This window comes from Delphinapterus leucas, chromosome 6 (genome assembly GCF_059928025.1).
Source record: "Delphinapterus leucas isolate spDelLeu-1000000601 "Yukka" chromosome 6, BTC_Dleu_Yukka2, whole genome shotgun sequence".
In the NCBI taxonomy this organism is placed as follows: domain Eukaryota; kingdom Metazoa; phylum Chordata; class Mammalia; order Artiodactyla; family Monodontidae; genus Delphinapterus; species Delphinapterus leucas.
The window spans coordinates 26,112,966-26,251,799 of NC_143134.1; the positions used below are offsets into that span (position 1 = coordinate 26,112,966).

A 138,834-nucleotide genomic window follows, 5' to 3' on the forward strand; every position below is an offset into this window, starting at 1 on the left:
ACTCACCATCTCTCTCGGGAAGACGTTCACACTCTTATGAACATGATGCTTCCTGGAGATGAGAGAAGGACGGTCATTGACAGGACTAGAGAGGAAGCACACCAGCTTCATCTAGCAGATCCAGATGGAACTCCAGAAGTAAATCTGACGGTTCCTACTGCTGAGCCTGACTGGGCTCCTAATAATGGAGATATGCCACACCTAGAGCATTATACGACGTGTGTCTCATCTTTGAAAGGGGATACCCTAGGCAAAAGAGCTTAAACAAAATTCAGGAGATACACCAAAATCCCCATGAGGATTCATCAGAGTCTCTAGAAAGACTTTATCAAGCTTAGAGGCTCCACGCGGATACAGACCCCGAGGCCCCCGAAAATACGGTAAATATGACCTTCATTGGGCAAAGCGCCCCAGATACAAGAAGAAAATTACCAAAGTTAGATGGTGCATTTGGAATGAACCCTTCTCAGTTAGTAGATGTTGCTTTTAAAGTGTTCAACAACGGGGAACAACGACAGAAGTAAGAGGATGCAAGATGGAACACAGCTTTTCTGGCAGCAGCATTGGATTCCTGGAAGGCGATTAACCTGAAGAGAGGTAAGCCGCCATTGGGGAAGGAACAATGTGTTTACTATAAAGAGGAAGGGCGTTGGAAAAAACATTGCCCTAAGCTAAAAACTAAGAAAGAAAACAACAAAAGAAAGATGGGAGCCTCTCATATGGTCGACAGATGAATGAAGAGGCCCGGGGGCTTCCTTGGACTTGAGGCTCCCAATTCCGATTTCCCCACAGGAGCCCTCGTAAGTTTGACAGTCGGGGACAAGTTGATTGACTTTCTGATAGGTTAGGGTGCAACATACTCTGTGGTAAACATCAAGGTGGCACAGAAAACATGTCTACCCATCTCAGTTATGGGAGTTTCTGGAGAAGTACAAAATCATCCTTTCTTACAACCTCTAGGATGCCATTTAGGGGACCTCAGCCCGAAACACAGTTTCTTATATATGCCAGCATGTCCAGTCCCTGTTTCGGGCCGAGATCTCCTTTGTAAGTTAAATGCTCAAGCAACTTTTTTGCCAGAACAGCTTGACATCAGGGTCCCAATGGAGCATGCTGTAAGCCTACAGATGGCACTCATGGGTGCCCCAGAAAAGGGGACAGAGCTCTCTCCCCCCGAGGTCTACGGAAAGGTAAGGCCAGAAGTGTGGGCCTGATGGCACCCCAGGGAAGGACAAAAATGCATGGCTAACACAAATCCTGTTAAAAAGGGGTGCTGGGACACCTAATCTAAAACAATGCCCTCTGAGTCAAGAGGCCCGAAAGGGAATGCAGCCAATTGTCAAAAAGTTTTTGAAAACAGGACTGATGATGCCTTGCAGGTCCCCATATAGTACTGCTGTCCTCCTGGTCAAAGAGCCAGACTCAACAGAGTATCACTTTGTCTAAGACTTGAGAGCTATTAATGAAATAGTCCAAGATCTGCAACCTGTTGTGCCTAGTCCATACACTCTGCTTACAACTGTTCTGGGAGAATACAGTCGGTTCTCAGTTTTGGACTCGAAAGATGCTTTTTTCTGCATTCCTATTGCAGAGGAATCAGAGCACAGCTGTTTGTTTTGAATGGCAGGACCCAAAAACACAGGTAGTCCGGTAGTATTGTTGGACAGTCCTGCCTAAAGGGTTTAAGAATTCCCCTACCTTGTTTGGGGAAATGTCGGCAGGGACCTTAGAAACTTAATATTGGATGAAGGGCTCTCACGCCAATACGTGGACGATGCGCTCATAGCAGGCCGTACTTACGATAAGTGTCTCCAAAATACCATGAGGACCCTGAACTATTTGGCCAGTCCTGGATATAAGGTCTCCCAGAGAAAGGCCCAAGTGTGTAAGCAACAAGTCATGTATCTGGGTTTTCTCATTTCCCCAGGACAGTGGCACCTTTTCCTGATAGAAAAGAGGCAGTTGCAAGTGTGGGAACACCCAAGACTCGCAGACAAGTGAGGGAGTTTCTGGGAATGACAGCGTTCTGTCAGATTTGGATCCTGAACTGTGCGCTCATAGTAAAGCCCCTCTGTGAGGCTTTAAAGGGTCACGATTTTGAGCCCCTTACTTGGACTACAGAGTGCCAAACAGTCTTTGAAACAATAAAAACAAAGTTAATCTCAGCCCCGGCTTTGGGACTACCAGGCTTAAAGAATCCTTTCATATTGCATGTCCATGGGAGACAAGGCGTAAGTCTCAGGTGTTAATTCAAACTCTGGGAAATATCCCTTGACCCGTTGCCTACTTCTCAGAACAACTAGAACAGACTGTTAAGGGATGGCCCCCTTGCCTTCAGGCTGTAGAAGCTACTTGTGACATACTTCAGGAAGCTGAGAAGTTCACCGTGGGGCAACCCACCACTGTGTATGTCCCTCACCATGTTCTTTCTTTACTGGAACAAGAAGGGGGTCATTGGCTTACTTCTGGGAGAATGGGAAAGTAGCAAGCCATTCTATGAGACAATCCCAACGTAAGACTTCAGGTCACTTCAGCCCTAAATCTAGCCACATTGCTCCCAGGTGATGCTGCACAATCCCCAGAGCATGACTGCCTACATGTCATCAAGTTAGTGTACTCTGGCAGACCAGACTTAACGGACCAACCCTTGGCAGAGCCATATGTAGAGCTGCTCACTGATGGAAGCAGCTTCATGGACCAAGGTGTAGGTGGCACACTGGGTATGCGTTGGTAACTCTTGAAAAGATTGTTGTAGCAAAAGCCTTTAGTCTTTCCATTTAGGTCTGTTACTCATTTCGAGTTAATTTTTATAGATGGTGTGAGGCAGAGGTACAACTTCATTCTTTTGCATGGGAATATTCAGGTGTTCTAAAGCCATTTATTGAAAAGAGTATTAGTTTTCTGATGGAATTGTGGCACCCTTGTTGAAATTCAGTTGTCTCTAAACGTGAGGGTTTGTTTCTGGCCTCTCAGTTGTATTCCATTGTACTTTCAAGGTTTTTTTATTCTTATGATGTCTGTTCTTACACCTTAGTAGCATAGTACGATATTGTGATTTATAAGAAAGAAATACTCGGTCTTCATCCCTGTTCCTGGCACAGAGTTCCTAAAAGCCTTGCAAATTCCCAAGTAATAAGAGAGATTAAGTTGTCTTTTGTTACTCATAACAAGCCACTTCAACCATGCTTGAATTCATGTTAATGAGGTGACTTTTGGAACCCCCCCTGAGGAAGTAGGCTTGTTGCCAGGGATACCACTCAAGTCACTAGAGGGCTGTGACGTTAAGGCACACCCCTGGACCTCTAGGGAGGTGTGGGGGAGCCGGAGGTTCACTTAATTACTAATAGCAACTATTCCTACGTAATGAAGCCTCCATAAAAATCTCTGAATAGCACTGCCCCCAAACTCCCCTCCTTATTCTGACATGTGAACTTGTCTGTGACACTTTCTGGAGCCTGAGGGGAATTTCAGCCTCTGCAAACCCCTCCCCTACAGTCCCACAAGTTCAAGGTAGAGAGAGAGCAGGAGAGGACTGAGCCGGTTCCTGAGAAGGGGGAGGTCTTTAGGTTTAGTTCACCTTGACACGTCCTGAACGCTGTTGCTTGTTTCTGTAATGCTGCTATTATGGAAACTTAAGTGCAGTGAGGGAATTGAGGTGAGGATGAGTATTGCACGCTGGGATCAACCTCCCTCCATGGCCCCATCCCATCTGGAAGCCAGAGCAGGCACCTGGGAAGAGTGGACCCTGATCCCTTCCCTTCCCCCCAGCAGGGCACAGACCGAGACCACCACCTCTCAAGAGAAAAAACATGTATTTTGGGAAAGAATGAAAATTGTGGTAGGAAGAGAAGCCATTAGCACATAGATGATCGGTTAACGTGAGAAGAAGCAGGTTTTCTTTCCATGAACTGAACTTTTTTTGGCACTACTTTCCTCCCAGGAAAGGCATGAGAAGCGCACTCTGGCTGACCAGAGGGAACACATTTTTGAGGACATGTTGGGTGATGGCGCAGGTGGCCTGAGCCACCGGCCACCCTTGGTCCATGCTGGCAGCGTCTGACTGGGGACTCCAGTTCCCTGGGTGGGAAGGCTAACTTGTCGCCCCTGCCTGTGGTATGCCTGCTCTTGTTAAGGTAGCTGTGGTCCTTGGGGCTGGCTTGGTGCCTGTAGGCTGTATCTTTCAACACCCGTCTCTGTTCTGAAGAGGAGAGAACCCTGTGGTAGTGGGAATGCCCCTCTGCTGGGGCCTGGAGCTGTTCTGGGTGCTGATTTAACTTTGAGGCACAGAGTCCTTGGTGAAGCCCCAGTTTCTCTCTTAGGACCTGTCCAACAGCTCTTGCAATCGCACAAGGGTCGATAGCCCTGCTCTCTACAACAGGTTTGCCTTCGATTGGTTTCTGCTGGTGAGCAGTGGCTGATGCAGGCTTGCCCTTTTGAAGGGATTCTTCTATTCCTTTGCCTCTTTTATCGTGGCTGACGTACTGCCTCATCCTTTTTTGGCTTTCTGGTGAAAGCTGTCTCTTCCCTGGTGAGAGCTGGGGGTGTTTGCTCCCAAGGGACTCTCCTCTTTCCCTGACCTGAGAAGCGTGGCTCATCCCACTTGCTTGCGAAGCCTTTAGTCCTGAAGACCTTTCTTTATACTCTCCTGGTTTGGGCTTCCAATTGTCCTCCCTCCCCTCAGTCGAGGCAAACTGGCCCTTACACGGGTCCCTAACTTTTGGCTTCCTGGGTTCCTGTTGTTGCTGGTTGCTTCTCGTTTCTTCATGGTCTCCTGGTTGGAGGCTCCTAACGCACCTCCACTCCTCAGCTGGGGCAGGCATGTTGCTCTGGCTTTTTGTTTCTTCATGCTGTCCTGGTTGGGGCTTCGTGAAACCCCTCCACTCCTCAGCTGGTGCGAGCATCTCCCTCTGGCTCTTCATTTCTTCATGCTCTTTTGGTTGGGGCCTCTTAAGGTCCCTCCACTCCTCAGTTGGGGCAGACATCTCACTCTGGCTTTTAAATGGGTCCTGAAGTTGTGGTGTTTTGAATTTCTGCTGGCCCCGGCTGCTCTGTTCACTCACGTTGAGGTCATATGGCACCACCTGGAAAGCTGGTGCGTCCTCACTAGCATGTTCCCTCTGGGAACTAGAAAGAGACCTGTGAGAAGCCAAGATGTCTGAAGAAAGGAGCACATCAGTGTGATGGTCTCGAAGGAGCACATTGGTGGCAAAGTCCTGGAGGCGCACGCCAATGGGATAGTCTTGAAGGAGGATGTCACTGTGAGAGTCTGGAAGGAGCTCACCAGTGGCACGGCCTTGAGCCACCTGTGTTTTAAGGCATGGCTCCTTTGGATGTTGGGCAACTGACTTTGTTGGTGGCGACAGGGTTTTCCTAGTGGCTGGAAACCCCAAGACAGTCCCATTCTCCCAGCTTCTGCCCATGAGGTTGACTGTGGGCATCTGATAAGGCAGTCTGCCCTCCTGTCCAGTCAGAGGGGCCTCTGAGGGCCCATACCTGTCACCAGGTGAAGTCTTTCCCAGGGCCCTCTGGATTTCTGTATGCTCAGGTGAGGGAACAGGGAGGGGACTCACCAGGGTGGGAACTGTTGCTTTTGTTATCGCTGTCATTCCCTGATGGGGCTGAGGTTTTCCAGAGAGCTTATTAGCAAAGTTGGCTTTTGAGTGTGCTCTAGATTGACAGGTGGCAGAGGGGGAAAAGGTGGACCTTGGAGAGGACAAGGGTTGAGCCCCACCTGGCTTGAGATTTATGGGCTCAAAGGCCTGGTTGGGTAAGCCCCACCTGTGCCTTACCCGCCAGCTTATAACATGTGCTTCCAGCATCTGCCGAATGCTTGGACTGAGGAAGGAAAGCTCACGGGAGGAGTTTGCACAGGGTTTCCAATACTTCGAGGATGCTAGATTTCTGATTTCCTCGTGAGGGTGGGGCTTATAAGAAGCATAGTTGGCAGCAAGCCAGGATTGACGCACAATCACAGGCGTCATACCTTGATTAATCTGCCTCGACTTTGTGCTCAGATGGGCTTTCAAGAATTTTTCTAGATGTTTCTGCTCTGGGCTACTGGGTAAACAGTTTCCAGAGTTACTCTTCAAGGGCCTCATCAAGTATCTTTCTGACTCCTTTTCAGAGTTTCTTTGCAGAAACTTGACTGGGAGGCTGGTCCTGGAGGAAGCTTTTGAGATCCTCCTGAGACATGGCCTTAGACCCTTGCCGAAATCCTGCCCTGGTTGGAATTGCATTTGACCCTTCCTGTGGGATCTCCTAGGGCACCTGGACCTTGTCCTCTGTCGGTCCAGTCTCCTTTTGCCTGTAAAAGCAGAGGGCTGCCAGGGTCCCTGCTTGCCCTGTGCCTGATGAGTCCCTAAAAATTGGCACTGAGAGGAGCTCAATTCCAGAGACGGAGACAGGTGGATACTGCGGGCCAGGCCCCTCTTGGTTTGCTCTTTGATGAGCCTCTTTTGAAGATGTTGCTTCTGGAGATCAGGGCCAATTAAGTCCTCATGATGAATGGAAACTGCTGACCTTCGGGCCTGAGAGCGTCCCCTGTCTGGAGGAAGGGTGAGAATGAGTTGGTTAAAGCCTTTCTGAGATCTTTTGACCACAGAGGGTGAAGGCTCCCCACTTTTCAGTTGCTTCTGCAACAAGGGGCATTTCAGACATTGAGTTTCAGTGGGGATAAAATATAGTGTCTTGTTCTGAAAGGTAGGACAGTCTAGTCCACAGGTACTCATCTGGGGTGGAGAATAAGGTGGTCTGGATAGGAGAGAAGATGGGAGGTAGAGCTGGGCCTGGATCTGAGCCAGAGGTGGGGGCTGGCAGGGAGGCAAGTTTTGAGTGAAAGGCTGGGGTGGGACCCCCGGGCAGGGCAAGACTGGGGCCTGGGAAGCACCTAAAGGTATTCCAGGTTGAATTGAAACTGAAAAGCCATGAGAAACTCCACTGAATAAAACAAAGGGTGCCTGCTGTTGAGCAGAGCTCCGAACAGCCAGCAGGGCCTCGCTGTGCAGAGAGGGGAGACCCCAGTAGAGCTGGCTGTATTTCTGTTCCAAGTGGTCCCTCAAGACCTCGGAGTGTAAGAGCTGCTGAGGACCAGGTAGCCGCTCTAGCTGCTCTGTTTTGTCTTTCATGTTCCAGAAAGATTGAGGGGTTGTGTTGTCCTGCTCAGCACCCAGTGATTTCCACATATTCCCTGACGTGTTCAGGTGGTAGTCTGAGCTCATTTGTTCTGAGAATGACCCATCCTTTTCTTTCTCCTTACAAGTGTTTAGTTTTACTTTCTTGGTGACTAGAAGCTCCAGCAGCTTCTGGACTTCAGGGTTGACAAATAAGGGGCTACCAGTCTCTACCTGCTTGTCTGTGGGCCCTCCCGAGAACGGGGCCCCTGGTGGCTGGTGGGACAGGTGTTCTTGCCAGGACTTACTCTGTGATGAGGTGGGGAAGAACAAGGCCTTGGTAATCTTCCACCAGAAGGACAGGAACAAAATGTGATAGCATGCGAGGCCAAGACTCAAGATGGCTGCAGTGGTAGATGGCAAAAAAGAATTACCTGGAGGTGAGCTCTTTGCAACAGTGCCAAGGGTGACTCTCTTCAAGTTGGATTGGTCTTGAGGTTCTGTTGACAGGCTGGACGCCACAGGTAAAGAGCCCTGGGTCAGAGGAACCAGGGCAGCTGATGGGCACACGGCAGGAGCATCGTCTTCTGCAGGTTCCCTGCAGGGCTGGTGGGCTGCAGCAGGCGCTGCTTTGCCCACCTCACCGAGGGGGTCTTGACAGGAGAGCTGATGGAAGCCGCCCTTGTGAGGGAGCTTGTCCAGGTGGCTGCAGGAGACATGAGGCACAAGCTGCAGCCAGGAGCCCCCAGGGCCAGGAGGGCTGGGCAGGGCAGGCAGGGGTGGGCCCCTGTGGCCCCACGGCCCTCCACGGCCCCCGTGCTGACTTCACAGTGCTTCTGCTGTCCCTCACCCCGGGGCTTTAGACGTACGCTGTCCTCAGGGCTCCCCCTCGCATTTCAGCCCCAGGCTCCCTGCAGCCCAGGTGTCACACCATAGGCTTTGGGTGGAAGAAGAACCCAGGAGAGAAGGGAAAGATTCTTTACCTTTGCAGAAGTGAAATCAGGTCCCGAGCCTTTTCCAGCTCTTTCAGGGAATTTCTGCAAGCTGGAAATCAGCAGAGTGGGTCACGGTGGTGAAGGCAAGGGCCTAGGGGGTCTCACAGGAGGCTGAGTGCAGTGTCCCTTTAAGGGGACACCATTGGGAGATTGCAGCCCAGGCACCAGCGTCCAAAGCCACATGATCCCTGACAGCGATGGCGAAGCTCATGAAAGGGTTTATCATTTACAAAGTACTTCCATATCCATTACCCCTTGCCGTCCTCACATCCTCCATGTGGGGGAGAATGGGCAGGGGTCACCTTACAGAGGAATCTGAGCAAAGTTAAACAACTTGTCCACGGTTGGACCTGGAGGTCCCACCTCCCAACCCAGGCGCTATTGGTCCGCTGTAGCCCACACACCCCTGCTGGGCCACACCCTTTTCCAGGCCCCTCACCACTTCATTGTGCACATGGAATCTGGGAGGTATCTGGGTTGTTCTGCTCTCCTTCCCAGGAGCCTCCCTGAGGGTTCTGTTTCTTGAGGGACAGGCCCTGCCACTGGCCTCCTCGGAGCCTGTGGAGCTGGGCCCTCAGGGCTGAGAGAGATGGGGGCTAACCCTCGGGGCACACAGGGATGAATGGCACAACTTACCTTTCACAGCTCTCTTTTTCTCGTTAATCTTGCGTCTCCCCTTCGGCTCCATTTGATGCTGAGAGACAGAACAAATGAGGACCTGGGACCCAATTCTCACTCGCCCCTCTCTAGACAAGCATCAGACACTCAGTGTCCATGACATAATATGACTTTCTACGTTTAACTAACAGAGCTCTGTGGTTTTTCTTTCCTTTCACTCATTTTTTTTTTTAACATCTTTATTGGGGTATAATTGCTTTACAATGGTCTGTTAGTTTCTGTTTTATAACAAAGCGAATCAGTTATACATATACATGTGTTCCCATATGTCTTCCCTCTTGCGTCTCCCTCCCTCCCACCCTACCTATCCCCCCCTCCCCCCCAGGCTGTCACAAAGCACCAAGCCAATACCCCTGTGCCATGCGGCTGCTTCCCACTAGCTATCTACCTTACGTTTGTTACTTTTCACTCATTTTTAAAGAGGATAAAAATATTTTCTGTTTTCCTTCTCTGAAGAACATAAAGAAGGATTTTCAATGTGAGATTCACCCTGGATTTCTTTCGTCACTGTTCCTCTGCTCAAAAAACACACACATTCTCTCTGAACTACGGATTCATTCTGAGCTCCAACAGGTGCTTCCCAAGGCCAGGGCCACTCCAGCGCCGGCTCTGAGGCTCTCAGGGCCTCAGCACTGCCAGCAGATCAGCCCTCATCTGAGACACCTGTTCACAGCTGGTGATCCAGTGCTCATGGGCCTGTCCTCTGGCTGAGATTGAACTCGGTATCCAGTCCTCGACCTCTGGTCACTGTGTGTGAGACTTGCCCTGGAGCCCTCTACCATACCTGGGCGACTGGTCTGAGAGCTTTGGTTAGAAATCCTAGTGTTCACTCTATCCCCTGCCCAGACTGGCTTGTCCTTACAGGGATGATGTTGTATACTTGAGAATAGATGTCCTATTCTTTCCCATTTCAGGAGTCTCTGTAGTTGACTGAGAAAAGTGGAAATAACGATAGAAAAGAAGAGAGGAACTTGTGCTTGTGGGTCTGGCCCAAGGGTTCCTTACCTTCCTGATGTTTTCTTGTTTCCTGGGAGGTGGTGAAGAGACATTATTCTCGAGGTAGCGGAGTAACAGGAAATAGAGCCCCAGTCCACACAGGAAGGCTAGGATGATGTCACTCACACAGAGAGTGCAACTGGAGTACTGCCAAGTATCAAAAGTGCTTTTCAGAGAAAAGAGAGCATTCTCCATTATCTGAATCACACGGCTGCCAGCAGGCAACTGAGCACAGGGCATGTACTTGGAGACTAAAGCCCTAGGCCTTTATCATAGAGCTGTGGTTTGGTCACAAAGGGCTCCTGAGGGTGTGGGAGGGAGTAATAGAGGAGGAGGCTGTACCACGGCCCCTCCCTAAACATCCGCCCCACAGCTCTATCCCTCCACCCTCATGGGTCTTCTAGACCTTAGTCAATTTTCTATTCGTTCCACCTGGAAATCACATTTTTCCGGGTTCCTCAGATCTCTTGGGGATCTCGGCTTGAACCCACCATTTTCATAGCCTTTGAAACTCTGAAATTCTCCCAGGATTTTGGCCGTTTCCCAGTGACTTATACTCTCAGAATCTCCTTTGTTCACAATTCCATCGTTTTTTCATCTCGCATATTTACATTTCAGTTCTCAACTTCAGATTTGTTTAATTAGAAAAACCATAGCCCTCCTTGCTGAGAGGACCCCCTACATATGACTGAACCTTTCACGTCCGTCTTTGCTACTCACCATCTCTCTCGGGAAGACGTTCACACTCTTATGAACATGATGCTTCCTGGAGATGAGAGAAGGACGGTCATTGACAGGACTAGAGAGGAAGCACACCAGCTTCATCTAGCAGATCCAGATGGAACTCCAGAAGTAAATCTGACGGTTCCTACTGCTGAGCCTGACTGGGCTCCTAATAATGGAGATATGCCACACCTAGAGCATTATACGACGTGTGTCTCATCTTTGAAAGGGGATACCCTAGAAAAAGAGCTTAAACAAAATTCAGGAGATACACCAAAATCCCCATGAGGATTCATCAGTGTCTCTAGAAAGACTTTATCAAGCTTAGAGGCTCCACGCGGATACAGACCCCGAGGCCCCCGAAAATACGGTAAATATGACCTTCATTGGGCAAAGCGCCCCAGATATAAGAAGAAAATTACCAAAGTTAGATGGTGCATTTGGAATGAACCCTTCTCAGTTAGTAGCTGTTGCTTTTAAAGTGTTCAACAACGGGGAACAACGACAGAAGTAAGAGGATGCAAGATGGAACACAGCTTTTCTGGCAGCAGCATTGGATTCCTGGAAGGCGATTAACCTGAAGAGAGGTAAGCCGCCATTGGGGAAGGAACAATGTGTTTACTATAAAGAGGAAGGGCGTTGGAAAAAACATTGCCCTAAGCTAAAAACTAAGAAAGAAAACAACAAAAGAAAGATGGGAGCCTCTCATATGGTCGACAGATGAATGAAGAGGCCCGGGGGCTTCCTTGGACTTGAGGCTCCCAATTCCGATTTCCCCACAGGAGCCCTCGTAAGTTTGACAGTCGGGGACAAGTTGATTGACTTTCTGATAGGTTAGGGTGCAACATACTCTGTGGTAAACATCAAGGTGGCACAGAAAACATGTCTACCCATCTCAGTTATGGGAGTTTCTGGAGAAGTACAAAATCATCCTTTCTTACAACCTCTAGGATGCCATTTAGGGGACCTCAGCCCGAAACACAGTTTCTTATATATGCCAGCATGTCCAGTCCCTGTTTCGGGCCGAGATCTCCTTTGTAAGTTAAATGCTCAAGCAACTTTTTTGCCAGAACAGCTTGACATCAGGGTCCCAATGGAGCATGCTGTAAGCCTACAGATGGCACTCATGGGTGCCCCAGAAAAGGGGACAGAGCTCTCTCCCCCCGAGGTCTACGGAAAGGTAAGGCCAGAAGTGTGGGCCTGATGGCACCCCAGGGAAGGACAAAAATGCATGGCTAACACAAATCCTGTTAAAAAGGGGTGCTGGGACACCTAATCTAAAACAATGCCCTCTGAGTCAAGAGGCCCGAAAGGGAATGCAGCCAATTGTCAAAAAGTTTTTGAAAACAGGACTGATGATGCCTTGCAGGTCCCCATATAGTACTGCTGTCCTCCTGGTCAAAGAGCCAGACTCAACAGAGTATCACTTTGTCTAAGACTTGAGAGCTATTAATGAAATAGTCCAAGATCTGCAACCTGTTGTGCCTAGTCCATACACTCTGCTTACAACTGTTCTGGGAGAATACAGTCGGTTCTCAGTTTTGGACTCGAAAGATGCTTTTTTCTGCATTCCTATTGCAGAGGAATCAGAGCACAGCTGTTTGTTTTGAATGGCAGGACCCAAAAACACAGGTAGTCCGGTAGTATTGTTGGACAGTCCTGCCTAAAGGGTTTAAGAATTCCCCTACCTTGTTTGGGGAAATGTCGGCAGGGACCTTAGAAACTTAATATTGGATGAAGGGCTCTCACGCCAATACGTGGACGATGCGCTCATAGCAGGCCGTACTTACGATAAGTGTCTCCAAAATACCATGAGGACCCTGAACTATTTGGCCAGTCCTGGATATAAGGTCTCCCAGAGAAAGGCCCAAGTGTGTAAGCAACAAGTCATGTATCTGGGTTTTCTCATTTCCCCAGGACAGTGGCACCTTTTCCTGATAGAAAAGAGGCAGTTGCAAGTGTGGGAACACCCAAGACTCGCAGACAAGTGAGGGAGTTTCTGGGAATGACAGCGTTCTGTCAGATTTGGATCCTGAACTGTGCGCTCATAGTAAAGCCCCTCTGTGAGGCTTTAAAGGGTCACGATTTTGAGCCCCTTACTTGGACTACAGAGTGCCAAACAGTCTTTGAAACAATAAAAACAAAGTTAATCTCAGCCCCGGCTTTGGGACTACCAGGCTTAAAGAATCCTTTCATATTGCATGTCCATGGGAGACAAGGCGTAAGTCTCAGGTGTTAATTCAAACTCTGGGAAATATCCCTTGACCCGTTGCCTACTTCTCAGAACAACTAGAACAGACTGTTAAGGGATGGCCCCCTTGCCTTCAGGCTGTAGAAGCTACTTGTGACATACTTCAGGAAGCTGAGAAGTTCACCGTGGGGCAACCCACCACTGTGTATGTCCCTCACCATGTTCTTTCTTTACTGGAACAAGAAGGGGGTCATTGGCTTACTTCTGGGAGAATGGGAAAGTAGCAAGCCATTCTATGAGACAATCCCAACGTAAGACTTCAGGTCACTTCAGCCCTAAATCTAGCCACATTGCTCCCAGGTGATGCTGCACAATCCCCAGAGCATGACTGCCTACATGTCATCAAGTTAGTGTACTCTGGCAGACCAGACTTAACGGACCAACCCTTGGCAGAGCCATATATAGAGCTGCTCACTGATGGAAGCAGCTTCATGGACCAAGGTGTAGGTGGCACACTGGGTATGCGTTGGTAACTCTTGAAAAGATTGTTGTAGCAAAAGCCTTTAGTCTTTCCATTTAGGTCTGTTACTCATTTCGAGTTAATTTTTATAGATGGTGTGAGGCAGAGGTACAACTTCATTCTTTTGCATGGGAATATTCAGGTGTTCTAAAACCATTTATTGAAAAGAGTATTAGTTTTCTGATGGAATTGTGGCACCCTTGTTGAAATTCAGTTGTCTCTAAACGTGAGGGTTTGTTTCTGGCCTCTCAGTTGTATTCCATTGTACTTTCAAGGTTTTTTTATTCTTATGATGTCTGTTCTTACACCTTAGTAGCATAGTACGATATTGTGATTTATAAGAAAGAAATACTCGGTCTTCATCCCTGTTCCTGGCACAGAGTTCCTAAAAGCCCTGCAAATTCCCAAGTAATAAGAGAGATTAAGTTGTCTTTTGTTACTCATAACAAGCCACTTCAACCATGCTTGAATTCATGTTAATGAGGTGACTTTTGGAACCCCCCCTGAGGAAGTAGGCTTGTTGCCAGGGATACCACTCAAGTCACTAGAGGGCTGTGACGTTAAGGCACACCCCTTGACCTCTAGGGAGGTGTGGGGGAGCCGGAGGTTCACTTAATTACTAATAGCAACTATTCCTACGTAATGAAGCCTCCATAAAAATCTCTGAATAGCACTGCCTCCAAACTCCCCTCCTTATTCTGACATGTGAACTTGTCTGTGACACTTTCTGGAGCCTGAGGGGAATTTCAGCCTCTGCAAACCCCTCCCCTACAGTCCCACAAGTTCAAGGTAGAGAGAGAGCAGGAGAGGACTGAGCCGGTTCCTGAGAAGGGGGAGGTCTTTAGGTTTAGTTCACCTTGACACGTCCTGAACGCTGTTGCTTGTTTCTGTAATGCTGCTATTATGGAAACTTAAGTGCAGTGAGGGAATTGAGGTGAGGATGAGTATTGCACGCTGGGGTCAACCTCCCTCCATGGCCCCATCCCATCTGGAAGCCAGAGCAGGCACCTGGGAAGAGTGGACCCTGATCCCTTCCCTTCCCCCCAGCAGGGCACAGACCGAGACCACCACCTCTCAAGAGAAAAAACATGTATTTTGGGAAAGAATGAAAATTGTGGTAGGAAGAGAAGCCGTTAGCACATAGATGATCGGTTAACGTGAGAAGAAGCAGGTTTTCTTTCCATGAACTGAACTTTTTTTGGCACTACTTTCCTCCCAGGAAAGGCATGAGAAGCGCACTCTGGCTGACCAGAGGGAACACATTTTTGAGGACATGTTGGGTGATGGCGCAGGTGGCCTGAGCCACCGGCCACCCTTGGTCCATGCTGGCAGCGTCTGACTGGGGACTCCAGTTCCCTGGGTGGGAAGGCTAACTTGTCGCCCCTGCCTGTGGTATGCCTGCTCTTGTTAAGGTAGCTGTGGTCCTTGGGGCTGGCTTGGTGCCTGTAGGCTGTATCTTTCAACACCCGTCTCTGTTCTGAAGAGGAGAGAACCCTGTGGTAGTGGGAATGCCCCTCTGCTGGGGCCTGGAGCTGTTCTGGGTGCTGATTTAACTTTGAGGCACAGAGTCCTTGGTGAAGCCCCAGTTTCTCTCTTAGGACCTGTCCAACAGCTCTTGCAATCGCACAAGGGTCGATAGCCCTGCTCTCTACAACAGGTTTGCCTTCGATTGGTTTCTGCTGGTGAGCAGTGGCTGATGCAGGCTTGCCCTTTTGAAGGGATTCTTCTATTCCTTTGCCTCTTTTATCGTGGCTAACGTACTGCCTCATTCTTTTTTGGCTTTCTGGTGAAAGCTGTCTCTTCCCTGGTGAGAGCTGGGGGTGTTTGCTCCCAAGGGACTCTCCTCTTTCCCTGACCTGAGAAGCGTGGCTCATCCCACTTGCTTGCGAAGCCTTTAGTCCTGAAGACCTTTCTTTATACTCTCCTGGTTTGGGCTTCCAATTGTCCTCCCTCCCCTCAGTCGAGGCAAACTGGCCCTTACACGGGTCCCTAACTTTTGGCTTCCTGGGTTCCTGTTGTTGCTGGTTGCTTCTCGTTTCTTCATGGTCTCCTGGTTGGAGGCTCCTAACGCACCTCCACTCCTCAGCTGGGGCAGGCATGTTGCTCTGGGTTTTTGTTTCTTCATGCTGTCCTGGTTGGGGCTTCGTGAAACCCCTCCACTCCTCAGCTGATGCGAGCATCTCCCTCTGGCTCTTCATTTCTTCATGCTCTTTTGGTTGGGGCCTCTTAAGGTCCCTCCACTCCTCAGTTGGGGCAGACATCTCACTCTGGCTTTTAAATGGGTCCTGAAGTTGTGGTGTTTTGAATTTCTGCTGGCCCCGGCTGCTCTGTTCACTCACGTTGAGGTCATATGGCACCACCTGGAAAGCTGGTGCGTCCTCACTAGCATGTTCCCTCTGGGAACTAGAAAGAGACCTGTGAGAAGCCAAGATGTCTGAAGAAAGGAGCACATCAGTGTGATGGTCTCGAAGGAGCACACTGGTGGCAAAGTCCTGGAGGCGCACGCCAATGGGATAGTCTTGAAGGAGGATGTCACTGTGAGAGTCTGGAAGGAGCTCACCAGTGGCACGGCCTTGAGCCACCTGTGTTTTAAGGCATGGCTCCTTTGGATGTTGGGCAACTGACTTTGTTGGTGGCGACAGGGTTTTCCTAGTGGCTGGAAACCCCAAGACAGTCCCATTCTCCCAGCTTCTGCCCATGAGGTTGACTGTGGGCATCTGATAAGGCAGTCTGCCCTCCTGTCCAGTCAGAGGGGCCTCTGAGGGCCCATACCTGTCACCAGGTGAAGTCTTTCCCAGGGCCCTCTGGATTTCTGTATGCTCAGGTGAGGGAACAGGGAGGGGACTCACCAGGGTGGGAACTGTTGCTTTTGTTATCGCTGTCATTCCCTGATGGGGCTGAGGTTTTCCAGAGAGCTTATTAGCAAAGTTGGCTTTTGAGTGTGCTCTAGATTGACAGGTGGCAGAGGGGGAAAAGGTGGACCTTGGAGAGGACAAGGGTTGAGCCCCACCTGGCTTGAGATTTATGGGCTCAAAGGCCTGGTTGGGTAAGCCCCACCTGTGCCTTACCCGCCAGCTTATAACATGTGCTTCCAGCATCTGCCGAATGCTTGGACTGAGGAAGGAAAGCTCACGGGAGGAGTTTGCACAGGGTTTCCAATACTTCGAGGATGCTAGATTTCTGATTTCCTCGTGAGGGTGGGGCTTATAAGAAGCATAGTTGGCAGCAAGCCAGGATTGACGCACAATCACAGGCGTCATACCTTGATTAATCTGCCTCGACTTTGTGCTCAGATGGGCTTTCAAGAATTTTTCTAGATGTTTCTGCTCTGGGCTACTGGGTAAACAGTTTCCAGAGTTACTCTTCAAGGGCCTCATCAAGTATCTTTCTGACTCCTTTTCAGAGTTTCTTTGCAGAAACTTGACTGGGAGGCTGGTCCTGGAGGAAGCTTTTGAGATCCTCCTGAGACATGGCCTTAGACCCTTGCCGAAATCCTGCCCTGGTTGGAATTGCATTTGACCCTTCCTGTGGGATCTCCTAGGGCACCTGGACCTTGTCCTCTGTCGGTCCAGTCTCCTTTTGCCTGTAAAAGCAGAGGGCTGCCAGGGTCCCTGCTTGCCCTGTGCCTGATGAGTCCCTAAAAATTGGCACTGAGAGGAGCTCAATTCCAGAGACGGAGACAGGTGGATACTGCGGGCCAGGCCCCTCTTGGTTTGCTCTTTGATGAGCCTCTTTTGAAGATGTTGCTTCTGGAGATCAGGGCCAATTAAGTCCTCATGATGAATGGAAACTGCTGACCTTCGGGCCTGAGAGCGTCCCCTGTCTGGAGGAAGGGTGAGAATGAGTTGGTTAAAGCCTTTCTGAGATCTTTTGACCACAGAGGGTGAAGGCTCCCCACTTTTCAGTTGCTTCTGCAACAAGGGGCATTTCAGACATTGAGTTTCAGTGGGGATAAAATATAGTGTCTTGTTCTGAAAGGTAGGACAGTCTAGTCCACAGGTACTCATCTGGGGTGGAGAATAAGGTGGTCTGGATAGGAGAGAAGATGGGAGGTAGAGCTGGGCCTGGATCTGAGCCAGAGGTGGGGGCTGGCAGGGAGGCAAGTTTTGAGTGAAAGGCTGGGGTGGGACCCCCGGGCAGGGCAAGACTGGGGCCTGGGAAGCACCTAAAGGTATTCCAGGTTGAATTGAAACTGAAAAGCCATGAGAAACTCCACTGAATAAAACAAAGGGTGCCTGCTGTTGAGCAGAGCTCCGAACAGCCAGCAGGGCCTCGCTGTGCAGAGAGGGGAGACCCCAGTAGAGCTGGCTGTATTTCTGTTCCAAGTGGTCCCTCAAGACCTCGGAGTGTAAGAGCTGCTGAGGACCAGGTAGCCGCTCTAGCTGCTCTGTTTTGTCTTTCATGTTCCAGAAAGATTGAGGGGTTGTGTTGTCCTGCTCAGCACCCAGTGATTTCCACATATTCCCTGACGTGTTCAGGTGGTAGTCTGAGCTCATTTGTTCTGAGAATGACCCATCCTTTTCTTTCTCCTTACAAGTGTTTAGTTTTACTTTCTTGGTGACTAGAAGCTCCAGCAGCTTCTGGACTTCAGGGTTGACAAATAAGGGGCTACCAGTCTCTACCTGCTTGTCTGTGGGCCCTCCCGAGAACGGGGCCCCTGGTGGCTGGTGGGACAGGTGTTCTTGCCAGGACTTACTCTGTGATGAGGTGGGGAAGAACAAGGCCTTGGTAATCTTCCACCAGAAGGACAGGAACAAAATGTGATAGCATGCGAGGCCAAGACTCAAGATGGCTGCAGTGGTAGATGGCAAAAAAGAATTACCTGGAGGTGAGCTCTTTGCAACAGTGCCAAGGGTGACTCTCTTCAAGTTGGATTGGTCTTGAGGTTCTGTTGACAGGCTGGACGCCACAGGTAAAGAGCCCTGGGTCAGAGGAACCAGGGCAGCTGATGGGCACACGGCAGGAGCATCGTCTTCTGCAGGTTCCCTGCAGGGCTGGTGGGCTGCAGCAGGCGCTGCTTTGCCCACCTCACCGAGGGGGTCTTGACAGGAGAGCTGATGGAAGCCGCCCTTGTGAGGGAGCTTGTCCAGGTGGCTGCAGGAGACATGAGGCACAAGCTGCAGCCAGGAGCCCCCAGGGCCAGGAGGGCTGGGCAGGGCAGGCAGGGGTGGGCCCCTGTGGCCCCACGGCCCTCCACGGCCCCCGTGCTGACTTCACAGTGCTTCTGCTGTCCCTCACCCCGGGGCTTTAGACGTACGCTGTCCTCAGGGCTCCCCCTCGCATTTCAGCCCCAGGCTCCCTGCAGCCCAGGTGTCACACCATAGGCTTTGGGTGGAAGAAGAACCCAGGAGAGAAGGGAAAGATTCTTTACCTTTGCAGAAGTGAAATCAGGTCCCGAGCCTTTTCCAGCTCTTTCAGGGAATTTCTGCAAGCTGGAAATCAGCAGAGTGGGTCACGGTGGTGAAGGCAAGGGCCTAGGGGGTCTCACAGGAGGCTGAGTGCAGTGTCCCTTTAAGGGGACACCATTGAGAGATTGCAGCCCAGGCACCAGCGTCCAAAGCCACATGATCCCTGACAGCGATGGCGAAGCTCATGAAAGGGTTTATCATTTACAAAGTACTTCCATATCCATTACCCCTTGCCGTCCTCACATCCTCCATGTGGGGGAGAATGGGCAGGGGTCACCTTACAGAGGAATCTGAGCAAAGTTAAACAACTTGTCCACGGTTGGACCTGGAGGTCCCACCTCCCAACCCAGGCGCTATTGGTCCGCTGTAGCCCACACACCCCTGCTGGGCCACACCCTTTTCCAGGCCCCTCACCACTTCATTGTGCACATGGAATCTGGGAGGTATCTGGGTTGTTCTGCTCTCCTTCCCAGGAGCCTCCCTGAGGGTTCTGTTTCTTGAGGGACAGGCCCTGCCACTGGCCTCCTCGGAGCCTGTGGAGCTGGGCCCTCAGGGCTGAGAGAGATGGGGGCTAACCCTCGGGGCACACAGGGATGAATGGCACAACTTACCTTTCACAGCTCTCTTTTTCTCGTTAATCTTGCGTCTCCCCTTCGGCTCCATTTGATGCTGAGAGACAGAACAAATGAGGACCTGGGACCCAATTCTCACTCGCCCCTCTCTAGACAAGCATCAGACACTCAGTGTCCATGACATAATATGACTTTCTACGTTTAACTAACAGAGCTCTGTGGTTTTTCTTTCCTTTCACTCATTTTTTTTTTTTAACATCTTTATTGGGGTATAATTGCTTTACAATGGTCTGTTAGTTTCTGTTTTATAACAAAGCGAATCAGTTATACATATACATGTGTTCCCATATGTCTTCCCTCTTGCGTCTCCCTCCCTCCCACCCTACCTATCCCCCCCTCCCCCCCAGGCTGTCACAAAGCACCAAGCCAATACCCCTGTGCCATGCGGCTGCTTCCCACTAGCTATCTACCTTACGTTTGTTACTTTACACTCATTTTTAAAGAGGATAAAAATATTTTCTGTTTTCCTTCTCTGAAGAACATAAAGAAGGATTTTCAATGTGAGATTCACCCTGGATTTCTTTCGTCACTGTTCCTCTGCTCAAAAAACACACACATTCTCTCTGAACTACGGATTCATTCTGAGCTCCAACAGGTGCTTCCCAAGGCCAGGGCCACTCCAGCGCCGGCTCTGAGGCTCTCAGGGCCTCAGCACTGCCAGCAGATCAGCCCTCATCCGAGACACCTGTTCACAGCTGGTGATCCAGTGCTCATGGGCCTGTCCTCTGGCTGAGATTGAACTCGGTATCCAGTCCTCGACCTCTGGTCACTGTGTGTGAGACTTGCCCTGGAGCCCTCTACCATACCTGGGCAACTGGTCTGAGAGCTTTGGTTAGAAATCCTAGTGTTCACTCTATCCCCTGCCCAGACTGGCTTGTCCTTACAGGGATGATGTTGTATACTTGAGAATAGATGTCCTATTCTTTCCCATTTCAGGAGTCTCTGTAGTTGACTGAGAAAAGTGGAAATAACGATAGTAAAGAAGAGAGGATCTTGTGCTTGTGGGTCTGGCCCAAGGGTTCCTTACCTTCCTGATGTTTTCTTGTTTCCTGGGAGGTGGTGAAGAGACATTATTCTCGAGGTAGCGGAGTAACAGGAAATAGAGCCCCAGTCCACACAGGAAGGCTAGGATGATGTCACTCACACAGAGAGTGCAACTGGAGTACTGCCAAGTATCAAAAGTGCTTTTCAGAGAAAAGAGAGCATTCTCCATTATCTGAATCACACGGCTGCCAGCAGGCAACTGAGCACAGGGCATGTACTTGGAGACTAAAGCCCTAGGCCTTTATCATAGAGCTGTGGTTTGGTCACAAAGGGCTCCTGAGGGTGTGGGAGGGAGTAATAGAGGAGGAGGCTGTACCACGGCCCCTCCCTAAACATCCGCCCCACAGCTCTATCCCTCCACCCTCATGGGTCTTCTAGACCTTAGTCAATTTTCTATTCGTTCCACCTGGAAATCACATTTTTCCGGGTTCCTCAGATCTCTTGGGGATCTCGGCTTGAACCCACCATTTTCATAGCCTTTGAAACTCTGAAATTCTCCCAGGATTTTGGCTGTTTCCCAGTGACTTATACTCTCAGAATCTCCTTTGTTCACAATTCCATCGTTTTTTCATCTCGCATATTTACATTTCAGTTCTCAACTTCAGATTTGTTTAATTAGAAAAACCATAGCCCTCCTTGCTGAGAGGACCCCCTACATATGACTGAACCTTTCACGTCCATCTTTGCTACTCACCATCTCTCTCGGGAAGACGTTCACACTCTTATGAACATGATGCTTCCTGGAGATGAGAGAAGGACGGTCATTGACAGGACTAGAGAGGAAGCACACCAGCTTCATCTAGCAGATCCAGATGGAACTCCAGAAGTAAATCTGACGGTTCCTACTGCTGAGCCTGACTGGGCTCCTAATAATGGAGATATGCCACACCTAGAGCATTATACGACGTGTGTCTCATCTTTGAAAGGGGATACCCTAGGCAAAAGAGCTTAAACAAAATTCAGGAGATACACCAAAATCCCCATGAGGATTCATCAGAGTCTCTAGAAAGACTTTATCAAGCTTAGAGGCTCCACGCGGATACAGACCCCGAGGCCCCCGAAAATACGGTAAATATGACCTTCATTGGGCAAAGCGCCCCAGATACAAGAAGAAAATTACCAAAGTTAGATGGTGCATTTGGAATGAACCCTTCTCAGTTAGTAGATGTTGCTTTTAAAGTGTTCAACAACGGGGAACAACGACAGAAGTAAGAGGATGCAAGATGGAACACAGCTTTTCTGGCAGCAGCATTGGATTCCTGGAAGGCAATTAACCTGAAGAGAGGTAAGCCGCCATTGGGGAAGGAACAATGTGTTTACTATAAAGAGGAAGGGCGTTGGAAAAAACATTGCCCTAAGCTAAAAACTAAGAAAGAAAACAACAAAAGAAAGATGGGAGCCTCTCATATGGTCGACAGATGAATGAAGAGGCCCGGGGGCTTCCTTGGACTTGAGGCTCCCAATTCCGATTTCCCCACAGGAGCCCTCGTAAGTTTGACAGTCGGGGACAAGTTGATTGACTTTCTGATAGGTTAGGGTGCAACATACTCTGTGGTAAACATCAAGGTGGCACAGAAAACATGTCTACCCATCTCAGTTATGGGAGTTTCTGGAGAAGTACAAAATCATCCTTTCTTACAACCTCTAGGATGCCACTTAGGGGACCTCAGCCCGAAACACAGTTTCTTATATATGCCAGCATGTCCAGTCCCTGTTTCGGGCCGAGATCTCCTTTGTAAGTTAAATGCTCAAGCAACTTTTTTGCCAGAACAGCTTGACATCAGGGTCCCAATGGAGCATGCTGTAAGCCTACAGATGGCACTCATGGGTGCCCCAGAAAAGGGGACAGAGCTCTCTCCCCCCGAGGTCTACGGAAAGGTAAGGCCAGAAGTGTGGGCCTGATGGCACCCCAGGGAAGGACAAAAATGCATGGCTAACACAAATCCTGTTAAAAAGGGGTGCTGGGACACCTAATCTAAAACAATGCCCTCTGAGTCAAGAGGCCCGAAAGGGAATGCAGCCAATTGTCAAAAAGTTTTTGAAAACAGGACTGATGATGCCTTGCAGGTCCCCATATAGTACTGCTGTCCTCCTGGTCAAAGAGCCAGACTCAACAGAGTATCACTTTGTCTAAGACTTGAGAGCTATTAATGAAATAGTCCAAGATCTGCAACCTGTTGTGCCTAGTCCATACACTCTGCTTACAACTGTTCTGGGAGAATACAGTCGGTTCTCAGTTTTGGACTCGAAAGATGCTTTTTTCTGCATTCCTATTGCAGAGGAATCAGAGCACAGCTGTTTGTTTTGAATGGCAGGACCCAAAAACACAGGTAGTCCGGTAGTATTGTTGGACAGTCCTGCCTAAAGGGTTTAAGAATTCCCCTACCTTGTTTGGGGAAATGTCGGCAGGGACCTTAGAAACTTAATATTGGATGAAGGGCTCTCACGCCAATACGTGGACGATGCGCTCATAGCAGGCCGTACTTACGATAAGTGTCTCCAAAATACCATGAGGACCCTGAACTATTTGGCCAGTCCTGGATATAAGGTCTCCCAGAGAAAGGCCCAAGTGTGTAAGCAACAAGTCATGTATCTGGGTTTTCTCATTTCCCCAGGACAGTGGCACCTTTTCCTGATAGAAAAGAGGCAGTTGCAAGTGTGGGAACACCCAAGACTCGCAGACAAGTGAGGGAGTTTCTGGGAATGACAGCGTTCTGTCAGATTTGGATCCTGAACTGTGCGCTCATAGTAAAGCCCCTCTGTGAGGCTTTAAAGGGTCACGATTTTGAGCCCCTTACTTGGACTACAGAGTGCCAAACAGTCTTTGAAACAATAAAAACAAAGTTAATCTCAGCCCCGGCTTTGGGACTACCAGGCTTAAAGAATCCTTTCATATTGCATGTCCATGGGAGACAAGGCGTAAGTCTCAGGTGTTAATTCAAACTCTGGGAAATATCCCTTGACCCGTTGCCTACTTCTCAGAACAACTAGAACAGACTGTTAAGGGATGGCCCCCTTGCCTTCAGGCTGTAGAAGCTACTTGTGACATACTTCAGGAAGCTGAGAAGTTCACCGTGGGGCAACCCACCACTGTGTATGTCCCTCACCATGTTCTTTCTTTACTGGAACAAGAAGGGGGTCATTGGCTTACTTCTGGGAGAATGGGAAAGTAGCAAGCCATTCTATGAGACAATCCCAACGTAAGACTTCAGGTCACTTCAGCCCTAAATCTAGCCACATTGCTCCCAGGTGATGCTGCACAATCCCCAGAGCATGACTGCCTACATGTCATCAAGTTAGTGTACTCTGGCAGACCAGACTTAACGGACCAACCCTTGGCAGAGCCATATGTAGAGCTGCTCACTGATGGAAGCAGCTTCATGGACCAAGGTGTAGGTGGCACACTGGGTATGCGTTGGTAACTCTTGAAAAGATTGTTGTAGCAAAAGCCTTTAGTCTTTCCATTTAGGTCTGTTACTCATTTCGAGTTAATTTTTATAGATGGTGTGAGGCAGAGGTACAACTTCATTCTTTTGCATGGGAATATTCAGGTGTTCTAAAGCCATTTATTGAAAAGAGTATTAGTTTTCTGATGGAATTGTGGCACCCTTGTTGAAATTCAGTTGTCTCTAAACGTGAGGGTTTGTTTCTGGCCTCTCAGTTGTATTCCATTGTACTTTCAAGGTTTTTTTATTCTTATGATGTCTGTTCTTACACCTTAGTAGCATAGTACGATATTGTGATTTATAAGAAAGAAATACTCGGTCTTCATCCCTGTTCCTGGCACAGAGTTCCTAAAAGCCTTGCAAATTCCCAAGTAATAAGAGAGATTAAGTTGTCTTTTGTTACTCATAACAAGCCACTTCAACCATGCTTGAATTCATGTTAATGAGGTGACTTTTGGAACCCCCCCTGAGGAAGTAGGCTTGTTGCCAGGGATACCACTCAAGTCACTAGAGGGCTGTGACGTTAAGGCACACCCCTGGACCTCTAGGGAGGTGTGGGGGAGCCGGAGGTTCACTTAATTACTAATAGCAACTATTCCTACGTAATGAAGCCTCCATAAAAATCTCTGAATAGCACTGCCCCCAAACTCCCCTCCTTATTCTGACATGTGAACTTGTCTGTGACACTTTCTGGAGCCTGAGGGGAATTTCATCCTCTGCAAACCCCTCCCCTACAGTCCCACAAGTTCAAGGTAGAGAGAGAGCAGGAGAGGACTGAGCCGGTTCCTGAGAAGGGGGAGGTCTTTAGGTTTAGTTCACCTTGACACGTCCTGAACGCTGTTGCTTGTTTCTGTAATGCTGCTATTATGGAAACTTAAGTGCAGTGAGGGAATTGAGGTGAGGATGAGTATTGCACGCTGGGATCAACCTCCCTCCATGGCCCCATCCCATCTGGAAGCCAGAGCAGGCACCTGGGAAGAGTGGACCCTGATCCCTTCCCTTCCCCCCAGCAGGGCACAGACCGAGACCACCACCTCTCAAGAGAAAAAACATGTATTTTGGGAAAGAATGAAAATTGTGGTAGGAAGAGAAGCCATTAGCACATAGATGATCGGTTAACGTGAGAAGAAGCAGGTTTTCTTTCCATGAACTGAACTTTTTTTGGCACTACTTTCCTCCCAGGAAAGGCATGAGAAGCGCACTCTGGCTGACCAGAGGGAACACATTTTTGAGGACATGTTGGGTGATGGCGCAGGTGGCCTGAGCCACCGGCCACCCTTGGTCCATGCTGGCAGCGTCTGACTGGGGACTCCAGTTCCCTGGGTGGGAAGGCTAACTTGTCGCCCCTGCCTGTGGTATGCCTGCTCTTGTTAAGGTAGCTGTGGTCCTTGGGGCTGGCTTGGTGCCTGTAGGCTGTATCTTTCAACACCCGTCTCTGTTCTGAAGAGGAGAGAACCCTGTGGTAGTGGGAATGCCCCTCTGCTGGGGCCTGGAGCTGTTCTGGGTGCTGATTTAACTTTGAGGCACAGAGTCCTTGGTGAAGCCCCAGTTTCTCTCTTAGGACCTGTCCAACAGCTCTTGCAATCGCACAAGGGTCGATAGCCCTGCTCTCTACAACAGGTTTGCCTTCGATTGGTTTCTGCTGGTGAGCAGTGGCTGATGCAGGCTTGCCCTTTTGAAGGGATTCTTCTATTCCTTTGCCTCTTTTATCATGGCTAACGTACTGCCTCATCCTTTTTTGGCTTTCTGGTGAAAGCTGTCTCTTCCCTGGTGAGAGCTGGGGGTGTTTGCTCCCAAGGGACTCTCCTCTTTCCCTGACCTGAGAAGCGTGGCTCATCCCACTTGCTTGCGAAGCCTTTAGTCCTGAAGACCTTTCTTTATACTCTCCTGGTTTGGGCTTCCAATTGTCCTCCCTCCCCTCAGTCGAGGCAAACTGGCCCTTACACGGGTCCCTAACTTTTGGCTTCCTGGGTTCCTGTTGTTGCTGGTTGCTTCTCGTTTCTTCATGGTCTCCTGGTTGGAGGCTCCTAACGCACCTCCACTCCTCAGCTGGGGCAGGCATGTTGCTCTGGCTTTTTGTTTCTTCATGCTGTCCTGGTTGGGGCTTCGTGAAACCCCTCCACTCCTCAGCTGGTGCGAGCATCTCCCTCTGGCTCTTCATTTCTTCATGCTCTTTTGGTTGGGGCCTCTTAAGGTCCCTCCACTCCTCAGTTGGGGCAGACATCTCACTCTGGCTTTTAAATGGGTCCTGAAGTTGTGGTGTTTTGAATTTCTGCTGGCCCCGGCTGCTCTGTTCACTCACGTTGAGGTCATATGGCACCACCTGGAAAGCTGGTGCGTCCTCACTAGCATGTTCCCTCTGGGAACTAGAAAGAGACCTGTGAGAAGCCAAGATGTCTGAAGAAAGGAGCACATCAGTGTGATGGTCTCGAAGGAGCACATTGGTGGCAAAGTCCTGGAGGCGCACGCCAATGGGATAGTCTTGAAGGAGGATGTCACTGTGAGAGTCTGGAAGGAGCTCACCAGTGGCACGGCCTTGAGCCACCTGTGTTTTAAGGCATGGCTCCTTTGGATGTTGGGCAACTGACTTTGTTGGTGGCGACAGGGTTTTCCTAGTGGCTGGAAACCCCAAGACAGTCCCATTCTCCCAGCTTCTGCCCATGAGGTTGACTGTGGGCATCTGATAAGGCAGTCTGCCCTCCTGTCCAGTCAGAGGGGCCTCTGAGGGCCCATACCTGTCACCAGGTGAAGTCTTTCCCAGGGCCCTCTGGATTTCTGTATGCTCAGGTGAGGGAACAGGGAGGGGACTCACCAGGGTGGGAACTGTTGCTTTTGTTATCGCTGTCATTCCCTGATGGGGCTGAGGTTTTCCAGAGAGCTTATTAGCAAAGTTGGCTTTTGAGTGTGCTCTAGATTGACAGGTGGCAGAGGGGGAAAAGGTGGACCTTGGAGAGGACAAGGGTTGAGCCCCACCTGGCTTGAGATTTATGGGCTCAAAGGCCTGGTTGGGTAAGCCCCACCTGTGCCTTACCCGCCAGCTTATAACATGTGCTTCCAGCATCTGCCGAATGCTTGGACTGAGGAAGGAAAGCTCACGGGAGGAGTTTGCACAGGGTTTCCAATACTTCGAGGATGCTAGATTTCTGATTTCCTCGTGAGGGTGGGGCTTATAAGAAGCATAGTTGGCAGCAAGCCAGGATTGACGCACAATCACAGGCGTCATACCTTGATTAATCTGCCTCGACTTTGTGCTCAGATGGGCTTTCAAGAATTTTTCTAGATGTTTCTGCTCTGGGCTACTGGGTAAACAGTTTCCAGAGTTACTCTTCAAGGGCCTCATCAAGTATCTTTCTGACTCCTTTTCAGAGTTTCTTTGCAGAAACTTGACTGGGAGGCTGGTCCTGGAGGAAGCTTTTGAGATCCTCTTGAGACATGGCCTTAGACCCTTGCCGAAATCCTGCCCTGGTTGGAATTGCATTTGACCCTTCCTGTGGGATCTCCTAGGGCACCTGGACCTTGTCCTCTGTCGGTCCAGTCTCCTTTTGCCTGTAAAAGCAGAGGGCTGCCAGGGTCCCTGCTTGCCCTGTGCCTGATGAGTCCCTAAAAATTGGCACTGAGAGGAGCTCAATTCCAGAGACGGAGACAGGTGGATACTGCGGGCCAGGCCCCTCTTGGTTTGCTCTTTGATGAGCCTCTTTTGAAGATGTTGCTTCTGGAGATCAGGGCCAATTAAGTCCTCATGATGAATGGAAACTGCTGACCTTCGGGCCTGAGAGCGTCCCCTGTCTGGAGGAAGGGTGAGAATGAGTTGGTTAAAGCCTTTCTGAGATCTTTTGACCACAGAGGGTGAAGGCTCCCCACTTTTCAGTTGCTTCTGCAACAAGGGGCATTTCAGACATTGAGTTTCAGTGGGGATAAAATATAGTGTCTTGTTCTGAAAGGTAGGACAGTCTAGTCCACAGGTACTCATCTGGGGTGGAGAATAAGGTGGTCTGGATAGGAGAGAAGATGGGAGGTAGAGCTGGGCCTGGATCTGAGCCAGAGGTGGGGGCTGGCAGGGAGGCAAGTTTTGAGTGAAAGGCTGGGGTGGGACCCCCGGGCAGGGCAAGACTGGGGCCTGGGAAGCACCTAAAGGTATTCCAGGTTGAATTGAAACTGAAAAGCCATGAGAAACTCCACTGAATAAAACAAAGGGTGCCTGCTGTTGAGCAGAGCTCCGAACAGCCAGCAGGGCCTCGCTGTGCAGAGAGGGGAGACCCCAGTAGAGCTGGCTGTATTTCTGTTCCAAGTGGTCCCTCAAGACCTCGGAGTGTAAGAGCTGCTGAGGACCAGGTAGCCGCTCTAGCTGCTCTGTTTTGTCTTTCATGTTCCAGAAAGATTGAGGGGTTGTGTTGTCCTGCTCAGCACCCAGTGATTTCCACATATTCCCTGACGTGTTCAGGTGGTAGTCTGAGCTCATTTGTTCTGAGAATGACCCATCCTTTTCTTTCTCCTTACAAGTGTTTAGTTTTACTTTCTTGGTGACTAGAAGCTCCAGCAGCTTCTGGACTTCAGGGTTGACAAATAAGGGGCTACCAGTCTCTACCTGCTTGTCTGTGGGCCCTCCCGAGAACGGGGCCCCTGGTGGCTGGTGGGACAGGTGTTCTTGCCAGGACTTACTCTGTGATGAGGTGGGGAAGAACAAGGCCTTGGTAATCTTCCACCAGAAGGACAGGAACAAAATGTGATAGCATGCGAGGCCAAGACTCAAGATGGCTGCAGTGGTAGATGGCAAAAAAGAATTACCTGGAGGTGAGCTCTTTGCAACAGTGCCAAGGGTGACTCTCTTCAAGTTGGATTGGTCTTGAGGTTCTGTTGACAGGCTGGACGCCACAGGTAAAGAGCCCTGGGTCAGAGGAACCAGGGCAGCTGATGGGCACACGGCAGGAGCATCGTCTTCTGCAGGTTCCCTGCAGGGCTGGTGGGCTGCAGCAGGCGCTGCTTTGCCCACCTCACCGAGGGGGTCTTGACAGGAGAGCTGATGGAAGCCGCCCTTGTGAGGGAGCTTGTCCAGGTGGCTGCAGGAGACATGAGGCACAAGCTGCAGCCAGGAGCCCCCAGGGCCAGGAGGGCTGGGCAGGGCAGGCAGGGGTGGGCCCCTGTGGCCCCACGGCCCTCCACGGCCCCCGTGCTGACTTCACAGTGCTTCTGCTGTCCCTCACCCCGGGGCTTTAGACGTACGCTGTCCTCAGGGCTCCCCCTCGCATTTCAGCCCCAGGCTCGCTGCAGCCCAGGTGTCACACCATAGGCTTTGGGTGGAAGAAGAACCCAGGAGAGAAGGGAAAGATTCTTTACCTTTGCAGAAGTGAAATCAGGTCCCGAGCCTTTTCCAGCTCTTTCAGGGAATTTCTGCAAGCTGGAAATCAGCAGAGTGGGTCACGGTGGTGAAGGCAAGGGCCTAGGGGGTCTCACAGGAGGCTGAGTGCAGTGTCCCTTTAAGGGGACACCATTGGGAGATTGCAGCCCAGGCACCAGCGTCCAAAGCCACATGATCCCTGACAGCGATGGCGAAGCTCATGAAAGGGTTTATCATTTACAAAGTACTTCCATATCCATTACCCCTTGCCGTCCTCACATCCTCCATGTGGGGGAGAATGGGCAGGGGTCACCTTACAGAGGAATCTGAGCAAAGTTAAACAACTTGTCCACGGTTGGACCTGGAGGTCCCACCTCCCAACCCAGGCGCTATTGGTCCGCTGTAGCCCACACACCCCTGCTGGGCCACACCCTTTTCCAGGCCCCTCACCACTTCATTGTGCACATGGAATCTGGGAGGTATCTGGGTTGTTCTGCTCTCCTTCCCAGGAGCCTCCCTGAGGGTTCTGTTTCTTGAGGGACAGGCCCTGCCACTGGCCTCCTCGGAGCCTGTGGAGCTGGGCCCTCAGGGCTGAGAGAGATGGGGGCTAACCCTCGGGGCACACAGGGATGAATGGCACAACTTACCTTTCACAGCTCTCTTTTTCTCGTTAATCTTGCGTCTCCCCTTCGGCTCCATTTGATGCTGAGAGACAGAACAAATGAGGACCTGGGACCCAATTCTCACTCGCCCCTCTCTAGACAAGCATCAGACACTCAGTGTCCATGACATAATATGACTTTCTACGTTTAACTAACAGAGCTCTGTGGTTTTTCTTTCCTTTCACTCATTTTTTTTTTTAACATCTTTATTGGGGTATAATTGCTTTACAATGGTCTGTTAGTTTCTGTTTTATAACAAAGCGAATCAGTTATACATATACATGTGTTCCCATATGTCTTCCCTCTTGCGTCTCCCTCCCTCCCACCCTACCTATCCCCCCCTCCCCCCCAGGCTGTCACAAAGCACCAAGCCAATACCCCTGTGCCATGCGGCTGCTTCCCACTAGCTATCTACCTTACGTTTGTTACTTTTCACTCATTTTTAAAGAGGATAAAAATATTTTCTGTTTTCCTTCTCTGAAGAACATAAAGAAGGATTTTCAATGTGAGATTCACCCTGGATTTCTTTCGTCACTGTTCCTCAAACACACACATTCTCTCTGAACTACGGATTCATTCTGAGCTCCAACAGGTGCTTCCCAAGGCCAGGGCCACTCCAGCGCCGGCTCTGAGGCTCTCAGGGCCTCAGCACTGCCAGCAGATCAGCCCTCATCCGAGACACCTGTTCACAGCTGGTGATCCAGTGCTCATGGGCCTGTCCTCTGGCTGAGATTGAACTCGGTATCCAGTCCTCGACCTCTGGTCACTGTGTGTGAGACTTGCCCTGGAGCCCTCTACCATACCTGGGCAACTGGTCTGAGAGCTTTGGTTAGAAATCCTAGTGTTCACTCTATCCCCTGCCCAGACTGGCTTGTCCTTACAGGGATGATGTTGTATACTTGAGAATAGATGTCCTATTCTTTCCCATTTCAGGAGTCTCTGTAGTTGACTGAGAAAAGTGGAAATAACGATAGAAAAGAAGAGAGGATCTTGTGCTTGTGGGTCTGGCCCAAGGGTTCCTTACCTTCCTGATGTTTTCTTGTTTCCTGGGAGGTGGTGAAGAGACATTATTCTCGAGGTAGCGAAGTAACAGGAAATAGAGCCCCAGTCCACACAGGAAGGCTAGGATGATGTCACTCACACAGAGAGTGCAACTGGAGTACTGCCAAGTATCAAAAGTGCTTTTCAGAGAAAAGAGAGCATTCTCCATTATCTGAATCACACGGCTGCCAGCAGGCAACTGAGCACAGGGCATGTACTTGGAGACTAAAGCCCTAGGCCTTTATCATAGAGCTGTGGTTTGGTCACAAAGGGCTCCTGAGGGTGTGGGAGGGAGTAATAGAGGAGGAGGCTGTACCACGGCCCCTCCCTAAACATCCGCCCCACAGCTCTATCCCTCCACCCTCATGGGTCTTCTAGACCTTAGTCAATTTTCTATTCGTTCCACCTGGAAATCACATTTTTCCGGGTTCCTCAGATCTCTTGGGGATCTCGGCTTGAACCCACCATTTTCATAGCCTTTGAAACTCTGAAATTCTCCCAGGATTTTGGCCGTTTCCCAGTGACTTATACTCTCAGAATCTCCTTTGTTCACAATTCCATCGTTTTTTCATCTCGCATATTTACATTTCAGTTCTCAACTTCAGATTTGTTTAATTAGAAAAACCATAGCCCTCCTTGCTGAGAGGACCCCCTACATATGACTGAACCTTTCACGTCCGTCTTTGCTACTCACCATCTCTCTCGGGAAGACGTTCACACTCTTATGAACATGATGCTTCCTGGAGATGAGAGAAGGACGGTCATTGACAGGACTAGAGAGGAAGCACACCAGCTTCATCTAGCAGATCCAGATGGAACTCCAGAAGTAAATCTGACGGTTCCTACTGCTGAGCCTGACTGGGCTCCTAATAATGGAGATATGCCACACCTAGAGCATTATACGACGTGTGTCTCATCTTTGAAAGGGGATACCCTAGGCAAAAGAGCTTAAACAAAATTCAGGAGATACACCAAAATCCCCATGAGGATTCATCAGAGTCTCTAGAAAGACTTTATCAAGCTTAGAGGCTCCACGCGGATACAGACCCCGAGGCCCCCGAAAATACGGTAAATATGACCTTCATTGGGCAAAGCGCCCCAGATACAAGAAGAAAATTACCAAAGTTAGATGGTGCATTTGGAATGAACCCTTCTCAGTTAGTAGATGTTGCTTTTAAAGTGTTCAACAACGGGGAACAATGACAGAAGTAAGAGGATGCAAGATGGAACACAGCTTTTCTGGCAGCAGCATTGGATTCCTGGAAGGCGATTAACCTGAAGAGAGGTAAGCCGCCATTGGGGAAGGAACAATGTGTTTACTATAAAGAGGAAGGGCGTTGGAAAAAACATTGCCCTAAGCTAAAAACTAAGAAAGAAAACAACAAAAGAAAGATGGGAGCCTCTCATATGGTCGACAGATGAATGAAGAGGCCCGGGGGCTTCCTTGGACTTGAGGCTCCCAATTCCGATTTCCCCACAGGAGCCCTCGTAAGTTTGACAGTCGGGGACAAGTTGATTGACTTTCTGATAGGTTAGGGTGCAACATACTCTGTGGTAAACATCAAGGTGGCACAGAAAACATGTCTACCCATCTCAGTTATGGGAGTTTCTGGAGAAGTACAAAATCATCCTTTCTTACAACCTCTAGGATGCCATTTAGGGGACCTCAGCCCGAAACACAGTTTCTTATATATGCCAGCATGTCCAGTCCCTGTTTCGGGCCGAGATCTCCTTTGTAAGTTAAATGCTCAAGCAACTTTTTTGCCAGAACAGCTTGACATCAGGGTCCCAATGGAGCATGCTGTAAGCCTACAGATGGCACTCATGGGTGCCCCAGAAAAGGGGACAGAGCTCTCTCCCCCCGAGGTCTACGGAAAGGTAAGGCCAGAAGTGTGGGCCTGATGGCACCCCAGGGAAGGACAAAAATGCATGGCTAACACAAATCCTGTTAAAAAGGGGTGCTGGGACACCTAATCTAAAACAATGCCCTCTGAGTCAAGAGGCCCGAAAGGGAATGCAGCCAATTGTCAAAAAGTTTTTGAAAACAGGACTGATGATGCCTTGCAGGTCCCCATATAGTACTGCTGTCCTCCTGGTCAAAGAGCCAGACTCAACAGAGTATCACTTTGTCTAAGACTTGAGAGCTATTAATGAAATAGTCCAAGATCTGCAACCTGTTGTGCCTAGTCCATACACTCTGCTTACAACTGTTCTGGGAGAATACAGTCGGTTCTCAGTTTTGGACTCGAAAGATGCTTTTTTCTGCATTCCTATTGCAGAGGAATCAGAGCACAGCTGTTTGTTTTGAATGGCAGGACCCAAAAACACAGGTAGTCCGGTAGTATTGTTGGACAGTCCTGCCTAAAGGGTTTAAGAATTCCCCTACCTTGTTTGGGGAAATGTCGGCAGGGACCTTAGAAACTTAATATTGGATGAAGGGCTCTCACGCCAATACGTGGACGATGCGCTCATAGCAGGCCGTACTTACGATAAGTGTCTCCAAAATACCATGAGGACCCTGAACTATTTGGCCAGTCCTGGATATAAGGTCTCCCAGAGAAAGGCCCAAGTGTGTAAGCAACAAGTCATGTATCTGGGTTTTCTCATTTCCCCAGGACAGTGGCACCTTTTCCTGATAGAAAAGAGGCAGTTGCAAGTGTGGGAACACCCAAGACTCGCAGACAAGTGAGGGAGTTTCTGGGAATGACAGCGTTCTGTCAGATTTGGATCCTGAACTGTGCGCTCATAGTAAAGCCCCTCTGTGAGGCTTTAAAGGGTCACGATTTTGAGCCCCTTACTTGGACTACAGAGTGCCAAACAGTCTTTGAAACAATAAAAACAAAGTTAATCTCAGCCCCGGCTTTGGGACTACCAGGCTTAAAGAATCCTTTCATATTGCATGTCCATGGGAGACAAGGCGTAAGTCTCAGGTGTTAATTCAAACTCTGGGAAATATCCCTTGACCCGTTGCCTACTTCTCAGAACAACTAGAACAGACTGTTAAGGGATGGCCCCCTTGCCTTCAGGCTGTAGAAGCTACTTGTGACATACTTCAGGAAGCTGAGAAGTTCACCGTGGGGCAACCCACCACTGTGTATGTCCCTCACCATGTTCTTTCTTTACTGGAACAAGAAGGGGGTCATTGGCTTACTTCTGGGAGAATGGGAAAGTAGCAAGCCATTCTATGAGACAATCCCAACGTAAGACTTCAGGTCACTTCAGCCCTAAATCTAGCCACATTGCTCCCAGGTGATGCTGCACAATCCCCAGAGCATGACTGCCTACATGTCATCAAGTTAGTGTACTCTGGCAGACCAGACTTAACGGACCAACCCTTGGCAGAGCCATATATAGAGCTGCTCACTGATGGAAGCAGCTTCATGGACCAAGGTGTAGGTGGCACACTGGGTATGCGTTGGTAACTCTTGAAAAGATTGTTGTAGCAAAAGCCTTTAGTCTTTCCATTTAGGTCTGTTACTCATTTCGAGTTAATTTTTATAGATGGTGTGAGGCAGAGGTACAACTTCATTCTTTTGCATGGGAATATTCAGGTGTTCTAAAACCATTTATTGAAAAGAGTATTAGTTTTCTGATGGAATTGTGGCACCCTTGTTGAAATTCAGTTGTCTCTAAACGTGAGGGTTTGTTTCTGGCCTCTCAGTTGTATTCCATTGTACTTTCAAGGTTTTTTTATTCTTATGATGTCTGTTCTTACACCTTAGTAGCATAGTACGATATTGTGATTTATAAGAAAGAAATACTCGGTCTTCATCCCTGTTCCTGGCACAGAGTTCCTAAAAGCCCTGCAAATTCCCAAGTAATAAGAGAGATTAAGTTGTCTTTTGTTACTCATAACAAGCCACTTCAACCATGCTTGAATTCATGTTAATGAGGTGACTTTTGGAACCCCCCCTGAGGAAGTAGGCTTGTTGCCAGGGATACCACTCAAGTCACTAGAGGGCTGTGACGTTAAGGCACACCCCTTGACCTCTAGGGAGGTGTGGGGGAGCCGGAGGTTCACTTAATTACTAATAGCAACTATTCCTACGTAATGAAGCCTCCATAAAAATCTCTGAATAGCACTGCCTCCAAACTCCCCTCCTTATTCTGACATGTGAACTTGTCTGTGACACTTTCTGGAGCCTGAGGGGAATTTCAGCCTCTGCAAACCCCTCCCCTACAGTCCCACAAGTTCAAGGTAGAGAGAGAGCAGGAGAGGACTGAGCCGGTTCCTGAGAAGGGGGAGGTCTTTAGGTTTAGTTCACCTTGACACGTCCTGAACGCTGTTGCTTGTTTCTGTAATGCTGCTATTATGGAAACTTAAGTGCAGTGAGGGAATTGAGGTGAGGATGAGTATTGCACGCTGGGGTCAACCTCCCTCCATGGCCCCATCCCATCTGGAAGCCAGAGCAGGCACCTGGGAAGAGTGGACCCTGATCCCTTCCCTTCCCCCCAGCAGGGCACAGACCGAGACCACCACCTCTCAAGAGAAAAAACATGTATTTTGGGAAAGAATGAAAATTGTGGTAGGAAGAGAAGCCGTTAGCACATAGATGATCGGTTAACGTGAGAAGAAGCAGGTTTTCTTTCCATGAACTGAACTTTTTTTGGCACTACTTTCCTCCCAGGAAAGGCATGAGAAGCGCACTCTGGCTGACCAGAGGGAACACATTTTTGAGGACATGTTGGGTGATGGCGCAGGTGGCCTGAGCCACCGGCCACCCTTGGTCCATGCTGGCAGCGTCTGACTGGGGACTCCAGTTCCCTGGGTGGGAAGGCTAACTTGTCGCCCCTGCCTGTGGTATGCCTGCTCTTGTTAAGGTAGCTGTGGTCCTTGGGGCTGGCTTGGTGCCTGTAGGCTGTATCTTTCAACACCCGTCTCTGTTCTGAAGAGGAGAGAACCCTGTGGTAGTGGGAATGCCCCTCTGCTGGGGCCTGGAGCTGTTCTGGGTGCTGATTTAACTTTGAGGCACAGAGTCCTTGGTGAAGCCCCAGTTTCTCTCTTAGGACCTGTCCAACAGCTCTTGCAATCGCACAAGGGTCGATAGCCCTGCTCTCTACAACAGGTTTGCCTTCGATTGGTTTCTGCTGGTGAGCAGTGGCTGATGCAGGCTTGCCCTTTTGAAGGGATTCTTCTATTCCTTTGCCTCTTTTATCGTGGCTAACGTACTGCCTCATTCTTTTTTGGCTTTCTGGTGAAAGCTGTCTCTTCCCTGGTGAGAGCTGGGGGTGTTTGCTCCCAAGGGACTCTCCTCTTTCCCTGACCTGAGAAGCGTGGCTCATCCCACTTGCTTGCGAAGCCTTTAGTCCTGAAGACCTTTCTTTATACTCTCCTGGTTTGGGCTTCCAATTGTCCTCCCTCCCCTCAGTCGAGGCAAACTGGCCCTTACACGGGTCCCTAACTTTTGGCTTCCTGGGTTCCTGTTGTTGCTGGTTGCTTCTCGTTTCTTCATGGTCTCCTGGTTGGAGGCTCCTAACGCACCTCCACTCCTCAGCTGGGGCAGGCATGTTGCTCTGGGTTTTTGTTTCTTCATGCTGTCCTGGTTGGGGCTTTGTGAAACCCCTCCACTCCTCAGCTGATGCGAGCATCTCCCTCTGGCTCTTCATTTCTTCATGCTCTTTTGGTTGGGGCCTCTTAAGGTCCCTCCACTCCTCAGTTGGGGCAGACATCTCACTCTGGCTTTTAAATGGGTCCTGAAGTTGTGGTGTTTTGAATTTCTGCTGGCCCCGGCTGCTCTGTTCACTCACGTTGAGGTCATATGGCACCACCTGGAAAGCTGGTGCGTCCTCACTAGCATGTTCCCTCTGGGAACTAGAAAGAGACCTGTGAGAAGCCAAGATGTCTGAAGAAAGGAGCACATCAGTGTGATGGTCTCGAAGGAGCACATTGGTGGCAAAGTCCTGGAGGCGCACGCCAATGGGATAGTCTTGAAGGAGGATGTCACTGTGAGAGTCTGGAAGGAGCTCACCAGTGGCACGGCCTTGAGCCACCTGTGTTTTAAGGCATGGCTCCTTTGGATGTTGGGCAACTGACTTTGTTGGTGGCGACAGGGTTTTCCTAGTGGCTGGAAACCCCAAGACAGTCCCATTCTCCCAGCTTCTGCCCATGAGGTTGACTGTGGGCATCTGATAAGGCAGTCTGCCCTCCTGTCCAGTCAGAGGGGCCTCTGAGGGCCCATACCTGTCACCAGGTGAAGTCTTTCCCAGGGCCCTCTGGATTTCTGTATGCTCAGGTGAGGGAACAGGGAGGGGACTCACCAGGGTGGGAACTGTTGCTTTTGTTATCGCTGTCATTCCCTGATGGGGCTGAGGTTTTCCAGAGAGCTTATTAGCAAAGTTGGCTTTTGAGTGTGCTCTAGATTGACAGGTGGCAGAGGGGGAAAAGGTGGACCTTGGAGAGGACAAGGGTTGAGCCCCACCTGGCTTGAGATTTATGGGCTCAAAGGCCTGGTTGGGTAAGCCCCACCTGTGCCTTACCCGCCAGCTTATAACATGTGCTTCCAGCATCTGCCGAATGCTTGGACTGAGGAAGGAAAGCTCACGGGAGGAGTTTGCACAGGGTTTCCAATACTTCGAGGATGCTAGATTTCTGATTTCCTCGTGAGGGTGGGGCTTATAAGAAGCATAGTTGGCAGCAAGCCAGGATTGACGCACAATCACAGGCGTCATACCTTGATTAATCTGCCTCGACTTTGTGCTCAGATGGGCTTTCAAGAATTTTTCTAGATGTTTCTGCTCTGGGCTACTGGGTAAACAGTTTCCAGAGTTACTCTTCAAGGGCCTCATCAAGTATCTTTCTGACTCCTTTTCAGAGTTTCTTTGCAGAAACTTGACTGGGAGGCTGGTCCTGGAGGAAGCTTTTGAGATCCTCCTGAGACATGGCCTTAGACCCTTGCCGAAATCCTGCCCTGGTTGGAATTGCATTTGACCCTTCCTGTGGGATCTCCTAGGGCACCTGGACCTTGTCCTCTGTCGGTCCAGTCTCCTTTTGCCTGTAAAAGCAGAGGGCTGCCAGGGTCCCTGCTTGCCCTGTGCCTGATGAGTCCCTAAAAATTGGCACTGAGAGGAGCTCAATTCCAGAGACGGAGACAGGTGGATACTGCGGGCCAGGCCCCTCTTGGTTTGCTCTTTGATGAGCCTCTTTTGAAGATGTTGCTTCTGGAGATCAGGGCCAATTAAGTCCTCATGATGAATGGAAACTGCTGACCTTCGGGCCTGAGAGCGTCCCCTGTCTGGAGGAAGGGTGAGAATGAGTTGGTTAAAGCCTTTCTGAGATCTTTTGACCACAGAGGGTGAAGGCTCCCCACTTTTCAGTTGCTTCTGCAACAAGGGGCATTTCAGACATTGAGTTTCAGTGGGGATAAAATATAGTGTCTTGTTCTGAAAGGTAGGACAGTCTAGTCCACAGGTACTCATCTGGGGTGGAGAATAAGGTGGTCTGGATAGGAGAGAAGATGGGAGGTAGAGCTGGGCCTGGATCTGAGCCAGAGGTGGGGGCTGGCAGGGAGGCAAGTTTTGAGTGAAAGGCTGGGGTGGGACCCCCGGGCAGGGCAAGACTGGGGCCTGGGAAGCACCTAAAGGTATTCCAGGTTGAATTGAAACTGAAAAGCCATGAGAAACTCCACTGAATAAAACAAAGGGTGCCTGCTGTTGAGCAGAGCTCCGAACAGCCAGCAGGGCCTCGCTGTGCAGAGAGGGGAGACCCCAGTAGAGCTGGCTGTATTTCTGTTCCAAGTGGTCCCTCAAGACCTCGGAGTGTAAGAGCTGCTGAGGACCAGGTAGCCGCTCTAGCTGCTCTGTTTTGTCTTTCATGTTCCAGAAAGATTGAGGGGTTGTGTTGTCCTGCTCAGCACCCAGTGATTTCCACATATTCCCTGACGTGTTCAGGTGGTAGTCTGAGCTCATTTGTTCTGAGAATGACCCATCCTTTTCTTTCTCCTTACAAGTGTTTAGTTTTACTTTCTTGGTGACTAGAAGCTCCAGCAGCTTCTGGACTTCAGGGTTGACAAATAAGGGGCTACCAGTCTCTACCTGCTTGTCTGTGGGCCCTCCCGAGAACGGGGCCCCTGGTGGCTGGTGGGACAGGTGTTCTTGCCAGGACTTACTCTGTGATGAGGTGGGGAAGAACAAGGCCTTGGTAATCTTCCACCAGAAGGACAGGAACAAAATGTGATAGCATGCGAGGCCAAGACTCAAGATGGCTGCAGTGGTAGATGGCAAAAAAGAATTACCTGGAGGTGAGCTCTTTGCAACAGTGCCAAGGGTGACTCTCTTCAAGTTGGATTGGTCTTGAGGTTCTGTTGACAGGCTGGACGCCACAGGTAAAGAGCCCTGGGTCAGAGGAACCAGGGCAGCTGATGGGCACACGGCAGGAGCATCGTCTTCTGCAGGTTCCCTGCAGGGCTGGTGGGCTGCAGCAGGCGCTGCTTTGCCCACCTCACCGAGGGGGTCTTGACAGGAGAGCTGATGGAAGCCGCCCTTGTGAGGGAGCTTGTCCAGGTGGCTGCAGGAGACATGAGGCACAAGCTGCAGCCAGGAGCCCCCAGGGCCAGGAGGGCTGGGCAGGGCAGGCAGGGGTGGGCCCCTGTGGCCCCACGGCCCTCCACGGCCCCCGTGCTGACTTCACAGTGCTTCTGCTGTCCCTCACCCCGGGGCTTTAGACGTACGCTGTCCTCAGGGCTCCCCCTCGCATTTCAGCCCCAGGCTCCCTGCAGCCCAGGTGTCACACCATAGGCTTTGGGTGGAAGAAGAACCCAGGAGAGAAGGGAAAGATTCTTTACCTTTGCAGAAGTGAAATCAGGTCCCGAGCCTTTTCCAGCTCTTTCAGGGAATTTCTGCAAGCTGGAAATCAGCAGAGTGGGTCACGGTGGTGAAGGCAAGGGCCTAGGGGGTCTCACAGGAGGCTGAGTGCAGTGTCCCTTTAAGGGGACACCATTGGGAGATTGCAGCCCAGGCACCAGCGTCCAAAGCCACATGATCCCTGACAGCGATGGCGAAGCTCATGAAAGGGTTTATCATTTACAAAGTACTTCCATATCCATTACCCCTTGCCGTCCTCACATCCTCCATGTGGGGGAGAATGGGCAGGGGTCACCTTACAGAGGAATCTGAGCAAAGTTAAACAACTTGTCCACGGTTGGACCTGGAGGTCCCACCTCCCAACCCAGGCGCTATTGGTCCGCTGTAGCCCACACACCCCTGCTGGGCCACACCCTTTTCCAGGCCCCTCACCACTTCATTGTGCACATGGAATCTGGGAGGTATCTGGGTTGTTCTGCTCTCCTTCCCAGGAGCCTCCCTGAGGGTTCTGTTTCTTGAGGGACAGGCCCTGCCACTGGCCTCCTCGGAGCCTGTGGAGCTGGGCCCTCAGGGCTGAGAGAGATGGGGGCTAACCCTCGGGGCACACAGGGATGAATGGCACAACTTACCTTTCACAGCTCTCTTTTTCTCGTTAATCTTGCGTCTCCCCTTCGGCTCCATTTGATGCTGAGAGACAGAACAAATGAGGACCTGGGACCCAATTCTCACTCGCCCCTCTCTAGACAAGCATCAGACACTCAGTGTCCATGACATAATATGACTTTCTACGTTTAACTAACAGAGCTCTGTGGTTTTTCTTTCCTTTCACTCATTTTTTTTTTAACATCTTTATTGGGGTATAATTGCTTTACAATGGTCTGTTAGTTTCTGTTTTATAACAAAGCGAATCAGTTATACATATACATGTGTTCCCATATGTCTTCCCTCTTGCGTCTCCCTCCCTCCCACCCTACCTATCCCCCCCTCCCCCCCAGGCTGTCACAAAGCACCAAGCCAATACCCCTGTGCCATGCGGCTGCTTCCCACTAGCTATCTACCTTACGTTTGTTACTTTTCACTCATTTTTAAAGAGGATAAAAATATTTTCTGTTTTCCTTCTCTGAAGAACATAAAGAAGGATTTTCAATGTGAGATTCACCCTGGATTTCTTTCGTCACTGTTCCTCTGCTCAAAAAACACACACATTCTCTCTGAACTACAGATTCATTCTGAGCTCCAACAGGTGCTTCCCAAGGCCAGGGCCACTCCAGCGCCGGCTCTGAGGCTCTCAGGGCCTCAGCACTGCCAGCAGATCAGCCCTCATCCGAGACACCTGTTCACAGCTGGTGATCCAGTGCTCATGGCCCTGTCCTCTGGCTGAGATTGAACTCGGTATCCAGTCCTCGACCTCTGGTCACTGTGTGTGAGACTTGCCCTGGAGCCCTCTACCATACCTGGGCAACTGGTCTGAGAGCTTTGGTTAGAAATCCTAGTGTTCACTCTATCCCCTGCCCAGACTGGCTTGTCCTTACAGGGATGATGTTGTATACTTGAGAATAGATGTCCTATTCTTTCCCATTTCAGGAGTCTCTGTAGTTGACTGAGAAAAGTGGAAATAACGATAGAAAAGAAGAGAGGATCTTGTGCTTGTGGGTCTGGCCCAAGGGTTCCTTACCTTCCTGATGTTTTCTTGTTTCCTGGGAGGTGGTGAAGAGACATTATTCTCGAGGTAGCGGAGTAACAGGAAATAGAGCCCCAGTCCACACAGGAAGGCTAGGATGATGTCACTCACACAGAGAGTGCAACTGGAGTACTGCCAAGTATCAAAAGTGCTTTTCAGAGAAAAGAGTGCATTCTCCATTATCTGAATCACACGGCTGCCAGCAGGCAACTGAGCACAGGGCATGTACTTGGAGACTAAAGCCCTAGGCCTTTATCATAGAGCTGTGGTTTGGTCACAAAGGGCTCCTGAGGGTGTGGGAGGGAGTAATAGAGGAGGAGGCTGTACCACGGCCCCTCCCTAAACATCCGCCCCACAGCTCTATCCCTCCACCCTCATGGGTCTTCTAGACCTTAGTCAATTTTCTATTCGTTCCACCTGGAAATCACATTTTTCCGGGTTCCTCAGATCTCTTGGGGATCTCGGCTTGAACCCACCATTTTCATAGCCTTTGAAACTCTGAAATTCTCCCAGGATTTTGGCCGTTTCCCAGTGACTTATACTCTCAGAATCTCCTTTGTTCACAATTCCATCGTTTTTTCATCTCGCATATTTACATTTCAGTTCTCAACTTCAGATTTGTTTAATTAGAAAAACCATAGCCCTCCTTGCTGAGAGGACCCCCTACATATGACTGAACCTTTCACGTCCGTCTTTGCTACTCACCATCTCTCTCGGGAAGACGTTCACACTCTTATGAACATGATGCTTCCTGGAGATGAGAGAAGGACGGTCATTGACAGGACTAGAGAGGAAGCACACCAGCTTCATCTAGCAGATCCAGATGGAACTCCAGAAGTAAATCTGACGGTTCCTACTGCTGAGCCTGACTGGGCTCCTAATAATGGAGATATGCCACACCTAGAGCATTATACGACGTGTGTCTCATCTTTGAAAGGGGATACCCTAGGCAAAAGAGCTTAAACAAAATTCAGGAGATACACCAAAATCCCCATGAGGATTCATCAGAGTCTCTAGAAAGACTTTATCAAGCTTAGAGGCTCCACGCGGATACAGACCCCGAGGCCCCCGAAAATACGGTAAATATGACCTTCATTGGGCAAAGCGCCCCAGATATAAGAAGAAAATTACCAAAGTTAGATGGTGCATTTGGAATGAACCCTTCTCAGTTAGTAGATGTTGCTTTTAAAGTGTTCAACAACGGGGAACAACGACAGAAGTAAGAGGATGCAAGATGGAACACAGCTTTTCTGGCAGCAGCATTGGATTCCTGGAAGGCGATTAACCTGAAGAGAGGTAAGCCGCCATTGGGGAAGGAACAATGTGTTTACTATAAAGAGGAAGGGCGTTGGAAAAAACATTGCCCTAAGCTAAAAACTAAGAAAGAAAACAACAAAAGAAAGATGGGAGCCTCTCATATGGTCGACAGATGAATGAAGAGGCCCGGGGGCTTCCTTGGACTTGAGGCTCCCAATTCCGATTTCCCCACAGGAGCCCTCGTAAGTTTGACAGTCGGGGACAAGTTGATTGACTTTCTGATAGGTTAGGGTGCAACATACTCTGTGGTAAACATCAAGGTGGCACAGAAAACATGTCTACCCATCTCAGTTATGGGAGTTTCTGGAGAAGTACAAAATCATCCTTTCTTACAACCTCTAGGATGCCATTTAGGGGACCTCAGCCCGAAACACAGTTTCTTATATATGCCAGCATGTCCAGTCCCTGTTTCGGGCCGAGATCTCCTTTGTAAGTTAAATGCTCAAGCAACTTTTTTGCCAGAACAGCTTGACATCAGGGTCCCAATGGAGCATGCTGTAAGCCTACAGATGGCACTCATGGGTGCCCCAGAAAAGGGGACAGAGCTCTCTCCCCCCGAGGTCTACGGAAAGGTAAGGCCAGAAGTGTGGGCCTGATGGCACCCCAGGGAAGGACAAAAATGCATGGCTAACACAAATCCTGTTAAAAAGGGGTGCTGGGACACCTAATCTAAAACAATGCCCTCTGAGTCAAGAGGCCCGAAAGGGAATGCAGCCAATTGTCAAAAAGTTTTTGAAAACAGGACTGATGATGCCTTGCAGGTCCCCATATAGTACTGCTGTCCTCCTGGTCAAAGAGCCAGACTCAACAGAGTATCACTTTGTCTAAGACTTGAGAGCTATTAATGAAATAGTCCAAGATCTGCAACCTGTTGTGCCTAGTCCATACACTCTGCTTACAACTGTTCTGGGAGAATACAGTCGGTTCTCAGTTTTGGACTCGAAAGATGCTTTTTTCTGCATTCCTATTGCAGAGGAATCAGAGCACAGCTGTTTGTTTTGAATGGCAGGACCCAAAAACACAGGTAGTCCGGTAGTATTGTTGGACAGTCCTGCCTAAAGGGTTTAAGAATTCCCCTACCTTGTTTGGGGAAATGTCGGCAGGGACCTTAGAAACTTAATATTGGATGAAGGGCTCTCACGCCAATACGTGGACGATGCGCTCATAGCAGGCCGTACTTACGATAAGTGTCTCCAAAATACCATGAGGACCCTGAACTATTTGGCCAGTCCTGGATATAAGGTCTCCCAGAGAAAGGCCCAAGTGTGTAAGCAACAAGTCATGTATCTGGGTTTTCTCATTTCCCCAGGACAGTGGCACCTTTTCCTGATAGAAAAGAGGCAGTTGCAAGTGTGGGAACACCCAAGACTCGCAGACAAGTGAGGGAGTTTCTGGGAATGACAGCGTTCTGTCAGATTTGGATCCTGAACTGTGCGCTCATAGTAAAGCCCCTCTGTGAGGCTTTAAAGGGTCACGATTTTGAGCCCCTTACTTGGACTACAGAGTGCCAAACAGTCTTTGAAACAATAAAAACAAAGTTAATCTCAGCCCCGGCTTTGGGACTACCAGGCTTAAAGAATCCTTTCATATTGCATGTCCATGGGAGACAAGGCGTAAGTCTCAGGTGTTAATTCAAACTCTGGGAAATATCCCTTGACCCGTTGCCTACTTCTCAGAACAACTAGAACAGACTGTTAAGGGATGGCCCCCTTGCCTTCAGGCTGTAGAAGCTACTTGTGACATACTTCAGGAAGCTGAGAAGTTCACCGTGGGGCAACCCACCACTGTGTATGTCCCTCACCATGTTCTTTCTTTACTGGAACAAGAAGGGGGTCATTGGCTTACTTCTGGGAGAATGGGAAAGTAGCAAGCCATTCTATGAGACAATCCCAACGTAAGACTTCAGGTCACTTCAGCCCTAAATCTAGCCACATTGCTCCCAGGTGATGCTGCACAATCCCCAGAGCATGACTGCCTACATGTCATCAAGTTAGTGTACTCTGGCAGACCAGACTTAACGGACCAACCCTTGGCAGAGCCATATATAGAGCTGCTCACTGATGGAAGCAGCTTCATGGACCAAGGTGTAGGTGGCACACTGGGTATGCGTTGGTAACTCTTGAAAAGATTGTTGTAGCAAAAGCCTTTAGTCTTTCCATTTAGGTCTGTTACTCATTTCGAGTTAATTTTTATAGATGGTGTGAGGCAGAGGTACAACTTCATTCTTTTGCATGGGAATATTCAGGTGTTCTAAAACCATTTATTGAAAAGAGTATTAGTTTTCTGATGGAATTGTGGCACCCTTGTTGAAATTCAGTTGTCTCTAAACGTGAGGGTTTGTTTCTGGCCTCTCAGTTGTATTCCATTGTACTTTCAAGGTTTTTTTATTCTTATGATGTCTGTTCTTACACCTTAGTAGCATAGTACGATATTGTGATTTATAAGAAAGAAATACTCGGTCTTCATCCCTGTTCCTGGCACAGAGTTCCTAAAAGCCCTGCAAATTCCCAAGTAATAAGAGAGATTAAGTTGTCTTTTGTTACTCATAACAAGCCACTTCAACCATGCTTGAATTCATGTTAATGAGGTGACTTTTGGAACCCCCCCTGAGGAAGTAGGCTTGTTGCCAGGGATACCACTCAAGTCACTAGAGGGCTGTGACGTTAAGGCACACCCCTTGACCTCTAGGGAGGTGTGGGGGAGCCGGAGGTTCACTTAATTACTAATAGCAACTATTCCTACGTAATGAAGCCTCCATAAAAATCTCTGAATAGCACTGCCTCCAAACTCCCCTCCTTATTCTGACATGTGAACTTGTCTGTGACACTTTCTGGAGCCTGAGGGGAATTTCATCCTCTGCAAACCCCTCCCCTACAGTCCCACAAGTTCAAGGTAGAGAGAGAGCAGGAGAGGACTGAGCCGGTTCCTGAGAAGGGGGAGGTCTTTAGGTTTAGTTCACCTTGACACGTCCTGAACGCTGTTGCTTGTTTCTGTAATGCTGCTATTATGGAAACTTAAGTGCAGTGAGGGAATTGAGGTGAGGATGAGTATTGCACGCTGGGGTCAACCTCCCTCCATGGCCCCATCCCATCTGGAAGCCAGAGCAGGCACCTGGGAAGAGTGGACCCTGATCCCTTCCCTTCCCCCCAGCAGGGCACAGACCGAGACCACCACCTCTCAAGAGAAAAAACATGTATTTTGGGAAAGAATGAAAATTGTGGTAGGAAGAGAAGCCGTTAGCACATAGATGATCGGTTAACGTGAGAAGAAGCAGGTTTTCTTTCCATGAACTGAACTTTTTTTGGCACTACTTTCCTCCCAGGAAAGGCATGAGAAGCGCACTCTGGCTGACCAGAGGGAACACATTTTTGAGGACATGTTGGGTGATGGCGCAGGTGGCCTGAGCCACCGGCCACCCTTGGTCCATGCTGGCAGCGTCTGACTGGGGACTCCAGTTCCCTGGGTGGGAAGGCTAACTTGTCGCCCCTGCCTGTGGTATGCCTGCTCTTGTTAAGGTAGCTGTGGTCCTTGGGGCTGGCTTGGTGCCTGTAGGCTGTATCTTTCAACACCCGTCTCTGTTCTGAAGAGGAGAGAACCCTGTGGTAGTGGGAATGCCCCTCTGCTGGGGCCTGGAGCTGTTCTGGGTGCTGATTTAACTTTGAGGCACAGAGTCCTTGGTGAAGCCCCAGTTTCTCTCTTAGGACCTGTCCAACAGCTCTTGCAATCGCACAAGGGTCGATAGCCCTGCTCTCTACAACAGGTTTGCCTTCGATTGGTTTCTGCTGGTGAGCAGTGGCTGATGCAGGCTTGCCCTTTTGAAGGGATTCTTCTATTCCTTTGCCTCTTTTATCGTGGCTGACGTACTGCCTCATTCTTTTTTGGCTTTCTGGTGAAAGCTGTCTCTTCCCTGGTGAGAGCTGGGGGTGTTTGCTCCCAAGGGACTCTCCTCTTTCCCTGACCTGAGAAGCGTGGCTCATCCCACTTGCTTGCGAAGCCTTTAGTCCTGAAGACCTTTCTTTATACTCTCCTGGTTTGGGCTTCCAATTGTCCTCCCTCCCCTCAGTCGAGGCAAACTGGCCCTTACACGGGTCCCTAACTTTTGGCTTCCTGGGTTCCTGTTGTTGCTGGTTGCTTCTCGTTTCTTCATGGTCTCCTGGTTGGAGGCTCCTAACGCACCTCCACTCCTCAGCTGGGGCAGGCATGTTGCTCTGGGTTTTTGTTTCTTCATGCTGTCCTGGTTGGGGCTTCGTGAAACCCCTCCACTCCTCAGCTGATGCGAGCATCTCCCTCTGGCTCTTCATTTCTTCATGCTCTTTTGGTTGGGGCCTCTTAAGGTCCCTCCACTCCTCAGTTGGGGCAGACATCTCACTCTGGCTTTTAAATGGGTCCTGAAGTTGTGGTGTTTTGAATTTCTGCTGGCCCCGGCTGCTCTGTTCACTCACGTTGAGGTCATATGGCACCACCTGGAAAGCTGGTGCGTCCTCACTAGCATGTTCCCTCTGGGAACTAGAAAGAGACCTGTGAGAAGCCAAGATGTCTGAAGAAAGGAGCACATCAGTGTGATGGTCTCGAAGGAGCACATTGGTGGCAAAGTCCTGGAGGCGCACGCCAATGGGATAGTCTTGAAGGAGGATGTCACTGTGAGAGTCTGGAAGGAGCTCACCAGTGGCACGGCCTTGAGCCACCTGTGTTTTAAGGCATGGCTCCTTTGGATGTTGGGCAACTGACTTTGTTGGTGGCGACAGGGTTTTCCTAGTGGCTGGAAACCCCAAGACAGTCCCATTCTCCCAGCTTCTGCCCATGAGGTTGACTGTGGGCATCTGATAAGGCAGTCTGCCCTCCTGTCCAGTCAGAGGGGCCTCTGAGGGCCCATACCTGTCACCAGGTGAAGTCTTTCCCAGGGCCCTCTGGATTTCTGTATGCTCAGGTGAGGGAACAGGGAGGGGACTCACCAGGGTGGGAACTGTTGCTTTTGTTATCGCTGTCATTCCCTGATGGGGCTGAGGTTTTCCAGAGAGCTTATTAGCAAAGTTGGCTTTTGAGTGTGCTCTAGATTGACAGGTGGCAGAGGGGGAAAAGGTGGACCTTGGAGAGGACAAGGGTTGAGCCCCACCTGGCTTGAGATTTATGGGCTCAAAGGCCTGGTTGGGTAAGCCCCACCTGTGCCTTACCCGCCAGCTTATAACATGTGCTTCCAGCATCTGCCGAATGCTTGGACTGAGGAAGGAAAGCTCACGGGAGGAGTTTGCACAGGGTTTCCAATACTTCGAGGATGCTAGATTTCTGATTTCCTCGTGAGGGTGGGGCTTATAAGAAGCATAGTTGGCAGCAAGCCAGGATTGACGCACAATCACAGGCGTCATACCTTGATTAATCTGCCTCGACTTTGTGCTCAGATGGGCTTTCAAGAATTTTTCTAGATGTTTCTGCTCTGGGCTACTGGGTAAACAGTTTCCAGAGTTACTCTTCAAGGGCCTCATCAAGTATCTTTCTGACTCCTTTTCAGAGTTTCTTTGCAGAAACTTGACTGGGAGGCTGGTCCTGGAGGAAGCTTTTGAGATCCTCCTGAGACATGGCCTTAGACCCTTGCCGAAATCCTGCCCTGGTTGGAATTGCATTTGACCCTTCCTGTGGGATCTCCTAGGGCACCTGGACCTTGTCCTCTGTCGGTCCAGTCTCCTTTTGCCTGTAAAAGCAGAGGGCTGCCAGGGTCCCTGCTTGCCCTGTGCCTGATGAGTCCCTAAAAATTGGCACTGAGAGGAGCTCAATTCCAGAGACGGAGACAGGTGGATACTGCGGGCCAGGCCCCTCTTGGTTTGCTCTTTGATGAGCCTCTTTTGAAGATGTTGCTTCTGGAGATCAGGGCCAATTAAGTCCTCATGATGAATGGAAACTGCTGACCTTCGGGCCTGAGAGCGTCCCCTGTCTGGAGGAAGGGTGAGAATGAGTTGGTTAAAGCCTTTCTGAGATCTTTTGACCACAGAGGGTGAAGGCTCCCCACTTTTCAGTTGCTTCTGCAACAAGGGGCATTTCAGACATTGAGTTTCAGTGGGGATAAAATATAGTGTCTTGTTCTGAAAGGTAGGACAGTCTAGTCCACAGGTACTCATCTGGGGTGGAGAATAAGGTGGTCTGGATAGGAGAGAAGATGGGAGGTAGAGCTGGGCCTGGATCTGAGCCAGAGGTGGGGGCTGGCAGGGAGGCAAGTTTTGAGTGAAAGGCTGGGGTGGGACCCCCGGGCAGGGCAAGACTGGGGCCTGGGAAGCACCTAAAGGTATTCCAGGTTGAATTGAAACTGAAAAGCCATGAGAAACTCCACTGAATAAAACAAAGGGTGCCTGCTGTTGAGCAGAGCTCCGAACAGCCAGCAGGGCCTCGCTGTGCAGAGAGGGGAGACCCCAGTAGAGCTGGCTGTATTTCTGTTCCAAGTGGTCCCTCAAGACCTCGGAGTGTAAGAGCTGCTGAGGACCAGGTAGCCGCTCTAGCTGCTCTGTTTTGTCTTTCATGTTCCAGAAAGATTGAGGGGTTGTGTTGTCCTGCTCAGCACCCAGTGATTTCCACATATTCCCTGACGTGTTCAGGTGGTAGTCTGAGCTCATTTGTTCTGAGAATGACCCATCCTTTTCTTTCTCCTTACAAGTGTTTAGTTTTACTTTCTTGGTGACTAGAAGCTCCAGCAGCTTCTGGACTTCAGGGTTGACAAATAAGGGGCTACCAGTCTCTACCTGCTTGTCTGTGGGCCCTCCCGAGAACGGGGCCCCTGGTGGCTGGTGGGACAGGTGTTCTTGCCAGGACTTACTCTGTGATGAGGTGGGGAAGAACAAGGCCTTGGTAATCTTCCACCAGAAGGACAGGAACAAAATGTGATAGCATGCGAGGCCAAGACTCAAGATGGCTGCAGTGGTAGATGGCAAAAAAGAATTACCTGGAGGTGAGCTCTTTGCAACAGTGCCAAGGGTGACTCTCTTCAAGTTGGATTGGTCTTGAGGTTCTGTTGACAGGCTGGACGCCACAGGTAAAGAGCCCTGGGTCAGAGGAACCAGGGCAGCTGATGGGCACACGGCAGGAGCATCGTCTTCTGCAGGTTCCCTGCAGGGCTGGTGGGCTGCAGCAGGCGCTGCTTTGCCCACCTCACCGAGGGGGTCTTGACAGGAGAGCTGATGGAAGCCGCCCTTGTGAGGGAGCTTGTCCAGGTGGCTGCAGGAGACATGAGGCACAAGCTGCAGCCAGGAGCCCCCAGGGCCAGGAGGGCTGGGCAGGGCAGGCAGGGGTGGGCCCCTGTGGCCCCACGGCCCTCCACGGCCCCCGTGCTGACTTCACAGTGCTTCTGCTGTCCCTCACCCCGGGGCTTTAGACGTACGCTGTCCTCAGGGCTCCCCCTCGCATTTCAGCCCCAGGCTCCCTGCAGCCCAGGTGTCACACCATAGGCTTTGGGTGGAAGAAGAACCCAGGAGAGAAGGGAAAGATTCTTTACCTTTGCAGAAGTGAAATCAGGTCCCGAGCCTTTTCCAGCTCTTTCAGGGAATTTCTGCAAGCTGGAAATCAGCAGAGTGGGTCACGGTGGTGAAGGCAAGGGCCTAGGGGGTCTCACAGGAGGCTGAGTGCAGTGTCCCTTTAAGGGAACACCATTGGGAGATTGCAGCCCAGGCACCAGCGTCCAAAGCCACATGATCCCTGACAGCGATGGCGAAGCTCATGAAAGGGTTTATCATTTACAAAGTACTTCCATATCCATTACCCCTTGCCGTCCTCACATCCTCCATGTGGGGGAGAATGGGCAGGGGTCACCTTACAGAGGAATCTGAGCAAAGTTAAACAACTTGTCCACGGTTGGACCTGGAGGTCCCACCTCCCAACCCAGGCGCTATTGGTCCGCTGTAGCCCACACACCCCTGCTGGGCCACACCCTTTTCCAGGCCCCTCACCACTTCATTGTGCACATGGAATCTGGGAGGTATCTGGGTTGTTCTGCTCTCCTTCCCAGGAGCCTCCCTGAGGGTTCTGTTTCTTGAGGGACAGGCCCTGCCACTGGCCTCCTCGGAGCCTGTGGAGCTGGGCCCTCAGGGCTGAGAGAGATGGGGGCTAACCCTCGGGGCACACAGGGATGAATGGCACAACTTACCTTTCACAGCTCTCTTTTTCTCGTTAATCTTGCGTCTCCCCTTCGGCTCCATTTGATGCTGAGAGACAGAACAAATGAGGACCTGGGACCCAATTCTCACTCGCCCCTCTCTAGACAAGCATCAGACACTCAGTGTCCATGACATAATATGACTTTCTACGTTTAACTAACAGAGCTCTGTGGTTTTTCTTTCCTTTCACTCATTTTTTTTTTTAACATCTTTATTGGGGTATAATTGCTTTACAATGGTCTGTTAGTTTCTGTTTTATAACAAAGCGAATCAGTTATACATATACATGTGTTCCCATATGTCTTCCCTCTTGCGTCTCCCTCCCTCCCACCCTACCTATCCCCCCCTCCCCCCCAGGCTGTCACAAAGCACCAAGCCAATACCCCTGTGCCATGCGGCTGCTTCCCACTAGCTATCTACCTTACGTTTGTTACTTTTCACTCATTTTTAAAGAGGATAAAAATATTTTCTGTTTTCCTTCTCTGAAGAACATAAAGAAGGATTTTCAATGTGAGATTCACCCTGGATTTCTTTCGTCACTGTTCCTCTGCTCAAAAAACACACACATTCTCTCTGAACTACGGATTCATTCTGAGCTCCAACAGGTGCTTCCCAAGGCCAGGGCCACTCCAGCGCCGGCTCTGAGGCTCTCAGGGCCTCAGCACTGCCAGCAGATCAGCCCTCATCCGAGACACCTGTTCACAGCTGGTGATCCAGTGCTCATGGCCCTGTCCTCTGGCTGAGATTGAACTCGGTATCCAGTCCTCGACCTCTGGTCACTGTGTGTGAGACTTGCCCTGGAGCCCTCTACCATACCTGGGCAACTGGTCTGAGAGCTTTGGTTAGAAATCCTAGTGTTCACTCTATCCCCTGCCCAGACTGGCTTGTCCTTACAGGGATGATGTTGTATACTTGAGAATAGATGTCCTATTCTTTCCCATTTCAGGAGTCTCTGTAGTTGACTGAGAAAAGTGGAAATAACGATAGAAAAGAAGAGAGGATCTTGTGCTTGTGGGTCTGGCCCAAGGGTTCCTTACCTTCCTGATGTTTTCTTGTTTCCTGGGAGGTGGTGAAGAGACATTATTCTCGAGGTAGCGGAGTAACAGGAAATAGAGCCCCAGTCCACACAGGAAGGCTAGGATGATGTCACTCACACAGAGAGTGCAACTGGAGTACTGCCAAGTATCAAAAGTGCTTTTCAGAGAAAAGAGTGCATTCTCCATTATCTGAATCACACGGCTGCCAGCAGGCAACTGAGCACAGGGCATGTACTTGGAGACTAAAGCCCTAGGCCTTTATCATAGAGCTGTGGTTTGGTCACAAAGGGCTCCTGAGGGTGTGGGAGGGAGTAATAGAGGAGGAGGCTGTACCACGGCCCCTCCCTAAACATCCGCCCCACAGCTCTATCCCTCCACCCTCATGGGTCTTCTAGACCTTAGTCAATTTTCTATTCGTTCCACCTGGAAATCACATTTTTCCGGGTTCCTCAGATCTCTTGGGGATCTCGGCTTGAACCCACCATTTTCATAGCCTTTGAAACTCTGAAATTCTCCCAGGATTTTGGCCGTTTCCCAGTGACTTATACTCTCAGAATCTCCTTTGTTCACAATTCCATCGTTTTTTCATCTCGCATATTTACATTTCAGTTCTCAACTTCAGATTTGTTTAATTAGAAAAACCATAGCCCTCCTTGCTGAGAGGACCCCCTACATATGACTGAACCTTTCACGTCCGTCTTTGCTACTCACCATCTCTCTCGGGAAGACGTTCACACTCTTATGAACATGATGCTTCCTGGAGATGAGAGAAGGACGGTCATTGACAGGACTAGAGAGGAAGCACACCAGCTTCATCTAGCAGATCCAGATGGAACTCCAGAAGTAAATCTGACGGTTCCTACTGCTGAGCCTGACTGGGCTCCTAATAATGGAGATATGCCACACCTAGAGCATTATACGACGTGTGTCTCATCTTTGAAAGGGGATACCCTAGGCAAAAGAGCTTAAACAAAATTCAGGAGATACACCAAAATCCCCATGAGGATTCATCAGAGTCTCTAGAAAGACTTTATCAAGCTTAGAGGCTCCACGCGGATACAGACCCCGAGGCCCCCGAAAATACGGTAAATATGACCTTCATTGGGCAAAGCGCCCCAGATACAAGAAGAAAATTACCAAAGTTAGATGGTGCATTTGGAATGAACCCTTCTCAGTTAGTAGATGTTGCTTTTAAAGTGTTCAACAACGGGGAACAACGACAGAAGTAAGAGGATGCAAGATGGAACACAGCTTTTCTGGCAGCAGCATTGGATTCCTGGAAGGCAATTAACCTGAAGAGAGGTAAGCCGCCATTGGGGAAGGAACAATGTGTTTACTATAAAGAGGAAGGGCGTTGGAAAAAACATTGCCCTAAGCTAAAAACTAAGAAAGAAAACAACAAAAGAAAGATGGGAGCCTCTCATATGGTCGACAGATGAATGAAGAGGCCCGGGGGCTTCCTTGGACTTGAGGCTCCCAATTCCGATTTCCCCACAGGAGCCCTCGTAAGTTTGACAGTCGGGGACAAGTTGATTGACTTTCTGATAGGTTAGGGTGCAACATACTCTGTGGTAAACATCAAGGTGGCACAGAAAACATGTCTACCCATCTCAGTTATGGGAGTTTCTGGAGAAGTACAAAATCATCCTTTCTTACAACCTCTAGGATGCCATTTAGGGGACCTCAGCCCGAAACACAGTTTCTTATATATGCCAGCATGTCCAGTCCCTGTTTCGGGCCGAGATCTCCTTTGTAAGTTAAATGCTCAAGCAACTTTTTTGCCAGAACAGCTTGACATCAGGGTCCCAATGGAGCATGCTGTAAGCCTACAGATGGCACTCATGGGTGCCCCAGAAAAGGGGACAGAGCTCTCTCCCCCCGAGGTCTACGGAAAGGTAAGGCCAGAAGTGTGGGCCTGATGGCACCCCAGGGAAGGACAAAAATGCATGGCTAACACAAATCCTGTTAAAAAGGGGTGCTGGGACACCTAATCTAAAACAATGCCCTCTGAGTCAAGAGGCCCGAAAGGGAATGCAGCCAATTGTCAAAAAGTTTTTGAAAACAGGACTGATGATGCCTTGCAGGTCCCCATATAGTACTGCTGTCCTCCTGGTCAAAGAGCCAGACTCAACAGAGTATCACTTTGTCTAAGACTTGAGAGCTATTAATGAAATAGTCCAAGATCTGCAACCTGTTGTGCCTAGTCCATACACTCTGCTTACAACTGTTCTGGGAGAATACAGTCGGTTCTCAGTTTTGGACTCGAAAGATGCTTTTTTCTGCATTCCTATTGCAGAGGAATCAGAGCACAGCTGTTTGTTTTGAATGGCAGGACCCAAAAACACAGGTAGTCCGGTAGTATTGTTGGACAGTCCTGCCTAAAGGGTTTAAGAATTCCCCTACCTTGTTTGGGGAAATGTCGGCAGGGACCTTAGAAACTTAATATTGGATGAAGGGCTCTCACGCCAATACGTGGACGATGCGCTCATAGCAGGCCGTACTTACGATAAGTGTCTCCAAAATACCATGAGGACCCTGAACTATTTGGCCAGTCCTGGATATAAGGTCTCCCAGAGAAAGGCCCAAGTGTGTAAGCAACAAGTCATGTATCTGGGTTTTCTCATTTCCCCAGGACAGTGGCACCTTTTCCTGATAGAAAAGAGGCAGTTGCAAGTGTGGGAACACCCAAGACTCGCAGACAAGTGAGGGAGTTTCTGGGAATGACAGCGTTCTGTCAGATTTGGATCCTGAACTGTGCGCTCATAGTAAAGCCCCTCTGTGAGGCTTTAAAGGGTCACGATTTTGAGCCCCTTACTTGGACTACAGAGTGCCAAACAGTCTTTGAAACAATAAAAACAAAGTTAATCTCAGCCCCGGCTTTGGGACTACCAGGCTTAAAGAATCCTTTCATATTGCATGTCCATGGGAGACAAGGCGTAAGTCTCAGGTGTTAATTCAAACTCTGGGAAATATCCCTTGACCCGTTGCCTACTTCTCAGAACAACTAGAACAGACTGTTAAGGGATGGCCCCCTTGCCTTCAGGCTGTAGAAGCTACTTGTGACATACTTCAGGAAGCTGAGAAGTTCACCGTGGGGCAACCCACCACTGTGTATGTCCCTCACCATGTTCTTTCTTTACTGGAACAAGAAGGGGGTCATTGGCTTACTTCTGGGAGAATGGGAAAGTAGCAAGCCATTCTATGAGACAATCCCAACGTAAGACTTCAGGTCACTTCAGCCCTAAATCTAGCCACATTGCTCCCAGGTGATGCTGCACAATCCCCAGAGCATGACTGCCTACATGTCATCAAGTTAGTGTACTCTGGCAGACCAGACTTAACGGACCAACCCTTGGCAGAGCCATATATAGAGCTGCTCACTGATGGAAGCAGCTTCATGGACCAAGGTGTAGGTGGCACACTGGGTATGCGTTGGTAACTCTTGAAAAGATTGTTGTAGCAAAAGCCTTTAGTCTTTCCATTTAGGTCTGTTACTCATTTCGAGTTAATTTTTATAGATGGTGTGAGGCAGAGGTACAACTTCATTCTTTTGCATGGGAATATTCAGGTGTTCTAAAGCCATTTATTGAAAAGAGTATTAGTTTTCTGATGGAATTGTGGCACCCTTGTTGAAATTCAGTTGTCTCTAAACGTGAGGGTTTGTTTCTGGCCTCTCAGTTGTATTCCATTGTACTTTCAAGGTTTTTTTATTCTTATGATGTCTGTTCTTACACCTTAGTAGCATAGTACGATATTGTGATTTATAAGAAAGAAATACTCGGTCTTCATCCCTGTTCCTGGCACAGAGTTCCTAAAAGCCTTGCAAATTCCCAAGTAATAAGAGAGATTAAGTTGTCTTTTGTTACTCATAACAAGCCACTTCAACCATGCTTGAATTCATGTTAATGAGGTGACTTTTGGAACCCCCCCTGAGGAAGTAGGCTTGTTGCCAGGGATACCACTCAAGTCACTAGAGGGCTGTGACGTTAAGGCACACCCCTTGACCTCTAGGGAGGTGTGGGGGAGCCGGAGGTTCACTTAATTACTAATAGCAACTATTCCTACGTAATGAAGCCTCCATAAAAATCTCTGAATAGCACTGCCTCCAAACTCCCCTCCTTATTCTGACATGTGAACTTGTCTGTGACACTTTCTGGAGCCTGAGGGGAATTTCAGCCTCTGCAAACCCCTCCCCTACAGTCCCACAAGTTCAAGGTAGAGAGAGAGCAGGAGAGGACTGAGCCGGTTCCTGAGAAGGGGGAGGTCTTTAGGTTTAGTTCACCTTGACACGTCCTGAACGCTGTTGCTTGTTTCTGTAATGCTGCTATTATGGAAACTTAAGTGCAGTGAGGGAATTGAGGTGAGGATGAGTATTGCACGCTGGGGTCAACCTCCCTCCATGGCCCCATCCCATCTGGAAGCCAGAGCAGGCACCTGGGAAGAGTGGACCCTGATCCCTTCCCTTCCCCCCAGCAGGGCACAGACCGAGACCACCACCTCTCAAGAGAAAAAACATGTATTTTGGGAAAGAATGAAAATTGTGGTAGGAAGAGAAGCCGTTAGCACATAGATGATCGGTTAACGTGAGAAGAAGCAGGTTTTCTTTCCATGAACTGAACTTTTTTTGGCACTACTTTCCTCCCAGGAAAGGCATGAGAAGCGCACTCTGGCTGACCAGAGGGAACACATTTTTGAGGACATGTTGGGTGATGGCGCAGGTGGCCTGAGCCACCGGCCACCCTTGGTCCATGCTGGCAGCGTCTGACTGGGGACTCCAGTTCCCTGGGTGGGAAGGCTAACTTGTCGCCCCTGCCTGTGGTATGCCTGCTCTTGTTAAGGTAGCTGTGGTCCTTGGGGCTGGCTTGGTGCCTGTAGGCTGTATCTTTCAACACCCGTCTCTGTTCTGAAGAGGAGAGAACCCTGTGGTAGTGGGAATGCCCCTCTGCTGGGGCCTGGAGCTGTTCTGGGTGCTGATTTAACTTTGAGGCACAGAGTCCTTGGTGAAGCCCCAGTTTCTCTCTTAGGACCTGTCCAACAGCTCTTGCAATCGCACAAGGGTCGATAGCCCTGCTCTCTACAACAGGTTTGCCTTCGATTGGTTTCTGCTGGTGAGCAGTGGCTGATGCAGGCTTGCCCTTTTGAAGGGATTCTTCTATTCCTTTGCCTCTTTTATCGTGGCTGACGTACTGCCTCATTCTTTTTTGGCTTTCTGGTGAAAGCTGTCTCTTCCCTGGTGAGAGCTGGGGGTGTTTGCTCCCAAGGGACTCTCCTCTTTCCCTGACCTGAGAAGCGTGGCTCATCCCACTTGCTTGCGAAGCCTTTAGTCCTGAAGACCTTTCTTTATACTCTCCTGGTTTGGGCTTCCAATTGTCCTCCCTCCCCTCAGTCGAGGCAAACTGGCCCTTACACGGGTCCCTAACTTTTGGCTTCCTGGGTTCCTGTTGTTGCTGGTTGCTTCTCGTTTCTTCATGGTCTCCTGGTTGGAGGCTCCTAACGCACCTCCACTCCTCAGCTGGGGCAGGCATGTTGCTCTGGGTTTTTGTTTCTTCATGCTGTCCTGGTTGGGGCTTTGTGAAACCCCTCCACTCCTCAGCTGATGCGAGCATCTCCCTCTGGCTCTTCATTTCTTCATGCTCTTTTGGTTGGGGCCTCTTAAGGTCCCTCCACTCCTCAGTTGGGGCAGACATCTCACTCTGGCTTTTAAATGGGTCCTGAAGTTGTGGTGTTTTGAATTTCTGCTGGCCCCGGCTGCTCTGTTCACTCACGTTGAGGTCATATGGCACCACCTGGAAAGCTGGTGCGTCCTCACTAGCATGTTCCCTCTGGGAACTAGAAAGAGACCTGTGAGAAGCCAAGATGTCTGAAGAAAGGAGCACATCAGTGTGATGGTCTCGAAGGAGCACATTGGTGGCAAAGTCCTGGAGGCGCACGCCAATGGGATAGTCTTGAAGGAGGATGTCACTGTGAGAGTCTGGAAGGAGCTCACCAGTGGCACGGCCTTGAGCCACCTGTGTTTTAAGGCATGGCTCCTTTGGATGTTGGGCAACTGACTTTGTTGGTGGCGACAGGGTTTTCCTAGTGGCTGGAAACCCCAAGACAGTCCCATTCTCCCAGCTTCTGCCCATGAGGTTGACTGTGGGCATCTGATAAGGCAGCCTGCCCTCCTGTCCAGTCAGAGGGGCCTCTGAGGGCCCATACCTGTCACCAGGTGAAGTCTTTCCCAGGGCCCTCTGGATTTCTGTATGCTCAGGTGAGGGAACAGGGAGGGGACTCACCAGGGTGGGAACTGTTGCTTTTGTTATCGCTGTCATTCCCTGATGGGGCTGAGGTTTTCCAGAGAGCTTATTAGCAAAGTTGGCTTTTGAGTGTGCTCTAGATTGACAGGTGGCAGAGGGGGAAAAGGTGGACCTTGGAGAGGACAAGGGTTGAGCCCCACCTGGCTTGAGATTTATGGGCTCAAAGGCCTGGTTGGGTAAGCCCCACCTGTGCCTTACCCGCCAGCTTATAACATGTGCTTCCAGCATCTGCCGAATGCTTGGACTGAGGAAGGAAAGCTCACGGGAGGAGTTTGCACAGGGTTTCCAATACTTCGAGGATGCTAGATTTCTGATTTCCTCGTGAGGGTGGGGCTTATAAGAAGCATAGTTGGCAGCAAGCCAGGATTGACGCACAATCACAGGCGTCATACCTTGATTAATCTGCCTCGACTTTGTGCTCAGATGGGCTTTCAAGAATTTTTCTAGATGTTTCTGCTCTGGGCTACTGGGTAAACAGTTTCCAGAGTTACTCTTCAAGGGCCTCATCAAGTATCTTTCTGACTCCTTTTCAGAGTTTCTTTGCAGAAACTTGACTGGGAGGCTGGTCCTGGAGGAAGCTTTTGAGATCCTCCTGAGACATGGCCTTAGACCCTTGCCGAAATCCTGCCCTGGTTGGAATTGCATTTGACCCTTCCTGTGGGATCTCCTAGGGCACCTGGACCTTGTCCTCTGTCGGTCCAGTCTCCTTTTGCCTGTAAAAGCAGAGGGCTGCCAGGGTCCCTGCTTGCCCTGTGCCTGATGAGTCCCTAAAAATTGGCACTGAGAGGAGCTCAATTCCAGAGACGGAGACAGGTGGATACTGCGGGCCAGGCCCCTCTTGGTTTGCTCTTTGATGAGCCTCTTTTGAAGATGTTGCTTCTGGAGATCAGGGCCAATTAAGTCCTCATGATGAATGGAAACTGCTGACCTTCGGGCCTGAGAGCGTCCCCTGTCTGGAGGAAGGGTGAGAATGAGTTGGTTAAAGCCTTTCTGAGATCTTTTGACCACAGAGGGTGAAGGCTCCCCACTTTTCAGTTGCTTCTGCAACAAGGGGCATTTCAGACATTGAGTTTCAGTGGGGATAAAATATAGTGTCTTGTTCTGAAAGGTAGGACAGTCTAGTCCACAGGTACTCATCTGGGGTGGAGAATAAGGTGGTCTGGATAGGAGAGAAGATGGGAGGTAGAGCTGGGCCTGGATCTGAGCCAGAGGTGGGGGCTGGCAGGGAGGCAAGTTTTGAGTGAAAGGCTGGGGTGGGACCCCCGGGCAGGGCAAGACTGGGGCCTGGGAAGCACCTAAAGGTATTCCAGGTTGAATTGAAACTGAAAAGCCATGAGAAACTCCACTGAATAAAACAAAGGGTGCCTGCTGTTGAGCAGAGCTCCGAACAGCCAGCAGGGCCTCGCTGTGCAGAGAGGGGAGACCCCAGTAGAGCTGGCTGTATTTCTGTTCCAAGTGGTCCCTCAAGACCTCGGAGTGTAAGAGCTGCTGAGGACCAGGTAGCCGCTCTAGCTGCTCTGTTTTGTCTTTCATGTTCCAGAAAGATTGAGGGGTTGTGTTGTCCTGCTCAGCACCCAGTGATTTCCACATATTCCCTGACGTGTTCAGGTGGTAGTCTGAGCTCATTTGTTCTGAGAATGACCCATCCTTTTCTTTCTCCTTACAAGTGTTTAGTTTTACTTTCTTGGTGACTAGAAGCTCCAGCAGCTTCTGGACTTCAGGGTTGACAAATAAGGGGCTACCAGTCTCTACCTGCTTGTCTGTGGGCCCTCCCGAGAACGGGGCCCCTGGTGGCTGGTGGGACAGGTGTTCTTGCCAGGACTTACTCTGTGATGAGGTGGGGAAGAACAAGGCCTTGGTAATCTTCCACCAGAAGGACAGGAACAAAATGTGATAGCATGCGAGGCCAAGACTCAAGATGGCTGCAGTGGTAGATGGCAAAAAAGAATTACCTGGAGGTGAGCTCTTTGCAACAGTGCCAAGGGTGACTCTCTTCAAGTTGGATTGGTCTTGAGGTTCTGTTGACAGGCTGGACGCCACAGGTAAAGAGCCCTGGGTCAGAGGAACCAGGGCAGCTGATGGGCACACGGCAGGAGCATCGTCTTCTGCAGGTTCCCTGCAGGGCTGGTGGGCTGCAGCAGGCGCTGCTTTGCCCACCTCACCGAGGGGGTCTTGACAGGAGAGCTGATGGAAGCCGCCCTTGTGAGGGAGCTTGTCCAGGTGGCTGCAGGAGACATGAGGCACAAGCTGCAGCCAGGAGCCCCCAGGGCCAGGAGGGCTGGGCAGGGCAGGCAGGGGTGGGCCCCTGTGGCCCCACGGCCCTCCACGGCCCCCGTGCTGACTTCACAGTGCTTCTGCTGTCCCTCACCCCGGGGCTTTAGACGTACGCTGTCCTCAGGGCTCCCCCTCGCATTTCAGCCCCAGGCTCCCTGCAGCCCAGGTGTCACACCATAGGCTTTGGGTGGAAGAAGAACCCAGGAGAGAAGGGAAAGATTCTTTACCTTTGCAGAAGTGAAATCAGGTCCCGAGCCTTTTCCAGCTCTTTCAGGGAATTTCTGCAAGCTGGAAATCAGCAGAGTGGGTCACGGTGGTGAAGGCAAGGGCCTAGGGGGTCTCACAGGAGGCTGAGTGCAGTGTCCCTTTAAGGGGACACCATTGGGAGATTGCAGCCCAGGCACCAGCGTCCAAAGCCACATGATCCCTGACAGCGATGGCGAAGCTCATGAAAGGGTTTATCATTTACAAAGTACTTCCATATCCATTACCCCTTGCCGTCCTCACATCCTCCATGTGGGGGAGAATGGGCAGGGGTCACCTTACAGAGGAATCTGAGCAAAGTTAAACAACTTGTCCACGGTTGGACCTGGAGGTCCCACCTCCCAACCCAGGCGCTATTGGTCCGCTGTAGCCCACACACCCCTGCTGGGCCACACCCTTTTCCAGGCCCCTCACCACTTCATTGTGCACATGGAATCTGGGAGGTATCTGGGTTGTTCTGCTCTCCTTCCCAGGAGCCTCCCTGAGGGTTCTGTTTCTTGAGGGACAGGCCCTGCCACTGGCCTCCTCGGAGCCTGTGGAGCTGGGCCCTCAGGGCTGAGAGAGATGGGGGCTAACCCTCGGGGCACACAGGGATGAATGGCACAACTTACCTTTCACAGCTCTCTTTTTCTCGTTAATCTTGCGTCTCCCCTTCGGCTCCATTTGATGCTGAGAGACAGAACAAATGAGGACCTGGGACCCAATTCTCACTCGCCCCTCTCTAGACAAGCATCAGACACTCAGTGTCCATGACATAATATGACTTTCTACGTTTAACTAACAGAGCTCTGTGGTTTTTCTTTCCTTTCACTCATTTTTTTTTTAACATCTTTATTGGGGTATAATTGCTTTACAATGGTCTGTTAGTTTCTGTTTTATAACAAAGCGAATCAGTTATACATATACATGTGTTCCCATATGTCTTCCCTCTTGCGTCTCCCTCCCTCCCACCCTACCTATCCCCCCCTCCCCCCCAGGCTGTCACAAAGCACCAAGCCAATACCCCTGTGCCATGCGGCTGCTTCCCACTAGCTATCTACCTTACGTTTGTTACTTTTCACTCATTTTTAAAGAGGATAAAAATATTTTCTGTTTTCCTTCTCTGAAGAACATAAAGAAGGATTTTCAATGTGAGATTCACCCTGGATTTCTTTCGTCACTGTTCCTCAAACACACACATTCTCTCTGAACTACGGATTCATTCTGAGCTCCAACAGGTGCTTCCCAAGGCCAGGGCCACTCCAGCGCCGGCTCTGAGGCTCTCAGGGCCTCAGCACTGCCAGCAGATCAGCCCTCATCCGAGACACCTGTTCACAGCTGGTGATCCAGTGCTCATGGCCCTGTCCTCTGGCTGAGATTGAACTCGGTATCCAGTCCTCGACCTCTGGTCACTGTGTGTGAGACTTGCCCTGGAGCCCTCTACCATACCTGGGCAACTGGTCTGAGAGCTTTGGTTAGAAATCCTAGTGTTCACTCTATCCCCTGCCCAGACTGGCTTGTCCTTACAGGGATGATGTTGTATACTTGAGAATAGATGTCCTATTCTTTCCCATTTCAGGAGTCTCTGTAGTTGACTGAGAAAAGTGGAAATAACGATAGAAAAGAAGAGAGGATCTTGTGCTTGTGGGTCTGGCCCAAGGGTTCCTTACCTTCCTGATGTTTTCTTGTTTCCTGGGAGGTGGTGAAGAGACATTATTCTCGAGGTAGCGGAGTAACAGGAAATAGAGCCCCAGTCCACACAGGAAGGCTAGGATGATGTCACTCACACAGAGAGTGCAACTGGAGTACTGCCAAGTATCAAAAGTGCTTTTCAGAGAAAAGAGTGCATTCTCCATTATCTGAATCACACGGCTGCCAGCAGGCAACTGAGCACAGGGCATGTACTTGGAGACTAAAGCCCTAGGCCTTTATCATAGAGCTGTGGTTTGGTCACAAAGGGCTCCTGAGGGTGTGGGAGGGAGTAATAGAGGAGGAGGCTGTACCACGGCCCCTCCCTAAACATCCGCCCCACAGCTCTATCCCTCCACCCTCATGGGTCTTCTAGACCTTAGTCAATTTTCTATTCGTTCCACCTGGAAATCACATTTTTCCGGGTTCCTCAGATCTCTTGGGGATCTCGGCTTGAACCCACCATTTTCATAGCCTTTGAAACTCTGAAATTCTCCCAGGATTTTGGCCGTTTCCCAGTGACTTATACTCTCAGAATCTCCTTTGTTCACAATTCCATCGTTTTTTCATCTCGCATATTTACATTTCAGTTCTCAACTTCAGATTTGTTTAATTAGAAAAACCATAGCCCTCCTTGCTGAGAGGACCCCCTACATATGACTGAACCTTTCACGTCCGTCTTTGCTACTCACCATCTCTCTCGGGAAGACGTTCACACTCTTATGAACATGATGCTTCCTGGAGATGAGAGAAGGACGGTCATTGACAGGACTAGAGAGGAAGCACACCAGCTTCATCTAGCAGATCCAGATGGAACTCCAGAAGTAAATCTGACGGTTCCTACTGCTGAGCCTGACTGGGCTCCTAATAATGGAGATATGCCACACCTAGAGCATTATACGACGTGTGTCTCATCTTTGAAAGGGGATACCCTAGGCAAAAGAGCTTAAACAAAATTCAGGAGATACACCAAAATCCCCATGAGGATTCATCAGAGTCTCTAGAAAGACTTTATCAAGCTTAGAGGCTCCACGCGGATACAGACCCCGAGGCCCCCGAAAATACGGTAAATATGACCTTCATTGGGCAAAGCGCCCCAGATATAAGAAGAAAATTACCAAAGTTAGATGGTGCATTTGGAATGAACCCTTCTCAGTTAGTAGATGTTGCTTTTAAAGTGTTCAACAACGGGGAACAACGACAGAAGTAAGAGGATGCAAGATGGAACACAGCTTTTCTGGCAGCAGCATTGGATTCCTGGAAGGCGATTAACCTGAAGAGAGGTAAGCCGCCATTGGGGAAGGAACAATGTGTTTACTATAAAGAGGAAGGGCGTTGGAAAAAACATTGCCCTAAGCTAAAAACTAAGAAAGAAAACAACAAAAGAAAGATGGGAGCCTCTCATATGGTCGACAGATGAATGAAGAGGCCCGGGGGCTTCCTTGGACTTGAGGCTCCCAATTCCGATTTCCCCACAGGAGCCCTCGTAAGTTTGACAGTCGGGGACAAGTTGATTGACTTTCTGATAGGTTAGGGTGCAACATACTCTGTGGTAAACATCAAGGTGGCACAGAAAACATGTCTACCCATCTCAGTTATGGGAGTTTCTGGAGAAGTACAAAATCATCCTTTCTTACAACCTCTAGGATGCCATTTAGGGGACCTCAGCCCGAAACACAGTTTCTTATATATGCCAGCATGTCCAGTCCCTGTTTCGGGCCGAGATCTCCTTTGTAAGTTAAATGCTCAAGCAACTTTTTTGCCAGAACAGCTTGACATCAGGGTCCCAATGGAGCATGCTGTAAGCCTACAGATGGCACTCATGGGTGCCCCAGAAAAGGGGACAGAGCTCTCTCCCCCCGAGGTCTACGGAAAGGTAAGGCCAGAAGTGTGGGCCTGATGGCACCCCAGGGAAGGACAAAAATGCATGGCTAACACAAATCCTGTTAAAAAGGGGTGCTGGGACACCTAATCTAAAACAATGCCCTCTGAGTCAAGAGGCCCGAAAGGGAATGCAGCCAATTGTCAAAAAGTTTTTGAAAACAGGACTGATGATGCCTTGCAGGTCCCCATATAGTACTGCTGTCCTCCTGGTCAAAGAGCCAGACTCAACAGAGTATCACTTTGTCTAAGACTTGAGAGCTATTAATGAAATAGTCCAAGATCTGCAACCTGTTGTGCCTAGTCCATACACTCTGCTTACAACTGTTCTGGGAGAATACAGTCGGTTCTCAGTTTTGGACTCGAAAGATGCTTTTTTCTGCATTCCTATTGCAGAGGAATCAGAGCACAGCTGTTTGTTTTGAATGGCAGGACCCAAAAACACAGGTAGTCCGGTAGTATTGTTGGACAGTCCTGCCTAAAGGGTTTAAGAATTCCCCTACCTTGTTTGGGGAAATGTCGGCAGGGACCTTAGAAACTTAATATTGGATGAAGGGCTCTCACGCCAATACGTGGACGATGCGCTCATAGCAGGCCGTACTTACGATAAGTGTCTCCAAAATACCATGAGGACCCTGAACTATTTGGCCAGTCCTGGATATAAGGTCTCCCAGAGAAAGGCCCAAGTGTGTAAGCAACAAGTCATGTATCTGGGTTTTCTCATTTCCCCAGGACAGTGGCACCTTTTCCTGATAGAAAAGAGGCAGTTGCAAGTGTGGGAACACCCAAGACTCGCAGACAAGTGAGGGAGTTTCTGGGAATGACAGCGTTCTGTCAGATTTGGATCCTGAACTGTGCGCTCATAGTAAAGCCCCTCTGTGAGGCTTTAAAGGGTCACGATTTTGAGCCCCTTACTTGGACTACAGAGTGCCAAACAGTCTTTGAAACAATAAAAACAAAGTTAATCTCAGCCCCGGCTTTGGGACTACCAGGCTTAAAGAATCCTTTCATATTGCATGTCCATGGGAGACAAGGCGTAAGTCTCAGGTGTTAATTCAAACTCTGGGAAATATCCCTTGACCCGTTGCCTACTTCTCAGAACAACTAGAACAGACTGTTAAGGGATGGCCCCCTTGCCTTCAGGCTGTAGAAGCTACTTGTGACATACTTCAGGAAGCTGAGAAGTTCACCGTGGGGCAACCCACCACTGTGTATGTCCCTCACCATGTTCTTTCTTTACTGGAACAAGAAGGGGGTCATTGGCTTACTTCTGGGAGAATGGGAAAGTAGCAAGCCATTCTATGAGACAATCCCAACGTAAGACTTCAGGTCACTTCAGCCCTAAATCTAGCCACATTGCTCCCAGGTGATGCTGCACAATCCCCAGAGCATGACTGCCTACATGTCATCAAGTTAGTGTACTCTGGCAGACCAGACTTAACGGACCAACCCTTGGCAGAGCCATATATAGAGCTGCTCACTGATGGAAGCAGCTTCATGGACCAAGGTGTAGGTGGCACACTGGGTATGCGTTGGTAACTCTTGAAAAGATTGTTGTAGCAAAAGCCTTTAGTCTTTCCATTTAGGTCTGTTACTCATTTCGAGTTAATTTTTATAGATGGTGTGAGGCAGAGGTACAACTTCATTCTTTTGCATGGGAATATTCAGGTGTTCTAAAGCCATTTATTGAAAAGAGTATTAGTTTTCTGATGGAATTGTGGCACCCTTGTTGAAATTCAGTTGTCTCTAAACGTGAGGGTTTGTTTCTGGCCTCTCAGTTGTATTCCATTGTACTTTCAAGGTTTTTTTATTCTTATGATGTCTGTTCTTACACCTTAGTAGCATAGTACGATATTGTGATTTATAAGAAAGAAATACTCGGTCTTCATCCCTGTTCCTGGCACAGAGTTCCTAAAAGCCCTGCAAATTCCCAAGTAATAAGAGAGATTAAGTTGTCTTTTGTTACTCATAACAAGCCACTTCAACCATGCTTGAATTCATGTTAATGAGGTGACTTTTGGAACCCCCCCTGAGGAAGTAGGCTTGTTGCCAGGGATACCACTCAAGTCACTAGAGGGCTGTGACGTTAAGGCACACCCCTTGACCTCTAGGGAGGTGTGGGGGAGCCGGAGGTTCACTTAATTACTAATAGCAACTATTCCTACGTAATGAAGCCTCCATAAAAATCTCTGAATAGCACTGCCTCCAAACTCCCCTCCTTATTCTGACATGTGAACTTGTCTGTGACACTTTCTGGAGCCTGAGGGGAATTTCAGCCTCTGCAAACCCCTCCCCTACAGTCCCACAAGTTCAAGGTAGAGAGAGAGCAGGAGAGGACTGAGCCGGTTCCTGAGAAGGGGGAGGTCTTTAGGTTTAGTTCACCTTGACACGTCCTGAACGCTGTTGCTTGTTTCTGTAATGCTGCTATTATGGAAACTTAAGTGCAGTGAGGGAATTGAGGTGAGGATGAGTATTGCACGCTGGGGTCAACCTCCCTCCATGGCCCCATCCCATCTGGAAGCCAGAGCAGGCACCTGGGAAGAGTGGACCCTGATCCCTTCCCTTCCCCCCAGCAGGGCACAGACCGAGACCACCACCTCTCAAGAGAAAAAACATGTATTTTGGGAAAGAATGAAAATTGTGGTAGGAAGAGAAGCCGTTAGCACATAGATGATCGGTTAACGTGAGAAGAAGCAGGTTTTCTTTCCATGAACTGAACTTTTTTTGGCACTACTTTCCTCCCAGGAAAGGCATGAGAAGCGCACTCTGGCTGACCAGAGGGAACACATTTTTGAGGACATGTTGGGTGATGGCGCAGGTGGCCTGAGCCACCGGCCACCCTTGGTCCATGCTGGCAGCGTCTGACTGGGGACTCCAGTTCCCTGGGTGGGAAGGCTAACTTGTCGCCCCTGCCTGTGGTATGCCTGCTCTTGTTAAGGTAGCTGTGGTCCTTGGGGCTGGCTTGGTGCCTGTAGGCTGTATCTTTCAACACCCGTCTCTGTTCTGAAGAGGAGAGAACCCTGTGGTAGTGGGAATGCCCCTCTGCTGGGGCCTGGAGCTGTTCTGGGTGCTGATTTAACTTTGAGGCACAGAGTCCTTGGTGAAGCCCCAGTTTCTCTCTTAGGACCTGTCCAACAGCTCTTGCAATCGCACAAGGGTCGATAGCCCTGCTCTCTACAACAGGTTTGCCTTCGATTGGTTTCTGCTGGTGAGCAGTGGCTGATGCAGGCTTGCCCTTTTGAAGGGATTCTTCTATTCCTTTGCCTCTTTTATCGTGGCTGACGTACTGCCTCATTCTTTTTTGGCTTTCTGGTGAAAGCTGTCTCTTCCCTGGTGAGAGCTGGGGGTGTTTGCTCCCAAGGGACTCTCCTCTTTCCCTGACCTGAGAAGCGTGGCTCATCCCACTTGCTTGCGAAGCCTTTAGTCCTGAAGACCTTTCTTTATACTCTCCTGGTTTGGGCTTCCAATTGTCCTCCCTCCCCTCAGTCGAGGCAAACTGGCCCTTACACGGGTCCCTAACTTTTGGCTTCCTGGGTTCCTGTTGTTGCTGGTTGCTTCTCGTTTCTTCATGGTCTCCTGGTTGGAGGCTCCTAACGCACCTCCACTCCTCAGCTGGGGCAGGCATGTTGCTCTGGGTTTTTGTTTCTTCATGCTGTCCTGGTTGGGGCTTCGTGAAACCCCTCCACTCCTCAGCTGATGCGAGCATCTCCCTCTGGCTCTTCATTTCTTCATGCTCTTTTGGTTGGGGCCTCTTAAGGTCCCTCCACTCCTCAGTTGGGGCAGACATCTCACTCTGGCTTTTAAATGGGTCCTGAAGTTGTGGTGTTTTGAATTTCTGCTGGCCCCGGCTGCTCTGTTCACTCACGTTGAGGTCATATGGCACCACCTGGAAAGCTGGTGCGTCCTCACTAGCATGTTCCCTCTGGGAACTAGAAAGAGACCTGTGAGAAGCCAAGATGTCTGAAGAAAGGAGCACATCAGTGTGATGGTCTCGAAGGAGCACATTGGTGGCAAAGTCCTGGAGGCGCACGCCAATGGGATAGTCTTGAAGGAGGATGTCACTGTGAGAGTCTGGAAGGAGCTCACCAGTGGCACGGCCTTGAGCCACCTGTGTTTTAAGGCATGGCTCCTTTGGATGTTGGGCAACTGACTTTGTTGGTGGCGACAGGGTTTTCCTAGTGGCTGGAAACCCCAAGACAGTCCCATTCTCCCAGCTTCTGCCCATGAGGTTGACTGTGGGCATCTGATAAGGCAGTCTGCCCTCCTGTCCAGTCAGAGGGGCCTCTGAGGGCCCATACCTGTCACCAGGTGAAGTCTTTCCCAGGGCCCTCTGGATTTCTGTATGCTCAGGTGAGGGAACAGGGAGGGGACTCACCAGGGTGGGAACTGTTGCTTTTGTTATCGCTGTCATTCCCTGATGGGGCTGAGGTTTTCCAGAGAGCTTATTAGCAAAGTTGGCTTTTGAGTGTGCTCTAGATTGACAGGTGGCAGAGGGGGAAAAGGTGGACCTTGGAGAGGACAAGGGTTGAGCCCCACCTGGCTTGAGATTTATGGGCTCAAAGGCCTGGTTGGGTAAGCCCCACCTGTGCCTTACCCGCCAGCTTATAACATGTGCTTCCAGCATCTGCCGAATGCTTGGACTGAGGAAGGAAAGCTCACGGGAGGAGTTTGCACAGGGTTTCCAATACTTCGAGGATGCTAGATTTCTGATTTCCTCGTGAGGGTGGGGCTTATAAGAAGCATAGTTGGCAGCAAGCCAGGATTGACGCACAATCACAGGCGTCATACCTTGATTAATCTGCCTCGACTTTGTGCTCAGATGGGCTTTCAAGAATTTTTCTAGATGTTTCTGCTCTGGGCTACTGGGTAAACAGTTTCCAGAGTTACTCTTCAAGGGCCTCATCAAGTATCTTTCTGACTCCTTTTCAGAGTTTCTTTGCAGAAACTTGACTGGGAGGCTGGTCCTGGAGGAAGCTTTTGAGATCCTCCTGAGACATGGCCTTAGACCCTTGCCGAAATCCTGCCCTGGTTGGAATTGCATTTGACCCTTCCTGTGGGATCTCCTAGGGCACCTGGACCTTGTCCTCTGTCGGTCCAGTCTCCTTTTGCCTGTAAAAGCAGAGGGCTGCCAGGGTCCCTGCTTGCCCTGTGCCTGATGAGTCCCTAAAAATTGGCACTGAGAGGAGCTCAATTCCAGAGACGGAGACAGGTGGATACTGCGGGCCAGGCCCCTCTTGGTTTGCTCTTTGATGAGCCTCTTTTGAAGATGTTGCTTCTGGAGATCAGGGCCAATTAAGTCCTCATGATGAATGGAAACTGCTGACCTTCGGGCCTGAGAGCGTCCCCTGTCTGGAGGAAGGGTGAGAATGAGTTGGTTAAAGCCTTTCTGAGATCTTTTGACCACAGAGGGTGAAGGCTCCCCACTTTTCAGTTGCTTCTGCAACAAGGGGCATTTCAGACATTGAGTTTCAGTGGGGATAAAATATAGTGTCTTGTTCTGAAAGGTAGGACAGTCTAGTCCACAGGTACTCATCTGGGGTGGAGAATAAGGTGGTCTGGATAGGAGAGAAGATGGGAGGTAGAGCTGGGCCTGGATCTGAGCCAGAGGTGGGGGCTGGCAGGGAGGCAAGTTTTGAGTGAAAGGCTGGGGTGGGACCCCCGGGCAGGGCAAGACTGGGGCCTGGGAAGCACCTAAAGGTATTCCAGGTTGAATTGAAACTGAAAAGCCATGAGAAACTCCACTGAATAAAACAAAGGGTGCCTGCTGTTGAGCAGAGCTCCGAACAGCCAGCAGGGCCTCGCTGTGCAGAGAGGGGAGACCCCAGTAGAGCTGGCTGTATTTCTGTTCCAAGTGGTCCCTCAAGACCTCGGAGTGTAAGAGCTGCTGAGGACCAGGTAGCCGCTCTAGCTGCTCTGTTTTGTCTTTCATGTTCCAGAAAGATTGAGGGGTTGTGTTGTGCTGCTCAGCACCCAGTGATTTCCACATATTCCCTGACGTGTTCAGGTGGTAGTCTGAGCTCATTTGTTCTGAGAATGACCCATCCTTTTCTTTCTCCTTACAAGTGTTTAGTTTTACTTTCTTGGTGACTAGAAGCTCCAGCAGCTTCTGGACTTCAGGGTTGACAAATAAGGGGCTACCAGTCTCTACCTGCTTGTCTGTGGGCCCTCCCGAGAACGGGGCCCCTGGTGGCTGGTGGGACAGGTGTTCTTGCCAGGACTTACTCTGTGATGAGGTGGGGAAGAACAAGGCCTTGGTAATCTTCCACCAGAAGGACAGGAACAAAATGTGATAGCATGCGAGGCCAAGACTCAAGATGGCTGCAGTGGTAGATGGCAAAAAAGAATTACCTGGAGGTGAGCTCTTTGCAACAGTGCCAAGGGTGACTCTCTTCAAGTTGGATTGGTCTTGAGGTTCTGTTGACAGGCTGGACGCCACAGGTAAAGAGCCCTGGGTCAGAGGAACCAGGGCAGCTGATGGGCACACGGCAGGAGCATCGTCTTCTGCAGGTTCCCTGCAGGGCTGGTGGGCTGCAGCAGGCGCTGCTTTGCCCACCTCACCGAGGGGGTCTTGACAGGAGAGCTGATGGAAGCCGCCCTTGTGAGGGAGCTTGTCCAGGTGGCTGCAGGAGACATGAGGCACAAGCTGCAGCCAGGAGCCCCCAGGGCCAGGAGGGCTGGGCAGGGCAGGCAGGGGTGGGCCCCTGTGGCCCCACGGCCCTCCACGGCCCCCGTGCTGACTTCACAGTGCTTCTGCTGTCCCTCACCCCGGGGCTTTAGACGTACGCTGTCCTCAGGGCTCCCCCTCGCATTTCAGCCCCAGGCTCCCTGCAGCCCAGGTGTCACACCATAGGCTTTGGGTGGAAGAAGAACCCAGGAGAGAAGGGAAAGATTCTTTACCTTTGCAGAAGTGAAATCAGGTCCCGAGCCTTTTCCAGCTCTTTCAGGGAATTTCTGCAAGCTGGAAATCAGCAGAGTGGGTCACGGTGGTGAAGGCAAGGGCCTAGGGGGTCTCACAGGAGGCTGAGTGCAGTGTCCCTTTAAGGGGACACCATTGGGAGATTGCAGCCCAGGCACCAGCGTCCAAAGCCACATGATCCCTGACAGCGATGGCGAAGCTCATGAAAGGGTTTATCATTTACAAAGTACTTCCATATCCATTACCCCTTGCCGTCCTCACATCCTCCATGTGGGGGAGAATGGGCAGGGGTCACCTTACAGAGGAATCTGAGCAAAGTTAAACAACTTGTCCACGGTTGGACCTGGAGGTCCCACCTCCCAACCCAGGCGCTATTGGTCCGCTGTAGCCCACACACCCCTGCTGGGCCACACCCTTTTCCAGGCCCCTCACCACTTCATTGTGCACATGGAATCTGGGAGGTATCTGGGTTGTTCTGCTCTCCTTCCCAGGAGCCTCCCTGAGGGTTCTGTTTCTTGAGGGACAGGCCCTGCCACTGGCCTCCTCGGAGCCTGTGGAGCTGGGCCCTCAGGGCTGAGAGAGATGGGGGCTAACCCTCGGGGCACACAGGGATGAATGGCACAACTTACCTTTCACAGCTCTCTTTTTCTCGTTAATCTTGCGTCTCCCCTTCGGCTCCATTTGATGCTGAGAGACAGAACAAATGAGGACCTGGGACCCAATTCTCACTCGCCCCTCTCTAGACAAGCATCAGACACTCAGTGTCCATGACATAATATGACTTTCTACGTTTAACTAACAGAGCTCTGTGGTTTTTCTTTCCTTTCACTCATTTTTTTTTTAACATCTTTATTGGGGTATAATTGCTTTACAATGGTCTGTTAGTTTCTGTTTTATAACAAAGCGAATCAGTTATACATATACATGTGTTCCCATATGTCTTCCCTCTTGCGTCTCCCTCCCTCCCACCCTACCTATCCCCCCCTCTCCCCCAGGCTGTCACAAAGCACCAAGCCAATACCCCTGTGCCATGCGGCTGCTTCCCACTAGCTATCTACCTTACGTTTGTTACTTTTCACTCATTTTTAAAGAGGATAAAAATATTTTCTGTTTTCCTTCTCTGAAGAACATAAAGAAGGATTTTCAATGTGAGATTCACCCTGGATTTCTTTCGTCACTGTTCCTCTGCTCAAAAAACACACACATTCTCTCTGAACTACGGATTCATTCTGAGCTCCAACAGGTGCTTCCCAAGGCCAGGGCCACTCCAGCGCCGGCTCTGAGGCTCTCAGGGCCTCAGCACTGCCAGCAGATCAGCCCTCATCCGAGACACCTGTTCACAGCTGGTGATCCAGTGCTCATGGGCCTGTCCTCTGGCTGAGATTGAACTCGGTATCCAGTCCTCGACCTCTGGTCACTGTGTGTGAGACTTGCCCTGGAGCCCTCTACCATACCTGGGCGACTGGTCTGAGAGCTTTGGTTAGAAATCCTAGTGTTCACTCTATCCCCTGCCCAGACTGGCTTGTCCTTACAGGGATGATGTTGTATACTTGAGAATAGATGTCCTATTCTTTCCCATCTCAGGAGTCTCTGTAGTTGACTGAGAAAAGTGGAAATAACGATAGAAAAGAAGAGAGGATCTTGTGCTTGTGGGTCTGGCCCAAGGGTTCCTTACCTTCCTGATGTTTTCTTGTTTCCTGGGAGGTGGTGAAGAGACATTATTCTCGAGGTAGTGGAGTAACAGGAAATAGAGCCCCAGTCCACACAGGAAGGCTAGGATGATGTCACTCACACAGAGAGTGCAACTGGAGTACTGCCAAGTATCAAAAGTGCTTTTCAGAGAAAAGAGAGCATTCTCCATTATCTGAATCACACGGCTGCCAGCAGGCAACTGAGCACAGGGCATGTACTTGGAGACTAAAGCCCTAGGCCTTTATCATAGAGCTGTGGTTTGGTCACAAAGGGCTCCTGAGGGTGTGGGAGGGAGTAATAGAGGAGGAGGCTGTACCACGGCCCCTCCCTAAACATCCGCCCCACAGCTCTATCCCTCCACCCTCATGGGTCTTCTAGACCTTAGTCAATTTTCTATTCGTTCCACCTGGAAATCACATTTTTCCGGGTTCCTCAGATCTCTTGGGGATCTCGGCTTGAACCCACCATTTTCATAGCCTTTGAAACTCTGAAATTCTCCCAGGATTTTGGCCGTTTCCCAGTGACTTATACTCTCAGAATCTCCTTTGTTCACAATTCCATCGTTTTTTCATCTCGCATATTTACATTTCAGTTCTCAACTTCAGATTTGTTTAATTAGAAAAACCATAGCCCTCCTTGCTGAGAGGACCCCCTACATATGACTGAACCTTTCACGTCCATCTTTGCTACTCACCATCTCTCTCGGGAAGACGTTCACACTCTTATGAACATGATGCTTCCTGGAGATGAGAGAAGGACGGTCATTGACAGGACTAGAGAGGAAGCACACCAGCTTCATCTAGCAGATCCAGATGGAACTCCAGAAGTAAATCTGACGGTTCCTACTGCTGAGCCTGACTGGGCTCCTAATAATGGAGATATGCCACACCTAGAGCATTATACGACGTGTGTCTCATCTTTGAAAGGGGATACCCTAGGCAAAAGAGCTTAAACAAAATTCAGGAGATACACCAAAATCCCCATGAGGATTCATCAGAGTCTCTAGAAAGACTTTATCAAGCTTAGAGGCTCCACGCGGATACAGACCCCGAGGCCCCCGAAAATACGGTAAATATGACCTTCATTGGGCAAAGCGCCCCAGATATAAGAAGAAAATTACCAAAGTTAGATGGTGCATTTGGAATGAACCCTTCTCAGTTAGTAGATGTTGCTTTTAAAGTGTTCAACAACGGGGAACAACGACAGAAGTAAGAGGATGCAAGATGGAACACAGCTTTTCTGGCAGCAGCATTGGATTCCTGGAAGGCGATTAACCTGAAGAGAGGTAAGCCGCCATTGGGGAAGGAACAATGTGTTTACTATAAAGAGGAAGGGCGTTGGAAAAAACATTGCCCTAAGCTAAAAACTAAGAAAGAAAACAACAAAAGAAAGATGGGAGCCTCTCATATGGTCGACAGATGAATGAAGAGGCCCGGGGGCTTCCTTGGACTTGAGGCTCCCAATTCCGATTTCCCCACAGGAGCCCTCGTAAGTTTGACAGTCGGGGACAAGTTGATTGACTTTCTGATAGGTTAGGGTGCAACATACTCTGTGGTAAACATCAAGGTGGCACAGAAAACATGTCTACCCATCTCAGTTATGGGAGTTTCTGGAGAAGTACAAAATCATCCTTTCTTACAACCTCTAGGATGCCATTTAGGGGACCTCAGCCCGAAACACAGTTTCTTATATATGCCAGCATGTCCAGTCCCTGTTTCGGGCCGAGATCTCCTTTGTAAGTTAAATGCTCAAGCAACTTTTTTGCCAGAACAGCTTGACATCAGGGTCCCAATGGAGCATGCTGTAAGCCTACAGATGGCACTCATGGGTGCCCCAGAAAAGGGGACAGAGCTCTCTCCCCCCGAGGTCTACGGAAAGGTAAGGCCAGAAGTGTGGGCCTGATGGCACCCCAGGGAAGGACAAAAATGCATGGCTAACACAAATCCTGTTAAAAAGGGGTGCTGGGACACCTAATCTAAAACAATGCCCTCTGAGTCAAGAGGCCCGAAAGGGAATGCAGCCAATTGTCAAAAAGTTTTTGAAAACAGGACTGATGATGCCTTGCAGGTCCCCATATAGTACTGCTGTCCTCCTGGTCAAAGAGCCAGACTCAACAGAGTATCACTTTGTCTAAGACTTGAGAGCTATTAATGAAATAGTCCAAGATCTGCAACCTGTTGTGCCTAGTCCATACACTCTGCTTACAACTGTTCTGGGAGAATACAGTCGGTTCTCAGTTTTGGACTCGAAAGATGCTTTTTTCTGCATTCCTATTGCAGAGGAATCAGAGCACAGCTGTTTGTTTTGAATGGCAGGACCCAAAAACACAGGTAGTCCGGTAGTATTGTTGGACAGTCCTGCCTAAAGGGTTTAAGAATTCCCCTACCTTGTTTGGGGAAATGTCGGCAGGGACCTTAGAAACTTAATATTGGATGAAGGGCTCTCACGCCAATACGTGGACGATGCGCTCATAGCAGGCCGTACTTACGATAAGTGTCTCCAAAATACCATGAGGACCCTGAACTATTTGGCCAGTCCTGGATATAAGGTCTCCCAGAGAAAGGCCCAAGTGTGTAAGCAACAAGTCATGTATCTGGGTTTTCTCATTTCCCCAGGACAGTGGCACCTTTTCCTGATAGAAAAGAGGCAGTTGCAAGTGTGGGAACACCCAAGACTCGCAGACAAGTGAGGGAGTTTCTGGGAATGACAGCGTTCTGTCAGATTTGGATCCTGAACTGTGCGCTCATAGTAAAGCCCCTCTGTGAGGCTTTAAAGGGTCACGATTTTGAGCCCCTTACTTGGACTACAGAGTGCCAAACAGTCTTTGAAACAATAAAAACAAAGTTAATCTCAGCCCCGGCTTTGGGACTACCAGGCTTAAAGAATCCTTTCATATTGCATGTCCATGGGAGACAAGGCGTAAGTCTCAGGTGTTAATTCAAACTCTGGGAAATATCCCTTGACCCGTTGCCTACTTCTCAGAACAACTAGAACAGACTGTTAAGGGATGGCCCCCTTGCCTTCAGGCTGTAGAAGCTACTTGTGACATACTTCAGGAAGCTGAGAAGTTCACCGTGGGGCAACCCACCACTGTGTATGTCCCTCACCATGTTCTTTCTTTACTGGAACAAGAAGGGGGTCATTGGCTTACTTCTGGGAGAATGGGAAAGTAGCAAGCCATTCTATGAGACAATCCCAACGTAAGACTTCAGGTCACTTCAGCCCTAAATCTAGCCACATTGCTCCCAGGTGATGCTGCACAATCCCCAGAGCATGACTGCCTACATGTCATCAAGTTAGTGTACTCTGGCAGACCAGACTTAACGGACCAACCCTTGGCAGAGCCATATATAGAGCTGCTCACTGATGGAAGCAGCTTCATGGACCAAGGTGTAGGTGGCACACTGGGTATGCGTTGGTAACTCTTGAAAAGATTGTTGTAGCAAAAGCCTTTAGTCTTTCCATTTAGGTCTGTTACTCATTTCGAGTTAATTTTTATAGATGGTGTGAGGCAGAGGTACAACTTCATTCTTTTGCATGGGAATATTCAGGTGTTCTAAAGCCATTTATTGAAAAGAGTATTAGTTTTCTGATGGAATTGTGGCACCCTTGTTGAAATTCAGTTGTCTCTAAACGTGAGGGTTTGTTTCTGGCCTCTCAGTTGTATTCCATTGTACTTTCAAGGTTTTTTTATTCTTATGATGTCTGTTCTTACACCTTAGTAGCATAGTACGATATTGTGATTTATAAGAAAGAAATACTCGGTCTTCATCCCTGTTCCTGGCACAGAGTTCCTAAAAGCCCTGCAAATTCCCAAGTAATAAGAGAGATTAAGTTGTCTTTTGTTACTCATAACAAGCCACTTCAACCATGCTTGAATTCATGTTAATGAGGTGACTTTTGGAACCCCCCCTGAGGAAGTAGGCTTGTTGCCAGGGATACCACTCAAGTCACTAGAGGGCTGTGACGTTAAGGCACACCCCTTGACCTCTAGGGAGGTGTGGGGGAGCCGGAGGTTCACTTAATTACTAATAGCAACTATTCCTACGTAATGAAGCCTCCATAAAAATCTCTGAATAGCACTGCCTCCAAACTCCCCTCCTTATTCTGACATGTGAACTTGTCTGTGACACTTTCTGGAGCCTGAGGGGAATTTCAGCCTCTGCAAACCCCTCCCCTACAGTCCCACAAGTTCAAGGTAGAGAGAGAGCAGGAGAGGACTGAGCCGGTTCCTGAGAAGGGGGAGGTCTTTAGGTTTAGTTCACCTTGACACGTCCTGAACGCTGTTGCTTGTTTCTGTAATGCTGCTATTATGGAAACTTAAGTGCAGTGAGGGAATTGAGGTGAGGATGAGTATTGCACGCTGGGGTCAACCTCCCTCCATGGCCCCATCCCATCTGGAAGCCAGAGCAGGCACCTGGGAAGAGTGGACCCTGATCCCTTCCCTTCCCCCCAGCAGGGCACAGACCGAGACCACCACCTCTCAAGAGAAAAAACATGTATTTTGGGAAAGAATGAAAATTGTGGTAGGAAGAGAAGCCGTTAGCACATAGATGATCGGTTAACGTGAGAAGAAGCAGGTTTTCTTTCCATGAACTGAACTTTTTTTGGCACTACTTTCCTCCCAGGAAAGGCATGAGAAGCGCACTCTGGCTGACCAGAGGGAACACATTTTTGAGGACATGTTGGGTGATGGCGCAGGTGGCCTGAGCCACCGGCCACCCTTGGTCCATGCTGGCAGCGTCTGACTGGGGACTCCAGTTCCCTGGGTGGGAAGGCTAACTTGTCGCCCCTGCCTGTGGTATGCCTGCTCTTGTTAAGGTAGCTGTGGTCCTTGGGGCTGGCTTGGTGCCTGTAGGCTGTATCTTTCAACACCCGTCTCTGTTCTGAAGAGGAGAGAACCCTGTGGTAGTGGGAATGCCCCTCTGCTGGGGCCTGGAGCTGTTCTGGGTGCTGATTTAACTTTGAGGCACAGAGTCCTTGGTGAAGCCCCAGTTTCTCTCTTAGGACCTGTCCAACAGCTCTTGCAATCGCACAAGGGTCGATAGCCCTGCTCTCTACAACAGGTTTGCCTTCGATTGGTTTCTGCTGGTGAGCAGTGGCTGATGCAGGCTTGCCCTTTTGAAGGGATTCTTCTATTCCTTTGCCTCTTTTATCGTGGCTGACGTACTGCCTCATCCTTTTTTGGCTTTCTGGTGAAAGCTGTCTCTTCCCTGGTGAGAGCTGGGGGTGTTTGCTCCCAAGGGACTCTCCTCTTTCCCTGACCTGAGAAGCGTGGCTCATCCCACTTGCTTGCGAAGCCTTTAGTCCTGAAGACCTTTCTTTATACTCTCCTGGTTTGGGCTTCCAATTGTCCTCCCTCCCCTCAGTCGAGGCAAACTGGCCCTTACACGGGTCCCTAACTTTTGGCTTCCTGGGTTCCTGTTGTTGCTGGTTGCTTCTCGTTTCTTCATGGTCTCCTGGTTGGAGGCTCCTAACGCACCTCCACTCCTCAGCTGGGGCAGGCATGTTGCTCTGGGTTTTTGTTTCTTCATGCTGTCCTGGTTGGGGCTTTGTGAAACCCCTCCACTCCTCAGCTGATGCGAGCATCTCCCTCTGGCTCTTCATTTCTTCATGCTCTTTTGGTTGGGGCCTCTTAAGGTCCCTCCACTCCTCAGTTGGGGCAGACATCTCACTCTGGCTTTTAAATGGGTCCTGAAGTTGTGGTGTTTTGAATTTCTGCTGGCCCCGGCTGCTCTGTTCACTCACGTTGAGGTCATATGGCACCACCTGGAAAGCTGGTGCGTCCTCACTAGCATGTTCCCTCTGGGAACTAGAAAGAGACCTGTGAGAAGCCAAGATGTCTGAAGAAAGGAGCACATCAGTGTGATGGTCTCGAAGGAGCACATTGGTGGCAAAGTCCTGGAGGCGCACGCCAATGGGATAGTCTTGAAGGAGGATGTCACTGTGAGAGTCTGGAAGGAGCTCACCAGTGGCACGGCCTTGAGCCACCTGTGTTTTAAGGCATGGCTCCTTTGGATGTTGGGCAACTGACTTTGTTGGTGGCGACAGGGTTTTCCTAGTGGCTGGAAACCCCAAGACAGTCCCATTCTCCCAGCTTCTGCCCATGAGGTTGACTGTGGGCATCTGATAAGGCAGTCTGCCCTCCTGTCCAGTCAGAGGGGCCTCTGAGGGCCCATACCTGTCACCAGGTGAAGTCTTTCCCAGGGCCCTCTGGATTTCTGTATGCTCAGGTGAGGGAACAGGGAGGGGACTCACCAGGGTGGGAACTGTTGCTTTTGTTATCGCTGTCATTCCCTGATGGGGCTGAGGTTTTCCAGAGAGCTTATTAGCAAAGTTGGCTTTTGAGTGTGCTCTAGATTGACAGGTGGCAGAGGGGGAAAAGGTGGACCTTGGAGAGGACAAGGGTTGAGCCCCACCTGGCTTGAGATTTATGGGCTCAAAGGCCTGGTTGGGTAAGCCCCACCTGTGCCTTACCCGCCAGCTTATAACATGTGCTTCCAGCATCTGCCGAATGCTTGGACTGAGGAAGGAAAGCTCACGGGAGGAGTTTGCACAGGGTTTCCAATACTTCGAGGATGCTAGATTTCTGATTTCCTCGTGAGGGTGGGGCTTATAAGAAGCATAGTTGGCAGCAAGCCAGGATTGACGCACAATCACAGGCGTCATACCTTGATTAATCTGCCTCGACTTTGTGCTCAGATGGGCTTTCAAGAATTTTTCTAGATGTTTCTGCTCTGGGCTACTGGGTAAACAGTTTCCAGAGTTACTCTTCAAGGGCCTCATCAAGTATCTTTCTGACTCCTTTTCAGAGTTTCTTTGCAGAAACTTGACTGGGAGGCTGGTCCTGGAGGAAGCTTTTGAGATCCTCCTGAGACATGGCCTTAGACCCTTGCCGAAATCCTGCCCTGGTTGGAATTGCATTTGACCCTTCCTGTGGGATCTCCTAGGGCACCTGGACCTTGTCCTCTGTCGGTCCAGTCTCCTTTTGCCTGTAAAAGCAGAGGGCTGCCAGGGTCCCTGCTTGCCCTGTGCCTGATGAGTCCCTAAAAATTGGCACTGAGAGGAGCTCAATTCCAGAGACGGAGACAGGTGGATACTGCGGGCCAGGCCCCTCTTGGTTTGCTCTTTGATGAGCCTCTTTTGAAGATGTTGCTTCTGGAGATCAGGGCCAATTAAGTCCTCATGATGAATGGAAACTGCTGACCTTCGGGCCTGAGAGCGTCCCCTGTCTGGAGGAAGGGTGAGAATGAGTTGGTTAAAGCCTTTCTGAGATCTTTTGACCACAGAGGGTGAAGGCTCCCCACTTTTCAGTTGCTTCTGCAACAAGGGGCATTTCAGACATTGAGTTTCAGTGGGGATAAAATATAGTGTCTTGTTCTGAAAGGTAGGACAGTCTAGTCCACAGGTACTCATCTGGGGTGGAGAATAAGGTGGTCTGGATAGGAGAGAAGATGGGAGGTAGAGCTGGGCCTGGATCTGAGCCAGAGGTGGGGGCTGGCAGGGAGGCAAGTTTTGAGTGAAAGGCTGGGGTGGGACCCCCGGGCAGGGCAAGACTGGGGCCTGGGAAGCACCTAAAGGTATTCCAGGTTGAATTGAAACTGAAAAGCCATGAGAAACTCCACTGAATAAAACAAAGGGTGCCTGCTGTTGAGCAGAGCTCCGAACAGCCAGCAGGGCCTCGCTGTGCAGAGAGGGGAGACCCCAGTAGAGCTGGCTGTATTTCTGTTCCAAGTGGTCCCTCAAGACCTCGGAGTGTAAGAGCTGCTGAGGACCAGGTAGCCGCTCTAGCTGCTCTGTTTTGTCTTTCATGTTCCAGAAAGATTGAGGGGTTGTGTTGTGCTGCTCAGCACCCAGTGATTTCCACATATTCCCTGACGTGTTCAGGTGGTAGTCTGAGCTCATTTGTTCTGAGAATGACCCATCCTTTTCTTTCTCCTTACAAGTGTTTAGTTTTACTTTCTTGGTGACTAGAAGCTCCAGCAGCTTCTGGACTTCAGGGTTGACAAATAAGGGGCTACCAGTCTCTACCTGCTTGTCTGTGGGCCCTCCCGAGAACGGGGCCCCTGGTGGCTGGTGGGACAGGTGTTCTTGCCAGGACTTACTCTGTGATGAGGTGGGGAAGAACAAGGCCTTGGTAATCTTCCACCAGAAGGACAGGAACAAAATGTGATAGCATGCGAGGCCAAGACTCAAGATGGCTGCAGTGGTAGATGGCAAAAAAGAATTACCTGGAGGTGAGCTCTTTGCAACAGTGCCAAGGGTGACTCTCTTCAAGTTGGATTGGTCTTGAGGTTCTGTTGACAGGCTGGACGCCACAGGTAAAGAGCCCTGGGTCAGAGGAACCAGGGCAGCTGATGGGCACACGGCAGGAGCATCGTCTTCTGCAGGTTCCCTGCAGGGCTGGTGGGCTGCAGCAGGCGCTGCTTTGCCCACCTCACCGAGGGGGTCTTGACAGGAGAGCTGATGGAAGCCGCCCTTGTGAGGGAGCTTGTCCAGGTGGCTGCAGGAGACATGAGGCACAAGCTGCAGCCAGGAGCCCCCAGGGCCAGGAGGGCTGGGCAGGGCAGGCAGGGGTGGGCCCCTGTGGCCCCACGGCCCTCCACGGCCCCCGTGCTGACTTCACAGTGCTTCTGCTGTCCCTCACCCCGGGGCTTTAGACGTACGCTGTCCTCAGGGCTCCCCCTCGCATTTCAGCCCCAGGCTCCCTGCAGCCCAGGTGTCACACCATAGGCTTTGGGTGGAAGAAGAACCCAGGAGAGAAGGGAAAGATTCTTTACCTTTGCAGAAGTGAAATCAGGTCCCGAGCCTTTTCCAGCTCTTTCAGGGAATTTCTGCAAGCTGGAAATCAGCAGAGTGGGTCACGGTGGTGAAGGCAAGGGCCTAGGGGGTCTCACAGGAGGCTGAGTGCAGTGTCCCTTTAAGGGGACACCATTGGGAGATTGCAGCCCAGGCACCAGCGTCCAAAGCCACATGATCCCTGACAGCGATGGCGAAGCTCATGAAAGGGTTTATCATTTACAAAGTACTTCCATATCCATTACCCCTTGCCGTCCTCACATCCTCCATGTGGGGGAGAATGGGCAGGGGTCACCTTACAGAGGAATCTGAGCAAAGTTAAACAACTTGTCCACGGTTGGACCTGGAGGTCCCACCTCCCAACCCAGGCGCTATTGGTCCGCTGTAGCCCACACACCCCTGCTGGGCCACACCCTTTTCCAGGCCCCTCACCACTTCATTGTGCACATGGAATCTGGGAGGTATCTGGGTTGTTCTGCTCTCCTTCCCAGGAGCCTCCCTGAGGGTTCTGTTTCTTGAGGGACAGGCCCTGCCACTGGCCTCCTCGGAGCCTGTGGAGCTGGGCCCTCAGGGCTGAGAGAGATGGGGGCTAACCCTCGGGGCACACAGGGATGAATGGCACAACTTACCTTTCACAGCTCTCTTTTTCTCGTTAATCTTGCGTCTCCCCTTCGGCTCCATTTGATGCTGAGAGACAGAACAAATGAGGACCTGGGACCCAATTCTCACTCGCCCCTCTCTAGACAAGCATCAGACACTCAGTGTCCATGACATAATATGACTTTCTACGTTTAACTAACAGAGCTCTGTGGTTTTTCTTTCCTTTCACTCATTTTTTTTTTAACATCTTTATTGGGGTATAATTGCTTTACAATGGTCTGTTAGTTTCTGTTTTATAACAAAGCGAATCAGTTATACATATACATGTGTTCCCATATGTCTTCCCTCTTGCGTCTCCCTCCCTCCCACCCTACCTATCCCCCCCTCTCCCCCAGGCTGTCACAAAGCACCAAGCCAATACCCCTGTGCCATGCGGCTGCTTCCCACTAGCTATCTACCTTACGTTTGTTACTTTTCACTCATTTTTAAAGAGGATAAAAATATTTTCTGTTTTCCTTCTCTGAAGAACATAAAGAAGGATTTTCAATGTGAGATTCACCCTGGATTTCTTTCGTCACTGTTCCTCTGCTCAAAAAACACACACATTCTCTCTGAACTACGGATTCATTCTGAGCTCCAACAGGTGCTTCCCAAGGCCAGGGCCACTCCAGCGCCGGCTCTGAGGCTCTCAGGGCCTCAGCACTGCCAGCAGATCAGCCCTCATCCGAGACACCTGTTCACAGCTGGTGATCCAGTGCTCATGGGCCTGTCCTCTGGCTGAGATTGAACTCGGTATCCAGTCCTCGACCTCTGGTCACTGTGTGTGAGACTTGCCCTGGAGCCCTCTACCATACCTGGGCGACTGGTCTGAGAGCTTTGGTTAGAAATCCTAGTGTTCACTCTATCCCCTGCCCAGACTGGCTTGTCCTTACAGGGATGATGTTGTATACTTGAGAATAGATGTCCTATTCTTTCCCATCTCAGGAGTCTCTGTAGTTGACTGAGAAAAGTGGAAATAACGATAGAAAAGAAGAGAGGATCTTGTGCTTGTGGGTCTGGCCCAAGGGTTCCTTACCTTCCTGATGTTTTCTTGTTTCCTGGGAGGTGGTGAAGAGACATTATTCTCGAGGTAGTGGAGTAACAGGAAATAGAGCCCCAGTCCACACAGGAAGGCTAGGATGATGTCACTCACACAGAGAGTGCAACTGGAGTACTGCCAAGTATCAAAAGTGCTTTTCAGAGAAAAGAGAGCATTCTCCATTATCTGAATCACACGGCTGCCAGCAGGCAACTGAGCACAGGGCATGTACTTGGAGACTAAAGCCCTAGGCCTTTATCATAGAGCTGTGGTTTGGTCACAAAGGGCTCCTGAGGGTGTGGGAGGGAGTAATAGAGGAGGAGGCTGTACCACGGCCCCTCCCTAAACATCCGCCCCACAGCTCTATCCCTCCACCCTCATGGGTCTTCTAGACCTTAGTCAATTTTCTATTCGTTCCACCTGGAAATCACATTTTTCCGGGTTCCTCAGATCTCTTGGGGATCTCGGCTTGAACCCACCATTTTCATAGCCTTTGAAACTCTGAAATTCTCCCAGGATTTTGGCCGTTTCCCAGTGACTTATACTCTCAGAATCTCCTTTGTTCACAATTCCATCGTTTTTTCATCTCGCATATTTACATTTCAGTTCTCAACTTCAGATTTGTTTAATTAGAAAAACCATAGCCCTCCTTGCTGAGAGGACCCCCTACATATGACTGAACCTTTCACGTCCATCTTTGCTACTCACCATCTCTCTCGGGAAGACGTTCACACTCTTATGAACATGATGCTTCCTGGAGATGAGAGAAGGACGGTCATTGACAGGACTAGAGAGGAAGCACACCAGCTTCATCTAGCAGATCCAGATGGAACTCCAGAAGTAAATCTGACGGTTCCTACTGCTGAGCCTGACTGGGCTCCTAATAATGGAGATATGCCACACCTAGAGCATTATACGACGTGTGTCTCATCTTTGAAAGGGGATACCCTAGGCAAAAGAGCTTAAACAAAATTCAGGAGATACACCAAAATCCCCATGAGGATTCATCAGAGTCTCTAGAAAGACTTTATCAAGCTTAGAGGCTCCACGCGGATACAGACCCCGAGGCCCCCGAAAATACGGTAAATATGACCTTCATTGGGCAAAGCGCCCCAGATATAAGAAGAAAATTACCAAAGTTAGATGGTGCATTTGGAATGAACCCTTCTCAGTTAGTAGATGTTGCTTTTAAAGTGTTCAACAACGGGGAACAACGACAGAAGTAAGAGGATGCAAGATGGAACACAGCTTTTCTGGCAGCAGCATTGGATTCCTGGAAGGCGATTAACCTGAAGAGAGGTAAGCCGCCATTGGGGAAGGAACAATGTGTTTACTATAAAGAGGAAGGGCGTTGGAAAAAACATTGCCCTAAGCTAAAAACTAAGAAAGAAAACAACAAAAGAAAGATGGGAGCCTCTCATATGGTCGACAGATGAATGAAGAGGCCCGGGGGCTTCCTTGGACTTGAGGCTCCCAATTCCGATTTCCCCACAGGAGCCCTCGTAAGTTTGACAGTCGGGGACAAGTTGATTGACTTTCTGATAGGTTAGGGTGCAACATACTCTGTGGTAAACATCAAGGTGGCACAGAAAACATGTCTACCCATCTCAGTTATGGGAGTTTCTGGAGAAGTACAAAATCATCCTTTCTTACAACCTCTAGGATGCCATTTAGGGGACCTCAGCCCGAAACACAGTTTCTTATATATGCCAGCATGTCCAGTCCCTGTTTCGGGCCGAGATCTCCTTTGTAAGTTAAATGCTCAAGCAACTTTTTTGCCAGAACAGCTTGACATCAGGGTCCCAATGGAGCATGCTGTAAGCCTACAGATGGCACTCATGGGTGCCCCAGAAAAGGGGACAGAGCTCTCTCCCCCCGAGGTCTACGGAAAGGTAAGGCCAGAAGTGTGGGCCTGATGGCACCCCAGGGAAGGACAAAAATGCATGGCTAACACAAATCCTGTTAAAAAGGGGTGCTGGGACACCTAATCTAAAACAATGCCCTCTGAGTCAAGAGGCCCGAAAGGGAATGCAGCCAATTGTCAAAAAGTTTTTGAAAACAGGACTGATGATGCCTTGCAGGTCCCCATATAGTACTGCTGTCCTCCTGGTCAAAGAGCCAGACTCAACAGAGTATCACTTTGTCTAAGACTTGAGAGCTATTAATGAAATAGTCCAAGATCTGCAACCTGTTGTGCCTAGTCCATACACTCTGCTTACAACTGTTCTGGGAGAATACAGTCGGTTCTCAGTTTTGGACTCGAAAGATGCTTTTTTCTGCATTCCTATTGCAGAGGAATCAGAGCACAGCTGTTTGTTTTGAATGGCAGGACCCAAAAACACAGGTAGTCCGGTAGTATTGTTGGACAGTCCTGCCTAAAGGGTTTAAGAATTCCCCTACCTTGTTTGGGGAAATGTCGGCAGGGACCTTAGAAACTTAATATTGGATGAAGGGCTCTCACGCCAATACGTGGACGATGCGCTCATAGCAGGCCGTACTTACGATAAGTGTCTCCAAAATACCATGAGGACCCTGAACTATTTGGCCAGTCCTGGATATAAGGTCTCCCAGAGAAAGGCCCAAGTGTGTAAGCAACAAGTCATGTATCTGGGTTTTCTCATTTCCCCAGGACAGTGGCACCTTTTCCTGATAGAAAAGAGGCAGTTGCAAGTGTGGGAACACCCAAGACTCGCAGACAAGTGAGGGAGTTTCTGGGAATGACAGCGTTCTGTCAGATTTGGATCCTGAACTGTGCGCTCATAGTAAAGCCCCTCTGTGAGGCTTTAAAGGGTCACGATTTTGAGCCCCTTACTTGGACTACAGAGTGCCAAACAGTCTTTGAAACAATAAAAACAAAGTTAATCTCAGCCCCGGCTTTGGGACTACCAGGCTTAAAGAATCCTTTCATATTGCATGTCCATGGGAGACAAGGCGTAAGTCTCAGGTGTTAATTCAAACTCTGGGAAATATCCCTTGACCCGTTGCCTACTTCTCAGAACAACTAGAACAGACTGTTAAGGGATGGCCCCCTTGCCTTCAGGCTGTAGAAGCTACTTGTGACATACTTCAGGAAGCTGAGAAGTTCACCGTGGGGCAACCCACCACTGTGTATGTCCCTCACCATGTTCTTTCTTTACTGGAACAAGAAGGGGGTCATTGGCTTACTTCTGGGAGAATGGGAAAGTAGCAAGCCATTCTATGAGACAATCCCAACGTAAGACTTCAGGTCACTTCAGCCCTAAATCTAGCCACATTGCTCCCAGGTGATGCTGCACAATCCCCAGAGCATGACTGCCTACATGTCATCAAGTTAGTGTACTCTGGCAGACCAGACTTAACGGACCAACCCTTGGCAGAGCCATATATAGAGCTGCTCACTGATGGAAGCAGCTTCATGGACCAAGGTGTAGGTGGCACACTGGGTATGCGTTGGTAACTCTTGAAAAGATTGTTGTAGCAAAAGCCTTTAGTCTTTCCATTTAGGTCTGTTACTCATTTCGAGTTAATTTTTATAGATGGTGTGAGGCAGAGGTACAACTTCATTCTTTTGCATGGGAATATTCAGGTGTTCTAAAGCCATTTATTGAAAAGAGTATTAGTTTTCTGATGGAATTGTGGCACCCTTGTTGAAATTCAGTTGTCTCTAAACGTGAGGGTTTGTTTCTGGCCTCTCAGTTGTATTCCATTGTACTTTCAAGGTTTTTTTATTCTTATGATGTCTGTTCTTACACCTTAGTAGCATAGTACGATATTGTGATTTATAAGAAAGAAATACTCGGTCTTCATCCCTGTTCCTGGCACAGAGTTCCTAAAAGCCCTGCAAATTCCCAAGTAATAAGAGAGATTAAGTTGTCTTTTGTTACTCATAACAAGCCACTTCAACCATGCTTGAATTCATGTTAATGAGGTGACTTTTGGAACCCCCCCTGAGGAAGTAGGCTTGTTGCCAGGGATACCACTCAAGTCACTAGAGGGCTGTGACGTTAAGGCACACCCCTTGACCTCTAGGGAGGTGTGGGGGAGCCGGAGGTTCACTTAATTACTAATAGCAACTATTCCTACGTAATGAAGCCTCCATAAAAATCTCTGAATAGCACTGCCTCCAAACTCCCCTCCTTATTCTGACATGTGAACTTGTCTGTGACACTTTCTGGAGCCTGAGGGGAATTTCAGCCTCTGCAAACCCCTCCCCTACAGTCCCACAAGTTCAAGGTAGAGAGAGAGCAGGAGAGGACTGAGCCGGTTCCTGAGAAGGGGGAGGTCTTTAGGTTTAGTTCACCTTGACACGTCCTGAACGCTGTTGCTTGTTTCTGTAATGCTGCTATTATGGAAACTTAAGTGCAGTGAGGGAATTGAGGTGAGGATGAGTATTGCACGCTGGGGTCAACCTCCCTCCATGGCCCCATCCCATCTGGAAGCCAGAGCAGGCACCTGGGAAGAGTGGACCCTGATCCCTTCCCTTCCCCCCAGCAGGGCACAGACCGAGACCACCACCTCTCAAGAGAAAAAACATGTATTTTGGGAAAGAATGAAAATTGTGGTAGGAAGAGAAGCCATTAGCACATAGATGATCGGTTAACGTGAGAAGAAGCAGGTTTTCTTTCCATGAACTGAACTTTTTTTGGCACTACTTTCCTCCCAGGAAAGGCATGAGAAGCGCACTCTGGCTGACCAGAGGGAACACATTTTTGAGGACATGTTGGGTGATGGCGCAGGTGGCCTGAGCCACCGGCCACCCTTGGTCCATGCTGGCAGCGTCTGACTGGGGACTCCAGTTCCCTGGGTGGGAAGGCTAACTTGTCGCCCCTGCCTGTGGTATGCCTGCTCTTGTTAAGGTAGCTGTGGTCCTTGGGGCTGGCTTGGTGCCTGTAGGCTGTATCTTTCAACACCCGTCTCTGTTCTGAAGAGGAGAGAACCCTGTGGTAGTGGGAATGCCCCTCTGCTGGGGCCTGGAGCTGTTCTGGGTGCTGATTTAACTTTGAGGCACAGAGTCCTTGGTGAAGCCCCAGTTTCTCTCTTAGGACCTGTCCAACAGCTCTTGCAATCGCACAAGGGTCGATAGCCCTGCTCTCTACAACAGGTTTGCCTTCGATTGGTTTCTGCTGGTGAGCAGTGGCTGATGCAGGCTTGCCCTTTTGAAGGGATTCTTCTATTCCTTTGCCTCTTTTATCGTGGCTGACGTACTGCCTCATCCTTTTTTGGCTTTCTGGTGAAAGCTGTCTCTTCCCTGGTGAGAGCTGGGGGTGTTTGCTCCCAAGGGACTCTCCTCTTTCCCTGACCTGAGAAGCGTGGCTCATCCCACTTGCTTGCGAAGCCTTTAGTCCTGAAGACCTTTCTTTATACTCTCCTGGTTTGGGCTTCCAATTGTCCTCCCTCCCCTCAGTCGAGGCAAACTGGCCCTTACACGGGTCCCTAACTTTTGGCTTCCTGGGTTCCTGTTGTTGCTGGTTGCTTCTCGTTTCTTCATGGTCTCCTGGTTGGAGGCTCCTAACGCACCTCCACTCCTCAGCTGGGGCAGGCATGTTGCTCTGGGTTTTTGTTTCTTCATGCTGTCCTGGTTGGGGCTTTGTGAAACCCCTCCACTCCTCAGCTGATGCGAGCATCTCCCTCTGGCTCTTCATTTCTTCATGCTCTTTTGGTTGGGGCCTCTTAAGGTCCCTCCACTCCTCAGTTGGGGCAGACATCTCACTCTGGCTTTTAAATGGGTCCTGAAGTTGTGGTGTTTTGAATTTCTGCTGGCCCCGGCTGCTCTGTTCACTCACGTTGAGGTCATATGGCACCACCTGGAAAGCTGGTGCGTCCTCACTAGCATGTTCCCTCTGGGAACTAGAAAGAGACCTGTGAGAAGCCAAGATGTCTGAAGAAAGGAGCACATCAGTGTGATGGTCTCGAAGGAGCACATTGGTGGCAAAGTCCTGGAGGCGCACGCCAATGGGATAGTCTTGAAGGAGGATGTCACTGTGAGAGTCTGGAAGGAGCTCACCAGTGGCACGGCCTTGAGCCACCTGTGTTTTAAGGCATGGCTCCTTTGGATGTTGGGCAACTGACTTTGTTGGTGGCGACAGGGTTTTCCTAGTGGCTGGAAACCCCAAGACAGTCCCATTCTCCCAGCTTCTGCCCATGAGGTTGACTGTGGGCATCTGATAAGGCAGTCTGCCCTCCTGTCCAGTCAGAGGGGCCTCTGAGGGCCCATACCTGTCACCAGGTGAAGTCTTTCCCAGGGCCCTCTGGATTTCTGTATGCTCAGGTGAGGGAACAGGGAGGGGACTCACCAGGGTGGGAACTGTTGCTTTTGTTATCGCTGTCATTCCCTGATGGGGCTGAGGTTTTCCAGAGAGCTTATTAGCAAAGTTGGCTTTTGAGTGTGCTCTAGATTGACAGGTGGCAGAGGGGGAAAAGGTGGACCTTGGAGAGGACAAGGGTTGAGCCCCACCTGGCTTGAGATTTATGGGCTCAAAGGCCTGGTTGGGTAAGCCCCACCTGTGCCTTACCCGCCAGCTTATAACATGTGCTTCCAGCATCTGCCGAATGCTTGGACTGAGGAAGGAAAGCTCACGGGAGGAGTTTGCACAGGGTTTCCAATACTTCGAGGATGCTAGATTTCTGATTTCCTCGTGAGGGTGGGGCTTATAAGAAGCATAGTTGGCAGCAAGCCAGGATTGACGCACAATCACAGGCGTCATACCTTGATTAATCTGCCTCGACTTTGTGCTCAGATGGGCTTTCAAGAATTTTTCTAGATGTTTCTGCTCTGGGCTACTGGGTAAACAGTTTCCAGAGTTACTCTTCAAGGGCCTCATCAAGTATCTTTCTGACTCCTTTTCAGAGTTTCTTTGCAGAAACTTGACTGGGAGGCTGGTCCTGGAGGAAGCTTTTGAGATCCTCCTGAGACATGGCCTTAGACCCTTGCCGAAATCCTGCCCTGGTTGGAATTGCATTTGACCCTTCCTGTGGGATCTCCTAGGGCACCTGGACCTTGTCCTCTGTCGGTCCAGTCTCCTTTTGCCTGTAAAAGCAGAGGGCTGCCAGGGTCCCTGCTTGCCCTGTGCCTGATGAGTCCCTAAAAATTGGCACTGAGAGGAGCTCAATTCCAGAGACGGAGACAGGTGGATACTGCGGGCCAGGCCCCTCTTGGTTTGCTCTTTGATGAGCCTCTTTTGAAGATGTTGCTTCTGGAGATCAGGGCCAATTAAGTCCTCATGATGAATGGAAACTGCTGACCTTCGGGCCTGAGAGCGTCCCCTGTCTGGAGGAAGGGTGAGAATGAGTTGGTTAAAGCCTTTCTGAGATCTTTTGACCACAGAGGGTGAAGGCTCCCCACTTTTCAGTTGCTTCTGCAACAAGGGGCATTTCAGACATTGAGTTTCAGTGGGGATAAAATATAGTGTCTTGTTCTGAAAGGTAGGACAGTCTAGTCCACAGGTACTCATCTGGGGTGGAGAATAAGGTGGTCTGGATAGGAGAGAAGATGGGAGGTAGAGCTGGGCCTGGATCTGAGCCAGAGGTGGGGGCTGGCAGGGAGGCAAGTTTTGAGTGAAAGGCTGGGGTGGGACCCCCGGGCAGGGCAAGACTGGGGCCTGGGAAGCACCTAAAGGTATTCCAGGTTGAATTGAAACTGAAAAGCCATGAGAAACTCCACTGAATAAAACAAAGGGTGCCTGCTGTTGAGCAGAGCTCCGAACAGCCAGCAGGGCCTCGCTGTGCAGAGAGGGGAGACCCCAGTAGAGCTGGCTGTATTTCTGTTCCAAGTGGTCCCTCAAGACCTCGGAGTGTAAGAGCTGCTGAGGACCAGGTAGCCGCTCTAGCTGCTCTGTTTTGTCTTTCATGTTCCAGAAAGATTGAGGGGTTGTGTTGTCCTGCTCAGCACCCAGTGATTTCCACATATTCCCTGACGTGTTCAGGTGGTAGTCTGAGCTCATTTGTTCTGAGAATGACCCATCCTTTTCTTTCTCCTTACAAGTGTTTAGTTTTACTTTCTTGGTGACTAGAAGCTCCAGCAGCTTCTGGACTTCAGGGTTGACAAATAAGGGGCTACCAGTCTCTACCTGCTTGTCTGTGGGCCCTCCCGAGAACGGGGCCCCTGGTGGCTGGTGGGACAGGTGTTCTTGCCAGGACTTACTCTGTGATGTGGTGGGGAAGAACAAGGCCTTGGTAATCTTCCACCAGAAGGACAGGAACAAAATGTGATAGCATGCGAGGCCAAGACTCAAGATGGCTGCAGTGGTAGATGGCAAAAAAGAATTACCTGGAGGTGAGCTCTTTGCAACAGTGCCAAGGGTGACTCTCTTCAAGTTGGATTGGTCTTGAGGTTCTGTTGACAGGCTGGACGCCACAGGTAAAGAGCCCTGGGTCAGAGGAACCAGGGCAGCTGATGGGCACACGGCAGGAGCATCGTCTTCTGCAGGTTCCCTGCAGGGCTGGTGGGCTGCAGCAGGCGCTGCTTTGCCCACCTCACCGAGGGGGTCTTGACAGGAGAGCTGATGGAAGCCGCCCTTGTGAGGGAGCTTGTCCAGGTGGCTGCAGGAGACATGAGGCACAAGCTGCAGCCAGGAGCCCCCAGGGCCAGGAGGGCTGGGCAGGGCAGGCAGGGGTGGGCCCCTGTGGCCCCACGGCCCTCCACGGCCCCCGTGCTGACTTCACAGTGCTTCTGCTGTCCCTCACCCCGGGGCTTTAGACGTACGCTGTCCTCAGGGCTCCCCCTCGCATTTCAGCCCCAGGCTCCCTGCAGCCCAGGTGTCACACCATAGGCTTTGGGTGGAAGAAGAACCCAGGAGAGAAGGGAAAGATTCTTTACCTTTGCAGAAGTGAAATCAGGTCCCGAGCCTTTTCCAGCTCTTTCAGGGAATTTCTGCAAGCTGGAAATCAGCAGAGTGGGTCACGGTGGTGAAGGCAAGGGCCTAGGGGGTCTCACAGGAGGCTGAGTGCAGTGTCCCTTTAAGGGGACACCATTGGGAGATTGCAGCCCAGGCACCAGCGTCCAAAGCCACATGATCCCTGACAGCGATGGCGAAGCTCATGAAAGGGTTTATCATTTACAAAGTACTTCCATATCCATTACCCCTTGCCGTCCTCACATCCTCCATGTGGGGGAGAATGGGCAGGGGTCACCTTACAGAGGAATCTGAGCAAAGTTAAACAACTTGTCCACGGTTGGACCTGGAGGTCCCACCTCCCAACCCAGGCGCTATTGGTCCGCTGTAGCCCACACACCCCTGCTGGGCCACACCCTTTTCCAGGCCCCTCACCACTTCATTGTGCACATGGAATCTGGGAGGTATCTGGGTTGTTCTGCTCTCCTTCCCAGGAGCCTCCCTGAGGGTTCTGTTTCTTGAGGGACAGGCCCTGCCACTGGCCTCCTCGGAGCCTGTGGAGCTGGGCCCTCAGGGCTGAGAGAGATGGGGGCTAACCCTCGGGGCACACAGGGATGAATGGCACAACTTACCTTTCACAGCTCTCTTTTTCTCGTTAATCTTGCATCTCCCCTTCGGCTCCATTTGATGCTGAGAGACAGAACAAATGAGGACCTGGGACCCAATTCTCACTCGCCCCTCTCTAGACAAGCATCAGACACTCAGTGTCCATGACATAATATGACTTTCTACGTTTAACTAACAGAGCTCTGTGGTTTTTCTTTCCTTTCACTCATTTTTTTTTTTAACATCTTTATTGGGGTATAATTGCTTTACAATGGTCTGTTAGTTTCTGTTTTATAACAAAGCGAATCAGTTATACATATACATGTGTTCCCATATGTCTTCCCTCTTGCGTCTCCCTCCCTCCCACCCTACCTATCCCCCCCTCCCCCCCAGGCTGTCACAAAGCACCAAGCCAATACCCCTGTGCCATGCGGCTGCTTCCCACTAGCTATCTACCTTACGTTTGTTACTTTTCACTCATTTTTAAAGAGGATAAAAATATTTTCTGTTTTCCTTCTCTGAAGAACATAAAGAAGGATTTTCAATGTGAGATTCACCCTGGATTTCTTTCGTCACTGTTCCTCTGCTCAAAAAACACACACATTCTCTCTGAACTACGGATTCATTCTGAGCTCCAACAGGTGCTTCCCAAGGCCAGGGCCACTCCAGCGCCGGCTCTGAGGCTCTCAGGGCCTCAGCACTGCCAGCAGATCAGCCCTCATCCGAGACACCTGTTCACAGCTGGTGATCCAGTGCTCATGGCCCTGTCCTCTGGCTGAGATTGAACTCGGTATCCAGTCCTCGACCTCTGGTCACTGTGTGTGAGACTTGCCCTGGAGCCCTCTACCATACCTGGGCAACTGGTCTGAGAGCTTTGGTTAGAAATCCTAGTGTTCACTCTATCCCCTGCCCAGACTGGCTTGTCCTTACAGGGATGATGTTGTATACTTGAGAATAGATGTCCTATTCTTTCCCATTTCAGGAGTCTCTGTAGTTGACTGAGAAAAGTGGAAATAACGATAGAAAAGAAGAGAGGATCTTGTGCTTGTGGGTCTGGCCCAAGGGTTCCTTACCTTCCTGATGTTTTCTTGTTTCCTGGGAGGTGGTGAAGAGACATTATTCTCGAGGTAGCGGAGTAACAGGAAATAGAGCCCCAGTCCACACAGGAAGGCTAGGATGATGTCACTCACACAGAGAGTGCAACTGGAGTACTGCCAAGTATCAAAAGTGCTTTTCAGAGAAAAGAGAGCATTCTCCATTATCTGAATCACACGGCTGCCAGCAGGCAACTGAGCACAGGGCATGTACTTGGAGACTAAAGCCCTAGGCCTTTATCATAGAGCTGTGGTTTGGTCACAAAGGGCTCCTGAGGGTGTGGGAGGGAGTAATAGAGGAGGAGGCTGTACCACGGCCCCTCCCTAAACATCCGCCCCACAGCTCTATCCCTCCACCCTCATGGGTCTTCTAGACCTTAGTCAATTTTCTATTCGTTCCACCTGGAAATCACATTTTTCCGGGTTCCTCAGATCTCTTGGGGATCTCGGCTTGAACCCACCATTTTCATAGCCTTTGAAACTCTGAAATTCTCCCAGGATTTTGGCCGTTTCCCAGTGACTTATACTCTCAGAATCTCCTTTGTTCACAATTCCATCGTTTTTTCATCTCGCATATTTACATTTCAGTTCTCAACTTCAGATTTGTTTAATTAGAAAAACCATAGCCCTCCTTGCTGAGAGGACCCCCTACATATGACTGAACCTTTCACGTCCGTCTTTGCTACTCACCATCTCTCTCGGGAAGACGTTCACACTCTTATGAACATGATGCTTCCTGGAGATGAGAGAAGGACGGTCATTGACAGGACTAGAGAGGAAGCACACCAGCTTCATCTAGCAGATCCAGATGGAACTCCAGAAGTAAATCTGACGGTTCCTACTGCTGAGCCTGACTGGGCTCCTAATAATGGAGATATGCCACACCTAGAGCATTATACGACGTGTGTCTCATCTTTGAAAGGGGATACCCTAGGCAAAAGAGCTTAAACAAAATTCAGGAGATACACCAAAATCCCCATGAGGATTCATCAGAGTCTCTAGAAAGACTTTATCAAGCTTAGAGGCTCCACGCGGATACAGACCCCGAGGCCCCCGAAAATACGGTAAATATGACCTTCATTGGGCAAAGCGCCCCAGATACAAGAAGAAAATTACCAAAGTTAGATGGTGCATTTGGAATGAACCCTTCTCAGTTAGTAGATGTTGCTTTTAAAGTGTTCAACAACGGGGAACAACGACAGAAGTAAGAGGATGCAAGATGGAACACAGCTTTTCTGGCAGCAGCATTGGATTCCTGGAAGGCAATTAACCTGAAGAGAGGTAAGCCGCCATTGGGGAAGGAACAATGTGTTTACTATAAAGAGGAAGGGCGTTGGAAAAAACATTGCCCTAAGCTAAAAACTAAGAAAGAAAACAACAAAAGAAAGATGGGAGCCTCTCATATGGTCGACAGATGAATGAAGAGGCCCGGGGGCTTCCTTGGACTTGAGGCTCCCAATTCCGATTTCCCCACAGGAGCCCTCGTAAGTTTGACAGTCGGGGACAAGTTGATTGACTTTCTGATAGGTTAGGGTGCAACATACTCTGTGGTAAACATCAAGGTGGCACAGAAAACATGTCTACCCATCTCAGTTATGGGAGTTTCTGGAGAAGTACAAAATCATCCTTTCTTACAACCTCTAGGATGCCATTTAGGGGACCTCAGCCCGAAACACAGTTTCTTATATATGCCAGCATGTCCAGTCCCTGTTTCGGGCCGAGATCTCCTTTGTAAGTTAAATGCTCAAGCAACTTTTTTGCCAGAACAGCTTGACATCAGGGTCCCAATGGAGCATGCTGTAAGCCTACAGATGGCACTCATGGGTGCCCCAGAAAAGGGGACAGAGCTCTCTCCCCCCGAGGTCTACGGAAAGGTAAGGCCAGAAGTGTGGGCCTGATGGCACCCCAGGGAAGGACAAAAATGCATGGCTAACACAAATCCTGTTAAAAAGGGGTGCTGGGACACCTAATCTAAAACAATGCCCTCTGAGTCAAGAGGCCCGAAAGGGAATGCAGCCAATTGTCAAAAAGTTTTTGAAAACAGGACTGATGATGCCTTGCAGGTCCCCATATAGTACTGCTGTCCTCCTGGTCAAAGAGCCAGACTCAACAGAGTATCACTTTGTCTAAGACTTGAGAGCTATTAATGAAATAGTCCAAGATCTGCAACCTGTTGTGCCTAGTCCATACACTCTGCTTACAACTGTTCTGGGAGAATACAGTCGGTTCTCAGTTTTGGACTCGAAAGATGCTTTTTTCTGCATTCCTATTGCAGAGGAATCAGAGCACAGCTGTTTGTTTTGAATGGCAGGACCCAAAAACACAGGTAGTCCGGTAGTATTGTTGGACAGTCCTGCCTAAAGGGTTTAAGAATTCCCCTACCTTGTTTGGGGAAATGTCGGCAGGGACCTTAGAAACTTAATATTGGATGAAGGGCTCTCACGCCAATACGTGGACGATGCGCTCATAGCAGGCCGTACTTACGATAAGTGTCTCCAAAATACCATGAGGACCCTGAACTATTTGGCCAGTCCTGGATATAAGGTCTCCCAGAGAAAGGCCCAAGTGTGTAAGCAACAAGTCATGTATCTGGGTTTTCTCATTTCCCCAGGACAGTGGCACCTTTTCCTGATAGAAAAGAGGCAGTTGCAAGTGTGGGAACACCCAAGACTCGCAGACAAGTGAGGGAGTTTCTGGGAATGACAGCGTTCTGTCAGATTTGGATCCTGAACTGTGCGCTCATAGTAAAGCCCCTCTGTGAGGCTTTAAAGGGTCACGATTTTGAGCCCCTTACTTGGACTACAGAGTGCCAAACAGTCTTTGAAACAATAAAAACAAAGTTAATCTCAGCCCCGGCTTTGGGACTACCAGGCTTAAAGAATCCTTTCATATTGCATGTCCATGGGAGACAAGGCGTAAGTCTCAGGTGTTAATTCAAACTCTGGGAAATATCCCTTGACCCGTTGCCTACTTCTCAGAACAACTAGAACAGACTGTTAAGGGATGGCCCCCTTGCCTTCAGGCTGTAGAAGCTACTTGTGACATACTTCAGGAAGCTGAGAAGTTCACCGTGGGGCAACCCACCACTGTGTATGTCCCTCACCATGTTCTTTCTTTACTGGAACAAGAAGGGGGTCATTGGCTTACTTCTGGGAGAATGGGAAAGTAGCAAGCCATTCTATGAGACAATCCCAACGTAAGACTTCAGGTCACTTCAGCCCTAAATCTAGCCACATTGCTCCCAGGTGATGCTGCACAATCCCCAGAGCATGACTGCCTACATGTCATCAAGTTAGTGTACTCTGGCAGACCAGACTTAACGGACCAACCCTTGGCAGAGCCATATATAGAGCTGCTCACTGATGGAAGCAGCTTCATGGACCAAGGTGTAGGTGGCACACTGGGTATGCGTTGGTAACTCTTGAAAAGATTGTTGTAGCAAAAGTCCTGCCCCCAGGGAGCTCAACTTAGAAGGCAGAAATCATTGCTCTGACAAGGGCCCTACTGCTTACTGAAAGGAAGTGAGTAAATATATACACAGGCTCTTGCTATGCCTTCTCCATGGTGTATGCTCATTGGGCAGCGTGGAAAGAAAGGGGGCTTCTCACTTCAAACAATAAAGACATAAATCATGCTTGTGAAATCCTCTCACTATTAGAAGGAGTCCATAAGCCCTCACAAGTGGCCATAATGCACTGCCCAGGCCCCCAAAAGGGTGAAACTCGTATAACAAAAGGCAACTGGTTAGCTGACCAAGCTGCAAAGAAGGTAGCAAAGGAAGGGGATTGTCAAGCCATGGTAGGTTCACTTCTCCCTCATACTGACCTGTCAAAATACCAGTCAGTGTATTCAGAAAAGGACAAGGAGAGGGCCAGAGAGTGGGGATTCACTCTTGATCACACCTTGCCTTGTTGGAAATGTAGTGCACAAGGAATCGTTCTGATTCTTGAGGTCCTCTTGGGCACTGCTGCAACGTACTCATAATAGTACCCATTATGGGAGAAATGGCACCTTACAGTGGATTCAGAAATACATAACGGGGCCTAACGTGCGAAGGACCTTCCAGTGAGTCATGCAAAATTGCATGATTTGTACTAAAAATAACCCAAAGACTGCTGTCAGACCTCCCCAGATGGGAACCCAACACAGAGGAACCTACCCCACTGAGGACTCGCAAATAGACTTTACTCAAATGCCTTGAGCCACAGGAAAGTTTAGATACCTGCTAGTATTTGTGGACATTTTTTCAGGATGGGTGGAGCCATATCCTACTAGGACAGAAGAAGCCTCCGAAGTTGTTAAAGCCCTCCTGAAGGAAATTATCCCCCGATTTGGCCCGCCTAACTCGCTTCAAAATGATAATGGGCCTGCCTTTGTCTCTGGCATAACCCAACAAGTGTCTAAAGCGCTGCAAATTAATTGGAAGCTACATTTGTCCTGGAGACCACAATCAACAGGAAGAATTGAGAAAATGAATTATACATTAAAAGGGAGTATTGACTGAAGTATGTCAAGAGACTAGTTTAACTTGGGTTAAGTAAGGCTTGCCAGTTGCCCTGCTATGGATCAGAGTGGCTGCCAGAAGCAGGCTTAAATTAAGCCCCTTTGAAATATTGTATGGTAGGCCATTCCAAGTGTCCGTCCAGGTGGGAGAATCTATAAATGCTCCGAAAGATCTAGCAGTTGCCAGTTACGTTAAAACTCTGGGCACCATACTAACCTCTGTTGACGAGTTTGCTTCCGGCAGGTCTGCCTATCCAACTGAGGTAGCCTTACAGGCTTTCCGGTCTGGAGACTGAGTCCTCCTTAAAACTTGTAGAGAACGAGTGCCTGAGCACCAGCTGACTGCAAGGTGGACAGGACCACATGTTGTGGTAATTACCGTGCACTCACCTATCAAGTTAGCTAGAGTAAAGCCATGGATTCCTCACACTCCAGTTAAAGAAGCCCCACTGTCATCAGAAAATGACACAACTCCTGGGAGGCCAAGAGAGCAATGGGTTTGTGAACCCTTAGAAGACTTAAGGTTGCTTTTCGAAAATGAAAAGTATTGAGATTAAAATTTCATTGTAGAAGGAATTTCATCGGGTTCAAATAGTGTAGATAAAGAAAGAAAACTGTGTATTACTTATTAAAACTTTTAAGGAATCTTCTTGGCCCAAGGCTGATCAGTTCCATTTCAGGATCACCCCCTCATCACCCCTGTTCAGCAGGAAGTAACCACAAAGACTGTAATAGAGGTGGGATGGTGTGTAGCCGTTAGCATGCGCCCTTGTGCCTGTTACCAGGCAACCGTTACTGTGAGAAGGCTAGTGTGGGATCATTAGTGCAAGGGTTAGAGGCGCCACTGAGCCAGCAGGTGGCCGGGGGTGGGGGGGGGGTGGTGGTCCTTGGTGGTGGAGAGTGCGGTAAGAGGCAGACTGCAGCCTTCTCACCAGGGCCCTCCAGGCCCTCTGGCCTCTGGCTGGCGGGTGAGGTGGGGAGTCGAGGGAGAAGGCTGGGGGCTGTGTCCTGCAGAGCTCCAGAGCTCTTGGCATGACCATCCACTGCATGGGTCCAGGCCTTGAGGTGATGGCAAACTTCTCCCCCATCATTGTCTCTGCCATCTAGTGGCACCGTCAGTCTGCATGGGTCGCAGTCTGCAGGACTCGGCACAACCCCCGCTCACCCGCACATCTGGGCCACCTGAGGAGCCTAAGGGCCAGCTGGGTCCTGGATGTCTTACTCCCTCAGTGATGACGTATGGACAGGGTCTGGGGACCTGGCAGTGAGGGCACTGCCAGCAAAGATCTGCCTCCTCTTCAGCCAGGCTTGGGCACTGGTGGAAGAACCCAGACCGAGTGCTGGATGAATACTCCCGGACAGGGTAACTGGCCTGAGCAGAGACCCCCTTCTCTTAGCCAGGACCTGGACCTCGCAGGGTGAAAGTTGTGTCTTGGGACCTTGCCCTTTCTTGTCAGAACAGAGAATAACATTTGTTTTGGTGGAGACTTACAGGGACATTGTTACCTGGCCATGCATGACCTTGCCTGAAGAAACAGGATCTGACACCAAGAAGCTTGCAAAAACTAACCGTGCCCCTCCCTCATCTTTCCTATAAATGGGATTTGCTGACAGCTTTCAGGGAGTTTGGGGTTTTAAAGGCATGAGCCACCCGTCTCCTTGCATGGCCCTGCAATAAACCTTTCTCTGTTCCAAACTGCAACGTTTTGGTATTATTTGGCCTCACTGTGTGTCAGTTACACCGACTGTGCTCGTGGCAGGTCTACCCCTGCCAGGGGCAGCATCTTCCCAAGTTCCCAGCAGCAGCCAGAGTTCATTTTGCTTCAGGGAACTGGGAGGGACTCTCCCTGACAGGTGCTGCCCGCCCCACGGCATGAGGCTGTTTGGAGCAGAGAAACGTCCAGAGCTACAGTCCACATTTGGTATCACTTGGGGGTAAGTCAGTCCAGCTTGTGCAGGCTGGGAATTATCTCCACTCCATTGGGGCTGCTTCACTTGCAGGAAGTGAGCCACTTTGGGTCTGTTTGCTCTTTCTCTGTCTCTCTTTTTTAATTGGAGAATAATTGCTTTACAACGTTGTGTTAGTTTCTGCTGTACAATGAAGTGAATCAGCTATATGTATACATATATCCTCTCCCCGATCCCACCCATCTGAGTCATCACAGAGTACTGAGCTGAACTCCCTGTGCAGTACAGCAGGTTCCCGCTAGGTATTTAATTCACACGTGGTAGTGTATGCCAAACCTAATCTCCCAATTCATCCTACCCTCCCCTTCCCCCACTGTGTCCACATGTCCGTTCTCTATGTCTGCGTCCCTTTTCCTACCCTGCAGGTAGGTTCTTCTGGGCCATTTTTCTAGATTCCACATATATGCATTAATATATGATATTTGTTTTTCTCGTTCTGACTCTCTTCACTCTGTATGACAGACTCTATGTCCATCCACATCTCTACAAATGACCCAGTTTTGTTACATTTTATGCCTGAGTAATATTCCATGGTGTATATGTAACACATCTTCTTTATCCATTCATCTTTCGAGGGAAATTTAGGTTGTTTCCATGACCTGGCTATTATAAATAGTGCTGCAATGAACTTTGGGATACATGTGACTTTTTGAATTATGGATTTCTCAGGGTATATGCCCAGTAGTGGAATTGCTGGGTCATATGGTAGTTCTATTTTTAGTTCTTTAAGGAACCTCCATACTGTTCTCCACAATGGCTGTATCAATTTACATTCCCAGGAACAGTGCCAGAGGGTTCTGTTTTCTCCACACTCTCTCCAGCATTTATTGTTTGTAGATTTTATGATGATGGCAATTCTGACCGGAGTGACGTGATACCTCATTGTAGTTTTAATTTGCATTTCTCTAATAATGAGCGATTTTGAGCCCCTTTTCATGTGCCTCTTGGTCCTCCGTACGTCTTCTTTGGAGAAGTGTCTATTTAGGTCTGCCGGTCATATTTTGATTGGGTTGTTTGTTTCAAAAATATATTTTTATTTATTTATGTATTTATTTTTGGCTGCGTTGGGTCTTCGTTTCTGTGCGTGGGCTTTCTCCAGTTGCGGCGAGCGGGGGCCGCTCTTCATCACGGTGCACGAGCCTCTCGCTATCACGGCCTCTCTTGTTGCGGAGCACAGGCTCCAGATGCGTAGGCTCAGTAGTTTTGGCTCACGGGCCCAGTTGCTCCGCGGCATGTGGGATCTTCCCAGACCAGGGCTGGAACCCGTGTCCCCTGCACTGGCAGGCAGATTCTGAACCACTGCACCACCAGGGAAGCCCTGGGTTGTTTGTTTTTTTGATATTGAACTGCATGAGCTGTTTGTATATTTTGGAGATAAATCCTTTGTCTCTTGCTTCGTTTGAAAATATTTTCTTCCATACCGAGGGTTGTCTTTTCTTCATGTTTATTGTTTCCTTTGCTGTGCAAAAACTTTTAAGTTTCATTAGGTCCCATTAGCTTATTTTTGTTTTTATTTTCATTACTCTCAGAGGCAGGTCAAAAAAGATACTGCTGTGATTTACGTGAAAGAGTGTTCTGCCTGTGTTTACCTCTCACAGTTTTATAGTATCTGGCCTTCCATTTAGGTCTTTAATCCATTTTGAGTTTATTTTTGTGTATCGTGTTAGGAAGTGTTCTAATTTCATTCTTTCACATGTAGCTGTCCAGTTTTCCCAGCACCACTTATTGAAGAGGCTGTAGTTTTTCCATTGTATATTCTTGACTTCTTTGTTGTAGATTGGGTGACCATAGGTGTGTGGGTTTATCTCTGGGCTTTCTATCATGTTCCACTAATCTGTATTTCTGTTTTTGTGCCAGTACCATACTGTCTTGATTACTGTAGCTTTGCAATATATTGTGAAGTTGGGGAGCTTGATTCCTCCAGCTCCGTTTTTCTTTCTCAAGATTGCTTAGGCTATTTGGGGTCTTTTGTGTTTCCATACAAGTTGTAAAATGTTTTGTTCTAATTCTGTGAAAAATGCCATTGGTAATTTGATAGGGATTGCATTGAATCTGTAGATTGCTTTGGGTAGTAGAGTCATTTTCACAATATTGGTTCTTCCAATCCAAGAAGGTGGTGTATCTCTCCATCTGTTTGTGTCATCTTTGATGTCTTTCATCAGTGTTTTATAGTTTTTGGAGTACAGGTCTTTTGCCTCCTTAGATAGGTTTATTCCTAGGTGTTTTACTCTTTGGTGCAAAGGTACATGGGATTGTTTCTTTAAATTCTCTGATCTTTCATTGTTAGTGTATAGGAATGTGAGAGGCTTCTATGGATTAATTTTGTGTCCTACAACTTTACCAAATTCATTGATTAGCTCTAGTAGTTTTCTGGTAGCATCTTTAGGATTCTCTACGTATAGTGTCACGTCATCTGCAAACAGTGACAGTTGTACTTTTCCGATTTGAATTCCTTTTATTTCTTTTTCTTCTCTGATTGCCATGGGTAGGACTTCCAAAACTATGTCGAATCATAGTGGTGAGAGTGGTCAGACTTGTCTTGTTCCTGATCTTAGAGAAAATGCTTTCAGTTTTTCACCATTGAGAACGATGTTGGCTGTTGGTTTGTCATATATGACCTTTATTATGTTGAGGTAGGTTCCCTCTGTGCCTACTTTCTGGAGAGTTTTTATTATAAATCGGTGATGAATTTTGTCAAAAGCATTTTCTGCATCTCTTGAGATGATCATATGGTTTTTATCTTTCAATGTGTTATTATGGTGTATCACATTGATTGATTTGTGTATATTGAAGAATCCTTGCATTCCTGGGATAAACCCCACTTGATCATGGTGTATGGTCCTTTTAATGTGCGGTTGAATTCTGTTTGGTAGTATTTTGCTGAGGGTTTTTGCATCTATGTTAATCAGTGATATTGGCCTGTAGTTTTCTTTTTTTGTGACATCTTTGTCTGGTTTTGGTGTCAAGGTGATGGTGGCCTCGGAGAATGGGTTTGGGAGTGTTCCTCCCTTATTTTAGAAGAGTGTGAGAAGGATAGGTGTTAGCTCTTCTCTAAATGTTTGATAGAATTCTCCTGTGAAACCATCTGGTCCTGGGCTTTTGTTTGGTTGAAGATTTTTAATCACAGTTTCAATTTCAGTGCTTGTAATTGGTGTGTTCACATTTTCTATTCCTTCCTGGTTCACTCTTGGAAGATTGTACTTTTCTAAGAATTTGTCCATTTCTTCCAGTTTTTCCGTTTTATTGGCATATAGTTGCCTGTAGTAATCTCTCATGATCCTTTGTATTTCTGTGGTGTCAGCTGTTACTTGTCCTATTCATTTCTAATTCTATTTATTTGAGTCTTCTTTTTCTTTTCTTGATGAGTATGTCTAATGGTTCATCAACTTTGTTTATCTTCTTAATGAACCAGATGTTAGATTTATTGGTGTTTGGTAATGTTTCTTTCATTTCTTTTTCATTTACTTTTGATCTGATCTTTATTTCTGTCCTTTTGCTAAGTTTGGGGTTTTTTTTGTTTTTTGTTGTTCTTTCTCTAGTTGCTTTAGGTGTAAGGTTAAATTGTTTATTTGAGATGTTTCTTGAGGTGAGATTGAATTGCTTATAAGCTTCCCTCTTAGAACTGCTTTTACTGTGTCCCGTACATTTTCAGTCTTCGTGTTTTTATTGTCATTTGTTTCCATATATTTTGAAAATTTCCTGTTTAATTTCTTCAGTTATCTCGTGGTTATTTAGCAGTGCACTGTTTAGCCTCCATATATTTGTGGGGGTTTTTTACAGTTTTTTTTCCTGTAATTGATTTCTAATCTCATAGTGTTGTGGTTGGAAAAGATGCTTCATATGATTTCAGTTTTCTTAAATTTTCCAAGGCTTGATTTGTGACCCAAGATGTGATGTAAGCTGGAGAATGTTCCATGTGCACTTGAGAAGAAAGTGTATTCTGTTGTTTATGGATGGAATGTCATATAAATATTGATAAAGTCCATGTGGACTATTTTGTCATTTAAAGCTTGTGTTTCCTTATTTATTTTCTGTTTGGATGATCTATCCATTGGTTTATGTGGAGTGTTAAAGTCCTCTACTATTATTGTGTTACTGTCGATTTCCCCTTTTATGGTTGTTAGCAGTTGCCTTATGTATTGAGGTGTTCCTGTGTTGGATGCATAAATATTTATAATTGTTAAATCTTCTTCTTGTATTGATCCCTCGACTATTATGTAGTGTCCTTCCTTATCTCTTGTAACAGTCTTTATTTTAAAGCCTATTTTATCTGATATGAGTATTGCTACTCCAGCTTGTGTTTTCCACTTGCATGCAATATCTTTTTCCATCCCTCGCATTCAGTCTGTATGTGTCCCTAAGTCTGAAGTAGGTCTCTTGTAGACAGCATATATATGGGTCTCGATTGTGTATCCATTCAGCCCATCTTTGTGTTTTGGTAGGGCATTTAATCCATTTACATTTAAGGTAATTGTCGATATATATGTTCCTATTACCATTTTCTTAATCATTTTAGGTTTGTTTTTGTGGGTCTTTTTCTTCTCTTATGTTTCCCGCCTAGCGAAGTTTCTTCAGCATTTGTTTTAAAGCTGGTTTGGTGGTGCTGAATTCTCTTAGCTTTTGCTTGTCGTTGTTTGCTTGTTGTTGTTTTTGCTAAAGCTTTTGATTTCTCCAGCGAATCTGAATGAGATCCTTGCTGGGTAGAGTAATCTTGGTTGTAGGTTTTTCTCTTTCATCACTTTAAGTATGTCCTGCCACTCCTTTCTGGCCTGTGGAATTTCTGCTGAAAAATCAGCTGATAACCTTATGGGGATTCCCTTATAATTGTTTTTTTGCCTTTACCTTTCTGCTTTTAATATTTTTTCTTTGGATTTAATTTATTGTTAGTTTGATTAATATGTGTCTTGGTGTGTTTCTCCTAGGGTTTATCCTGTATGGGACTGTCTACACTTCCCACACTTGGGTGGCTAGTTCCTTTCCCACGTTAGGGAAGTTTTCAACTATAATCTCTTCGAATATTTTTTCGACCCTTTCTTTTTCTCTTCTTCTTCTGGGACCCCTAAAATTCGAATGTTGGTGTGTTCAATGTTGTCCCAGAGGTCTCTGAGTTTGTCTTGTGTTCTTTTTGTTCTTTTCTCTTTATTCTGCTCCTTGGCAGTTATTTCCACCATCCTGTCTTTCAGCTGACTTATTCGTTATTTTGCTTCAGTTATTCTGTTACTGATTTCTTCTAGTATATTTTTGATTTCAGTTATTGTGTTGTTTATCTCTGTTTGTTTGTTCTTTAGTTCTTTTAGGTGTTTGCTAAACATTTCTTGTATTTTCTCGATCCGTGCCTCCATTATATTTCCAATCTTCTGAATCATCTTTACTATCATTACTCTGAATTATTTTTCAGGTAGGTTGCCTATTTACTCTTCATTTATTTGTTCTTGTTGGTTTTTACCTTGTTTCTTCAACTGTAACATATTTTTTTGTCGTTTCATTTTTTGTTTGTTTTTTGATGCATGGGATTGTTTTCCTGTCTTATGGGGTTGTTTGGCCTGAGGCGTCCAGCACTGGAGTTTGTAGACTGTTGGGTAGAGCCAGGTCTTGGTACCGAGATGAGGACCTCTGGGAGACCTCACTCTGATGAATATTCTCTGTGGTCTGAGGTTCTCTGTTTGTCCTGTGGTTCGGACTCAGACCTCCGACCACAGGAGCTCACCTGACCCCAGGTCCAAGGAAGAAGAACCTGCAAACCGTGCAGGGTGGCCATGAAAAATAAAAACAAAAAAGGAACACAACAATAAGAAAGAGTAAAAAATAAGATTAGAAAACAGATATGTTAGAAAAAAATAAAGATGAAACAACAACCAGGAGGTAGAACCACAGTAGCAAAAAATAGGAAAAAAAAAACCCATAAAAGGCCTTGGCTATGGGGGGTAGACCTTAGGCAGGGGCGGTGTTTAGGTGGCAGGTGAGGTTTAGGCTAGGTCCCATGTGGCCGGAAAAGGCCCTGGGGGTGTGGGGTGGGGCTTAGACTCAGGGAGGCCGGAGGCCCCCAGAGTTCCTCCGGCCTAGGAGGGCAGAGGACCAGGCCCGGGACCCCAGGAGGCTCCCTGGGCCTGAGTGGGTGGGGGAAATGCTAGGTGTGTTCCCCCAGTCTTCTGATCCCAGAGGGTCCCTCCTCATTTGCCTCTCCTCTGCTTCCCTGCCTCCCTCCCTCTCATGCCCCTAGGACCCACGCGGCCGGGGTGGGGTGGGGCCCAGAGGGCATAGGGAGAGGGTGAGGGAAACACCAGCTATGCTTCCCCTGATCCTCTGGTTCCAGAATGAACCCACCCCATCAGCCTCTTCCTCTTCCTTCCTCCTCCCTTCCTCCTACACCCCTAGGACCCACATGGCAGAGGGGGCCCTGGAGTGCAGAGGACCTTACCCAGGAGGCCTGGAGGCTTCCTGGGGCCCAAGTGGGCGGCGGAATGCTAGGCACATTCTTCCCTGATCCTCCAATCCCAGAGGTTTCACCCCACCATCCGCCTCTCCTTCTCTTCCCCCCTCCTCCCATCCTCCTACCTCCCTTGGAACAACGTGGCCAGAGAGGGCTCTGGAGGGTGGAGGACCAGACCTGGGAGCCCAGCAGGCTTCCTGGGTCCTAAGTGGGCAGGAGAAATGCTAGGCACATTCTCCCCTGATCCTCTGGTCTCGGTGGTTCCCCTCCCCGTCCGCCTCTCCTCTTCTTCCCCCTCCTCCCTTCCTCCTATGCCCCTAGGACCAATGCAGCCAGAGGGGCCCCTGGAGGGTGGAGAACCCAGCCTGGAAGCCCAGCAGGCTCACTGGGGCCCGAGTGGGTAGTGGAAATGCTAGGCACATTCTCTGATCCTCCAGTCCCGGGGGGGGGTCCCTCCAGGCGTGGGAACCCCTACATTCCCCATACCACCCCTCAGGGATGCCAATCCCATCCGGCCTCCACTTCTCCTCCCCCCTCACTCCTCTCGGCACATCCCACCCAGTTGCTCAGGGGTTCCTCCAGTACCCCTGAGTGTCAAGGTCCCCCAAAAGCATCTAGTTGTAGGTGCCCTAGTTGTGGGGAGACGTCCTCTCACTCCACCATCTTCGCTTTGCCTCAACTGATGTATGATTTAACTTAACACATTATATACTGGGGGGTTTTTGCAGAAACTATCGCCTGTGGCTGGCAATTTGTTACGTAAGTGAATATTGAAACACTGGCATTTGAGTAAATATCAACAGCTTGTTTTGCACTTAATGTAGTTATTGGAAACTTTGTACATGTCTTACTAAAGCATTCTTTTATTTCGTTAGAGTGTGATAGGCAGTATAGCAGGCACCTCTGTGTATGGGAACAGAATATCTATTACAAATATACTGTGTTTCGCTGAGCTTTCCCCTGGAAGAGCAGACTCTACACTTTCTGGAGGCTTTTTTTTTTTTTTTTTAGTCCCATGGGTATTATTTCCTCTAGAATATGTTCTTTTATTTAACCTTATATTCGTCTAGGTGTGTCTTTGTGGGGGCTTTTTTAGAAATGCCACAAGAAGGACCAGGTCCTGGACTACCACTACATTCACGAGAATGGTCAGTTACCCATTCTCTAGCTACTGCTAACAAAAATTGCTTTTAAGTCATTTTATTCTGTGCATTAAGGGTATGAGAAACTTTAAACACATTGAATAAACCGCATTTACTCCAATAGAAACCCACCCTTGATCAATTTTAAGCTCTGACAACTTCGCACAGTGATGTCAATTGTTTTGCTCTCTAAAAACGTATTGATACATCTCCAGTAAATCACGTTTGGGTAACAAAAGATGTATTAATATGTCTCTGGTGAATAATGTGTTAAACTTTACTGACCAGAGTGGCCTGTTTTGTGGCCTTTTGGACATGCATTGTACATCAGCCTTGGCCACTGAGGAGGGGAATACATTTGACATTCAAAAATTTAATAACTGTGGTTCAGACATCCAAGGTAAAACTAGGTGGCCATATTGGTTGTGATTTCAGACACATTCCTGTATTTCTGAGAACTTGCATTTTCTGAGCTGTGTCATCCTTGGGGTGCCACTAGCCCTTCTCAAAGCAGTGTCTGCTGGCAGATGGTGGCTGCAACTTTCTGACCTTTAGGTCTTCTCTTATAACTATTAAATTATTAGAGAATGAAATTGTTTTAGATCAGATGTTAGCTGAAAAAGGAGACGTGTAGTGGCCACAAGCTCCTGTTATGTATATGTTAATACCATGTCAGAAGTTAAAACCTACTTTGATAAAAGTGGACAACTGGCTACGTGGCAACAAGTCTCCCCCAAAGTGCCAGGTCTAGACTTGTTTTCGGGCTTATTCTCCTGAATTCCTCTGGTAATGAGATCTTTCTTACACAAGAGTTGGATCTAGTACTTGGAACTTGGGAATATTTCCAACTCGGTACCATTCCCCAAATCAAGGGAGGACTACCCCTATTTCAGCAGGAAGTAGCTAGAGCAATTGTCTCCCCATTCCCTGAAAGAATTTGTGAAGGATGAAACATGATTGGAGGTTGAAACGGAGTCCCCCTAAAACCCAGTTCCTCTACTGAGTTTATGATTAACCACTCTGTCCAAAACAATCCCACGTTTTCTCCTCAACATTGAGGAATATCAAAGAAAAAGGAGGAATTGTAATAGAAGCAAGGTGACATGCAGCTGTTAGCAGACGCACCTGAACGACTGTTACCAGGCAACTGTTAGCGCAAGACCACTAGCACGGTGGTTAGAGGCCCCGCTGGGCCAACAGTCGGCCGGGTGGTGGTTGTTGCGGCAGAGAGCTTGGTAAGAGGTGGATCGCAGCCTTCTCCCCAGGGTCCTCCAGGTCAGGGGTTACCACGCCCTGGGCCTCTCAGCAGGAGGTTAGCAGAAGGTGAGAGATTGAAGCTTCATCTGCCACTCCCCATTGCTTGCATTACTGTCTGAACTCTACCCCAACCCGGTCCGTGGTAAAAGTGTCTGATACGAAACTAGTCCCTGGTGCCAAAAAGATTGTGGACCGCTGCTGTAGGCCCTCCAGTCTATGTCTGGTGGGTGAGCTGGGGGGCCTGGGGAGAAGGCTGGGGGCTGTGTCCTGCAGAGTTCCAGAGCCCTTGCCATGGCCACCACTGACCGGGCCCAGGGCTTGGGGCAATGCTAACCTCTCCCCTGTCCCTGCCTCTGAGACCTAGTGGCAGTAGCAGTCTGCACGTGTTGCATTCTGCTGGACCCGGCATACCCCCCAGCCCCATGTTCGGGTGGCCTGAGGAGCCTGAGGGCCAGCTGGATCCTGGGTGCCTTGCTCCCTCAGTGATGACTTCTTGGTAGGGTCTGGGAACCTGACGCTGAAGGCACTGCCAGCTAAGATCTGCCTCTTCATCTGGGCCTGGGCACTGGCGGGAGGACCCAGACTGAGTGCTGGATGAATGCTCATGGACAGGGTAACTGGCCTGAGCGGGGACCCCCTTCTTATGGGGAAGGACCTGGACCTCAGAGGGTGAAAGTTGTGCCTTGGGACCTTGCGCTTTCCTGTCAGAACAGAGAATAACATTTGTTTTGGTGGAGATTTACAGGAACATCATTACCTGACCTCAAGAACAAAGGATCTGACACCAAAAATTTTGCCACAACTAACCACGCCCCTCCCTCATCTTTCCTGTAAATGGGATTTGCTGAAAGCTTTCGGGGAGTTTGGGCTTTTTAAGGCATGAGCCACTGTCTCCTTGCATGGCCCCGCAATAAACCTTTCTCTGTTCCAAACTCCAATGTTTTCGTATTGTTTGGCCTCGCTGTTTGTTGGGCATGTGAACTTGTGTTGGGTAACAAGATCATTGCCCATTTTCTCACAAGATTGTGGAATGGACATTGCCAGTCAGGGATTGTAATAGAGGTAAGGCAGGCACGTGGCTGTTAGCGAGTGGCTGTAAGCAGTCATGCTCAGCCATTGGTTGGCATCCCAGTGGGCTTCTCCCTCTCCTCTTCCTCTGTATAAAAGGAGCTGGAATTTAGAATGAGGGAAGTTGGTTCTTTGAGATACTAGCCTGCTATCTCGGTCTGTTAGCTTTCCGATGAAAGTCATTATTCTTTGCCCCAACCACTTGTCTCCCAGTGGTTGGGGCAAAGAATAATGTGCGGTGAGCAGAGTGAGCTTGAGCTCAGTATCATTAGGGGCGTTCCCAAGATGGCTGAGTGGATCAATCCTGAGCTCACTTCCTCTCATGGGCACAACAAAATTAAAACTACTTACACAAAAACTATTAATGAAAACCACTGGAACTTACCAGAAAAGATCTAACCTAAAGATATATAGTAAGAACCACAATGAGACAGGTAGGGGGAGTCATGATGTATTCAAGACCCCTACCAGAAGGTGGGTGACACACAAACAGTAGAGAAATGACAATTGCAGAGGTTCTTTCTAAGGATTGAGTGGTCTGAGCCCCATATTGGGCTCCCAGCCCAGGGGTCACATGCCAGGAAGATGAGACCCCAAAATGTGTGGCTTTGATGGCCAGCAGGGCTTACTTTTGGGAGTCCCAGAGGGCAGTGAGAAACAGACTTCATTTCTAAAGGGCGCACACAAAATCTCATATTCCAGGACCCAGAATAGAAGCAGTAATTTGAAAGGAGGCTGGGTCAGACCTACTTGCTGATTTAAGAGTCTCCTGGAGAGGCAGGAGGCAACTGTAGCTCACTCTGGGAACATAGACACTGCTGGCACCCATTTTTGGGAACTTATATCACATGGACACTGGTGCTGACAAGTGCCATTTTGGAATCCTCCCTCTAACTTATTAGCCTCAGGACCCAGCCTCGCCTTTGCTCACCAGCCAGTAAGCACCGGTACTGGGACACCTCAGGCCAGGCAACTAACTGGGTGGGGACACAGCCCCACCCACAAAGAAACAGTCTCTCCTAAGGCCCCCTGATCTCACAGTGCCTGTGGACACATCCCTGCTCACTAGTGGGCCCAGGATCTGGCCTCAGACACCAGTGTGCAGACACTAGAGCTGGGACCACCCACCCTCAACCCAGGGCCCTGAAGCTAGAGTCCCTGAGACCCAACTCTGCCCACCAGTGGGCCAGCACCAACTCTACCCACCAGTGAGTCTGCTCTAGCTTCAGGACAAGCTTCACCCACTAGCAGGCAGACACCAGCTGCAGGACAATTGCCGCTTTGCATCCTGCCATGGCAGGACCTAGCCCACTCACCACCAGGCCAGTACCAGTCCTAGAAGTGGCTGGGTCCTGGCCTCATCCACCAGCAGGCCAACATAAGCTCTGGGACACCTGGGCCCTGCAGGCAGACCCTAGGACATAGCTTTGCCTGACAGTGGGCTGGCACTAGCTCTAAGACCTGGTTATACCCACCAGTGAGTGGGCAGCAGCCTTGGGATCTCTCCTGGAACCCAGCTCTGCCCACCAGTGAACTGGAACTAGCTGTGTGGCTCCCCAGGGTTTCTCAGCCAGCCACCTTGGGATCCGGCCCCACCAACTAGTGGATGGTAGTCTCTGCACAAGTCTGGGCCTGGCAACCAACCAGACCACCCATAGTTGTAGCAGGCTGATTACCCATAGTAATCAGCCTGCTACAACAGAAGGACCCATGCAGCTCACATGGGGAGCACCCATAGAGTATATATCTCTCGTGACCAGAGGGCAATGTGCAGCTGGGATGCACAGTATGTCTCCTACAAAAGGCCATTTCTCCATGGTTGGGAAATATATACAACCTACCACATACAAAGAAATATAAACAGCAAATTTGGCAAAATGAGGCAACAGAGGAACATGTTCCAAATTAAGGAACAAGATGAAACCCCACAAGAACTAAGTGAAGTGAAGATAGCAATCTGCCTAGACTTCAAGGTAATGATCATAAATATGATCAAAAAACTTGGGAGAAGAATGGATAAACTGTAAGAATAAGGAATTAAAAAATCTAAAGAACAACCAGAGATGGTGAGTACAATACCCGAAATGAAAAATACACTAGAAAGAATCAACAGTAGAGTAAATGATACAGAGGAACCAATCAGTGAGCTGGAAGGGAGAGTAGTGGAAATCACTGAGGCTGAACAGAAAAAAAAAAAAGAATGAAAAGAAATGAGGACAGTTTAAGAGACTACCGTGACAACATCAAACATTAATATTTGTGTTATAGGGTTGTCAGAAGGAGAAGAAAGAGAGAAAGGGGCTGAGAACATATTTGAAGACAGCATAACAGAAAACTTGCCTAACTTGGGAAAGGAAACAGACATCCAAGTCCAGGAAGCTCAGAAAGTCCCATACAGGATTAACCGAGAGAGGACATGGAAAAACTTAAAGAGAGAATATTATGATCAGCAAGGGACAAGCAACACATAACATACCATAACTACCGTAAGGCTATCAGCTGACTTTTCAGCAGAAATTCTACAGGCTAGAAGGGAGTGGCATGATGTACTTAAAGTGATGGAAGGAAAAATTGTACAACCAAGAATACTCTACCCAGCAAGGCTCTCATTCAGATTTGATGGAGAGATCAGAAGGTTTTAAAACCTTTTACAGAAGGTTTTCACCAGAAAAGCAAAAACTAAAAGAGTTCAGCACCACCAAACGAGCTGTACAAGAAATGTTAAAGGGACTTCTTATAAGTGAAAAAGAAAAGGTCACAACTAGAAACATGAAATTTATGAAAGGAAAAAGCTCATCTGTTAAGGCAAATATACAGTAATGGTAGTAAATCAACCAATAAAACACTAGTAGGAATGTTAAAAGACAAAAGTAGTAAAACCATTTATGATAAGCAGTTAAGGAGTACACAAAACAAATAGATATAAAACATGTCAAAAATAGTGATCATTATGGGCAATCCAAATATAACAATAAAGATAGTCCTCAAACCACAAGAGAAGAGAACAAAAGAGGAAGGGAACAAAAAAAGAACTACAAAAACAAACCCAAATCAATTAATAAGAAAATGTCAGTAAGTACATACACATCAATAATTACTTTAAATATAAATGATCTAATGCTCCAATCAAAAGACACAGAGTGGCTGAATGGATACAAAAACAAAACCCACATATATGCTACCTACAAGAGACTCACTTCAGAGTGAGACACATACAGACTGAAAGTGAGGGATGAAAGAAGGTATTCCATGCAAATGGAAATGAAAAGAAAGGCAGGGTAGCAATACTTATCTTGGACAACAAAGTCTTTAAAACAAAGACAAACAAGAGACAAAGAGCATTACATAATGATCAAGGAGTCAATCCAAAGAACATATGACAATTATGAATACATATGAACCAAACACAGGCAACCCAATTACATAAAGCAAATATTAGGAGGCATAAAGAAATTTACAGTAACACAATAACAGTAGGACATTTTGACATCCCAGTTTTATCAATAGACATATCATCCAGACAGAGAATCAATAAGGAAACACTGGCCTTAAATGACACATTAGACCAGATGGCCTTAGTAGATAAATACAGAACAGTGTATACAAAAGCAAGAGGATACACATACTTTTCAAGTGCACATAAATCAAGAGGATATAGAAAATATGAACAGACCAATTATCTGTAATGAAATTGAAGCAGTAATAATAAAAATACTCCCAACAAACTAAAGTCCAGGACCACATGGCTTTACAGGTGAATTCCGCCAAGTATTTACAGAAGAGTTAAAACTTATACTCTTCAAACTATTCCAAAATTTGTAGATGAAGGAACTTTCTGAACTAATTCTATGAGGCCAGCATCACCCTGATACAAAAACCAGAAAAGATATCACACGAGAAAGAAAATTACAGGCCAATATCACTGATGAACATAGATGCCAAAATCTATTGTAGTCAAATATAGAGTTAAAAATTTAACAACTAACCTTCTCTTTTAACTCATGCATTAAATCAAATAATGTATACATGCTGTTTCTCTCTGCTTTCTCTGCTGATAAGTTCTTTCCTGTTTTGCTGGTCCTTCTTATCTTGAGTCACAGGTGTGTAGGATCAAGCAGTCAGCAGAAAAAGAGTCAGAACATCTTGACCAGAGACAGACCACCACAATGGCCATGAATAATGGAAATGTCAAGAATAGCAGTGCCAGCTCATCAAGGTCTTGGTCATGTAGATCCCCACCCTGAAAATTTTCCTTAAATAGACCTGCCCTCTTTTTTTTTTTTTGCGTTACGTGGACCTCTCACTGTTGTGGCTTCTCCCATTGCGGAGCACAGGCTCCAGACGCGCAGGCTCAGTGGCCATGGCTCATGGGCCCAGCCGCTCCGCGGCATGTGGGATCTTCCCGGACCGGGGCACGAACCCGTGTCCCCTGCATCAGCAGGCGGACTCTCAACCACTGCGCCACCAGGGAAGCCCAGACCTGCCCTCTTTCAGAAAGAAAGACGGTAGTTTTCAAAATGGCATTCTGCTACCCTCCTCATTTGCTGACAAATTAATAAATTTCTCTTTCCTTTATACTCAAAACCTTGTCCTTGTTGTTCTCATTTGGCATCAGGGACAAGGACCAAATTTTTGGTTATGCTATGATCAGGAACCTTTCCCTAACTCTTAAAGATATTGCAGAATCTGCTACTAAAGCAATAGCTGCACAACAAAACCCCCTAGACTCCCTGGCCAAAGTTGTTCTTAATAATAGGATAGTCCTAGATTATCTTTTAGCTGAGTAAGTACCTGTTTGTGCTATGGCCAACACGACTTGCTGCACTTGGATTGATGCTTCTGAGGAAGCTGAGAATTAGCTACAAACAAGCCAGTTACCTTAAGAAAGTGACTCCTTCAATGGGGCCTTTCTTTGACTTATTTGATTCTGATCGGTTTGAGTCTTAGAGACCATGGCTCCAAAGTGCACTGCAGACATTGGGAGTTATCTTGTTTATAGTAATAGCAGTCTCCCTGGTGCACTGTATTCTCTCAAAAGCTTTAAAAGCATGTTTGTAGCCACTAACTGCTAAGCAAATAACCTCTCTAAAAATAGAATGTTGGAAAAGAAACAAAGAGAATGATCAATTTGAAGAATGTGAACCTGATGTTGTAACCTGCTGAATGCCACACAGAGATTGAGCAAAAACTGTGAGAACTACAGAGCAGTAGCTGGGAGTAGTGCTTGTGCCTATGTTTTTTATTACATCTCTCAGGTTGAGAGTCTGGTCAAAAGGAGGAAGTGTTAAAAACAAGACAATAGGATGAAAATGGAGTTGCTTATACTAAGCTCCATGTCACCAAACCAATACTTAATTACAGTTTTGGGTCTCCCAGAAATGAAATCTTAAACTAGTCAATCAGGAATTGCCTTATCAGCACTAGTTAAGTAACCTGCCTGATAGACCCCTGCCATCTCCTAAAGGAAACTAACCTTGCAACAACCAGCATGCTTTTTTGCCTAGTATAGCTTCCTTGTTCCCACCCTCTGCTGGCTGTAAAAGTCTTTCATTGTGTACAGATCCTCAGAGCTCCTTTCTATATGCTACATTGGATGCTGCCTGATACAAATTGATTTTTGCTCAAATAAACTCTTAAAACTTATAATATGCCTCAGTTTATCTTTTAACAGGTAATGTAACAGGCCTGACTGCTGTCCTTTACAAGACCTGCTTACAAGGCAGATATCTAGGAACTTGGATTTCAGAAAGTTTCTTGCCATTCTCAGAACTGATAAGAATGGTTCAATTGTGCCAAACTGTGCAAACAATGTGGTTTATATCAAACACTTGCTTTTTTTCCTGGGGATCTGGAATTTTGGTATCTACTAGGCAGAGGATGCCTACATGACTAAACCCCAGTAAAAACCCTGGGTGTTGAAGCTCTAGTGAGCTTCTCTGATAGACAGCATTTTATATCACAGCTCCTTGCTGGGGGAATTAAATGGGAAAAGACTCTTGGAAGCTTGCATCTGATTTACTCTAAACTTTGCCCAATGTACCCCTTTTTCTTTGCTAATTTTGCTTTGTATCCTTTTGCTGTAATAAGTCATAGCCATGAGTATGGGTGTTGAATGAGTCTTGTAAGGCCTCCTAGCAAATAATCCAATTTGATGGTGGCCTCAGGGACCCTCAACACAGTTAGTGTGAAAAGTCACAGCCACTAAAATGACCCTGATTCACTAAAATGTGGCAAAATCACTAATTGGAAAAGAAACAAAATGAAGTGGTGGCATATGACAAACCTTTGGTGCATAGGTTTTGCTGCTTTCTGTTGTCAGAGGTAAAAGTTATTTATAAAATTTTAAAATGCAAGACCCAAGTATAAGACAGTTGGTTCATCAAATCCATGGCAAGAGCAAGGTCAGAGACAGGGCTGAGGGTAGGGAGGGGAGAAAAGGAGAGATACCTTTACAAATGTAAGTTTTCTTTGCAAAAGGGAAACTTACGCCCTGTTTTAAAATTTTTCCCAATTCTGCGGTTTTTCAAAATAATAAGCTCAAAGTAATCTTTATGCCAAAGTAGTATACTTTTGGGTGGCATCATCTGGTCCTCTTAGCCACCAGAATCATGAGAAAATATAATTCTGCTGTTTAAGCCACCTAGTCTGTGCTATTTTGCTTTCAGCCCAAGCAAACTAATATGGTAAATAATAATTTTTGCTAAGGTTTTTGCCTCTTGGAGCCTCTAGAAAAAGTGAGACAACATAAAAAGAGGGGGAATCAATACACGATAAAACAATTTTGAAGTCTGCAAAAAGAGATTTTAGTTGCTAATAAGCTCTAGTAAAATCAGAGCTTAATGATTTCCTGACCTGATGTGCATATTTTTGAATGGTTCAGTTGGACCCCAAGCTTACCACCCACACCCCCCAAAAAAAGGGCTCAGAAAGACGTTGCTTGTCACTTCAAATTAAAATCTGATACTCTCTACCTTAGGTTGTCTCAGCCTAAGCACAAGATGTAATTAACTGAAAGCAGCCACCCCTTAAGACTTGGGTATCTCTGTGTGGAAACATAATCTTTGAAAACTGCATGTATACTGGCTGGACCTTCTGAGTCACATACAATGTTCACAGGAAATGGCTTGATCTCTGTTGGGAACATTTAAAATTGAGCTGCTGATTGGCTTTATATTTCTGAGGCAGAGAATGAATGCACTCCTAATCTATGGATTCTTTCCAATAGCTGCAAGTTGGGAATAGACACACCACAAGAATTGTGACCCCTCTACACATTCCTAACAGTAATCTGGTTCACAGACCCCTCCTGGGGATGTCTCACTGCTGTTGTTATATTCAACTTTTGAGATTAGTTGCAGTTTCCAACAATAAATTATATAGCCAAACTCTACTTCTCTCACCTTTTCCCTAGTACATATAACAAGGCAATTTGATTATGAAATGAGCTGTCCCCAGAAAGGAATCAATATATTAAAATAAAAAACAAATGAAAAGCACCTGAAAAGATGCTGAACATCACTAATAATCAGAGAAGTGCAAATCAAAACTACAATGAGGTATCACCTCCCACTGGTCAGAATGGCCACCATCAAAAAGCCTACAAACAATAAATGCTGGAGAGGGCGTGGAGAAAAAGGACCCTCCTACACTGTTGGTGGGAATGTAAATTGGTACAACCACCATGGAGAACAGTATGGAGGTTCCTTAAAAAACTAAAAATAGAACTACCATATGGTCCAGCAATCCCACTTCCGGGCATATATCTGGAGAAAACCATAATTCAAAAAGATACATGTACCCCAGTGTTCATTGCAGCACTATTTACAGCAGCCAAGACATGGAAGCAACTTAAGTGTCCGTTGACAAATGAAAGGAGAGAGAAGGTGTGGTACACTAAAATGGAATATTAGCCATAAAAAAAGAATGAAATAATGCCATTTGCAGCAACATGGATGGACCTAAAGATTATCATACTAAGTGAAGTAAATCAGACAGAGAAAGACAAATATCATATGATATAACTGATAGGTGAAGTCTAATTAAAAAATGATACCAATGAACTTATTTACAAAAAAGAAACAGACTTACAGATAGTGAAAACTTATGGTTACCAAAGGGGAAACGTTGGGGGGGGTTATAAATCAGGAGTTTGGGATGAACATACACATATTACTATATATAAGATAGGTAACCAACAAGGATATACTGTATGGCACAGAAAAATTACTCAATATTTTGTGATAACCTATAAGAGAAAATCTAAAAAGGAGTGAACATATATATGTATATCACCTTGCTGTAAACCTGAAACTAACACAACATTGTAAATCAATAGACTCCAATAAAATTAAAAATAGAAAAAAGAAAAACCTCAAATGGAGGCCAGTCTTAAAAATTCCATAAGCAGACACAACCAGTTTAGTCATACAAGTAAAGCATAATTTAGCAAGGCTGATTTGACCTGGGTTATTTCTTGCTCTGGATATCATATAGAAAAAATCATATACTTCTGGAAATCATAAAAAAAACCAACAAACCCTTGATCTGTTTCCCAAAATTGATAAGCAGTATTCACTAATTCCCTGTCATTTAAGAAAATTCTAATATAAACAATCACTGTGAAGAATAAACAGCCATTTCCTCCCCACTATATAAGCTGCTTGATAACAATACACGCTTGAGCCTCACTCCGTGTTTCGTTTGAGTGCTCCTGGTTTGTGAACTGTCTAGTGTGTGCAGAATAAAATTTTACTAATAAATATTTCAGTGATTTATTATAAAAGTTTTACTTCTGTTATTTCTCAATTTTTGACAGATCTTATTCAGTCTCCTCACGAGATAAATGATCAGGATAAAAGGAGTGGAAAGTTGTGGAAACACATTTGTAAAATTTTTTGAAATTCAAAATTTTGTCCTAATTCTTAAACATGACTTGCTTTTCTGGTAAAGATATATAATTAAAAAAAAATAAAAATGCTAATTCCATCAAGCATATAACATTTCCAGACCAAATGTCTGGATGAAAAGAGGATAATTTTTTTTAAATATAAAATTATTACTGCTAAATAGGAAACACTGTAGGGGAGGAAAAAATATTTTCAACCTAGTAAGGGTCCTGGCTGGGTCTGAAAATCAAACTGACAATCACAGCTTAACAGAGGAAAAGCATACATATTTATTTATTATGAGTTTTACAAGAACCTTCATAAGAAATGAAAACCAAAAAAAACACATGATCTTGGTATTGTTATTCTAGTTTTGATAAAGACTAAACAGCCTGGGAGAAATGTGACAGTTTAAAGAGTATGAGGTAAGGATAGTAAACTCAGGGAAACTTAGCAAGTCCTGTGTGTTTGGATTCTTCTCAAAGTTCCTTTGCTTTGAAGGTAAAGATGTTCCTTTCTTCTAGGTATAGGGAGGGTACCTATCACATGAGGGTTTTTTTTGAACTGTTTCAAGATGAGAAGGGCAGTGGAAGATAGAAGTAATGTTCCTGCTTGTGCTGTTTCCTCAGACTCCTTGAGCTTAAAATTTTCAGTATGCCAAGGTGTTATATTTTGGGGTAGAGTATGCTGAACCACATCAACACTAATTTTGTAACAATGATGACCATAAAACCCCAATGTCTCAGCACCTGAGGAAGCATGGGAAATGAGGAAGGGCATTAATAATCATTTTCCAAAAGAAGCAATAAGGAAATTGGAATGGTATATTAGAACATGTACACAACATATCTATTTAACATGGGAAAAGGCAGATGTGAGAAAATTGAGGAATAAAAAAGGCAAAATACATATACAAAACTACCAAAATAGCATAAGTAAATCCTACCTTATTAGTAGTTACATTAAATGCAAATGGATTAAACCTCTTCAGTTAAAAACCAAAGATTGACAGAATAAATTTAAAATAAAATATGATCTAACTACATGCTCACTTCGAAAAACACAAAAAGACTGAATGTAAAAGGATGGAAAAAACTATATTATGCAGGCAAAAGAGAGCTAGAGTGTTTATATTAATCCTATCAAATAGGCCTTAAGACAAAAGTTGTCACTGCAAAAAAGAACATTTTAAAGGATAACAGAATCAATTCGTCAAGAAGATGTAACAATTATAAATATATTTGCACCTAAAAACAGAGCCCTGAAATACATTAAGTGAAACCAATAGAATTTAAGGAAAAATTAGGTAATTCAATAATAATAACTCACTTTCAGTACTGTATGGCAAAACTAGACAGGAGCTTAACAAGGAAACAGAAGATGTGAATACTATAAACCAATTAAACTTAACAGATTTCTATAGCACACTCGCTGAAAACTACAGAATACACATCTTTCTCAAGTACATATGAGATATTCTTGAGGACAGATCACAGAACAAGTCTCAATCAATTTAAAAGAATAGCCATAATTGAGTTGTTTGTTTGTTTTGATATTGAGTTGTATGAGCAGTTTATATATGTTGGATATTAATCCCTTATTGGTCATATCATTTACAAATATTTTCTCCTATTCAGTAGGTTGTCTTTTCATTTGGTGGGTGGTTTCTTTTGCTGTGCTAAAGCTTTTACATTTAATTAGATCCCATTTGTTTACTTTTGGTTTTATTTACTTTGCTTTAGGAGGCAGATCCAAAAAGATATTGCTATGATTTATGTCAAAGAGTGTTGTGCCTGTGTTTTCCTCTAAGAGTTTTAGAGTATCCAGTCTTACATTTAGGTCTTTAATCCATTTTGAATTATTTTTGTATATGGTGTTAGAGAATGTTCTAATTTCATTCTTTTATAACTAGCTGTCCAGTTTTCCTAGTACCACTTATTGAAGAGACTTTTCTCCACTGTATATTCTTTCCTCCTTTGCTATAGATTAATTGACCATAAGTGCATGGGTTTATTTCTGGGCTCTATATTCTGTTCCATTGATCTATGTGTTTCTTTTGTGCCAGTGCCAAACTGTTTTGATTACTGTAGCTTTTACTGTAGCTTTGTAGAATAGTCTGAAGTCAGGGAAGGTGATTCTTCCAGCTCTGTTCTTCGTTCTCAAGATTGTTTGGTTTATTTGGAGTATTTTCTATTTTCATACAAATTTTAAAATTTATTTTTTCTAACCTGTGAAAAATGCCATTGGTATTTTGATAGGCATTGCATTGAATCTGCAGATTGCCTTGGGTAGTATGGTCATTTTAACAATACTGATTTTTCCAATCCAAGAACATGGTATATCTTTCCATCTGTTTGTATCATCTTCAGTTACTTTCATTAGTGTCTTATAGTTTTCTGAGTACAGGTCTTTTACCTCCTTAGGTAGGTTTATTCCTAGGTATTTCACTGTTTTTATTGCAAAGGTAAGTGTTTCCTTAATTTATATTTCTGATAGTTTGTTGTTATTGTATAGAAATGCAACAGATATCTTTGTATTGATTTTGTATCCTGAAACTTTACTAAGTTCATTGGTGAGCTCTAGCAGTTTTCTGGTGGCATCTTTAGGATTTTCTATGTATAGTATCATGTCATCTGCAAACAGTGATGGTTGTACTTCTTCCTTTCCAATTTGTATTCCTTTTATTTCTTTTTTTTCTCTAATTTCTGTGGCTAGGACTTCCAAAGCTATGTTGACTAAAAGTGGCAAGAGTGGGCATCCTTGTTTTGTTCCTGATCTTAGAGGAAATGCTTTTAGCTTTTCACCATGGAGTATGATGTTAACTGTGGGTATGTCATATATGGTCTTTATTACGTTGAGGTATGTTCCCTTAAAGCAACATGGATGGACTTGGCATTATGCTAAGTGAAGTAAGTCAGAGAAAAACAAATACTATATGATATCACTTATATGTGGAATTTTTAAAAATAAAACAAACTAGTGAATATAAAAATAAACAGACTCACAGATATAGAGAACAAACTAGTAGTTACCTGTGGGGAGAAGTGGGAGGGGCAACATAGGGGTAGGGGATTAAGATGTACAAACTATTAGGTATAAAATAAGCTACAAAGATATATTGTACAACATGGGGAATATAGCCAACATTTTATATTAACTATAAGTGAAATATAACCTTTAAAAATTTTTAATCACTATGTTGCACACTTGTAAGTTAAATAATATTGTAATAATAATGTATGTATTTAAATAACTATAGTTCAAAAAGAAGAGTAGTCATAATACCAAGCATGTTTGCAATCACAACTGTAAAAAATTAAAAATCAATAACAGGATAATAATTGGGAAATTCACAAATATGTGGGAATAAAAAAAGAAATCACAAGAGAAATTAAACAATACTTTGAGGTAAAAGAGAACAACAACAATTTAAAAAACAAAACTTATGGGATGCAGCAAAAACAGTGCTCAGTGGGAAATTTATAACTCTAAACACCTACATTTAAAAAGAAGATCTCAAATCAATATCCTATTCCATCTTAGGAAACTAGAAACAAATGTAACTAAATTCAAGGCAACTGAAATTAAGGAAATAAAGATTAGAGTAAAATTAATGAAATAACGTATAAAAATATAACACAATAAAAACAACACCAACAGCTGGTTCCTTGAAAAGATAAAGAAAATTGACAAGATATTACTTAAGTTGAACATGAAAAAGGAAAACTCAAATTAAAAAATCAGACATGAAAGAGGGGACATTATGACCACTTGAAGAAAGGGAATGTTAGGGGAAAACTATAACCAACACTATGCCAACAAACTGGACAATCCAAATGAAATAGACTTCCAGAAAAACACAAACTACCAAAAAGGACTGTAGAAGAAATAGAATATCTGAATGGATCTATTAAAAGAAGAGAGACTGGGAGACTTGCAAGATGGTGGAGGAGTGAGACGTGAAGATCAACTTCCTCCCCACAAATACATCAGAAATAATCTACATGTAGAACAACTCCTACAGAACACCTACTGAATGCTGGCAGAAGACTTCAGACCTCCCAAAAGACAAGAAACTCCCTACATACCTGGGTAGGGCAAAAGAAAAAAGAAAAAACAGAGACAAAAGAATAGGGATGGGACCTGCACCTCTGGGAGGGAGCTGTGAAGGAGGAAAAGTTTCCACACACTAGGAAGCCCCTTCACTGGTGGAGATAGGGGGTGGCAGGGGGAAGCTTTGGAGCCATGGAGCAGAGCGCAGCAACAGGGGTGCAGAGGGCAAAGCAGAGAGATTCCTGCACAGAGGATCGGTGCCAACCCGCATTCACCAGCCTGAGAGGCTGGTCTGCTCACCCGCCAGCATGGGGGTTGGGGGCTGGGAGCTGAGGCTCGGGGTTCAGAGGTCAGATCCCAGGGACAGGACTGGGGTTGGCTGCGTGAACACAGCCTGAAGGGAGCTAGTGCGCCACAGCTAGCCGGGAGGGAGTCCAGGAAAAAGTCTGGAACTACCTAAGAGGCAAGAGACCATTGTTTCGGGGTGCATGAGGAGAGGAGATTCAGAACAGAACACCGCCAAATGAGCTCCAGAGATGGGCGCGAGCTGCAGCTATCAGCGTGGACGCCAAGACAGGCATGAAACACTGAGGCTGCTGCTTCAGCCACCAAGCAGCCTGTGTGCAAGCACAGGTGACTATCCACACATCCCCTCCCAGGAGCCTGAGCAGCCCGCCACTACCAGGGGCCCGTGATCTAGGGACAACTTCCCCGGGAGAACACACGGCACGCCTCAGGCTGTTGCAATGTCATACTGGTCTCTGCCGCCGCAGTCTCGCCCCACATTCCATACCCCTCCGCCCCATGGCCTGAGTGAGCCAGAGTCCCCTAATCAGCGGCTCCTTTAACCCCGTCCTGTCTGTGCGGGGAACAGACGCCCTCAGGTGACCTACACGCAGAGGCAGGGCCAAATCCAAAGCTGAGCCCCGGGAGCTGTGCGAACAAAGAAGAGAAAGGGAAATTTCTCCCAGCAGCCTCAGGAGCAGCAGATTGCATCTCCACAATCAACTTGATGTACCCTGCAGCTGTGGAATCCCTGAATAGACAACAGATCATCCCAAAATTGAGATGGTGGACTTTGGGAGCAACTGTAGACTTGGGGTTTGCTTTCTGCATCTAATTTGTTCCTGGCTTTATGTTTATCTTAGTTTAGTATTTAGAGTTTATTATCATTGGCAGATTTGTTTACTGATTTGGTTGCTCTCTTCCTCCTTTTTTTTTATGTATATATATATATTTTTTCCTTTTTCTCTTTTAGTGAGTGTATGTGGATGCTTCTTTGCGTGATTTTGTCTGTATAGCTTTGCTTTTACCATATGTCCTAGGGTTCTGTCTGTCTGCTTTTGTTTTTGGTTTTTTTGGGGTTTTTTTAGTATAGTTTTCAGTGCTTGTTATGATTGGTGGATTTGATTTTTGGATTGGTTGCTCTCTCATTTCTTTCTTTTTTTATTACATTTTAATTTTTTTATTTTTAATAATAGTTATTTATTTTAAATTTTAATAACTATTTTATTTTTCTTTATTTCTTTTTTTCTCCCTTTTCTTCTGAGCCATGTGACTCACAGCATCTTGGTGCTCCAGCCGGATGTCAGGCCTGTGCCTCTGAGGTGGGAGAGCCAAGTTCAGGACATTGGTCCACCAGAGACCTCCCAGCTCCACATAATATCAAACAGTGAAAGTTCTCCAAGAGACCTCCATCTCGACGCTAAGACCCAGCTCCACTCAAAGACCAGCAAGCTACAGTGCTGGACACCCTATGCCAAACAACTAGCAAGACAGGAACACAACCCCACCCATTAGCAGAGCAGCTGCCTAAAATCATAATAAGGTCGCAGACACCCCAAAACACACCACCGGACGTGATCCTGTCCACCAGAAAGACAAGATCCAGCCTCATCCACCAGAACACATGCCCTAGTCCCCTCCACATGGAATGCTACACAACCCACAGAAACAACCTTAGCCATTGGGGGCAGACACCAAAAACAATGGGAACTACGAACCTGCAGCCTGCGAAAAGGAGACACCAAACACAGAAAGTTAAGCAAAATGAGAACACAGAGAAACACACAGCAGATGAAGGAGCAAGGTAAAAACCCACCAGACCAAACAAATGAGGAGGAAATACGCAGTCTACCTGAAAAAGAATTCAGAATTATAGTTAAGATGATCCAAAATCTTGGAAATAGAAAGGTGAAATTACAAGAAACGTTTAACAAGGACCTAGAAGAACTGAAGAGCAAACAAACAATGATGAACAACAAAATAAATGAAATTAAAAATACTCTAGAAGGGATCAATAGCAGAATAACTGAGGCAGAAGAACGGATAAGTGACCTGGAGGATAAAATAGTGGAAATGACTACTGCAGAGCAGAATAAAGAAAAAAGAATGAAAAGAATTGAAGACAGTCTTAGAGACCTCTGGGACAACATTAAACACACCAACATTTGAATTATGGGGGTCCCAGAAGAAGAAGAGAAAAAGAAAGGGACTGAGAAAATATTTGAAGAGATTATAGTTGAAAACGTCCCTAATATGGGAAAGGAAATAGTCAATCAAGTCCAGGAAGCACAGAGAGTCCCATACAGGATAAATCCAAGGAAAAAAAAGCAAGACACGTATTAATTGAACTGTCAAAAATTAAATACAAAGAAAAAAAATTAAAAGCAGAAAGGGAAAAGCAACAAATAACATACAAAGGAATCCCCTAAGGTTAATAGCTGATCTTTCAGCAGAAACTCTGCAAGCCAGAAGGGAGTGGCAGGACATATTTAAAGTGATGAAAGGGAAAAACCTACAGCCAAGATTACCCTACCCAGCAAGGATCTCATTCAAATTCGACGGAGAAATTAAAACCTTTACAGGCAAGCAAAAGCTAAGATAATTCAGCACCACCAAACCAGCTTTACAACAAATGGTAAAGGAACTTCTCTAGGCAGGAAACACAAGAGAGGGAAAAGACCTACAAAAACAAACCCAGAACAATTAAGAAAATGGTAATAGGGACATACATATTGGTAATTACCTTAAATGTAAATGGATTAAATGCTCCCACCAAAAGACATAGACTGGCTGAATGGATACAAAAACAAGACCTGTGCATATGATGTCTACAAGAGACCCACTTCAGACCTAGGAACACATACAGACTGAAAGTGAGGGGATGGAAAAAGATATCTTTCTCCACGCAATAGGGTCACCTTATTTTTGATAAAGGAGGCAAGAATATACAATAGAGAAAAGACAGCCTCTTCAATAAGTGGTGCTGGGAAAACTGGACAGCTACAGGTAAAAGAATGAAATTAGAACACTCCCTAACACCATATACAAAAATAAACTCAAAATGGATTAAAGACCTAAATGTAAGGCCAGAAAGTATAAAACTCTTAGAGGAAAACATAGGCAGAACACTCTTTGACATGAATCACAGCAAGATCCTTTTTGACCCATCTCCTAGAGAAATGGAAATAAAAACAAAAATAAAGAAATGGGACCTTATTAAACTAAAAGCTTTTGCACAGCAAAGGAAACCATAAACAAGGCAAAAAGACAACCGTCAGAATGGAGGAAAATATTTGCAAATGAAGCAGCTGACAAAGGATTAATCACCAAAATATACAAGTAGATCATGCAGCTCAGTATCAAAAAACCAACACCCCAATCCAAAAATGGGCAGAACACCTAAATAGACATTTCTTCAAAGAAGATATACAGACTGCCAACAAACACATGAAAGAATGCTCAACATCACTAATCATTAGAGAAATGCAAATCAACACTACAATGAGTTATCACCTCATACCGGTCAGAATGGCCATCATCAAAAAATCTGTAAACAATAAATGCTGGAGGGGGTGTGGAGAAAAGGGAGCCCTCTTGCACTGTTGGTGGGAATGTAAATTTATACAGCCACTATGGAGAACAGTATGCAGGTTCCTTAAAAAACTAAAAATAGAACTACCATATGACCCAGCAATCCCACTACTGGGCATATACCCTGAGAAAACCTTAATTCAAAAAGAGTCATGTACCACAATGTTCATTGCAGCTCTATTTACAATAGCCAGGACATGGAAGCAACCTAAGTGTCTATCAACAGATGAATGGATAAAGAAGATATGGCACACATACACAATGGAATATTACTCAGTCATAAAAAGAAATGAAATTGAATTATTTGTAGTGAGGTGGTTGGACCTATAGTCTGTCATGCAGAGTGAAGCAAGTCAGAAAGAGAAGAACAAATACCATATGCTAACACACATATACGGAATCTAAAAAAAAAAAAAAAAAAAAAATGGTTCTGACGAACCTGGGGCCAGGACAGGAATAAAAATGTAGCCGTAGAGAATGGAATTGAGGACACGGGGATGGGGAAGGGTAAGCTGGGATGAAGTGAGAGAGTGGCATGGACATATATACACTACCAAACGTAAAATAGATAGCTAGTGGGAACCAGCCACATAGCACAGGGAAATCAGTTCGGTGCTTTGTGACCACCTAGAGGGGTGGGATAGGGAGGGTGGGAGGGAGGGAGACGCAAGAGGGAGGAGATATGGGGACATATGTATATGTATAACTGATTCACTTTGTTATAAAGCAGAAACTAACAACATTGTAAAGCAGTTATACTCCAATAAAAATGTTAAAAAAATAACTTTTTAGCAAACAGCATTGACAAGAACAATGAGCCTGCTTATAATGAGGCTTTTAATGAAGATGTTGCTATTAACACCCCCTCCCCACCACTGTGCTTCTGATGTCTGAGAATCTGCCCAATCAGAAGAGCCAAAGTGCAGCACTGGGCTGTTTCTCACCCTGTTAGCAAGGCTTGCTGTTTTCCCCACAACACTAGGCCAGACTTTTAGAATCATTCTAAGAGTTTGGTGATGAGCACATTTCATCATGCAGTGGGATGTCCTGTGTTGGCCTGTGTTGCCTTTGGTTTGTTCTTACAGATGTGTCCAGTTGCTAGGAGCAATGTGAAGACTGGACAAACATTTGTTGTGGTGCAGCTTCGCAGAAAGTTCATTTCATCTCAGTCATCTGCTTGAGCATCCTGTAGACAGCAGGAGCCAGCAGCAACCTCAGGTGCCAGTTATGACCCAATTCTCTTATGTTACACGTGAGGAAGCTTAGATATACCCAAGGTCTAGCACCCAGGTGGTGGGAGAGCCTTAAGGAGAGTCTAGCCCCCGATCTGGGTACCACATGCATCCCTACCCTCAGCCATTTCCTCAAAGCCACATAACCCTAGCATTCCATACATGATGCCTCTCTTTTCTTGGGCATGCTGGGAAGCTCCTGTGTAAGATTGATGGAGTACATGTCTGTGGGCCCTGCATAGGCCCAAGGGTTCTGATGAAATTGTCTCTCATCATGGCCTGATTTACATCATCAGACCTCATGTCCCTAATGAGCAGTATTTTGGGTTGTGTGGACACCCTGGTTTTACAGCCCTTTTGCTGCCTCTCTGTGTTCTTTACAGCAGAATGCTTATCTACAGAGCCCCAAGCTAATAATTGGTAGAGTGCTGGGCTGAAAGTTGGCAACATGCTATAATGTCAGATGCCATTAGTTTTAAAATGCACAAGACCTTCTCTAATTGCAGATTGAAGTAAAACTTTCTGGACCTCTGTGAAAAAATAGGCTCAAGCTTAGGAAATAACTGACTTCTGTTTTGCATAGTTATTTACTTGGAAAGACAAGCAAGTTTTCCTAAGGCACTAGAAAGAGAATTACCCTAAACTGTTCGAAATTATGGGGTTTTGTTTTTGTTTGTTTGTTTTTTGCGTTACGCGGGCCTCTCACTGCTGTGGCCCCTCCCATTGCAGAGCACAGGCTCCGGACGCGCAGGCTCAGCAGCCATGGCTCACGGGCACAGCCGCTCCGCGGCATGTGGGATCTTCCCAGACCGGGGCACGAACCCGTGTCCCATGCATCGGCAGGCGGACTCTCAACCACTGCACCACCAGGGAAGCCCTGAAATTATGTTTTTGATTTCATTTTGCCTAGAACATTTCAGTCATCCATGTACTCAGCTCAGTTTTTATGGAAGCAATTTGCAGTTGTGAAACAGATTGTCCAGAAGAGGGGGCCAAAAACTCAAAAGATGCAAAAAGACTCATTGAAACAATATTTAAAAGAATAGAAGGGTCCTTTGTGAAGCCCAGAGCTCTTTCATCTGCCCTGTGCATCTTCCTTGCGGTGAAAGAGAGTACAATTCCACTGAGGAGGCTGAATGGTGTTCTGGCCTCCAAAAAGAGTGCAGAGTTGTTTTGGAAAGAGACCTGCTGGCAGCTGAACAAGTGCAATTGCCCATGAACCTCACACTAAGAACAATAGTAAATGTAATTTTGTACAGCTTACACTTAAGTGGAATTTTGGAGGTAGGATTATGTTCACTGACAGATTAGCGCTTTAGAGAAATTTTTACATTAATTTTGGTTAGAATTTGGATTGACAGCAGCTTCTAACATTTTAATTATGTACTTTTTCTGCTCCTAGGACTCTCAAGCAAGGAGCTTGTATCTGTGCCCACATAAAGATGCACTGACATCATAACAATTTAAAAGATAACCCATGATGACTAGATTGTCAAAAAAGAATCTATTTTTAGGGGAAATAAGAATCTTACGATTAAACTAACTTTAATTTTGGTGTCTTCTCTGAGAATTTCCAAATTATAGCACATTTATTCCTTAAAAATAAATTTATTGATTTTCTGTCTATGTTTGTATAGCCACAGCTTCAAATGATTACTCTGCAAAACAGCTCTTGGGTTTCTCTTTACCTTGTAAAATCAAACTTTGAGGAACTTATTTTTACAGATTCCTCAGGCTTTTACATTTTATTTTAATCTATCCATTTTAGACCAGAGACAGGTTCAGTGCATTTTAATTAAGAAAATGTTTTCTAGAATAAGATTTACCAATATTTATTTAGTGCTTTCTATGTTCCAGACACAATCTGTGGTCTCTAATCTTCAGAACAAGTCTAAGGCAGCCTTATTAACCCATTAACCTCGTTTTCCCCATTTACCCACCTCATACACATGTAAACTGAATGTAAGTAATGTCTACTGATGAACCCCAAAGCCCATGCCTGTAACCACCATGTGCATGTTTAAATTATTTGAGAAAGCTGTGGTTATAAATCTTCAGATAATTTAAAACAAATTATAATTTAAACATTTTCTATTGATTTGCCTTTCAATTGTTTTGATATTCCAGAGGAGGAGTATGTCTAACGCCCACTCTCATTTCACAGGAAACCACAGTTCTTGGCACAGAAACTTTAAATTGGATAAATTGATACCATACCTTGTGTCAGCAGTTTTCCCTCTAGATTTAGTAAGTAAAGACACGAGACTATTGCCGTGTGCCCTCACATGTGCCAGGCTCTGAACCTCACACACATGGTCACTGGTATTGCTATTTTCTAACAAGTAACCAAATCTATGGAGGTAACACAAGTGTATTTCTTGCTCATATTTCAGACTGTAACCATTTAAGTGACCAAGTTACTTGACATTCCTCGTACTTCTTTTCCAAGGGGTCACTCATGAATCTGGGCTCTTTATATAAAGAAAAATAATATATATAATTTCCCCTCTTTCTGACTGCTGTCTTACAGTCTCAGCCAATAAAAACCAGTGTGCAAGCCATTGCAAACTTGGCCTGAGTATAAATGTAGCTCATTGTGATTGTTCTCTGCTCCTGAGCCCCCCATGGCTGTTTCTAATGTTGAAAGTGTTCTCTAATGTGTGATGTTTACTCCACGCTAACCTTCCTTTTTGCAATGCATTTGTGTTCTGAAGAACAGTTGGCACCTGTAAGGGCTGGCAGAAGTGCCACAAAGGAAGTATTGGGGGATTTGATAGGGTATGAAGATCAACAGGCATTTAGGGATTGGTACCTGGGAGGACTGGGCAGCATGTTTTGGACTAGGACCAGGAAGACACTAGGATAGGAAGCATGGTGTGATTCCAGAGGATCTGAGAGTTTGGAATAGCCATCGTCAACATCCCCAGGGGAGTCATGCTCTAACACTGGGACTGAGCTAGTTAGCATGTCTCACTAAAGTATATATCCCCATATGCTAAAAGTGGTTTGCTGTGTATATTGTGTGCACCATTGCACCATCTAACATAGCCTCAGACACAGGGGACAGAAAGTTCTGGTAAAACAGTGATAGTGAGTGGTCATCACCCATGTTATAGTGATCCTGGAAAGTCATCTGTCCTGTGGAGAATAGAATGGACAAATTAACTCCTCCAATAGGGCTGGGCTTGTGATGGGCAAAATGTGTAGAATTGACAGTTTGGGGACAGCCTTTTCTTTCTCCAGTGTCTCTTCCTCAAGCTGAAGGATGAATGAGATTTGTTGGGTGCCAATGGCCACTGGTCTTCAACGTAAAGAGTGGTATTCCTTCTCATCAAAATGGGCTTGTCTCTTGCATTCTGTCACAGAAGATTGCATTGGTCACTCAATGTTAGTTCTTAGAGATTTAAAGATAGTTCCAAAATAATTATAGCAGGTGACAGCTGTTGTCTGATGCACTGTCACTGGCCGATCTGCTTGCCAGATACTTATGAGTCTCAGATGATGGTCACCTGACTCTCCAGATTTAATTACTGGGTTGTTTTGGATTTGTCTGTGCTCTGGGGTGTGTGTAGGCCTGTGTGCTGCCTGATGAATCTGAGTGGTCCTCACTGTGGCTACTGTATGCTTGAGCCTGATTCAGAGCAGAGCCAGGGAGGCTAGAGGGCTGTCAGGGGAAGGGCTCCAAAGTGGCATGGGCATGGCTTTCTGGTCAGTAATTATAGAGAATCACAGTTAGTAACTTTTTTTTTTTTCCCGGTGTCTTTGCCTAAAAACAGGTCTTGCATTTTGCATTTATTATTATTATTTTTAAATCCAAGTTGCTCAAGGACTCTTATCTTAGGTAGCTTCTCCAATTTTTATCAATTTGTATTTAGGTAGAAGTCACTTAGCAAAAAATCACTGCACAGTGCAGCGCTTATATTTAAGAAAAGTTGAGAACTTTCCTAGAATACTGTTTACTTTCTTCCTCTTTTCTTCTTACCCTGTGGGAGTCAGTTTCCATGTCCAAAGTGTTTTGCTTTAAATTCTTTTATGTTTTTAAATTGTGTGAGTTTTTTTTCTTTTAGTCAGTGAAATTCAAATTATTTCCCTAATGCTTAATATTTAAAACATATTGTTTCAGGTGTGCAAAATGTTCAATACATTTTGAAGCATTTTACTTTATAAAGTGAGACTGGGTCAGTTTCTGTCATGGAACCATAGTGAGAGTCTTCTGTTCCGGAAATTGCTTGTCGTTCCACAAGTTAGCCTCAGACCCCATGCTTTGGAAATCACAGCATTTCCTTCTCAGGAATCTTCTCATTCTCGTACACCTGGCCAGCTCCTGCTCCCCTTTCATGTTTCAGCACAGGCGTCACCTCCCCTGGGAAGCCCTCCCTGCCTCCACCCAGTGCTTGACTCCTTCTCACCCCTCTGTCTCCTACTCTGGCACACACCCCATTATCCCAGTCACTTTGACTCAGACCTGACTCTGTGGCTCTCCCCACGTGATGTGGCTCCAGGGGACAAAGCTTTGTCCTTCTGTCCTCCTGCCCAGTCCAGGGCCCAGCACACAATAGAGAACAGTTGTCTTGGAATGAGTGGGCTGAGTGATGGAGAGGAAGGTTGTTGTCTTGAGGGATTTATGGTACCCAGAGAAATCTCACTCCTTGGCCAGGCTCAGACTTGCTTTGTGCCTTCCCCAGGGTGTGGTGTTTGATTCTCTCAGCCACATTCTCCTCAGCCTAGCCTTCAAAACTCTTTCATCTCAACTACCATGCCTACTTTTCATGCATCCTCTATTCCAACAAGGCCATTTTCCTCACTATTACATGAACAAGGTATATTTTCATTTTCTTCCAGGTCTTTACATATGTTGCTCCTTTTCACAGGAAGTCAATCATTTTCTCTGATGGCAAACCATTTTTTAAAGACTTTTAAAGTTTAGAATACATTTATATTTACAGAAAAGTTACGAAGATAGTACCAAGTATAGCCATATACCCTTCATTCAGTTTCTCCTAATGTTAGTGATCACAGTACATTTTTGCCAAAACTAAGACAATAATAATACAACACTATAACTAAAATGTGGACTTTATTCGAATTCCATCAGTTTTTCCACTAGTGCACTTTTTTGTTCCCAATTGCAATCCAGCATAGCACATCGCTTTTAGTTGTCATATAACTCCTTTGTTTCCTCTGATCTGTGGCAGTTTTTCGCTGCTGATGACCCTGAGAAGTACTGGTCAGGTATGCTATAGAGATTCCCTTAATTTGGGTTTGTTTTATGTTTTCTCCTGATTGGACCAAGGTTATAAATTTCGGGGAAGACTATTACACATGTAAAGGACCCTTTATATTGCATCATATTAGGGGGTACATGATAATAAGATGTCACTGGTGATGTTTTCCTTGATCACCTGGCCAGGGTAGTGTTTTCCAGGTTTATCCATGGGAAAGTTTTTTTTTTTTTTCCTCCTTCTGTTTTGTCCCATTCTGTTCTTTGGAGCAAGTTGCTAAATCAGCTTATACTCAAGGTAGGGGGAGGTGGTGGTGGAAGGAATCAAGCATCACCTCCTAGAGGAGGTAGAATGCATACTTTGTAATATTGTTCTGTTCTTCTCATTTCATTACTGTATAGTTTCAGATAGTTTCTTAGTGGTTACCATTAACATACATATTTATGTTACAATTAACATACTATACTTACAACAATCTAATTTGAATTGATGTCAATTTAGCTTCAGTATGATACAAAATCTCTAATCCTATATAAATAGTTCTGTCTCCTCCTTTATGAAGTTATTGTGTAAAATTACTTTTTTATACATTGTGTACTGATTAAGACAGATATATAATTATTGTTTTATGCATTTAAAAATCATATAGGAAATAAAATGAAGAGTTATAAACCAAAAATATAATAATATTGACATTTATATTTACCTGTGTAATTACTTCACCAGAGTTCTTTATTTGTATGGTCTTAAGTTACTGTCCAGTGTCTTTTCATTTCAGCCTGAAGAACTCCCTTTAGCATTTCTTGTAGGGGGGTGAGCAAACAGCAACTCCCCCAGCATTTGTTTGTGTAGGAATGCTTTAATTTCTTCTTCATTTTTGAAGGACAGCTTTGTCAGATATAGCGTTTTTGGTTGACAAAGCTCTCAGAGGACAATCCCAACACTGGGGGATAAAGTCAGAATTGGAATGATCTGAAATCAGCAATAGACCATCTCCAAAAAGAAAGGACCCAAGGGAGGTTTTATAGATTAGTTGTTGAGTAGTTTCCCTAGTATCTGCCCAGGACTTTTCAGAATGCTGCCAAGTCCAATCAAAGAGCAGGGAGTATCATCCTGGGAGACATACACATTCGTTCTATCACTTAGCTCTTCCTTTCTACTACTACTCTTGCTACCATCCTTTTTAAGTTGCCCTTTTAAATTACATTAAATTTTCATTTCATTTCAGTTCATTATAATTTTTGATTCGTTATGTGGTTGGTTACTGTAAACCTTTGGCTGCTCTCTAGGGTTCTGACAAAGTTGATTCTGACAGTTTTTCTTGGTTGTTTTATGTTTCTGTGGAGGGATGGGCCCTTAAAGCTAACTCCACCATTTTCACAGATATCCTCATGTATTTTGTTCCTCTGCTATTATGTGCATACAGATTTAGGATTATTTTGTGTCTTCTTGGAAGACTGACCTCTTTATCCCTGATTATCTTTGTTCTGGACTCTACTTTGTTTCAGACTAATATGTCTACACCAGCTTTCTTTTTATCAGTGTTCTCATGGTATATATTTCTCACTCCTTTTACTTTTTAACCTTCCTAAGTTGCTTTTTTAATTTTATCTGATTATTTTAACGTGTGGGTGTGGATCACATTTAAAGTTATTATTAACATAGTGGAGTTAAAATTTACCCTCTTGCTATTTCCCCATTACTTTCACCTTTTATGCTTTCTCTGAATTTAATTGAGCATTTAAAATACTTCCATTTATCTCATAATTTATAACTTCTTTGAAAAATATTTTATATTGTTGCCTTAGGATTTTAAATACACATTCTAAAGTATTCTACATCCACCTTCAACTAATGTCATATGACTTTTCATGTTGTGTAAAGACCTTATAACAGTATATTCTAAATTCATGCCTCCTATCCATTGTGTCATATATTTCACTTTTACATATACTATAAAAATCTAATACATTCTTATAATTATTATTTTATACAAGCAATTATCAAGTAGAACAATTAAAAATAAAAAAATAAAATATTCCATTTCCATTCCATTCCATTTCCAATGGTCTATATTATTTTTTTTCTCTAGATCCAAATTCTTTTTTTTTTTTAAACAAATAATATGCTATCTAAAGAACTTCCACTAACATTGTACGTTAGATACACTGGGAATTAAATCCTTCAGTTTTTATTTGTCTGAGAATGTCTGATTGTTTTTTTCTTCTTCATTTATGGAGGATATTCTCTTCAAATTATGGAGAGATTTATATATAGATTTATAGGTTGACTTTTTTTTTTCTTTCACTATCCTAAAGGTGCCACTTTATTTTCTTCCCTCACTGATATCTGACAAGAGGTCTGCTGTAATTATTTCTTTGTTCTTTTGTAGGCAGTGTGTTTTTGCCCCCTCTGTCTACCCTTTTCTCTTTGCCTTTGTTTTCCAGTAGTTTAAATATGATATGCATAGGTCTGTTTGTTTGTTCTTGTATTTATGCTGCTTGGTTTTTTCTGAGCTTCTTTGACCTGTGGGTATGTATCTGAGTTCTCTACCTCTTTCATTAACTTAATCTCCATGTGCATAAATTTGAAATGATCTTGTTGTATTGTAAGGCAGGGAGCCCCAAATTTTTATGTTTTTCAGAAATGACTTTTCTTTATCCTTCCAACTAAAATTTAAAATATATTTGATGAAGTATTTGGAAAATGTTATTGAGACTTGTATTGAAATTGCATTGAACATACCAAGAAATTGGAGGGATAAATATCTATCTACCTACTAAATATATATATATATATACGTATGTGTTTGTGTGTATATATATATATATATATACACACTCAATACTGAGTCTTCTTATCCATAGCCATAATATATGTTTTCAATAGTTTAGGTTTTATTTAGTGTTTTCCAAAGAAAGTTTTATATTTTACTTCATAAACTTATTGTACTTTTAAAATTACATTTATTCCTGAGCATCTTATTATTTGTATCATATTAGATAATATTCTCATTTTTCCTTGTTAGAATGCAATTGTATTATTTATTAACCTCAATCTTGATAGTGTCTCTTATTAAATTTAATAATTTTTTAGTTTCTGTGGAGTTAACTGTATAATATTAAAATCTGTGAAGGAAGTAGTTTGTCCAAACCACATATTTCTTCTTTTTGTGTTTTTCCACTGAGCAGAAACAGTATACTAGTTGGAACAGAAATAATGTTTGTTGTCACCATGACTGGTACTTGAATATTTTTCTCAAATTAGTTTTTTTAAAAAATTACCTTAATACAAGAACCATTATATATTACATATAAATACTAAAATAAAACTCTTATTGTCTTATTATCGTATATAGATATTTTTATATAGAAGAGATATAGTTAGAACGCTCCCTTCATTTTTCTCAGCCTTCTCTTCAGAGGCAACCATTTTTGACCTTCTCATCAATTTCTTCTGAAATTTACACATCTCCACATTTCTATTTCTCTCTTTAGTCCTATCAATGCTTGCTTCAGTTACTATAAAATTCTATTAAAAGATACATACACAGTCTTTTGCAAAATGAATCCTTTTATCAATATGAAATATTTCTCTTTATCCCTGGCAATATTCCATTTTTAATTATTTGTCTGGTTTTTAAGTATTAAACGTATCTTTCTCATAGCTAGTGTGTGCATGGTACGTATTTTTTCCATCTTTTAATTTGAAACTGTGTTTTTGTATTCAAAGTACATTTCTGGTAAACAACATGTAGTTGGGATTTTAAAAAAACTAATCTTTTTGTTGCAATAGTAAACGAGAGTGTTTCCATAATTTCTCTTACAGATTTTTTGTCGTTAGTGTATAGGAATGCAAGAGATTTCTGTGCATTTATTTTGTATCCTGCTACTTTACCAAATTCATTGATTAGCTCTAGTAGTTTTCAGGTAGCATCGTTGGGATTCTCCATGTATAGTATCATGTCATCTGCAAACAGTGACAGTTTTACTTCTTCTTTTCCAATTTGGATTCCTTTTATTTCTTTTTCTTCTCTGATTGCCATGGCTAAAACTTCCAAAACTAGGTTGAGTGATAGTGGTGAGAGTAGGCAACCTTGTCTTATTCCTGATCTTAGAGGAAATGGTTTCAGTTTTTCACCACTGAGAACAATGTTGGCTGTGGGTTTGTCATATATGGCCTTTATCATGTTGAGGTAGGTTCCCTCTGTGCCTACTTTCTGGAGGGTTTTTATCATAAATTGGTGTTGAATTTTGTCGAAAGCTTTTTTTGCATCTATTGGCATTATCATATGGCAACAAAAACAATAAAATACCTAGGAATAAACCTACGTAAGGCGGCAAAAGACCTGTATGCAGAAAACTATAAGACACTGATGACAGAAATTAAAGATGATACAAACAAATGGAGAGATATGCCATGTTCTTGGATTGGAAGAGTCAACATTGTGAAAATGACTATATTACCCAAAGCAATCTGCAGATGCAGTGCAATCCCTATTAAACTACCAATGGCATTTTTCACAGAACTAGAACAAATAATTTCACAATTTGTATGGAAACACAAAAGATCCCAAATAGCCAAAGCAATCTTCAGAAAGAAAAACAGAGCTGGAGGAATCAGGTTCCCTGACTTCAGACTATACTACAAAGCTACAGTAATCAAGACAGTATGGTACTGGAACAAAGACAGAAATATAGATCAATGGAACAGGATAGAAAGCCTAGAGATAAACCCATGCACCTGTGGTCAACTAATCTATGACAAAGGAGGCAAGAATATACAATGGAGGGCTTCCTTGGTGGCGCAGCGGTTGAGAGTCTGCCTGCCGAAGCAGGGGACACAGGCTCATGCCCCAGTCTGGGAAGATCACATGTGCCACAGTGCGGCTAGGCCTGTGAGCCATGGCCGCTGAGCCTGCGCATGCGGAGCCTGTGCTCCACAACGGGAGAGGCCACAACAATGAGAGGCCCGTGTGCCGCAAAAAAAAATATATATATATATACACAATGGAGAAAAGACAGCCTCTTCAATAAGTGCTGGGAATAATGGACAGCTACATGTAAAAGAATGAAATTAGAACACTTCCTAAAACCATACACAAAAATAAACTCAAAATGGATTAAAGACCTAAATGGAAGGCCAGAAACTATCAAACTCTTAGAGGAAAACATAAGCAGAACACTCTATGATATAAATCACAGCAAGATCCTTTTTGACCCACCTCCTAGAGAAATGGAAATAAAAACAGAAATAAACAATTGGGACCTAATGAAACTTAAAAGCTTTTGCACAGCAAAGGAAACCATAAACAAGACAAAAAGACAACCCTCATAATGGGAGAAAATATTTACAAGTGAAACAAAAGACAAAGGATTAATCTCCAAAATATACAAGCAGCTCATGAAGCTCAATATCACAAAAACAAACAACCCAATCCAAAAATGAGCAGAAGACCTAAGTAGCCATTTCTC

At 47.0% G+C, this 138,834-nt stretch overlaps 9 protein-coding genes across 9 annotated transcripts; all 9 read right to left on the reverse strand.

The window, feature by feature from the left end:
- Positions 1-3,101: 3,101 nt before the first annotated feature.
- On the reverse strand, positions 3,102-10,603 carry LOC149748869 (spermatogenesis-associated protein 31E1-like). The gene is made up of 5 exons (XM_089912602.1): positions 10,499-10,603; positions 9,788-9,925; positions 8,741-8,798; positions 8,093-8,153; positions 3,102-7,935 (listed from the first exon to the last, which is right to left on the reverse strand). The coding sequence occupies exons 1-5, from the start codon at positions 10,601-10,603 to the stop codon at positions 3,855-3,857; spliced, it is 4,443 nt and encodes a 1,480-aa protein (XP_089768728.1). The 3' UTR covers positions 3,102-3,854.
- A 3,742-nt stretch (positions 10,604-14,345) lies between these two features.
- LOC149748870 (spermatogenesis-associated protein 31E1-like) lies at positions 14,346-21,095 on the reverse strand. Its single transcript, XM_089912604.1, has 5 exons — positions 20,991-21,095; positions 20,280-20,417; positions 19,232-19,289; positions 18,584-18,644; positions 14,346-18,426 (listed from the first exon to the last, which is right to left on the reverse strand). The coding sequence occupies exons 1-5, from the start codon at positions 21,093-21,095 to the stop codon at positions 14,346-14,348; spliced, it is 4,443 nt and encodes a 1,480-aa protein (XP_089768730.1).
- A 3,383-nt stretch (positions 21,096-24,478) lies between these two features.
- Positions 24,479-31,579, reverse strand: LOC149748871 (spermatogenesis-associated protein 31E1-like). The gene is made up of 5 exons (XM_089912605.1): positions 31,475-31,579; positions 30,764-30,901; positions 29,725-29,782; positions 29,077-29,137; positions 24,479-28,919 (listed from the first exon to the last, which is right to left on the reverse strand). The coding sequence occupies exons 1-5, from the start codon at positions 31,577-31,579 to the stop codon at positions 24,839-24,841; spliced, it is 4,443 nt and encodes a 1,480-aa protein (XP_089768731.1). The 3' UTR covers positions 24,479-24,838.
- A 3,743-nt stretch (positions 31,580-35,322) lies between these two features.
- On the reverse strand, positions 35,323-42,070 carry LOC149748872 (spermatogenesis-associated protein 31E1-like). The gene is made up of 5 exons (XM_089912606.1): positions 41,966-42,070; positions 41,255-41,392; positions 40,209-40,266; positions 39,561-39,621; positions 35,323-39,403 (listed from the first exon to the last, which is right to left on the reverse strand). The coding sequence occupies exons 1-5, from the start codon at positions 42,068-42,070 to the stop codon at positions 35,323-35,325; spliced, it is 4,443 nt and encodes a 1,480-aa protein (XP_089768732.1).
- Positions 42,071-45,813: 3,743 nt separating this feature from the next.
- LOC149748873 (spermatogenesis-associated protein 31E1-like) lies at positions 45,814-52,562 on the reverse strand. The gene is made up of 5 exons (XM_089912607.1): positions 52,458-52,562; positions 51,747-51,884; positions 50,700-50,757; positions 50,052-50,112; positions 45,814-49,894 (listed from the first exon to the last, which is right to left on the reverse strand). The coding sequence occupies exons 1-5, from the start codon at positions 52,560-52,562 to the stop codon at positions 45,814-45,816; spliced, it is 4,443 nt and encodes a 1,480-aa protein (XP_089768733.1).
- Positions 52,563-56,305: 3,743 nt separating this feature from the next.
- Positions 56,306-63,045, reverse strand: LOC149748874 (spermatogenesis-associated protein 31E1-like). The gene is made up of 5 exons (XM_089912608.1): positions 62,941-63,045; positions 62,230-62,367; positions 61,192-61,249; positions 60,544-60,604; positions 56,306-60,386 (listed from the first exon to the last, which is right to left on the reverse strand). Exons 1-5 carry the CDS (start codon positions 63,043-63,045, stop codon positions 56,306-56,308), a joined length of 4,443 nt encoding a protein of 1,480 aa, XP_089768734.1.
- A 3,743-nt stretch (positions 63,046-66,788) lies between these two features.
- LOC149748875 (spermatogenesis-associated protein 31E1-like) lies at positions 66,789-73,536 on the reverse strand. Its single transcript, XM_089912609.1, has 4 exons — positions 73,432-73,536; positions 71,675-71,732; positions 71,027-71,087; positions 66,789-70,869 (listed from the first exon to the last, which is right to left on the reverse strand). The coding sequence occupies exons 1-4, from the start codon at positions 73,534-73,536 to the stop codon at positions 66,789-66,791; spliced, it is 4,305 nt and encodes a 1,434-aa protein (XP_089768735.1).
- Positions 73,537-77,279: 3,743 nt separating this feature from the next.
- On the reverse strand, positions 77,280-84,027 carry LOC149748876 (spermatogenesis-associated protein 31E1-like). The gene is made up of 4 exons (XM_089912610.1): positions 83,923-84,027; positions 82,166-82,223; positions 81,518-81,578; positions 77,280-81,360 (listed from the first exon to the last, which is right to left on the reverse strand). Exons 1-4 carry the CDS (start codon positions 84,025-84,027, stop codon positions 77,280-77,282), a joined length of 4,305 nt encoding a protein of 1,434 aa, XP_089768736.1.
- Positions 84,028-87,330: 3,303 nt separating this feature from the next.
- LOC149748877 (spermatogenesis-associated protein 31E1-like) lies at positions 87,331-99,330 on the reverse strand. Its single transcript, XM_089912611.1, has 6 exons — positions 99,160-99,330; positions 94,415-94,519; positions 93,704-93,841; positions 92,657-92,714; positions 92,009-92,069; positions 87,331-91,851 (listed from the first exon to the last, which is right to left on the reverse strand). The coding sequence occupies exons 1-6, from the start codon at positions 99,328-99,330 to the stop codon at positions 87,771-87,773; spliced, it is 4,614 nt and encodes a 1,537-aa protein (XP_089768737.1). The 3' UTR covers positions 87,331-87,770.
- Between the last annotated feature and the right edge of the window lie 39,504 nt (positions 99,331-138,834).

Coding starts and splice junctions, on each gene's coding strand:
- LOC149748869 (XM_089912602.1), bottom strand. CDS start 10,603: ATGAAGCTGGTGTGCTTCCTCTCTAGTCCTGTCAATGACCGTCCTTCT. Junction 9,926..10,498: donor ACGTCTTCCCGAGAGAGATG/GTGAGTAGCAAA, acceptor GATACTTGGCAG/TACTCCAGTTGCACTCTCTG. Junction 8,154..8,740: donor GAAAAAGAGAGCTGTGAAAG/GTAAGTTGTGCC, acceptor GCTGATTTCCAG/CTTGCAGAAATTCCCTGAAA.
- LOC149748870 (XM_089912604.1), bottom strand. CDS start 21,095: ATGAAGCTGGTGTGCTTCCTCTCTAGTCCTGTCAATGACCGTCCTTCT. Junction 18,645..19,231: donor GAAAAAGAGAGCTGTGAAAG/GTAAGTTGTGCC, acceptor GCTGATTTCCAG/CTTGCAGAAATTCCCTGAAA. Junction 18,427..18,583: donor CTGATTTCACTTCTGCAAAG/GTAAAGAATCTT, acceptor AGAAGCACTGTG/AAGTCAGCACGGGGGCCGTG.
- LOC149748871 (XM_089912605.1), bottom strand. CDS start 31,579: ATGAAGCTGGTGTGCTTCCTCTCTAGTCCTGTCAATGACCGTCCTTCT. Junction 29,783..30,763: donor AACAAGAAAACATCAGGAAG/GTAAGGAACCCT, acceptor TCTGTCTCTCAG/CATCAAATGGAGCCGAAGGG. Junction 28,920..29,076: donor CTGATTTCACTTCTGCAAAG/GTAAAGAATCTT, acceptor AGAAGCACTGTG/AAGTCAGCACGGGGGCCGTG.
- LOC149748872 (XM_089912606.1), bottom strand. CDS start 42,070: ATGAAGCTGGTGTGCTTCCTCTCTAGTCCTGTCAATGACCGTCCTTCT. Junction 41,393..41,965: donor ACGTCTTCCCGAGAGAGATG/GTGAGTAGCAAA, acceptor GATACTTGGCAG/TACTCCAGTTGCACTCTCTG. Junction 40,267..41,254: donor AACAAGAAAACATCAGGAAG/GTAAGGAACCCT, acceptor TCTGTCTCTCAG/CATCAAATGGAGCCGAAGGG.
- LOC149748873 (XM_089912607.1), bottom strand. CDS start 52,562: ATGAAGCTGGTGTGCTTCCTCTCTAGTCCTGTCAATGACCGTCCTTCT. Junction 50,113..50,699: donor GAAAAAGAGAGCTGTGAAAG/GTAAGTTGTGCC, acceptor GCTGATTTCCAG/CTTGCAGAAATTCCCTGAAA. Junction 49,895..50,051: donor CTGATTTCACTTCTGCAAAG/GTAAAGAATCTT, acceptor AGAAGCACTGTG/AAGTCAGCACGGGGGCCGTG.
- LOC149748874 (XM_089912608.1), bottom strand. CDS start 63,045: ATGAAGCTGGTGTGCTTCCTCTCTAGTCCTGTCAATGACCGTCCTTCT. Junction 60,605..61,191: donor GAAAAAGAGAGCTGTGAAAG/GTAAGTTGTGCC, acceptor GCTGATTTCCAG/CTTGCAGAAATTCCCTGAAA. Junction 60,387..60,543: donor CTGATTTCACTTCTGCAAAG/GTAAAGAATCTT, acceptor AGAAGCACTGTG/AAGTCAGCACGGGGGCCGTG.
- LOC149748875 (XM_089912609.1), bottom strand. CDS start 73,536: ATGAAGCTGGTGTGCTTCCTCTCTAGTCCTGTCAATGACCGTCCTTCT. Junction 71,733..73,431: donor ACGTCTTCCCGAGAGAGATG/GTGAGTAGCAAA, acceptor TCTGTCTCTCAG/CATCAAATGGAGCCGAAGGG. Junction 71,088..71,674: donor GAAAAAGAGAGCTGTGAAAG/GTAAGTTGTGCC, acceptor GCTGATTTCCAG/CTTGCAGAAATTCCCTGAAA.
- LOC149748876 (XM_089912610.1), bottom strand. CDS start 84,027: ATGAAGCTGGTGTGCTTCCTCTCTAGTCCTGTCAATGACCGTCCTTCT. Junction 82,224..83,922: donor ACGTCTTCCCGAGAGAGATG/GTGAGTAGCAAA, acceptor TCTGTCTCTCAG/CATCAAATGGAGCCGAAGGG. Junction 81,361..81,517: donor CTGATTTCACTTCTGCAAAG/GTAAAGAATCTT, acceptor AGAAGCACTGTG/AAGTCAGCACGGGGGCCGTG.
- LOC149748877 (XM_089912611.1), bottom strand. CDS start 99,330: ATGGCAGAGACAATGATGGGGGAGAAGTTTGCCATCACCTCAAGGCCT. Junction 93,842..94,414: donor ACGTCTTCCCGAGAGAGATG/GTGAGTAGCAAA, acceptor GATACTTGGCAG/TACTCCAGTTGCACTCTCTG. Junction 91,852..92,008: donor CTGATTTCACTTCTGCAAAG/GTAAAGAATCTT, acceptor AGAAGCACTGTG/AAGTCAGCACGGGGGCCGTG.